The sequence below is a fragment of the Erpetoichthys calabaricus genome, chromosome 1 (assembly GCF_900747795.2).
Source record: "Erpetoichthys calabaricus chromosome 1, fErpCal1.3, whole genome shotgun sequence".
In the NCBI taxonomy this organism is placed as follows: Eukaryota; Metazoa; Chordata; class Cladistia; order Polypteriformes; family Polypteridae; genus Erpetoichthys; species Erpetoichthys calabaricus.
This window is the reverse complement of record NC_041394.2, coordinates 273,775,585-273,889,066: the sequence shown is the minus strand read 5'-3', so window position 1 is coordinate 273,889,066 and position 113,482 is coordinate 273,775,585. Positions and strand designations below refer to the sequence as shown.

At 37.8% G+C, this 113,482-nt stretch overlaps 2 protein-coding genes across 4 annotated transcripts; one reads left to right on the top strand and one right to left on the bottom strand.

The window, feature by feature from the left end:
* Nucleotides 1-3,681: 3,681 nt before the first annotated feature.
* Nucleotides 3,682-63,288, top strand: cpt1b (carnitine palmitoyltransferase 1B (muscle)). Its single transcript, XM_028815210.2, has 19 exons — nt 3,682-3,867; nt 10,130-10,319; nt 14,376-14,515; nt 16,252-16,423; nt 22,148-22,249; nt 28,714-28,851; nt 33,197-33,274; nt 33,618-33,725; nt 39,355-39,439; nt 42,594-42,789; nt 50,125-50,310; nt 50,864-50,969; nt 55,464-55,580; nt 56,595-56,759; nt 58,311-58,445; nt 59,624-59,776; nt 60,789-60,902; nt 61,118-61,210; nt 62,891-63,288. Exons 2-19 carry the CDS (start codon nt 10,179-10,181, stop codon nt 62,975-62,977), a joined length of 2,316 nt encoding a protein of 771 aa, XP_028671043.1. The 5' UTR covers nt 3,682-3,867; nt 10,130-10,178; the 3' UTR covers nt 62,978-63,288.
* Nucleotides 63,289-70,623: 7,335 nt separating this feature from the next.
* sephs1 (selenophosphate synthetase 1) lies at nt 70,624-95,477 on the bottom strand. 3 transcript variants are annotated; one of them, XM_028815171.2, is made up of 9 exons: nt 95,389-95,477; nt 93,264-93,538; nt 91,091-91,194; nt 87,536-87,643; nt 84,427-84,581; nt 76,741-76,831; nt 76,148-76,247; nt 75,098-75,310; nt 70,624-72,895 (listed from the first exon to the last, which is right to left on the bottom strand). In XM_028815171.2, exons 2-9 carry the CDS (start codon nt 93,454-93,456, stop codon nt 72,681-72,683), a joined length of 1,179 nt encoding a protein of 392 aa, XP_028671004.1. In that variant the 5' UTR covers nt 93,457-93,538; nt 95,389-95,477; the 3' UTR covers nt 70,624-72,680. The 3 variants fall into 3 exon arrangements, with proteins under 3 accessions (XP_028671004.1, XP_028671013.1, XP_028671022.1); XM_028815180.2 differs by lacking the exon at nt 95,389-95,477 and adding an exon at nt 94,738-95,237; XM_028815189.2 differs by lacking the exon at nt 95,389-95,477 and adding an exon at nt 94,932-95,237.
* Nucleotides 95,478-113,482: the final 18,005 nt, after the last annotated feature.

The window sequence follows — 113,482 nt, the reverse complement described above, 5'->3', positions numbered from 1 at the left end:
CCAAAAGGTTTAGATAAAGTTTGTTTTAAGGGCAAGCTGAATATTAAAAAATTCAAGTTCACAATCCAAAAATCATAATCTGAAGTCCAGAGCCGTGTTCAAAAATAAAAATATCCTATAAAGGTAGTCACATGGGCAATATCCAAAATTCAAACAGAATTGATTTAACATTAGTAAATATTAGCTCTGAGAATTCTTCACACTTCTACAGGATTGGGGGTGGTCGCACAGCTGCAGTGTCAGGGGTACCACCCCCTTAGGCTCAATATATAAAAAACATAAAACTTCACAAAAACAATAATTAACATGGAATATAAAATTTTTATTAAACACGATAATATTAATAAAAAAATTATATGATGCGGAAAGGAAGAGAACAAAAGTCATAATTGTCAAAATAAAATAAATAACTAGAGGAATGAAACACTTGGAACCATAAACACTTGGAATAAGTTACTAAGTAATGTGGTAGACAGTAGGCCTTTAGGGACTTCCAAAACTCGACTTGTTGTTATTTTAGGAGTATGAAGTGGATTGGACTGGTGAGCTTTGTTGGGATGAGTGGTCTGTTCTTGTCTAGATTGTTCTAATGTTCTAAAAAAATTAAATAAACCTTGAGCCAGGAATTAAACCCTGGCTACACCATAACAAATAATTCATAAGAAAGCTTCAGGAGATTTATTACTAGTAGCTTAGTTAAGTGGTTACAGTCACATTTTGGTCTGTTAATATCAAAAAGTACTCTTTCATGTGGTCTTTTTGAAAAAAATCATGGTTTTAAATGGTGCAGCTATCTTTATGTAAATCACCAGGAAAGTGTGGACAGGTGACGTCACTGGTATGGTAGGGCTGATAGAAGAACTTGGTTTACCATGAATCAATGCAATAGATAATGAGCAAGCTTCCTATGCAGGGCTTGGAGAGGGTGCCTGTCCATCAGAGGACCCACTCATGCCAGTTTCATACAAGTGACTGAAGACCTCTATTTTTTTTTTATTAATCCCAAAAAAACACAGTAAAGCAGTCTAGTAAGATCTCCCAACACTGGGTCGGAAACTTCTCTCTCTCTCTTTGATTTTCCTTTAATACTAGCCAGTATTCGATCTCCAAATGTGGGCTTCAGTAAATTTCAATTTCAATTTATTGCATTCCTTTCTTTTTCTACTTATTTGTCTTCTGCCTTAGAATAATCACCTCACTGAGTAGCCATGTACACAATAAACCGAAGTAATACTGTGTATTGAGATCGGGGACAGTCTGTTTTATCAAGGTCCTGGCCAAGATGGTGTTATAAACATTAGAATTGCTGCACTATTTAATTCTTATCCACTGCATTTCCTGTAAGAATTCTACAGATTGTAATATCTAGACTACATTTTTGGCAAGACTATTTATAGTGTGGTGTGGTGGAGTTAGTAGTCCTACCCCACATCTCCACCGACATGGTCAGTATCTGAATCAAGTTTGCACATTTTAACATTGTCCATGTGTGTGTCCTACAGGTACTCTGGTCTCCTCTTACATCCCAAGACATACAAGTCATTTTGAGTTTAATGTGGAAGGTGGGAGGATGTGTGAGTGAGTGTGTCCTGCATTAGACTCATGCACAACACTGATGAGTTAAACTCCAGTTCCCCGTCCTCCTGAAGTAAATTTGAACAGGTTCAGTAAATGAATGGTGTAATAAAATGGGACCCTATGGGCAGACAAGGGGGTAAAAATAAGTAAAAATTGCACCTTTATTCATGGAGGGAAGTACGAAATAAAGAGAAAACAATAAAGATGCTGCCCTTCTAATGAGGTCTTCAGCCTTCTGTCTCCTTGGTGGGATATGTCACTCTCTTGCCTGCTCTATTATCATACCAAGCACCATGTTCACCACCACCTCATTTCCTCCCACCAGATGAGTGTTCACCCCATTTTCTGCTTGACTCTATCCCTCTGGCCAATGGTTGGCTTAATCCCCATGATGGGCCACTCCCAGGGTGGGACAACATTTGCATTTGCTTCAGAAACTCCAGTCTGCCTTCTTAAGCATTTCACTGGCATTCAGATTTTCTCTTTTCGGTTGTTGTCTTTAGAGAGTTTGTCAGTTTGTGTTAGTGAAGTTTAGTGGAGTTCCTTCCTTGCCTTTCCTCAATGGTACTTTAAATACTAAGGCAGGTGGGTGTAGCTTACAGCTCAGCCAATCAGGAATTACCTGGTAGGGGCGGAGAAGGCATCACCAGTGGGGAAAGCAAAGAACTTTAAATTAAGTTACTGGGTTCACTGTGCACCCCATAATGAGTTAACTGAATATCCTTCTTATTATTTCAAAGTACTCTGTACTTGTGACTATTTTAAACTTATTATTATTTATTCATTATTTTGCATTAACTTAGGCATTCCACAATGATGATGTCCTCAACTCTGTCATTTTGATTCTTGGTTGCTATGGTACAATGGGTTTCAAGGGGCGTGTCCTATGTGGACATATGATAACATGGTAGCCATTTTATTTAAGGATCATTCACTTGTTCAGTTATTAGCTGAGCTGTTTCAACAAAGCAAACACCTTTTGTTTAACTAAAGGAACCCAGATTCTTTTTATGGAGGATTTTGTCTTTTGTTTTTGACTCTTATTTGTTTGCATTCTTTCTGCTCACTGAGTTCTTAGATTTTTATGTAGTAATGAATCCCATAAATGCCAGAAGAGACTCCGTTGGGCCTCTGAGCAAGGCCCTTAACCTGCAATTACTCTGTCCTGGGTAAGACGTTAATCTGCATCCAGCAATGCAAGCAGGTCCTCCAACTTGCAGGGAATATCCGGGGGATGGTGGCAGGATTGGCACTCCAGCCACCATAAACAACCTCACATTGTTCAGGGTGGTGCTGAGGTGTCACTCATTGCACATCTACACTTGGATCTCAATCTGGGTGGTTTGCCATGTGGTGGATGCGGCAACATGCCCTCCTTAGTCCTGATGAAGTTAAAAGTCATTTAAAGAGGCTAAAAGTCACTTTTGCAAACACTTTAGTCTTAGGACTTTCCTGTTTTTTTGACTTCTAGTACGGTATTGTGTTTTTGGCTTGATGATTGGTATTAACGGGCATTTGCACCTTAATGCACCTGAATATAGTTCCGTTAATCCTTGTGAGCTCAAAGTCTTTTTTTTGTCCACTGTGAAGAGGTTTTTTCACAGACTTGATTTGGTCACAAGTTGTAGGGGCTGATTCCTGTGAGAGATAACAATCCATATAATGTCCGCAACCAGAGAAGAGTCCAGAGGAAATCTACAAGAACATGAAATGTGCTGATCTTGTGGCACAATAGGAGATTGGAAACTGCGCTGACAAGTTGTGAGGGTGTCATGTAATCTGTCATCCCCTGCGACTTGTAGCTGTGTGATCCTCAAAGCAATGAGATGCAGCAATGCAGTCATTAAATGTAACGGACTCTCTGGCTTGAAGTCATGTAGTGTATTGCAGGTTTAAGCTGCATTTATTACTGGCTTCATCTGAGTTCAACTTTTTGTTAAGGTTCAGGACCCTTAAAGCAATAATCTTTTCTGCATCAAAGAGAGCAGACGGACTAGAACAGCTAGAGGCCTGCCACTACTGCTCTCTGCGTCACTTGCTCACACAGTACTGGTGTCCTGTTACAAAGAGAACGTGATGTCAACTGAGGGCTTTGCGCTAAGCTGACATTTACTACCTTGGAAGGAGTGCGTGAAGGGCAATGAAGTGACCCCCTCCTCTTTGTCTCGCAACAGAAATGCAAATAAATCCACATTCTGGACTTTTTCCAGTTGCTTTTTGATAACATTTGTTCCAAACAGGTAGCTGCTATTCAGTTTTGTCTCACACACTTTTGCTGCTGAAGAGAAGGTGAGTGTCTGTCTGAAAAAAGGGGAAATATGTGGGCTTTTTTCATACTGGTTTCATTTACTAATGTAGAATTATACTTGCATGGTTGCTAGTGGAAACTTTAATGAAGGATGGAATTCCAAAGGTTAATTACTTTGAAACTTTAATAAAATTAGCTATACTATTTCTCAGAAGTTACATGTAGGGTCTAAGAGGAGAGTGCTTAAACTTTATTTAAAAAGCTAACCTGTATTAACTGCTCCTGTTGCAATTTTTAGTATATTGTGCATATTTTTACACATGGCATGGTGGCTAAGGCATTGGACTCCAAAGCACTAGGTGGCTAGTTCAATTCCTGCTTGTCATTCACTGTGTGACCCTGACCAAGTCCTCAACATGCCTGCGCTCTCATTGTAAAAAAAAGGTTTTCTGACCTGGCAAATCATCTTTGATAAAGGAGCCGCTCAAGTGTACATTAATAGTAGCATTTAGGTGATGTGAATTGAAGGTGCAAATTTGTGTTTTCTTTAATGTCTGAACATTTCCATCAGACACACTTGCGGTCCTTCCTGCATCTAAAGGGTTACCTCACAAAATGAAACAGCTGGGCAAGAGCACATGTTGCCTTTTCTCTGCCAGCTTTTTAACTGGCACTTAAATTCTGAGTTAGGTGGGCAGCGAGGTTAAAGCATTGGACTTTAAAGTGGAAGGCTGTCGGTCCAATTTCCACCTCCAAGCTTGTGCAAGTTATTCAAGCTGCCTGTGCTCTGGTTATAATCAATTGTAATGTGTGCTGTTTTTGGAAGTCACTTTGGAAAAAGGCATTCCACCTATAAAACATAACATATTGAGTCTTTATTGCCTTCAATTGTGGAAGCATTTTTTACTCTATATACAGTGCTAAATGTTTATTTTTGACGCTGAAGGCCAATGAGTCTATGCTATCATGTTCTCTAGTATGACCTTTCACTCAGTTCCGGGCTTAGCCAGTTGTGTATGGAGAGAGGACACTTGCTTGCCGTATTGTTGTTGTTGTGCACACAGACTTTATATGTAAAGTTATGACGCTTGTGGTGACTGGTTGCTCCATTCACGGTTACAGCCAATTCATATAACGTTCAATCACACGCAGACACACACTTGTTTACTTTACGTTTCAGTGTTTCACTTTGTTATTGGGTCATTTCTTCCATTTAAATTTATGCTAAAGCTTTTTTTAAGATCTTGATTGTTCAATAATATATATTGTGATGTTTGTGCAATAGACAAATAAAAATAAAAAAAAAAGCCCAGTTCAGCCTAAGCAGGGTCCAGGGGGCTGAATGTTATCCCAGCAAGCATAGGGTGCAATGCAGGGCACCAGTCAATTGCACGGTTGACCACACAGACACACTCACTGGCCAATGTAGCATCATCAGTCCACCTAAACTGCATATCTTTGGACTGTGGGAAACCCACATGGACACGAGAAGAACATACAAACTCCACACAGGGGAGAACCCAGGATGTGAACCCTTAGTGTGAGGCAGCAGTGCTACCATTGCACCGACCATGCTATTCTAAATTAAATTACATATTACAAAAAGAATGACAGGTAATGTAACGTAACATTCTCAAACCTGCTTTATCCAATTCAGTTTGCCTGTCCTGATGTGCTGTGTACAAGATAGGAATGAATGCCTGGACAGTGTGCCACCCCACTACAGGGCTGAGTGACAGACATTTAATGCAAAAGAGGTTGTTACAGATGTGCCCTGTTCCACTACCGAGCCAGGAGACCAGTATAATGGATGGTCTCGGCCAGAATGTTGGCATCAAGGGTTACTGTGACAGAAGATGTAACCAGACTCGGGAGGAATGAAGGACAGTTCTTTACCTGGCAGGGGAACCAATGTAGAGGGTGGACAATTTAGGAGCTGATCTACTGGGATTGTCAGCATTCCCTTTCCCAGTACAAATGAGGAACAGTGGTAGGCTGCTCCCCATGCCCATACTGTCCCCTAGTACCAGCATCCCTTCTGTAGAGCTCCTGCCGGTACACCCACAGAGCTGCCCTGTTGGGAACAGTGGAGCCCACCGAGGGGAGCTTTTAGCAGATAAATCCTCTATCCCAGAGTGGAAGTGCTTTCTTTAGATAATAGTTTGGGATTAAAATATAGCCCCTTACATCGCCCAGAGAGGAAGAGAGAGAAGGAAATGTGGTTGTACTAATAGTTAAAAGAAGAAGCCTTTGAATCTGGACTGGAATCAGAGTGGCTGTGTCTAGGGTTTGGGGATCTGAGATGCTCCCTAGTGCCCACAATGTATACACATTGAAAAGATAATTTACAAACCTAGGATGGCAGAGGAACACAGAAAACTTAATTAGCAATTCTCGAGTGGCCCACCATGAGTAATTATCGGCCTTATTGACCTATAAATGGACGCAGCAAGTACAGATAATGTTGAATTAAATTGGATTGACAAATCATTCATTTATAAAATTGACTCTGATTATTGCAGGGCAGGTTTTCTGATCTAGGATGACATGGGAATAAAATGATTAGTGCTGCTGCCTCACAACTCAAAGGAGCTGCATTCACTTGCTGACCTGTGTCTGTCTTTGGGTGGCAGTTGCTTATCCTTCTCATATCTGTCTACTGCTTGTCTGAAATCCCAAAGTCATGTGTGTTTAACCTGTGTTTGTGTTGTGGTGGACTTACTCTCCACCTGAGGCTGGTTAATTTCTTGCATGCACTGCTCTGAATAAAGAGATGGTTAGAATTGAGTACTGCCTCACAATCCTAAGCACCATCGTTCCATTACTAGGCTGGTCTTGTGAATTTTCTCTAAGGACTTCAGCTTCCTCCTGCATCCCAGAGTTAGATCATACGACACACTGTTATCAAGTTTGATTAACTGGTGCTCCATGTATGCATGTTCCAAATTATTCTGAGACAGACCCCAATGACAATGTAAAGTACATGTTGGATGGATGAATGGGTGGATAGGTGCATAGATAGATAGATGGATGAAAGGCTAGACAAATGATTGATGGATGTTTAACCTAGGAATCAGCACACTTTTCCTGTATAAAGGCTTTCTCAGTCTATTTTTTCCTTCTGCTTTTCTTCCTGGCTGAAGTATTCCTGGCATCTGATGATTTTTTTCCATTACTCTCATCTAATGGCTATTTAAAGAGGCTCTTCATTAGCAGCTAAATGTCCAACTGAGTTGAAAACAAGGTTCAAAAGGAAGTCCTGGCCTTTACTGTGACAATTTTTACTGAAGCATGCTGATTGGCTACAACCTATGCCGAGAGGCTGTTCATTTTTTTGCGCCGAATCTGTGTGTTTCTCTCTTAATGTTTTGTTATTTGTTCTATTTGCACTTGGCCCTAATATTTTGAAAAAGACTGCTATGAATTAAATAAAATAATTACTCATTGGTAAGTGCTCCTGAGTCACAGGTCTGTAATCCTGGGTTGTCGCTTGTGTCGAGTATGCATGCTGTCCCCATGTCTGCATTGGTGTTCCTCCAATGGCCCTCACAGACATGTTGGTTAGGTTACTGGCAAATGCTAAGTGTGTGTGTGTGTGTGTGAATGTGCTCTCTGTGATAGTCTGGTACCCTGCCCAGGACAGGTCCTGCATTGCACCCAATGCTACTGAGATGAGCTCAGACCTCTACAACCTTGAATTTCATTAAGCAGGTTTGAGAATATGTTATTTTACATTATGTTATTATTATAGGAAAGCCACAGACAGCCTGATCATCTTTTCAAAGGGTTAACAGATAGCAATCAACTTATTTGTTGATTTAGAAGACTTTAGGAGTTAAATTAATGGTTCTACAAGTCACAGCTTTAATGGTGACTGTGACTGCTCTTTTTAGTTTTCTTTCTTTTTAGTCATTCTGGTGGGTATATGAAGGCAGAATTGTTGTCTGCCATAGTAATTTATTTATTTAGCTTCTGTAAAAAAGCCAGATTTCCACCTGGGGACAAATAAAGTGCTGCTATCTCTCTGACATAACCAGATATGGTAAAATAACCCTCCAAACTACAAAACAAATGATACTGTTTTTAACATGGTGTACAAACTGTTTTGTTGCTTACTCTCTAGTGTGGCAATATTGTGATCCCAGTTCATGTCCCCTTTTCCCTGTACTGTTTGTACAGTACGCAATCCTGAATGTCATTTCTCCTCTGCCATCCTTTGCTCAGTAGCCCTGTTGCATTCCTCCCACTGTTTGTGTTTCAGCAGGAATGCTGCCAGTCGGCCCTGTTTTCTATATACAAGGAAGTGCCACCTTTGCCCTACTTGGTAGATCTCCAGTCACATGTGATGGAAAAAAACATTCACCCTATTGCTTGAATGTGTGGCTATTAAAAAGAATCTGGAATGTGTACCAAGACACTAGAAAAGCTAAGGCAAATCTTCTGGCTTATGGAGACTTTTTTGTCATGATGTAGTTATTTTTAATAAAGTAAATTCTGGTATTTGAACAGCACTACTGCAGTGCTGTTATTTTTGAGAAGGGCAAAAAAGGGAGCGAGAATTAGCCCTGAAGCCTCCTTTTTCAATGGTGCCATTCTAGACAAATATAGCATGATAATCTACGTTTACATTTCTAACAAGTAGGGCACAGGCTGCTAAAGCACATGGTGAGTGAGAAAGAAGTTATAACTGGCCACCTTGGAGCTCACCAGACATTTCCATCATAAAGGCATTGCAGAGGAGGAAGTCAACATGAAAGCAGACAACCATACAAGATCTGTTTTGGTTCATGGGACACATAGTTGGCAGTTCACAACACAGTCGTTAATGATGCTGCTTTATGGACCCAGAGTCCTGAGTTCAAAGTGCTCACTGTATCTTCTGCATCTCGGTGATAGGCAGGTGAGGTTAGTTGGTGATTGTAAACTGACCCCATGTACTGACCCTGCATTGCACTTTCATCCTGTCTAGACTTGGCCAGTGATACCAGAAAAGCCATTGGCCCCTGTGATCCTGTATTGGATTAAGCAAGTTTTTGAATGTTAGGTTATGTTACATTTTTATGTACCCCACAGTTTTATCCACCCACCCATCTTCTAACTTGCGTATCCAGTGCAGGATCATACTGTAGATAGCTTACATCCTAGAGATCATAGAGTTATCACAGACAAGTTATCATAGAGATAACTTGTCGCATTAGTGCTCAGCAGAAGGCAGGAACTAACCCCGGATGGGATGCCAGTCCTTTAAAGAGCACATATTTACTCACATCAAGCTAATATACAGACATAATTCAACCTAATATTCATTTTTTTGAAATGTAGTGTAAAAGGGAGAAACCACACAGACGAGGAGAGAACATGTGCACCGCACATAGGCAGGAATTAAATTCAAGACTCTGTACTACACTTACTGGCAAGTTTTCCATGCAACATAGTTAAAAGTAAACTCATCTTCAATGTTTAGCAAGTGTTTGTCTGCACACTTTCACATAGTCCTAGTGTCTTTTTTTAATTTTATTCTTATACATTTTAAAATTAGGAAGGGAGTTCTCAGAGAAAGAGATCATTTTCATGCAATCGTTTCCATATCTGCTATTTCTATTGTGAGGTCACAGGAGCCCCTTGAGAGACTGATACTCACATTTACACCAGGTTAACTTAACCCTTTCGGCCCTGGATTTTCTGTTTTTATGGGAAAAAATTTTGTGAGATATTCTACCCTTGGGGTGTCTAGGAAGCTCAAATATGAAAAAAAAAAAAAAAAAAGGATCACTATTATTATACAATAGATGCCAAATACTTCCATCTTCTTGAGGAAATAAAACTGAAAGTGGAGCTACTTACTATGTGGTGCACACATGTGGTGCACAGAAGTGTCCATTTTCACTTATGTGTTTCGTGGACTGTATGCCACCAGGCAGCACCCAAATCAACTGCCACCTCTCTCTAGTCTGCGCTAATAGTAGCACACCTGGTTCCGACAGCTGCAAACGTACTTGTGCTTTACAAAAATGGCTGCATATATGTACCAGTAATAGGATGTCAGGGCCGAAAGGGTTAAAGTTAACAGTCATCTTAAAATAATTCAGTGGAGTGACACACAAATGTGACCTGGTTGGGAGCGATCTGGTGAGGGAGTGGTCTTTCCTACTATACCACAATACAGTCCATTTAATCTATCGTACCCTAATGTTACCGCCAAAATAACTTAAAGAAATGTCAATCAGTTTTTATTTTAGAAACTCAATGGCAAAACCCTGAAACGTCTTGGCTTTAATCAGTCCTCCTTTCTATGCTTTGCAGGCTGCTCAGGTCAGTATTCTTAAACATCAAGGACTGAGACATCGTCACCATGGCAGAAGCTCATCAGGCAGTAGCGTTTCAGTTCACGGTGACTGCAGATGGAATTGACCTTCGACTTAGTCAGGAGGCCCTGAAGCATATCTACCTGTCAGGTGTAACTTCATGGAGGAAACGCTTCATCAGGTTTAAGGTAAGACAGGAGCATTTTCTACATGTGAATCGCTTTATAATATCAGAACAATTTTGACAAAAAACAGCCTATCAGCCCAAAAACCTTCTTAATGCTATTCACAAATTTCTCCAAAATGGCAACAAGTCAAGTTTTGAAAGTGCCAGAAGATCTACCCTCTACCACACTGCTTGGTAACGCATTCCATGTGTTTGTAATTCTCTGTGTGAAGACAAACTTTCTAGAGTGAAATTTACTCTCTGCAAGTTTCCATCTGTCTGACTGTATTCTTGTTGGAGAACACGTTTTAAGGTATTATCTTGGATCCATTATACTCTGTACACATGACAACACTACTAATACTGCTACAAATGATTCTCTTCATAATTGGAAACACTATTCATGTGTTAATTTGTATTTTCTCATTTTAAACACATTTTCTAAATTGTTATAAAAATCTATATTGACTAAACATGAAAAAGGTTGAATGTTAACAAAATTTAAAAAGAAAACAATTGATTTAGAATATGAGGGCTGAATGAGAATTCAGCACTTGGCTGAGACCACTTACGATCATGAGGACCCAATTTCTGCTGTTCGTCTCTCATCTTGTCCTCAAACTCAAACTGCTGGAAACTGCTTATTAAAGCACAATCATTGAGTTTCACTGCAATTCCTTTATTTGATTTGAGTCTTGACAATCGCTACCATTCAGTCTCCCTCCATTGGGCTTATGGAAAGGGTGTTTTTGATTGGGATGCTATTGTTTAGATCACATTCGGCTCAATTTAGGTTACTGTATATATTCACATATAAGTCGGGTCTTGAAACCCGAAAAATCGATCATAAAATCAGACCCCAACTTATACGCCCGTTCAAAAATCAGTCAGTTTTTCAGACACATCAAATTTTGTTGCAGAAGCACAGTTACCAATTTCTTTTGCCATTTCAACGACTTTCAATTTAAAACCAGCTTCATATTTTCTTCTGATCGAATGCTCCATTATAGATAAGGGATGCTCTTATAATAAAGGTGTATGAAGGTGTGAGATACAAAAAACACAAAACAGTGCAAACGTTGCTTCAGAATAGTTTGGGTATTACTGTGTGGTCATGTAGGCACAATAGACAGAGAGAGAGAGAGGTTAGGAGCACACACTCATACAGTGCATTGCCGCACCCACATAAAAAAAAAAGGCAGTGTGCTCCGCGGTTACTCTCTCAGGTGGGCGTTAGCATATCATAATCTCTTGGACCAATAGCGTGAGTTTTCTGCATTTGACTTATATGACCGACATTATAAAATACTGGAAATTATACTGTAAAACCAAGTCCCGACTTATCTGTGGGAGAACTTAAACGTAAGTATATATGGTAATTTATTTTCATTTATCTTCAAATATCTTCAAAGACAGAAAGATTGATAAAAATAAAAAAAAACAAAACCACAAGCTAAATAGTCTTAAATCCAAATGTCTTGGCAAGTCAATAAATGTTACAATAAGCAAAACAAGATTTAATGGCTTGATATAAAAATGTTCAATTGCTTAGAGTTAATTTTTTGCAGTGAATTCCATGGATTATTTGAGTACTTAATCCTCAATACACTTTTTGTTTTGATTGTTCTCAAAAGTAGTAGTTGTAGCAGTAGTAGTTATATTGCTAGGTATGCAGAGTACAGTGAAATTTTTACATGCATGCCTGACCAATACATCATCACTCACTGGTGCCATGATAAACTTCATTTCATTAAATAGAAAATATAACTTGGCTTATCTTCTGTTCAGTTATGCTCCCCATTTCATGAGGCTTTGAGGAAATACTTCTGAATAAAAAACCCAAGTATAGTTAGTATGAATCTGAAGCAGTTGCTCACTACTAAAGAGCCATTAATTACACATTGACCAGCCTAACAAAGGGCAGTATGGGTGACACTGATAAAAATAAGATATGTGAAATCTGCATCACACTTACTAATGCTTTTAGATCTTTTTAAATTTATGTGTATAATCACCTGGATATGCCTTAAGGATCACATATCAAAAAACAGGAACAGAAAACCAAGATGAGACTCTGTACACAGTCAACAACAAAAAAAGCGCTTTCTACCCATTCTGCTTTGCATCTTCCTTGAGCCTTGACAAACACTCTCTTTCCATTTCATAACGTGATCACGCCTCATTTTTAAAGTCCAGGACACGCCCCATCTTTAGTTGTCTGTCCACCTTATTGGTCTGTGGTGGTATTCATGTGGACTTTTGCTGCATCTTTCATTTGCATAAAGCATGCTCTCTTCACAGAACAGGTAAGTTAGCATAACATGAATAAATATCAACAAATACAAATAATTTGCCTTTTCTATGTCGTCATCATATTTCAATCATATCCATCAAGGTGTTTTTGAGATTTGTTTTTTCTACCCCTAAATATTAATACATCAAAATGTGTTTTTTTGGCAGATACCTACAGCCCAAGATGTACCATCCTGCCAAATTTTAGCTTTTTAACTAAATGGGAAATAGTGTTTATATTGTGTGACTGAATGAATGAGTCAGTCAAATTTGCATTATTATTTATTATATATATATATATATATATATATTCACGGCATTCGTAGTCTGTGTCACAATCTGATTGTATGGGTGGTTACCTACCAGGTAACGCTTGTGGTTCAATTCGATGAGAGGTTCGATTCCCGAAAGGGAGTGCAGTGGAGTGTGTACACCTGATGAGCCCAGAATGAGGGCGAAACACGTGTTGTGTACTCTTTGCATTTATTTGACAGTAAACTATTTCAACCATTCTATGATCTGCTCCTCACAAACTGAGGGCACCGTGGCGGATGTTAGCAGATTGCTGGCCAACCACAAGCGTTACCTGGTAGGTAACCACCCATACAATCAGATTGTGACACAGACTACGAATGCCATTAATGTAATTACCCCGATCTACATGCTGTCAAATAAACGAACCACACGCCGTGGCGCAACGTTAGGGGCATCGCCTCTGGCGCTGACGTCCGAGGTTCGATTTCCGAGAGGGAGTGCAGAGTGTGTACACCTGATGAGCCCAGAATGAGGGCGAAACACGTGTCGTGTACTCTTTGCATTTACTTGACAGTAAACTATTTCAACCATATATATATATATATATATATATATATATATAATGTACAGTATTTTGATAAATACTGTAAAAAATGTTTTTATTGCTATGTATATTCTGCTTATATTTTCCAATGCACAGCATGGACAATTGAGGATGTTTACTACCGTAATTTATTTTTCTTTTTTCTTTCTAAAGTAACTATATTGTACTTTTACTTGAGTAGTTTCCAGGTAAGGTACTTTTACTTTAGTGATTTTTTTGTCTATGTAGTACGACCACTAGGGGGCATCTCATTGCTCTAAACCCTTGACACAAATACAAATACACAGTCCTGGGTTCAAATAAACCATTCTTTGTTTTACAAAATTAATTTTCACAAACAATTCATTATGATTTCTTTCTCTTTCTCCTCTACTGCTCCCAGGTGAGCTTTACCCAACTACACTTCTGACTCTAACTCTGGGGGGAAGGAAAAGTTCCTTTTCAACCTGGACTCAAGAGTACTTCTGGGCAACACCACTGCCACCATGAAGCACTTCCTGGTCAAGTGGAACCTCCCTAGGACAGAGGAGTGTCCTTTTGGTGACACCAAAGTACCCCAACATGGCTGCCCATTGGGACTACAATTCCCAAGCTGCCTTGAGGGCACACACATAAGATGGCATCATGGGGATGTTGACACTCAGAGTAAAAGGGGAACACGTCTCTGGGAAGCAGTTTCTCACTGTCCTTCAGCTATAAAGGTGTCCTGGCAGGTTAAGGAAACTCCATCCATTCCAGCCAGGGTGCTAGCCTATCCTTGCTGCCTATTATAGATTAGAGATTTTTTAGAGAGTAGACTTTTTTCTGTACTTTTTCCATCTCTGCGTAGGACATAACTGTTTTAGTTTTTTTCTTTTTCTCAGCTACTCCTTTGCCTATTGAACACTGTCATAGGAAGATCTTAATTGTTTCTCCCCTTATTTCTAGAATGGAATTCTGACAGGAGTATATCCTGCAAGCCCCTCGAGCTGGCTTATTGTAGTCATTGCTATTATGAGTGCCATGTATGCAAGAATAGACCCTTCAATGGGCATGATTGATGGCATCAAGAAGAACTTGCCAGTGAAGTAAGTAGCAGTACTGTGTTCCCAATAACTGTGTTGTGTTTGACAGTCGTAAGCCCTCATTCCTCTCTCTCAACAAAGCATTGCTTTTGGGATTGTGTGACTAATAGCACTTTAATGGCTGCGTTGTGATGTTTAGCCTCTACAGTTCAAGGAATTGGATCAAACTGTGGGGTGTGTGCACAGTTTTTTATGCATGTGCAGCTCAGTGTCGAGTACCTTTCTTATATATCATTACAAAGGCCTTTACCTCGAGGTAAGTGGAGGCTCAGTGGCTTGTACTGCTGCTTTACAGTTCCTGGGTCCAGGGTTCAAGAGATGACCCGGTCATTGTCTGTGTGGACTCTGGACAAGCTTGTGTAGTTTTTTTTTCAGGTTTTCCTGCACTTTTCAAAGGCAGATGGATTAGTCACCAGTTAGTTGGATGGGTGCCAGCCTTGTATCCATTGCTGTTGGATAGGCTCTTGTCCTCCATAACCTTGTTTTTGAATAAATGAATCAATGAATTATATTTGGGAGTTCATAGCAGATAACATTTGTGCTTTAGAGTGTTTGAATTCCAGTTTTGATACCTTTCTGTGTATGTGTGTTTGTTCTCCTATTTCCTGAGTAGTGAGCCAAATTCTTCTCACAGTCTAATTTGACTAAATCTGGGGGTTGGCACTTTTGAGATATGATTTGGATTTCCATAACACCAAACAGGAGGAAGCAGGTTTTCAGTTTAAGTATACTTGAGTGAAATAAATTAATGCATCACTGAAACTAAACAAGAATCCTACCTTACCTTCTAGTTATTTCCGTTGGTAGTTAGCAATGAACAAAATATTTAGAAATGTGAATTGTCTTAAAACACATGTTCAAAACAAGGTATTCTTACTACGTATACCTTTACTTAGGAGCCCAGAGCACTCTACAAAATGACAAAATGAGATGAAACATAGCCACAAAGCAACTTTTTGAAACATAAACACAGAAACATCATGCAATATGTGCAAAAATAGAACAAATACTTGGAAAAGAAAATGTCACAGTAGGGAAGTGGTGAATACGTCTGCTTCATGAAGCCATCATCCTGGGTTCAAATGTTGTGCCATGCTGGACTGCTGACATAGACTCTGGTTTCCTTGTGTGTCCTGGTTTTGTACCCCCACCCCAACGTTAAAATCTTTATGAAGTTTCCACAGCACAGAGGACAGAGAAGTGTCCTTTTGGCGACACCCAAGTACCCCAACATGGCTATACTATTGGGACTACAGTTCCCATGCTGTCTTGATGGTGCACACATTGGAGGTCCATCATAAAGTAAAGGGGGAACACATGTCTCTGGGAAGCAGTCTCCCACTGTCCTTCAGCTATAATGGCTTCCTGAAGGTTAAGGAACCAGCATCTATTCCAGCCAGGATACCAGTGTCAAGACATAAGCTGTTTTGTCTTTAATGCTCCCAGAACAGGGTCTTGGGCCAGCTACACTATGAAAGATAAAAATGGATGGCCAGATGCATAATACATAAACACATACGAAAACTGTTCAGTTGTCTTTTTCTAAGATCATTTTCAAGTCGTTCAGCTGTTTTCTCATCACAAATATTCATTGCTAGATTAGCATTGCAAAAAAAATGTATAGTGCTAGTGAGAATATATGCTGTCACCTAACTAAATACACATAGCTTTACATGATTATTTATTTACTCCAATATGAGAATAACAATTCTTTTCTTTTTTGGTTGTATCTCTAATAGTGGCTACATGACTATTCAGACACAGACGATGCTAAGTGCCATATTGTTTTCAACCGGCTTGTGGATTTCTCTCATTTTTATTCTGCGCCAAATGCTGAAGCTCCTTCTTTCATATCATGGGTGGATGTTTGAACCTCATGGTAAAATAAGCAGATCAACCAGAATATGGGCGGTAAGTTACTTTTTATATTATTTTGTGTTGACATATCTTTTAAGTGTAAAAGCTTCATCTCCATTACATGTTGGATATCTAGGATATCTATTGTAGCAAGGTAACACATACTGTACCTTTGAAACTTATGGGAGGTGGCTGAGCATAGACCCAATAATAGTTCTGAAAACTCTCCTCTTAAGTCACACCAGTGTAACTGATTATCACAGGGGTGCACTTAGAGGGGAGGCAGCCTCTGGGCTTGAACCATCATTCAGGCCCCATAAAACACCACATTGAGAAAACCACAGTATGAAATGTTAGGCGACAACCTTAGCTTTAATAGTCATTACACAAGAAAAAGAAGCACTTCAAGAGTATGCAAGGGAACCAGCATCTGAGATTATGAGCGATATACAGTATATAGTATATGCTGTTGCAAAATGTGGCGTCAAAAGCCGCTGTTCTCTGGAAAAGAATAAACTTTGGGACGATGGTGGCTAGCAGTGGACAAGTTATCTCAGGAATAACAGTAATGAGTTTATAGATGACTACAATCAACCAGGCTAGACACAGGAATATTTCTTTAAAAAACAAAGAGCAAATATTTTTAGTTGATTAATTTTGCCCGTGGGGTCAACCATGATTATCACACAGGAATAACCCTGAACCAAACCAATCCAGCGTCTCTGCTTTCACTATAATGGTCTCGTTTTCATAGTTTTGTATTCAGAGTTAAATACTATATTATAGGTACATAAACTACTTGTACTTACTGATACAGCATAAACAATAATATGAAAGTCAGTAATGTCAAAAACATTATATGTCATTGTATATTAATAAAAAAAGCACAGTCAAATTATTTAATAGTAAAAATATACAGTACAGTATATTCATACATCCATCCATTATCCAACCTGCTCTGTCCTAACTACAGGGTCACAGGGGTCTGCTGGAGCCAATCCCAGCCAACACTGGGCGCAAGGCAGGAAACAAATCCCTGGCAGGGTGCCAACCCACCGCAGGACACACACACCCACACACTAGGGACAATTTAGAATCACCAATGCACCTAACCTGCATGTGTTTGGACTGTGGGAGGAAACCCACGCAGACACGGGGAGAACATGCAAACTCCACGCAAGGAGGACCCGGGACCACTGCACCTCCGCGCCGCCTATACAGTATATCGTACTGTACAAAATATTTTTAAAAGAACATGTGCAATGTGTTCTGAATAGTATTCCCAATGAAAAGGTGGAGAACATCAGTAACACGATTGGCCATGTTGACTATCCTAGTTTCTGCATGTCTGTTGTGATAGCAGCTTAGGTGGTGAAACCTTAACTGCTTATAGTTCATATCTGACACAATATATATATATATATATATATATATATATATATATAGACATCTTGGAACCAACAGTCCATTATTAGAGGAAAAGTAGCCTGATGGGTATGTGAGACGCAGGTTTCAAGCTGAAACTACTCAACTTGAAATAAACAATGCAATCCATATGGATTGTGAACTGGTTGTATTGTATAACACAAAGACAGACCTAAATCCGAAGTAATATTCAACCAAAGTAGTGAAAGAAAGCAAATAGTAGTTAAAGATGAACCTACCTTGGTTGGCTGAGAACTACAAACTGAACTCAGTCAGAAAAAATTAACAGAAGAACAAAACTAGCAGGGTGGCACGGTGGCGCAGTGGTACTGCTGCTGCCTCGCAGTAAAGAGACCTGGGTTCGCTTCCCGGGTCCTCCCTGCGTGGAGTTTGCATGTTCTCCCCGTGTCTGCGTGGGTTTCCTCCCACAGTCCAAAGACATGCAGGTTAGGTGCATTGGCAATCCTAAATTGTCCCTAGTGTGTGCTTGGCATGTGGGTGTGTGTGCCCTGCCTGGGGATTTGTTCCTGCTTTGCACCCTGTGCTGGCTGGGACTGGCTCCAGCAAACCCCCGTGACCCTGTGTTAGGATATAGCGGGTTAGATAATGACTGACTGACTGACTGACAAAACTAGCATGGAGTGCATTTGGAAAGTCAAGTGGAATTTTTAAAAGCAAAGCCCTTGTGTCTGATGCATAAGATTTTTAAACAATGTGTTTCACCTATTATGACAGAAAAAGCAAAACATGAAATCTAAATACAAATAATACAGAAAAACTGAGTGTTCCCCAATGGGCTACAGAGAAGTAAGTGCATGCTTGGCATTACTTTAAGATAGAAAGAGAAGTGAATTGGTTAAAAATCAAGGTAGAGGATGTCACTGCCACCACTAAAAAAGTAGGATTGAGCAAGGCATATGGCTAGAAGAACAGATGATAGATGTTTTCCTGCATCTCTGGAGATAACTAGAGACCAAGGAGACAAGCAAATTTAAGTTGGATGGGTGGATGAGATAAGGAATTTTGCTGGAACAATCTGAATGCAGAAGACCAATAATCATTCCTTGTAGGAAGAGCTGGGAGAGGCCTTTGTCCGTCAGTAGACACTGATGGCTGCAAATGATGATGATTATTGATATATCCACTGTGGCGGGCGGCCGGGAAGCTCCTTCTACATTTGTTCCGGGGGAGCAACCATGGGTGTCTCGGTACCTCCCCTGGGATGCTTGGTGGCAGCCTCCCTGGCTGATGATGGTGCCTCAGTTTCCCGCTGGGCTCCATGAGAGATGGAGTTCTTCACAGCCCTGTTGGGATCTGGGGTGGCCGCCAGGGGGTGCTGCATGGGTCCCTGAGCCGGCCTGGACAACTCTACAGAAGTGCAATCAGAAACAGGTGATCAAGCACCTAGAGCACTTCCGGGTGGGCTATAAAAAGGGCCAGCAACCACCACTTAGAAGCCAGAATTGGGAGGAAGAAGGTTGCCAGGGAGGAGTGGTGGTTTGAGAAGGGAGTCTGTGATTTAAGTGCTTACTGGTCTGTGTTGTGCCTGTGGGGTTCACAGGGAAGACGTGCCCCACAGGTGAAGAAAATAAAAGTCTTCTGATGTTTTTACACATGCCTCTGTCTGAGTCTGTGCCAGGCCGGGCACTATATAACGTCATTCTCATACCACCTTAATAAAAGGATAAGTGTTTGTGTGTCTCTGTCTCTGTCACTCCAAACATCACAAACATTTGTAGTAATAAATTGCATTGCATTTGTCATTCCAACAGATGGCACATCACAATCATTTGTACTAATGCATTTTATTGCTACAAATGTTTGTCATGAGCCATCTGTTGGAATGAAAAATGCAATGCATTTTATTACGAAATGCATTACATTATCGCTGAGGTCTATGTTAATTTATTATATTTCAACCCATCTTAGATGGGTAGCACAGCTAGTATACACTACTGTATATATATATATATATATATATATATATATATATATATATATATATATATATATATATATATATATTCATTGCATTCGTAGTCTGTGTCACAATCTGATTGTATGGGTGGTTACCTTCCAGGTAACGCTTGTGGTTGGCCAGCAATCTGCTAACGTCCGCCACGGTGCCCTCAGTTTGTGAGGAGCAGATCATAGAATGGTTGCAATAGTTTACTGTCAAATAAATGCAAAGAGTACGCGACACGTGTTTCGCCCTCATTATGGGCTCATCAGGCGTACACACTCCACTGCACCATACAATCAGATTGTGACACAGACTACGAATGCAATGAATGTAATTACCCCGATCTACATGCTGTCAAATAAACGAACCACACGCCGTGGCGCAACGTTAGGGGCATCGCCTCTGGCGCTGACGTCCGAGGTTCGATTCCCGAGAGGGAGTGAAGTGGAGTGTGTACGCCTGATGAGCCCAGAATGAGGGCGAAACACGTGTCGCGTACTCTTTGCATTTATTTGACAGTAAACTATTTCAACCATTCTATGATCTGCTCCTCACAAACTGAGGGCACCGTGGCGGATGTTAGCAGATTGCTGGCCAACCACAAGCGTTACCTGGAAGGTAACCACCCATACAATCAGATTGTGACACAGACTACGAATGCAATGAATGTAATTACCCCGATCTACATGCTGTCAAATAAACGAACCACACGCCGTGGCGCAACGTTAGGGGCATCACCTCTGGCGCTGACATCCGAAGTTCGATTCCCGAGAGGGAGTGCAGTGGAGTGTGTACGCCTGATGAGCCCATAATGAGGGCGAAACACGTGTCGCGTACTCTTTGCATTTATTTGACAGTAAACTGTTTCAACCATATATATATATATATATATATATATATATATATATATGTATATAAAAGTGTAACTCAAAGTGCTTTACAAGAAATAAAGAAAAGAAAAAAATGTAACAATAAAGAAAAATAAACAAATAAATGCAAACTTACACAATGCACATAAACAACAGCTAGAGCCCACTATTCTTCAAGCATCATAGTTGGCTCAGAGTACGTTGATCTGACGGCAGTGGCGCAAAATGAAAAGAAAACAGAGAATAATATAGGTTAGTAAAGAATGCAAATTTATAAAGTATATGACATTCCAGTACATATAATTATCTAGTAGAACTGGCACCAAAAACAAAATGAATGAAGAAAAAGTCAACTTAAAAAGGTAGGTTTTTAGGAGTTTCTAAAATGCCCCTTGACATATATCTATTGGCAAAGTAGTTTAGATTTTTGGCGCTTAACAGCAAAATGCCACCTCACCACGTCTTTTATGCTTGGCTCTTGGAATAAAAAGAGACCAGAATTTGAGCATCAAGAGACAGGCACCCCAAAATACCAGGATCATTCAGTGCTTTATATACAATCAAATGTATTTTAAAATCAGTTCTAAAGGCAACCAAAGTAATGATGTTAAGACTGGTGAGGTGTAGTCAGATTTTCTCTTATTAATATTCTTGGTGCTGAGTTTTGAAGTAGCTGTAGCCAATACAATTACCTGCCAATTCAAAAAACTCTAAAAGCTTACACCAAACAGAAATATGGCAATTTTAATTTATTAATTAATGATTAAAATGAATAGAAACATGCAAATTTTAGTAAAACTGGTTGCTATTTAATTTGGACCCTTCAGGGCAGCTCTTCAATATTTGTTCTCAGCTTAAAAGTAATGACCAGATCAATTATGGCGTATGTGCAAATGGTAGAAAAGGCTTTTAAAATACCATTTTAGTATTTTTCAGTTAATACTAAAGCTGTTTTCCGGTATTAACTATATGACTACATGAAAAAATGTTAATAAATGATCTGTAGCCTTGGACTCAATGCCACACCTGGCTGTTTGCTGTGTGTAGTCTCCACATTCTCCCTATACTGATGTGGTCTTTCCTGCCACAACCCAAAAACATGCAAGTTGGGTTATCTGGAAATTCTAAATTGGGTGACTTTGTGCACCCAGTAGGTGGGCCCTGTGATGGAATGGTGTTCACTCTAACAATGATTTATGCGTTGCATCCAGTGCTGTCAGAACAGGCTTCAGCCACGCAAATGTTAAACTGAATTAAGCAGATTTAAGAATCGTTTATTGGGATGTTGCAGACATCAGATGGCTCACTGGTTATCGCAACTGATTCATTACTCCAAAGTCCTGTGTTCCAATTCTAGATCCAGCTACTGTCTTTATCGACTTGCTCCATGTTCTCCTTGTGTCTGTGTGGGCATTTCTTCTCATTCTCTGGTTTGTCTCCCACATTATAAAGTACCTCAGTTCTTGACAATGTTTGAAGGTTTGAACAGAAGGTTTATTTTATATTTTCCTTTATCTACAGGTCTTGGTGAAGATTTTTTCTGTCCGGAAGCCTATGCTTTACAGTTTCCAGGCTTCACTTCCTCGCCTTCCAGTGCCCAGAATCGATGACACAATAAAACGGGTGAGTGTGAAATATTCTTGTCAACTTGGACACATCCAAAGCAAGACTTTTAAATGAGTGCTTGAACACAAATTCCAAAGACATCTATGTCTGGTGAATTGGCGATTGGTGCTTTGTGAGTGAGTGTGAGTGTGTCAAAGGTTGACTCTTGCCTTGCACCCAGTTCGAGTCCCACCATGACCTTAAACTGCATTTATCATTTTTGATGATACATAACTCCTGGAACACAAAAAAATTTTTAAGTTAAACAGAAAAGTTCACTTTTTTACCAAGTGTTACTGACTTCCATGCACATAACATTATAACATGTTCTATTGCTGGATGCTAGTTGTGAAGTTTAAATAATTTGTATTTGTTTGTAGAATGGTAGAATAAAATTTAGCCAAGAAGATTTGTTGAAGCATTCAACTATTGAAACCGTGACATACTGTGCCTTGAAACAGACTGCTGATGGAGGTCCATTTGATTTGTGAAGTGTAAAAGACAGGGCACAGTCAGCCATCTAAAAGCTTACTATATTGGATGTGCCAGATGAGGAAGTATTGATTTGCAGTACCCTATCATGAATTAAGCATGGCAGCACACTACCTGAAATTGTTTGCAGTTAGAAAAGGAATATAAATACTAAATAACTAAAAATCCAGATCTCACTATTCACACACATGAGAGGACCACACTATGACAAAAACTTCATAACTCCATGGATACACCTTGCATGTTCTCACCCACCAATAATACAGGCTGGTCATGGCACTGTAAAGGTGTAGAACGTTTTTCAAAGCACACACTGAGATCCTTTGTGCCAGTAGAGTAACATTTCTATGCCACAGGATACGTGGTCTTCCTTGCTGATCAGGTGCATGGGATTTTCAGGAGGATCGTGATCCGTATCACAACACTACAAAAGTCCTTCACTACCAGAATAAACATGGAGGTGAATTCAGATTGATGTGATGGCCTCCTGGTCAAAGGATCTCAGTCCAATCCAGATTCTGTATGTCTTCAGAGTGGAAGTCCACCATCAGCTAAGTATGGAACACATTGGTATCAACATGGACCAGAAACACTCTGCTGCTGCCAGGTGTCCAAGTGAGGCTCTTCATAGGAAAAGTCAGAGTCTGCATTCAGAGCTCAACCTCTTAACAACTAAAGAAACGGAATAACTCATTTTTAAATCAAGACATCATTACTATGAACTTGGAGAGAAAGCTAATAAGCTCTTAGCTCAACAAATCCACAAGCAAGAAGTTCACAATGCAACCCGAGCAATCACCAACACGAACGGAGATAAAATCATTGACCATAAAAATACACACTTTTAGAGACTACTATAAATCCTTATATTCTACGGAGTTTAAAGAAGACAACACACAATCTAATGCATATCTGGATGCATTACAGATACCACAAATAGATACTCTTAGTGCAGAGAAATTGGATAAACCTCTGGCGCTATCAGAAGTACTAGACGCTATAAGGTCACTTCAGAGTGGGAAAGCAGCAGGCCCTGATGGCTACCCTGTCGAATTTTATAAGAAGTTCTCCACTCAGCTAGCTCCCCTCTTATTAGCAACATTTACAGAAGCTAGAGACAATAAAATTCTACCTCAAACTTTTCGCCAAGCATAAATCACTGTCTTTCCTAAACAAAATAAGGATTTATTACAATGTGCATCATACAGACCAATTTCACTTCTGAATAAAATTGTTAAGATTCTCTCCAAAGTCCTAGCTAGAAGGATGGAGAAAGTGCTGACTTCGGTAATATCACAAGATCAAACTGGATTTATTAAAGGCCGACACTTAGCTTCCAACCTTCAACGCCTGTTTAATGTAATATATTCACCAGCAAAGTCAAACACCACAAAGATATTATTATTGTTGGATGCAGAAAAAGCATTTGATATGATTGAATGGAACTACCTTTTGACTACATTAGAGAAATTTGGGCTTGGCCCGAACACTTGTGCATGGATCAAACTACTGTATACCAATCCAGACGCTTCAGTTTGTATTAACAACATTTGTTCAGACTACTTTAAACTAGAACGTGGTACCAGACAAGGATGCCCCTTGTCACCTCTACTTTTTGCAATCGCCATGGAGCCACTGGCAGTTCACTGTCGAAATGCTTATGAGATAAAGGGGATTATCAGAGAAGGACTTGAACAGAACATTTCTCTATATGCAGATGATATGGTACTGTATATATCAGACATACAAAATACTGTGCCTGCAGTGTTAATAGCACTTACAGAATTTCAAAAGATCTCTGGTCTCAGAATTAATTTGAATAAAAGTGTGCTCTTTCCAGTGAATTCACAAGCATATAATATTAGATTGGACACCTTCCCTTTTACCATTGCAGATCAGTTTAAATACCTAGGGGTAAATATCACAAGTAAACATAAAGCTCTTTATCAACAAAATTTCGCCATCTGTATGGAAAAAATTAAGCAAGACTTGCATAGATGATCAACCCTTCATCTCACTATAGCTGGAAGAATTAACATTGATAAGATGAATATCCTTCCTAAGCTTCTCTTTTTATTTCAAAACATTCCAATATACATCAATAAATCATTTTTTAAGCAATTAGATTCAACCATAACCTAATTTATTTGGAACTCAAAACATCCACATATTCAAAGAGCGACCCTACAAAGACCTAAGGCAGAAGGTGGCATGGCTCTACCTAACTTTCAGTTTAATTACTGGGCAGCAAACATACAAGCTATAAAAACCTGGACACAAATAGATGAACATACACAGGCTTGGTGTGCAATAGAAATAAAATCCTGCAGTACTTCTTTATATTCCTTGCTTTGTGCCCCAATAAATGCAAGTTATCGCCAATATACTAATAACCCAATTGTGCTTCACTCACACAGAATATGGAACCAATGTAGAAAGCATTTTAAGATGGAGAATCTTTTATCTGTGGCACCTATGCATGAGAACCACCTTTTTCAACCCTCGCAAACATATGCAGTTTTTACTATATGGAAAATATTTGGGATTAAATTACTTAGAGATCTTTATATAGACAACATCTTTGCATCCTATGAACAATTACATTCCAAATTTAACTTTCCAGCAACACATTTCTTTCACTATCTTCAAATTAGAAACTTTGTTAAACAGAACCTGCCCGATTTTCCTCATCTCCCACCTTCCTCTATGCTGGAAAAAATATTGCTCAGTTTCAAGGACTCAGACAGCATTTCTGCAATATATAAAATTATTTTACAGTCCCTCCCTTTCAAAAATCCAAGAGGTCAATGGGAAAAAGATCTCTGACTCAACATATCAGAAAAGGAGTGGAAGGGAGCAATGCAGAGAATTCACTCGGGCTCCATATGCGCAAAGCATACAATTATTCAACTCAAAATTATATATTGAGCACATCTGTCTCGCTTAAAACTGTCCAAAATGTTTCCAGGGCAAGATCCAACCTGCGAATACTGCAATCAAGTTCCTGCCTCACTGGGTCACATGTTTTGGGCCTGCACCAAATTAACATCATTCTGGACCAAAGTTTTTAAATGCCTATCAGACAGCCTTGGTGTCACAATCCCTCCTAACCCATTAATAGTTGTGTTTGGTGTTCTTCCAGATGGTCTTAAAGTGGAGAAGGACAAACAAACTGTAATTGCCATTACTACACTATTGGCATGCAGACTTATCTTGCTAAACTGAAAGAATCCTAACTCTCCTCTTTTAAGTCAGTGGGTAACTGATGTTTTATATTATTTGAAATTGGAAAAAATCAAATTCTCACTTAGAGGATCTTTGCAGAACTTTTTCAAAACCTGGCAGAATCTAATCAATAATATTTTAGAATAAGCTCTTAAAGCACTGAGGCAGCAGATTCTCTTCCCATTTCTTTTTCTTCTCCATTTATCTTTATCTGCCTATTAAACTCATCAATTTATTTATTTTTACAAGCTTTAAGATTTACAGTAATCTCTCGCTATATTGCACTTCAACTTTCACGACTTCACTCTATCGTGGATTTTATATGTAAGCATATCTAAATATATAACGCGGGTTTCTGCGGACAATGGGTCTTTTTACTTCTGGTACATGCTTCCTCAGTTGGTTTGTCCAGTTGATTTCATACAAGGGACGCTATTTGTGGATGGCTGAGAAGCTACCCAATCAGAGCATGCAGTTAAGTTCGTGTGTGCTGATTGGCTCAACGACGGTGCACCGAATTCGATTCCGCTGCATTAACCAGTAAGTCTGGTCTCGCTCATTCAGCATCAACGTGTTTCGCTGTGTAAAGAGTTAACTTTTGTGCTCTTTTGTGTTTATCTTTGTGCATAGTCAAGCCCTTCGTTACGGCTCCAAAACGATCTGCTCCTGCTACTGCTTCAGGGGCCGGGCTAAAGCGCTAACGGAAGATGCTAATAATTGCCGAAAAGGTAAAATGTTTGGATATGTTTTATTTAAAAAGGAGGAAAAGAATATAAGATCTATGGCCACAAAATGAGTTGTAAGTGGACATAATAAGGCGGTAAGGTTTATAAGAGTGTGGGAAGGGTTTATAAAGCCTTAAAATACATATATACAAGGGGGACTTCGCTCGCCTACCCCCGGCGTTGGGTATCCTGAAATACATTAGTCGAGCTCGTTCGTCTTGGAGCCGTGCCCGCTTTGCTTGCGGCATTTTAGACGCGCGTTGTAGGCGCCTGCGTTCATTGATTTTATCCAGCCGGACTCGTGTTTGTATATCCGTCAGTCGAGCTCGTTCGTTTTGAACCTGTGCCTGCTTTTCTTCCGCAGTTTCAGACACGCATTGTAGGCGCCTGCATTCATTGATCTTATCTAGGTGGGCTTGTGTTTGTATCGTTGAGCTGTATTGTGTTTGAATTCAGTGTAAAGCGTTCAGCGGTTTGAACAATCCCAAGCAGCACATTATTCCTAACTTCACTCCACAGTAGTGCCACTCACAATATGGCGGTGACGCCTGCGCCTTCCATAGTAGTGCCACTCACAATTTGGCGGTGACGCCTGCGCCTTCCGTACTATCATTGTGGGCCTGTGGGGCCGCCGTAGCCTCTTCCGTTTGAATCTGGGCTGCAGCGCAGAATCCTCTTTTTTGTATGGCTGTGTTGTTAGTCGTTAGCTATGGGCGCGTTGTTGCTTCATTTCTCATTCACGTCAGTTGAGCTCTTTCATTTTTGGGTCATGACTCCTTCGTTCGTGGTGGATACGACTTCGCGTGTAGTTATGCCTGCGCAGTATGTCTCATGGTCCCATCGCCGTGTACCTGCGTCCATGCCATCCGGTTTACCATTCTCGGTTAGTAATATGGATAATAAAATAAATACAAGGTCGCTACTTCGTGGATTTTCACCTACCGCGGGGGGCTCTGGAACATAACCCCCGTGATAGGTGAGGGATGACTGTACTCCATTGGCCATGCTCTGTTTCTCAGGGGTGAGGATTGATTTGTTTTCAATCCTATTTTTTGTAAAAAGTGATCTATTTGTATGGTATGATGACAATAAAATCAAGAAAATTAAAAAAAAAAAAAAAGAAACATTCTGCTGGACCTTTAAAGCCTTTGTTTCAGGACAATGATGGCAAACTAAATATATGATACTTATTGTATAAGGCCGTGCTGTAAAAAGCCTGGGGTCCTAGAAACTTTTTAAATCGTCAGAAAGAAAACTGAAATATAGAGATGTCAGGTAATTGAAAGGAACTACTCTAGGCATCTCTCTCCTAGGAGGATTCGTTTTGCTGATGTGCTCACCTCGCTTGTGTGTTAGCAGATAAACGAGTTTCTGTTTCCTTGGAGGTGGAGCCCTTACCCTGACTCCACCTCTTACTTCTGGGCTGAACAGACAGACACATACACTTCCACGCATAGACGTTTATATATAAGATCAGCACCCAACAAAAGGGTCACCCAGCGTAATCAGACTCAACAGAAAGACTGACACAAGTGTTACAAGCCAAGTACTATGAAGGGTAACATCCTGATTTCTGATCTTTAGGCATGTGGATATCTTAAACTAAGCTTTTGTCCAAATTACAGCTCACAGGAAGTAATGAAATGCAAATTGTTCTTTAAATATAACTAGTTTGTCATAATGAATGTTTCTTTTACCATCATCTTTTGAGGACACATTGGACTACAGTACCAACCAATAGTACTCATTCAGTATGTCAATTGGGAAGGCTGAACAGAAGCTGAAAAAAACTCGAGCCTGACCCAATCTGGAATAAATAAAATAATGCCACATAGTAACTGATTCCATCATTAAAACATATCTAACAGTCAGAGCTGTATTATCACAGAATATGCCATTAACTTTAAAGTGTACATTCCCTCCAAATATCGTCATTTACACTCCTCAGCTTGCTTTGTAAATAGGTGTACTGAGGCAGTGTAAAGATCAATTAAGGATTAAATAATGTAACTTGACTCTTCTCTTTTATGTTGTCCGCAGTACCTGGAGTCAGTTCGCCCTCTACTGGATGATGAGCAATACAGCAAAATGGAAGCTTTGGCTGAAGAATTTAAAAAGAATCCAGCACCACGACTACAAAAGTATCTACTTCTGAAATCTTGGTGGGCACCAAACTATGTGAGTAACCAAAAAGCAAGAACGGATAGATAGATAGATAGATAGATAGATAGATAGATAGATAGATAGATAGATAGATAGATAGATAGATAGATAGATAGATAGATAATCTTGAAGGCAATTGAAAAGTTGTGTACATGTATATATAGTTTACCTAGCAAGCAAGTGGCTGCCATTGTGACAAAACACAATGAAAGGCCTCAGTAAAAGCTGTAAGTAAGAGAGGAAACCAGTACCTAAGTCTAGTAGTCCAAGTGCACAAAGAAGGGCACCATCTAGCAGTGCTTTGGAACTAATTAAGCTTGTGTATCAGAGAGAGAGAAGTAAATCCAGAGAATAGGATGACAATGAAACAGAATACCTTCTGGCTGACATACATAGTAAAAAACCAAGAGACATAGGTGGCCAACAGAGGAAGTTCAAATTCAATTTTAAGTTCATTAGAAATTCAGAACATTGGAATAGTAATAAGAATAGGCCATTCTGCACGATAAGTTTGTTCATCCTAGTCACCTAATTTCTCCAAAATAACATCAAGTTGAGATTTGACAGTGCCTAAAGTCCTGCTCTCCACCACACTACTTGATAATTCATTCCATGTTTCTATGGTTCATAGTTCGAAGAAAACCTTTAACATTTGTGGCAAACACTGCCCAACACAAGGGCGCCCACCTGTTCTTTTTGAAGAGTTTATTTTACAGTAACAGCCTGGCTCCACTGTACTAATTCCTTTCATAATATAAAAAACACATCAATCCAATCATCCCTCCTTCCAGCCTTTCCCAGCAAGCAACGCAATGCAGGAACAATCCCTGTACAGAGCATATCACCTCTTCCTCTCTGTTCACTTAAACTGAAAAGGTTCATCTCCTTCAGTCTCTTTTCATAGTTTAGGTGAACACTGAGAAGAAACTGGGACTTCACAAAACTGGACAGGTTTGCAATTGGTGAGTCTACCTCCCCTGTAAGACAAAAGAGTCAATCAACTTTGTAGACCAATTCAGAGCAGTAATATGGTTTCGTATGTCTGCGATCAAGCTGGTACTATGTTTTCTGTTGTTTTTTCCTACCCTTGCATAAATAATATTAAAATAAACACAGTGTTTAAAAAGTGAGGTTTCCTTGTCCTCATATCATATGTGCGGACATCCCATGGGGTGTTCCTGTTTTGTAAATATAGATGAGAACAAAACGTTTTAAGTATTCTTGGGTGTTGATTTTGTTATGTGCAAACATTCAGCTCCTGTTTGCTAAAATATTCATATTACAGGATTCTAATATTTGTAGTTTATAGTGTATGTTTCTTAATTCAGAACCAAGTCAGCTTGGGTGTTACAACTGTAAAGTCAAATACTGAGCAATAGAGGGTATTGCTGATTTTCTAATGCTAGAGGACAATACCCCCTTTGGACATTCATTCTCACTTACGTAAAGTGCAGCATTGTCTGAGTTCCACCACACACACACACACACACACTAGAGCCATATAAGCAACCGCAATTTGCATGTCTTTGGACTATGGGATGGAAACCAGAGCTCCCACAGGGCTCCAGCTGCCCTGTGACACTTCCCTAGATAAGTAGGTTAGGAAAATGGATGGATGGCTTTTCACTCCCCTTTATACGTCACAGTCAAGAGACCACAGAATTTCATCATGTCTCTCAAAGACCCCAAGGTCTAACTATTCAATGATGAAGAAAATGCTGGATACCTTTGACATTTTCTGTTTAGCTTCCTTTGAATGACCAACTACCTACATTCTTAAGTAAACAGGGTCAATATCATGAGTACAGAGGACAGTAAACTTCTTACTTGCAAGTGCTTGCCTAATAAAATTGCAGTTGACAATCTTTATTTAATAAATAAATATTTCATAAAAATAAGTTCTCTTTATGGGAGTTGAATTCAATAGATACAGTAAATAAATCTAAAATATTGTCAAAATCAAGATTAAAATCACACAGTAAAATCGGGCTCCTTTCTTCTCTATTGCACCCCTCTTTCTCATCTACTTTGCTCTCCACCTTGGGTCTGCGCAGCATAGCCAAGACGCCAGAAAACATGGTCATCCATCAATTACTTTTGTCCCTGCCACCTCAGCCAGTAATCTGCTAGGAAGCTCAAAGCCCTGTTTCCCCTCAAAGCTTTGTTACGCCATCACTATCCCTTGGCATTATTGAGACAGCCCTTGAAACCTTCAGCCGCTCCTCTCATTCCCAGCAGGGCCATCCAACTACCTTGCCTCGTGTCCACTGCATTTCGCCCTTTGTTCTCTCCAAACTTTCTTCCTTGATTTTATCCTTTCTTTATTGCTCTTTCTTTTTCTCTCTCTGTCCTACTCAGATTCCTTATATCCTTGTGGGTGCAGGTGCTTACACTAATGACCCATGGAGCATCAATGAGGAACGGCTGTACTGATTACTCTTGCTCGATAACAAGCAATCAGCCAATTTCCCTATTAAACACTCCGGGGCTCCACAGCTTTTCACCTGCATGCACCACCACAGAACCCTAATGCACTTTACCACAGTGTTAACCAACATGCAACACATTGCCACTCTGCAGCGTCATGATCAGTGAGTATAACTATCTTACCTTGAAGCTTCTGTCCTCCTTACCTTCAAAACCTGTCTTTCTTCGAGTTCCCTGTCAAATTATGCATTTATTGGTTGTGCTACCCGTCTAAGATGGGTTGAAATCTAAGTAATCAACATAAACCCCAGTGTTAACATTTTCAGTGCATCATCTATTGGAATGTATTTTGTAATGCATGTAGTAATAAAATGAACTGCATTTGTCATTCAAAAAGATAATGCATCACAAACATTTGTAATAATAAAATGTATTACTACAAATGTTTGTGGTGCACCACCAATTGAAATGACAAAGGCAAATCATATGTCTCTGTTATATGTCATTTGGTATGGGATTCGTAAAAGCAGTGTTAATGTTTGTGAGGTGCCATCTGTTACAATAACAAAAGCAATGCATTTCATTACTACAAATGTTTGTGATGCACGACCTATTGGAGTGACAGAGACATAGCAACTGAATGGACACACAGACACTTGTGTTTTTACTAAAGTGGTTTCGAAAAAAATAGTTTTATTAACACCATACCTGTTTCTTTGCTGGCTTGGTCTGATCTGTTGTCTAGCTTTGTTGCATTTAATTGGTAATTAAATTAAATTAACTGGCAAACCTGAGTAAGTACGCTGGTGGTCATACTCAGTAAAGCAAGATATCAAAGAACAAAGCCAAAAAATGTAAAATCAAAAAATAAGCACACAGTCAAAAAAAAGAACATTAAATACCAAGGAAAAAAACTCAACTGAATTGTTTTGCAAAGACAGGACACTCATTTCTAGAGGAGACAGTTTTTATTAATTCCACACTATCTTGTCTCCTGCGCCTTTTATTACATGATTGCCACCTAGTTAATGTCACATGGCAAAAGAAGCTGAGAGGAAGAACAAAGGGCAAATTACAGAGAAAAATAGTGACTAGGGGTGAGAGCTTATGATGTGATACACATAACACAACCTAAGAACTGGAGGTGCTGGTTACGTTGCCCACATAATTGGGCTTTATGTTCTCCTCACGGCAGCCTGACAGGAAAAGAACAATGGAACGGGCATTGCTGGCAGAAAAAGAAATGCAGGGACCTCTGCTGACAGTGAAGCACATTACACAGGCTAATCATTTACATTACAAATGCAAGTCATACTCTCTGAGTGCAAAAAAAGTCATACTTGACCAAAGATTTGGAGGTATGTGCTTTTCCTATCACTTTATTGGGTTTCAGGTCCTCCTCAAGACATGCAGTGCCATGGCCATGCAATATTGCTGACAAGAAAAGAATGGCATGACCGTCAGGAAAGGAACCACAGCGACATCTGACAACATTGAGGCACATTGTGCAAGCCGAATGATCATATTCGCCAATAAAAGTCATACACCCTGATTGCAAAAGGTGGTCATACACACCGTTGGGCACAAAACAGGTGGCAGCAGTTGACCTGGGGGTGCTGTGTTTTGCGAGGACCAGAGGTCCAAGTGTTTGCTAGTTATTCTAGATAAGTAGAATGAATACAAAAGGACTAAATCTTTGTTTCACAATACAAATTTGAAATTGAACTTGAACATGTATTCACGAATTTCTACAACTGAATAATTGGTGCTGAAATGCCAGCCACACTGAAGTACATTTTGCTTATTTCAGAACCTCTGTGCTAGTCAAATACATGAATACAGTTGAAATGAACTGCTAACTCATGATGAAGCATGACTATTACAATGAATATGTGATAAAATATCAATGAGCTGTGTCTTTATCTAATGACAGGTCAGCGATTGGTGGGAAGAATACATTTACCTGAGAAGCCGGAACCCCATCATGGTCAACAGCAATTACTATGTCATGGTGAGCTTTTTTCTGTAGATAGATGTTTTAGTTTTATTATTTTGGAATTGTAGTAATATAGCTTACATCAATTGTGCTTTCAATTGGTCGATTGCAGAAGTCTTCAATGTATAAAAACCAAGATGCAAATAAATAATTAAATATTTCTTACAAGAATACAAGAATAAAGTATCACTTCTATGACAACATGCTGCCTACGTTGGGCAAATAATCACAAGACGTTATAACGTCTGTTTCCTTTCTGGGAACTTACACACTTCTAATTGTGAAGGGCTCAATAAATGAAGACTGCTGTGCATTTCATTTTGCACCATTAACAGTAACCTTCTTATTTCAACATCAGGACCTTGTGTCGATGACCCCAACTTGCCTTCAGGCAGCAAGGGCTGGAAATGCAGTCCATGCCATGCTGCTTTATCGCAGGAAATTGGACAGAGAGGAATTCAGCCCAGTGAGTACATGTTTTTTTTTTAATTCTGTCATTTTAGGTATTTCAGTTTATTTATTTTATGCTTTAAGTTCAAGTTTATTGACACGTGTTCACAGTACAATTAAATTTTTACTTGCATGTCTCTCTCAGACTAGTAACTGCAATATAAACCAATCAAAATAAAATTAATATATGTAATACACTGTATATTTTCCAGGTTTGGGGTGCCATGGACTACCCCATTTAATATTGGTGACCATCTTCAAGATAAACTTGGCCAAAATAAAGCAGGCTACAGTGTCTTACCTGGCTTATATATACACCATATAAATGACAGATGTACCAAAAGATGTGGGCTTCCAGGCAGAGCTTGAATGATGTCAGGGGTCTTACAGTTAGTTGAGGTCTTCCTGGCTATTGGAAAAAGTGAAAGACTTTTAAACCACTGCACAAAACACACCTTCTTGCCCTGTGCTCCCTTTACTTTGGTCCCCAGAAGAGACAGTCTAATCCCATCCATGTGGTAATAAGAATATGTATCTGTCACATCATATGTCTGTTGAGAAGTGGTCTGTGTAACCACAAAGATTCATTTTATCAGGATAAATATGTTGTGATCTTAACTACAACATTTCTAACATTCTGAAATTGGAAAAAAAAAAAGTTGAGTCAAGTGATGCACAAGTAAGTTCTCATTCCAAAATCAGTGCAAAGAAGTAATTTATTAGTACAAAATAGGTCTTCACTTGAGGGCCATTAGCATGAGGTAAACCCCTATGGCTTGTGATACAGGCAGCAATGTGTCTTGGCACAAAAGTCACAAATGGCACATGTTATTGAGTTGATCATATCTGTGGGGTGCATTGTAGTTGGAATCCTAAAATGAGCCAGAGAAACAAAATTTGTGATCAGGCATCATGCTTTTGGATAACGTTATCAGACAAGCCCCGGACATTGAGATCTTCTCAATGTGTTATTGCACAGTCTAGCTGCCCCCAGTACAAACAGCAAAGGTAGCCAGCTATTGTAGGCAAAAGCACACTTTGCAACATACCAGTCACAAATGGTTCTTGGACTGCATCATTGTCCACATTGTGATTGTATTTGGATGTCACCAGTTCCAAGAGATAAGAGGCATGAGCCAATGCCAACTCAAAGTAGTTCTGATATCATGCTGATTGAGTCCAGCACCAGCAGTAATGCAGTGTATAATGGTGAGTGGTACACATCTCAATGGGTGCCATGAATGTCATTCCATTTCTGCCAAGTCATGACATAAGGTATTGTCCATGGAGAGCCCATTTTTCTCATATTTACAACCCATGGCAGACTAAATGCATCAATGTCTTATATATCTTTTAAGAAGACAATTGAGAACAATAATGTTACACTATGCATCACTTTATACACTGGGGAGGCAAAGGAAAAACAAATCTGAGATGCATCAATATTGAGCTATTAAATTATTGCAGCACCACTTTCTACAGAACTGCCCAAGAATAGTGGCCTCAAACCAGTGTTTCCCAACCTCGGTCCTGGGGGCACACTGACTGCAGGTTTTTGTTCCAACCAGATTCCTAATCAGTGACAACACCTGATAGCACTGATCCCATTTAATTAGCTGGTATTATTTTTCTCTTATTCTCCATTCAGAAAAGCACAGCAGCATGATTTTTACATTTATAAGACATTTAGAAATATTTCTGCTTTTGCTATAGATTTAAATGCTTAACTCTCTTTTGTTGATTTCATTATATTTTGCCCTTTCTCTCTGCAGTTTTTCCCCTTTATTGTATCTTATTAATGACACTTTAAAAACGAGCAGATCAGACACGCTGGCAAACACTGAATAATCAAAGGCTGCAAGTACTTTAGCATCAGACCCACTAATTAGTAAATAATGGATTCATTAAACAATTAGAACACCTAGAAAAGTAGAATGAAAATCAAGATGAAAATATTATTAAAAAGAACAAAAATACATTATTCCCATGTAACTGCTTGTTACATTTTAATATATATATATATATATTTTTTTTTACCAAACTTATTTTTCTAATTTCTATATTGTTCCCAAAATACACAACTTGGGAAATAACACATCACTTAATTATCCCAGGAGTCCAATTAAAAACAGAAGCTGGTTGGAACAAAAACCTGCAGCCACAGTGTGCCCCCAGGACCGAGGTTGGGAAACACTGCTTCAAACTAAAGGGCTGCAGATTTGCATTCCTGGCATTTTCTTAATTAAAAGCTAGATATTTCAAGCTCATCAATAATTTAATGGTTAATTTTCTTTTTAAGCACTCAGACTTTAATTGGTTCAGTTTATTTCTTAACCAACTGCCAATTAACAATGAGATGTAAATTAGAGAATCACCAGCTAACAAGTAAACGTGGTGTTATTTGTATCCATTAATATCTGGATAGAAATTAGAAAGAAACACTGCAGAACCATACAGTTGGATAGGTTGAGTTTTTAAATTATTTTGCCTACCTTTAACAGTACCTAACACAGCATTTATAGCTGTGACCAAGCCGCATGATGTAAGCACCAGAACTGCCAATAATTTGCACTGGAGATTCAAGTTTATTTTTATTTACTCTCTATGATACATTTATATGCAGATAAACATATATGGTGTATGTTTATATCTGTTACCTGTTACAGGTGGAATCATGTTGAACTGTAATTCATGGGACCATAAAAATATTTCATTATAACTGAAATTTCAATTTAACAAATATGGGGAAAACACATCTACTATTGTGACCGGGGCTGTTGGCGATTCACCACCTCTAATGGCAGGGTCGGAAGGACAGCTCTGTAGCTGCTCTGCCGCGTTTGGTAAGCAGTAAACCAAGGGCAAAGCAATGGATTGTCCTCTGCAGGATCAGGCTTACCGCGTAACATGCTTGTTGCACAATTTTGAAAAGAATTAACACCGAGCTTGAACCTGCTCTTCCTCACACTCTCTTGGTCTGCCACATTGATGATTCTGAGCTGCTGGTGTTCTTCTAATCAGAAGATGGAAGCTAAAGCAGGATGCTTGGCTATGATGTGACTCCTATCTCATGTGCTTGAGTTCTAAAGTAACAGCTCCAGTTTTGAATGAAGTCTTGAGACTGTACCTGCCTTCTCTATATAGTAATAAAGTACTTGTAACTTCCTTGGAAACTTGGACTCACCTTCCTGTCTCTTGTGCAACTCTGACCCAAACTTGACAATAGCCTTATAAAAAACACAACTTCTTAAACTGCAAAATATATTTTATTTAAAAATGACATTGTGTAACTTTTTTTTTTATAGAAATACAGGTATAAAAGCAGAATGAAAATGAGGCATTCGATGTAACTCCCCCAAAACCCCCCCCCCCCCCCATGAGTACACTGATGCCGTTTCTCACTTTTTTTGTGCATCGCAAAGAAATTTTGAGAAGCGCTATGAAAGTACAGTATCCACACACGACACACAACTACCCACATGGAACACTCGGTGGAGCACTGACTCATAATTCGGCTATACCTGTATGATGTCGTGCCTACACTCTCACCGAGACAGACCTGAAATTTCACAACAGACTGTCACTTTTGTTTGGTCTAACAAGAAAGTGACAGCCTGTTGCAGGGTTCCCAAGACTTTTGTGAAAATATAGGCGCAGCATTAAGTATTTTTTGTATCGTATTATTATCTTCGATGGCCATCTTTGGTCAAAAAAATGTTTGTTATACTGAAATTTACATTTTGTTAAAATGAAATCCAATAAACATGATGTTGTATGAACATTTGTCTGGGCCAACAAAAAATATTTGTTATTCTGAAAGTTTTGTTACTTTGGTATTTGCTATAATGGGCTCTAACCTGTAATTTAAGGATTTATGTATAATCCATTAAACATGATGTTGTATGAATGTTTGTCCGGGCCAACAAAAAGTATTCGTTATTCTGAAAATTTTGTTACTTTGGTATTTGCAATAATGGGCTTTGACCTGTAGTTTAAGGACTTTTGTATAAATTCGGGCAGTTGTGCATGTACTTATTTGTTTTTATTGTTATTCCATTGGTAATTTGTGTCTAAGGTGTCTCTCTGCCATGTCCTGTAGTGTACCTGTAAATTTCTGAAACACTGGGAATAGCAGCAACAAATACTTTTTCTTGAATAGTAAAGGGTAATAATAATAAATTGAACAGAACTTATAAGAGTCTACATATATTTAATATTTGTACCACAGCTCAATGTATATATCCTCTTGTGGCTGTTGTCCACTATCTTACCTTAGCTGTACTTTTCCATTGACTTATACAGTAACAGGATGCCTCAGGTTCAGTCCTGGAGGGCCACATTAGCTGCAGGTTTTTTGTTTCAGCACAATTCTGTATTTAGAGGCCGATTCTTTCTGATGGCAGAACATGTTATTTAATTCATTACCTTTCACTCTGCAACATCAAATCATTCTTATTCAGAAAATTATACTTTTCTAAGATTATTACTCAAATGACTGGTGGACCAAACTGGATTAATATTTCTCAGTCCTAAACTTTTATCTGTTCTATTTCTTTCCAAATATTTCATAATAAATTTCATTTACACACCAGTGTAAATGGTATTTGGTTAGCTGATGGTTCCTTTGTCATTTGTGACACATTGTTAATTGGCATCTCTTTATGAAAGAAGAAGTAATTAAGGGCTGGAAATTTTAACAAGTGAGTCAACTAAAATGAAGCACAAAATGTTGCTTGAGCAGTGATAACTGCCTTCTAATTAGAAACTGGGTGAAAACAAAAACCTGCGGCCAGCATGACCCTCCAGAACTGAATCTGAGAACCCTGTATCTACCCATAAATCTTTTTTTTTTTTAATTTTCATGGCATGCGGCAAGATGCCATAATGGTTAGTACTGCTGCCTTAAGGTAATAAAGATCTGCTCAAGAACTGACCTGTTTGATTTTCAAACAGCTTCCTATGCAAGTGGAGCCGGCACATTCTCCATGTGTCTGTGTGTTTCTTCTTCTGGTACTCCAATATAATCTTGCATGCAAAAGATGTACAATTTAGTTGGATTTGCATCTGTATATTGGCCCAGTATGAGTGGCTGGAATCTCATTTTTGTTGGCTCCACTCTTGCATCTGATGTTATCAGGATAGGCACTGGTTCCCTGAATTGGATTGAACAAGTTAAGATAATGGAAGGATGGATGTATACCGACCTTTGTAGGTCACAGAGAATACTGTCACTTGTGCAGAGTTGAGTAAAATTCTTACTTGCATGTACTCTCCAGCATCTTTAAATGAAAGACATTAAGTACTGATAGATTATTGATATTTAAAATGTACATCATATTTAACATTCTGAAACCCAGTTTGGGGTGGGGACAGAGGTTATCATGGGAACACTGGGCACAAGGAAGGAAACAGGCCTAGACAGCGTGCACACATACTCACACAAGGGAGCATCTGAAATCACCAGTTACAGTAACTGAGCCCAGAGCATTGGATCTGTGAAGCAGCAGCACTAACTACTGCACCAACAGACTGTCACCATACATAATACATGTACTGTAAAACACTGTGTCACAAGAGTTCAACTAATGTTAAAAATAAACTCCTTTTGCATTGTAATATGAAACCTAATAATTTTATCTTTGCAGATGAAGGTATTTGGCATTGTTCCCATGTGCTCCAACCAGATGGAACGGATGTTTAACACTACCAGGATTCCAGGAATTGAAACTGGTACTGATTTAAATTGCACATATTAAATTATAGGTGTACATGGATTTGTATGACTGTGATTGTGGACATGGGTCATCTCTCTGTATCACCCTCACCTGGAAAGAAGCAAAAAAAATCCCAAAAATCAAAAGATAATGGAGGGATACAGAAAATAAAAACTAAAACAAACAAATATCAAGGCACAGGAAATTCTGTTGCCCAATTGTGCCTGACTCTATTTAGGCTTTGCAACCCATTTTACAAAAGTGATAGCAAATCTACTTGCACACCTTTGAAAAATGTAAGCAACCCAGCTGCTCTATTCACCTCCGAGTCTTGCTTCTGAAAACACAGGCCCTTCTTCCATCATGTCAAGTATGCTCTGGCAAAGGATTATCTTGTAGTTAACCCCCAAGTCCCCAATTTAAATTCATAATCAGGGACAACCTTTCCAAATGTAGGTGTCTCTGCTGCAACCCCCAGCACCACCTCATTCATAAGCCCTCTAATTTAATGTAAAAGTGTCAAAGAGGGCAGGCTCTACAAAGTACTGTTATTTGATTGATGAATTGTCTGTAGCATGAACATACTGTACGTACTTTGCTCGATTGTGGCTCATGCGCATACTCAGAGCTGTAACTGTGCATCTAGACTATGTCTGCAAGAAAAAGTTGCCTTATATTACTGAGTAAAGCATCTATATTAATTCTATAAACTCAAAATTCATCATTAGGGGCATGCATCTGAAGTGTCTGTTGTAAATGGCCAAAGGTTTAATTCCAGGGGACTGACAATTCACCAATTAAAACACAACACTCACTAGTGCCAAAACAATTAAAATAAATAACATGAATTCAAGAACCTATCCAAGGTTTCCTTTGCCGGCATGCTTGCCTCGCTTGTGCATTAAGCGGCAGGAGGAAAAGTAAAAGGGATACTGTTTTGCTGATGTGCTCGCCTCGATTCTGTATTAGCTGCTAAGCGAGTGACTCTTCAGAGGTTTCGCTTTGCCGACATGATGGCCTCGCTTGTGTATCCTCGGAGGTGGAGGCCTTACCCCGACTCCACCTCTCACTTCCGAGACGGACAGACACACACATACTTCCACGCATAGTCGCTTATATATAAGAACGTTTGTCCTACCCTGATCCAGGTGTTCAGGGAAGATCTGTAGAAGTTTGGAGAGCTTCAAAGACAAAGACATTTTCCAACTCAGACAAAACTACACAAACAAGCAGGCACGGGACAGGAACCCAAATCCAGCAAAAACTGTACTTCTTGGGGTGAATGTAATCATAATCCAACTGAATTTCTGCAGCAGTGACACACATAACACAAGTACAATCCAACCTGTTTCTTTTGATTCCCTTTTAAATCTAGTGTCTCCCAGCAGCCGACACGGCAACAGCCTAAGCTGGCCTGAGGCACAGTATTACTTGCACGGCTGGGAATTGCAATCCATTTACTGTAGCTGTGTAAGCAGCACTGCTGCAAGCTTATATCCACCCCGTTATCTTTTTAAACTTTACCTTTTGTTTTTGTTGTTGTGGGGACCACCTACTTCGATCCACTATAGAGAGGGTTCCTCCTAGTACACCATGGCCTTTCTTTTACAATGGTGCCCCAAAAGAACTTCCTTTCACAGCAAACTTTACATGTTTAGGGCCTACAAGAACCAGCATCTTGAGGAGCTCTCTTGCTACCACTAAGGGATGCTAGTGTCTCAAAGGCACACTCACTCAACATAGGCTCAGTTTAGAGCCACCATATTGACCCAACATGCAGGATGAAAAGCAGAATACCTGACAAAAATCACAGCTCTCAAGAGATTTATAGAATCAATGGCACCTCTGGTAACAATGAGGAAAAAATACAACTATGAAAAACTGTCTTTATTATTCATTAGTGTGATCTTACTCACAAAGTACTAAAAGTAGGAGGGTGTTGTACCATGTTAGACATTATGGATTAATTGAGAAGTGAAGCAAAATGACACCTTTTATTGGCTAACTAAAAATATTACAATACGCAAGCTTTCAAGGCAACTCAGGCCCGGATTACATCTTGCCTGAAGAAGGGGCCTGAGTTGCCTCGAAAGCTTGCATATTGTAATCTTTTTAGTTAGCCAATAAAAGGTGATATTTTGCTTGACTTTTCACTATATTCAAGTATTAGATAAATCTACCCTTCCACTAAGGTAAAATATTAAACAAATACAGAAAAATGTTTCCTCAAAACATACTTGTCACAATTATTCTTATCACTAGAAATTATCATTAACAAAATCTATTTAACTTATATTTCCACTAATATTTAGGAAGCAGTGGTCAGGATGTCCTGCTAAACTGGGCTATAAATTTGAGGTAACACACAGGCCAAATCTCTTTACTCATCCAAATGAAATGAGACAAAAGTCTACTGACCTTCACAAATCAAGCACTGGCTATAAAGAATGAGTTGCAGTCCTAAAAATGTTCAGGTCCCTCAACAAGGTGAATGAAGAGTTTGGAGCTCTAAGCGAAACCTTTTTGAGGGTCCCAGCCAGAAAGAACCAAGCGAAGTAAAGATTAGAATCCAGTATGTCTAATATATTTGCTGCCTATGGATAGGCTTTTCCTCCTGCTCATGTTATTAGGACAGATATATTTTATTCATTGCTGTTTTGTTAAAATACTTTTTTTAATTTGTAACATTGCAGTTTGGTTTACAAAGCATGTTAACAAAGTGTGGTTTGTGAAAGTGTACAATATAAGGGGAGTCTAAATAAAAAATGCATGGTAAATATAGCTTTTAGTGGCACTGTGGTTAGTGCTGTAGCCTTAATTCAATGCCAGCCTGACCACTGTCTATGTGTAGTTTGCATGTTCTACCTCCACTTGTTCAGGTTTTCCTCTCATATCATAAAGACATGCAGGTTAGGTTAATTGGCAACTCTAAAATGGCCTTGTCTGAGAGTGCATTGCAATGGATTGTGCTCCTCTAACGTTTATCACTGCCTTGCACATAATGCTGCCAAGATACCCTTCAACCCCAACCTTCAACTGGACTAAGCAGGTACAGATAATGAGTGAAAGGATGGATCTGTCTGGATAATAATTAAAATATAGCAGTATTGGTAAATAAAATTGACTCTCTTACTATGTCACATTGTAATTATTGCTTGATCTTTGTCTAGACTCTGTTCAGCATCTGAAAGACAGCAAACACATGGTCGTCTACCATAAAGGGCGCTTTTATAAAGTGTCACTGTACCAGGGTGGGCGACTCCTTCTACCTTCTGAGTTTGAGATGCAGTTCCAAAAGATCTTGGATGACACAACAGAGCCACACGTGGGAGAATTAAAACTGCCAGCACTGACAGCTGGGGAAAGGTAAGAAAGCACTGTGTCAAATATCTAACACGACTTCAAAAGCATGGCAGTGGCTGTGTCTGACCATAAGTCTTGATCCAGATCAGTCAGTGGAGAATAGTGCTACTGGTTAGATAAAAGTTACATTAATGCACTTTGTTTGAGTTTTTATTATTGTGGCTTTCCAATTACAGGTACAGAAATACAGACATACATATCACTGAAACAATGGCACTGCATTAAAATCATGCCATACATGACAATGGAAACGGTTCATCAAAAGTTAAACACAATAAAATCCACAAGTGAAATACCCTCCATCCCTTTAGTTTCAATTCAGGGTCACAAACTAGACACAGCCTATGCTGGAAACATCAGGCATAAGATAAGAACCAACATTTTAAATAACAGCACTAAAGTCAAAGGGGTCAATTAATGCATAAAACTGCAAGAAATGGCATCAGGCTGAGTCAGATAACCATGAAAAACAGGACGGCAACTCTCAAGGATGAACAAAAATGAATTTGACAATAATGTTTCAAATATTTAGCCTTAGACCATCCCAGTGAAATCATGTGTTGTAGTGTATTTGGGTGGTGTGAGAGGTGAACAGGAGACCATTATAATGGGAGGCCAGCAAGGGAGCTGTGGACTTCCCCTTCCGTGACAGGATGTGGACACGGAAAGATGCTGCAGCTGCAATTACACCAGGAACGCGTCCTAACAGCCCCAGAGGGACACTCTGGTTATGCCTTGGGAGGCTGGAAGGACAAGACAGTAGGTGACTGCCTGCTATGAGTGGAGTATCCTATCTGGCAAGCCCCATTATGGATACCTGCAGAACAGCATGGGACTTGTGGTCCCATGGGACTGCCCTATCTGGTTCTGTGGGAGCTACCAGGGGCAAATGACAAATGTGTTAACTTCACAAGTATAATCCTGACTGGCCTGGAAGTGCTTTCTGGAGGTGAGTGATTGAGCACTAGAAGCACTCCCAGGTCGGGTGTTAAAAGAAAGCCCTCCACTTGGCCTAGGGAGTTAGAGTTGGGAGAGGAGCTGGACAACACTCATCTGCGAAGAGTGGAAGAGAAAAGAAAAGGATTGGATCAGATTGAATTGCATGGAATAACCTTTGGTTGAAAATGGGACTATTCTTGTGTAGTTGTGTCTGGGGTTTGGGGCTCAGTGGTGCCCACTATTGGCCACAGTCGGAGCAGGGTAATTAGGTAAGACATTGTGTTTTTTCTAATTACCATGGACACTCAGAGGCTTATTTTCTCTGGGATCTGAGTGATAAGGAATTTTGTTTTCCTCTTCTTGGATGTCATTGTGCTGTAGCTTTATCTACTTTAATTTTTCTGTATTACTTTAATTATCTACTACCTCCTGGTAGTCTGCAATTAAAAACCTCTATAATGACTGTGAGAATGTATATTAGAATCAATCTATCTGTATGTGTCTCTCTGTATATACATTATATATCCTTCAAAAAACACTCAACCTCTAAAACTATTTTCACGTTTTATTGTCACATTTTCTAAACTTACAACATATTAAAGTAAGAATTTTTCCAGAAGAGCGTCCATAATGCCATATTAAAAGAAACAGCGGAAATCTTTCAACAATTTGCTAAAAAGGAAAAATCAAAAATATGAGGTTTAAAAAGTATTCCTGTCCTTTTTAAATATAAGGTTTGGTCAAGTGCCATGTATTACCTTACCAATCCATTCAACTTCTTGATGGTCTCCATATTTTCACAATTACACAATGAGGATAAGTACGCCATCTCACTGAGGTCTAGTGTTACGGTACAGGTTTTCCACAGGCAAACTAAAATGGAGACAAATCACTGTTCAAAACAAGTCAGGGATATAGTTCTACAGAAACAGAGATATGGAAAAAAGTACAATCCCGTCTCAAAGCCTTGAATATACCTCAGACCTCAGTATCGTCTACATGCGTAAGAGGAAAAAATATGAAACTACAGCCACACTTCCTAGGTCAGGTCACCCCTTTAAATGTGGACACTGAACAAGAGAGGCTAGTGTGGCGCCAATTCTCACTCGGACTACATTAGTTTGAAGAGGATGTTTAAGGCTCAACAACCTCCAAAGCATTCCATAAAAAGCGTCTCTATGAAAGAGTGACAAAAAAGTAACCCTGGATGGAAAAAAATTACCTTGCTCATAAACAATTTGGGGCGGCACAGTGGCGCAGTGGGTAGCGCTGCTGCCTCGCAGTTGGGAGACCTGGGGACCCAGGTTCGCTTCCCGGGCCCTCCCTGCGTGGAGTTTGCATGTTCTCCCCGTGTCTGCGTGGGTTTCCTCCAGGCGCTCCGGTTTCCTCCCACAACCCAAAGACATGCTGGTTAGGTGGATTGGCAATTCTAAATTGGCACTAGTGTGTGCTTGGTGTGTGGGTGTGTTTGTGTGTGTCCTGCGGTGGGTTGGCACCCTGCCCGGGATTGGTTCCTGCCTTGTGCCCTGTGTTGGCTGGGATTGGCTCCAGCAGACCCCTGTGACCCTGTGTTTGGATTCAGCGGGTTGGAAAATGGATGGATGAATAAACAATTTGAAAAACCTACCCATAAGATACTGCAAAGATGTCACAGAATGTTGGTCTGATGAGACAAAAGTGGAACATTTTAGATTGAACACTAAGCATTATGTGTGGCATAAATGTAAGACTGTACATACTATAGACATGCCTACTGTAAAAAGTGGTGTTCTGGGGCCTCATGTATAAACAGTGCATACGCACAAAAATGTTGCATACCCCCTTTTCCACGCTCACATTGCGATGTATAAAAACTAAACTTGGCATAAAGCCACACATATTTTCATGCTAGCTCAATCCCTGACGTATGCAAGTTCTCTGCTCAGTTTTGCAAACTGGCGGCACCCAGAGTCAAAGCAGTGCTACTGTTCCTGTGTGGTTTCCCTTTCTTTTTTAGGTCCACATCCCTGACATGGCTTTATCAAATACACTGAAATTAACTGCATATTATTAGTTTAAGGCATCTGATTGTAATTAACCTGTAACAATATAATGGTCCACGGAATAGTCAAATTATTCCAAATACAATAGCTGCTTTAGCCTTGTTACTCTCAAGTATTAATCCCACTGTATCTGAGTGTGGAATCACAGCTCTACAGCAGCTGATTGGAAAGAGAATTATCGGTATACAGTACAGCATCTAGCACACGCTGCCTCAGCCATGCACACAGTCTAATGAACTGCCCCATACAGCAAACGCGTCAGAGCCTTTCCTGTACTGACCTCACGGTTCAGAAACAGTTTCATCCCAAGAACTATAAATGCACTCAATCAGTCCATCAAGTCCTTCTTGTAGAACTATTTGTACTTATTAGTACAATTACCTCACTGTAAACTTGCGATAGTTATATTGCACAACCTGAGCCACTTTATAAAGTACATATTTACATATGATGATGATATAATTTTTAAGATGAAATGCAGCAAAATGTTTATTACATTATACAGATAAAATTTTTAACCTCATTTAAATAATCTATATTGTTAATAATTAAACATGTGAGGACATGGTGTTGCAGCGCTAGCAACGAGCTGGTGCCCCGTTCTGGGATTGTTCCTGCCTCGCGCTGTATTCTTGCTGGGGCTGGCGTGACACTGGAAGGATAGATGGATAGAATAATTAAACATGTACTACAAAGATATTTCAATGCTCCTTAAAAGTTTTGAAGAATCCGAGTTCTAAGCTTAGATGGCTTAACATCTATTACAGAGCTGATTGTGTGGCGATTGGGTACTTGAGAAAGAAAAGGAAGGACAGGAATTGGGGGTTAGTACGTTTGAAAGAGACAGTACTGCTGCAATAAATTATTTCATCGAAGGTCACGCACGGCACAGCATGCATCTTGCGTGAGGCTAGAACAATCTTTGGATGGGGCGCCAGTTCAGCACTATCACTGTGCCACCGTGTTTCCATGTTTAATAACATACAGTGGTGTGAAAAACTATTTGCCCCCTTCCTGATTTCTTATTCTTTTGCATGTTTGTCACACAAAATGTTTCTGATCATCAAACACATTTAACCATTAGTCATATATAACACAAGTAAACACAAAATGCAGTTTGTAAATGGTGGTTTTTATTATTTAGGGAGAAAAAAAAATCCAAACCTACATGGCCCTGTGTGAAAAAGTAATTGCCCCCTGAACCTAATAACTGGTTGGGCCACCCTTAGCAGCAATAACTGCAATCAAGCGTTTGCGATAACTTGCAATGAGTCTTATACAGCGCTCTGGAGGAATTTTGGCCCACCCATCTTTGCAAAATTGTTGTAATTCAGCTTTATTTGAGGGTTTTCTAGCATGAAGCGCCTTTTTAAGGTCATACCATAGCATCTCAATTGGATTCAGGTCAGGACTTTGACTAGGCCACTCCAAAGTCTTCATTTTGTTTTTCTTCAGCCATTCAGAGGTGGATTTGCTGGTGTGTTTTGGGTCATTGTCCTGTTGCAGCACCCAAGATCGCTTCAGCTTGAGTTGACGAACAGATGGCCGGACATTCTCCTTCAGGATTTTTTGGTAGACAGTAGAATTCATGGTTCCATCTATCACAGCAAGCCTTCCAGGTCCTGAAGCAGCAAAACAACCCCAGACCATCACACTACCACCACCATATTTTACTGTTGGTATGATGTTCTTTTTCTGAAATGCTGTGTTCCTTTTACGCCAGATGTAACGGGACATTTGCCTTCCAAAAAGTTCAACTTTTGACTCATCAGTCCACAAGGTATTTTCCCAAAAGTCTTGGCAATCATTGAGATGTTTCTTAGCAAAATTGAGACAAGCCCTAATGTTCTTTTTGCTTAACAGTGGTTTGCGTCTTGGAAATCTGCCATGCAGGCCGTTTTTGCCCAGTCTCTTTCTTATGGTGGAGTCGTGAACACTGACCTTAATTGAGGCAAGTGAGGCCTGCAGTTCTTTAGACGTTGTCCTGGGGTCTTTTGTGACCTCTCGGATGAGTCGTCTCTGCGCTCTTGGGGTAATTTTGGTCGGCCGGCCACTCCTGGGAAGGTTCACCACTGTTCCATGTTTTTGCCATTTGTGGATAATGGCTCTCAGTGTGGTTCGCTGGAGTCCCAAAGCTTTAGAAATGGCTTTATAACCTTTACCAGACTGATAGATCTCAATTACTTCTGTTCTCATTTGTTCCTGAATTTCTTTGGATCTTGGCATGATGTCTAGCTTTTGAGGTGCTTTTGGTCTACTTCTCTGTGTCAGGCAGCTCCTATTTAAGTGATTTCTTGATTGAAACAGGTGTGGCAGTAGTCAGGCCTGGGGGTGGCTACGGAAATTGAACTCAGGTGTGATACACCACAGTTAGGTTATTTTTTAACAAGGGGGCAATTACTTTTTTCACACAGGGCCATGTAGGTTTGGATTTTTTTTCTCCCTAAATAATAAAAACCATCATTTAAAAACTGCATTTTGTGTTTACTTGTGTTATATTTGACTAATGGTTAAATGTGTTTGATGATCAGAAACATTTTGTGTGACAAACATGCAAAAGAATAAGAAATCAGGAAGGGGGCAAATAGTTTTTCACACCACTGTACTTTAATTCATTTCATCATGAAAATGATATCAAGTATACATCTCAGTGTTTAAATTATTCAGAGAGCTGTAATATCACAAATGTAATGGATTCTGTGTCCTGTCGGAGAAAGAGAAAGCCCATTTAAGAAGCACATAGTGATTCACACACATAGAAGAATACATACAAAACAAAGCATTAACGTGCTACTTTAGTTACAATGGTATTTGAGAAACTAGTAAATTAAATGATTTTAAGATGAAGTTTATGATGTTCTACTTTAATGACAAAATAAACTACGTGATTAAAGTGGAAATTTCAAGATTAAAGTTGACATTTCGAGCTTTTTCCCCACTGTGTGCCTATTTTTTTTTTCTTTTCTCTGTACCCTAATAAGCTTCCATATGACACGCAGACAGTGAGCTACGACTCGCCTTTTCACAGCGACTTTGATATCTGATAACTTCTTTTTTATTTTGGGCACTGTGCGACTTTGTGCACTTGAACTTTCGAGATTCTCCGATAGTACGTTTTTCGTTGCCTCCACTTGGTATTCACTGAAATTCTTCTGTTTTTCCCCATGCTTTTGCCATTGTCTTTTCACAGAAAACTGAGCTTAAGGGCTATTTATATTGATTTTCATATTCAAAGAGGCATAATTCTGGGAGGAGACAGTGTGGGAAGGCAGCCGCATACACGTGCGTTACTTTTCACGCTGACTGGGATTTATGCATCTGCATTTTTTGTGCATATGCACATTTCTGCTTTTGCTGTACTCTATGTTTTAGTGTGAATTCTACACACGGTGTTATGCATAAGGCCCCTGGTCACTCGCAGTCTGCTCAGGACAGCTGAGAAGAAGAATGCTGCATAATAGAAGATCCTGGAGGAAAGCTTTTTCTCCTCCACCAGAAAGCGTAAGCTGTGGAAGAAGTTAGTCTTTGGGTAGGACAAGGACACAAAGCCTACTGGCAAAGCAAAGGAGTGACTTAAACTGAAGAAAATTAAAGACCTTGAGTGGCTTTAGTTGAAGTTCCAACCTTAACTCCATTGGAACATCTGCTGTGAGACCTAAAAATTGCTGTCCACAGCTGCTCCCCAACTAATTTGGCATAGTTTAAAAATTTTGCAAGAAGGAATTGGCAACTTAGGGTCTATCACACTGTATAAAATTAATAGAAACTTATCTAATGATACAACATGCTGCAATAGCTGCGAGAGTAGGTTAAATTATTGATGAATACCTTGACAGTTTAGTTTTGGGAATTTCATTTTTAATGGTTTATAGCCTTCTTTCCTTTTAAGGAGAACTACAAAAATGAGATGTATAAAATAAAAAACTCTTTCAAACCGATTCATCATGTATCTTCTAAACCTTTCCCAGAAGCATCATGTGCAAAGCAGAAATCAGTCCCAGATAAGATGAGGTACCTGGAAAAAAAATCCACACACATACATGGGGACGACATGCAAACTCACAGATGCATACTGTGGCCAGGCTAGAATTTCAGCTCATGTCAGTTAGGCAGCAGTGCTAATCACTGTGCCATAATGCTGCTTTTTTCACTTCTGCTTTTCCAAGCTCAACCCAGAATCAGTCTGCTCTTCCCACCATCAAAATTCTACAGTGGGAAACACGTTAGAAAAAAAAGTAACCGTGCTTATGTTGTGTATTTTATTGCCCTTCCATTTATTTTGTAATAATGATTGTTAAAGGTGTTCCATAAAATATTTTGATGAACTGATAAGTGTTATGTGATCCATTGTTTCCAGAATTCCTTGGGCCAGAGCTCGGGCCCAATTCTTCAGCCAAGGTGTCAATAAAGCTTCCCTCGATGCAATTGAAAAAGCTGCAATATTTATGACTCTGGATGACGAGGCTCACGGATATGACCGGCAGAAACAGAGGTCAATGAACCTGTATGCTAAATCGTTATTACATGGGAAATGCTATGACAGGTAATTATGCCCCTGACTGTAAGTATCTGTATGCTTCCCCAGAAGGTGTAAAAATATGGCATTAACCTGCATATTTAATTCAAAGTCATTGAGATCTGGGGCCTACCCAAGCAGCAGAGGATACAAGACCAGAGTGGGGTGGGGGGCCTCTTTAACACATTCAAACATCCTCTCACTTAACAAATATTCACCTGACTTACTCTGAAATTGGCACATTCACCAGAATTGGGAACAAGCAAAAGGCAGCAGACATTCCACCAGCTTTACCACCATTTCTCACATGAGCTCACCACATTCATTTTTGCAGTCAGAGCATTAAGCTTGTAAATAGCAGCCTATGATGAAAATGTAGACAGGCAATGAATTTGACAGCTCAGATCAAATCACTGTGCCCTCCTGGGTAGAAGCTCCCTTTGCTCTCTGCATCTTCTCCCAGTATGGAGAATATCTGGTTACAACATTGCAACCCAAGGTGAAAAACATGACCTTATTAGTAATTTCTTTACTGCGTTTTTACATCTCAGTAGTGACTTTTTTCACTTTCTCTGTCTAGGTGGTTTGATAAGTCATTTAACCTTATTGTCTATACAAACGGAAAGTTGGGGATCAACGCAGAGCATTCATGGTCAGATGCACCGACAGTTGGACATCTATGGGAGGTATAACACAATTTTCTCCATCATTACACACTCTTCATGTATGTGAATAGGTGGCACTTTTCTTTTTTGCAAGGATACTTTGTATAGTTCACGCTTATTGGAACTCCTGTGGACCTCATTATGTCTACTATAAGGTCTAGGGCAGTGGGCTATGTTAATGTTTGTAAAATGAGGCAGAAGTTTTAGAGTTATGTCAATATGATCATATACTCTATAAGAAAGCAGGTCAGGGTCATGTAAATATTAAGAATAATTCAAACTTATGCTGATTATGACTTAACATAGAATTCTTTAAAACGACTTCATCTAATTCAGGGGTGTTAGCAACACCGGACCAAGGACAACTTGGCTTGACACCACTCCATTGCAGCAGCCACTCACACACCCAAAAGTCAATTAACTTAACCTGCATGTCCAAGAAAACAGGAGTACTCATAGGAATTCCCAAGTTATACAGGGAAATCTTCCAAACACCCCCAGAGACAATGACAGGGTACACGATTCATGAGACAATAGTGTCCTGAATAATGGACTATCTGTCCGACAGACTGCAGTTTGTGAGACTTAAGGACTTTGTGTCTGATATGGATGTGAGCCACACTGGAGCACCACAAGGAGCAGTCCAGTCTCCTTTTCTATTTACTTTGTACACCTAAGACTACAAATATAATGCCAGCTCATGTCACTTGAAGAAATTCTCAAATGCTTCAATGGGTGCATTGATAAGGAGGATGAGAGAGTATAGGGCTCAGGTGGAGATGATACCATCAGTCTCCAACATATCTTTTCCACTCTATGCTTTGAAGAAGGGTGTTTTCATTTCAAATGAGGAATGCTTTAGACTCTTCCTGTTTTGGGCTTTTCATTTAAACTGTATTTGTATTTAGTGGAAAGGTCCTGCTTTGCATACGATGTTGCCAGTAGAGGCTGTGGCTCCCTGCAAACATGACTTTGCATAAGCAGCTCTAGAAAATGGATAGACAGGGGCATATTCTAAATGATTCGTTTTAAAATAACAACTGCCATCCATTGTACCAATTCTCTTTAGAATCTGGAACTCTTCTTTCATGTCTCTACCTAATCTCTTTGCTTAACATAAAGAGATTCAACTCCTTTGATCTTTTCTCATAGCTCACACCTCAGTTTTTAGGTAAGGTGCATAATTATACAGCAAACACTCATCCATACATTCATATTCTAAACAGCTTAATGCATTTCAGGGTCACAGAGGCATAAAAGAACAAAACCTGGATGGGCTGCCGGTTTCCCAAGATACACTTACATGCACTTACAAAAGCACAGAACACCACTCCCTCCGAGATGCATGTCTTTGGGATGTGGGAGGAAAACCAGACCCCAAGAGAAAAATTTCTACCTATTTCTAATTTAGTTTCTATTTTTTGATCATGTCCATTACAAGAGGTTCCAGATAAATGATATATCTATCTATCTATGTGTATTTATATATATATATATATATATATATATATATATATATATATATATATATTGTGGGATACGGCCCAGACACAGACAGGTAGACATCGTTTTAAGCACCACACATGTTTATTTACACAATACTATTTACAAGTGACACAGCACACAACCCAATACTCCCCCAAAGTCCAGGCCTCTCAATCACAATGCCTTTCCTCAGGTCCACCTCCACTCCTCTCCTCCTGAGCTCTTGCCTTCTTCCTCCCAACTCCAGCCATTGAATGGAGGGAGGCTGCCCATTTTAAATCCACCTGGACATGCTCCAGTTGCCTCCTAATGAGCGCCTGCCGGCACTCCCTGGTGTGGCAGAAATGCTGGCTGTGCACCCGGAAGCACTCCGGGTGTCCCTGGTCTTCTTCCCCCCAGCACTTCCGGGTGTGGCAGAAGTGCTGAGGGCCAGTGCTCCTCGGGCATCTGGGCGACCCCTGGCGGTGACCACAGGCCCCTATAGGGTTGAGCTTCCAAGCTCCTTTCCCATGGTCCCCAAAGCCACCAGGGTAGTTGCCCCCTTGTGGTCTGGAGGAGGCATAATCCCTCCTCCGGTCCTTCCGGGCGTCCTAGCTGGGTACCGCCCCCAGCTGCTCACCACAATATATATATTATATATATACATACACAGTACTGTGCAAAAGTTTTAGGCAAGTGTGAAAAAATGCTGTAAACAAAGAATGCTTTCAGAAATATAAATAATGATTGTTTATTGTTATCAATTTACAAAATGCAAAGTGAGCGAACAAAAGAAAAATCTAAATCAAATCAATATTTGGTGTTACTACCTTTTGCCTTCAAACCAGCATCAATTCTTATAGGTACACTTGCACAAAGTCAGGGATTTTGTAGGATTATAGTGAGGTGTATGATCAACCAATTATACCAAACAGGTGCTAATGATCATCAATGTCACACGTAGGTTGAAACACAGTCATTAACTGAAACAGAAACAGCTGTGTAGGAGGCTTAAAACTGGGTGAGGAACAGCCAAACTCTGCTACCAAGGTGAGGTTGTGGAAGACAGTTTCATGTCATGGAAAGATTGAGCACAGCAACAAGGCACAAGGTAGTTATACTGCATCAGCAAGGTCTCTCCCAGACAAAGATTTCAAAGCAGACTGGGGTTTCAAGATGTGCTATTCAAGCTCTTTTGAAGAAGCACAAAGAAACAGGCAACATTGAGGATCGTAGACGCAGTGGTCGGCCAAGGAAACAGTGCAGCAGATGAAAGACACATCAAGCTTATTACCCTTCGAAATCGGAAGATGTCCAGCAGTGCCATCAGCTCAGAACTGGCAGAAACCAGTGGGTCCGGAGAAGTCTGGCCAGAAGTGGTCTTCATGGAAGAGTTGCAGCCAAAAATCCATACCTCCGACGTGGAAACAAGGCCAAGCGACTCAAGTATGCACAAAAACATAGGAACTGGGGTGCAGAAAAAATGGCAGCAGGTGCTCTGGACTGATGAGTCAAAATTTGAAATATTTGGCTGTAGCAGAAGGCAGTCTGTTCGTCGAAGGACTGGAGAGCGGTACAATAATGAGTGTCTGCAGGCAACAGTGAAGCATGGTGGAGGTTCTTTGAACGTTTGGGGCTGCATTTCTGCAAATGGATTTGGAGATTTGGTCAGGATTAATGGTGTTCTCAATGCTGAGAAGTACAGGCAGATACTTATCCATCATACAGTACCATCAGGGAGGCGTATGATTGGCCCCAAATTTATTCTGCAGCATGACAACGACCCCAAACATACAGCCAAAGTCATTAAGAACTATCTTCAGCGTAAAGAAGAACAAGAAGTCCTGGAAGTGATGGTATGGCCCCCACAGAGCCCTGATCTCAACATCATCGAGTGTGTCTGGGATTACATGAAGAGACAGAAGGATGTGAGGAAGCCTACATCCACAGAAGATCTGTGGTTAGTTCTTCAAGATGTTTGGAACAACCTACCAGCCGAGTTCCTTCAAAAACTGTGTGCAAGTGTACCTAGAAGAATTGATGCTGTTTTGAAGGCAAAGGGTGGTCACACCAAATATTGATTTGATTTAGATTTCTCTTTTGTTCATTCACTGCATTTTGTTGATTGATGAAAATAAATGATTAACACTTCCACTTTTGAAAGCATTCTTTGTTTACAGCATTTTTTCACACCTGCCTAAAACTTTTGCACAGTACTGTATATAAAAACTCCAACGTCTGTCCGCTTTTCACGTTAGAACTACTTAACGGATTTAGATTTGTTTTTGTTCTATAATTTGCTGAAACATTATGAGTGATTTTGCGACTTCTCTCATCGTGCTAACTATCATAGTTTACTTGCGGTACAGATTTATTTGCGTGAATTTGAGAGAGTGGCTGCAGGCCGAGGGGAGAGAGGCAGGGCCTCCTCACTTATGCGCCAGCCTCCATTCGAGTCGCTCTACCTCTCGCCACATGTTGGAGCAGTGGCGAGCATACCTTGCCTCTGCTTAGTTAGCAATACGTGTTTGTTCAACAGACATTATCATCTACACATTGTTAAGGAGTAACATTTGACGTTTTTGAGAGATAGATCAGAGCTACATGTGTGTTAGAGGGTAGCTGCTGATTGCCAGAGATATCACGGCCATGTGCCTTTCTCCCCAGGCAGGGCACACTCAGAGCTGAACACGATTAGATACAGTCCCAACATCTGACGTTGGAGCGTACCTATCTTCTGCTTGGCCAGAATTACATGTTTTGTTTTTTTTTTAAATTGATTTTTAAAGTTTGTCCTGTTTCACTACTATGTGGGCGGAGCCACGAAGGACAGCTAGTAAAAAATAAAGAGGAACTATAGTACCAGGAGAAGGAGTAAGATACTGTATAATACAGCCTTGTTCTGTGAAGTTCTGTGAATATATATTATGAAAGGTAGGTCTGTGAAATTAGAATCTGGAGTTTAAAAAAATGTAAAACGTCCTTGCATGATCTTCCCTGTGTCAGTGTAAAAGGTGCCACAAAATAGACTTTTTCATGCTTATATTTCAGTTTGTTCTGGCAACAGACATTTTCCAGTTAGGCTATACTGAGGATGGGCACTGTAAAGGAGAAGTGAACAAGAGTATACCACCACCTTCCAAACTGCAATGGGATATTACACAAGAGGTAAAGTCGCATTCATTTCAGGCAAGATATGGCACAGAATGGTAAATATGGTGACTAGCAAATTTCAACTACACTGACAGGAGGTTTATTATGAGGGCCTCTTTAAACTTTATGCATAAATGTGCCATGTTGTCATTGCTGTTTCTTTTATCTTCATCTTTTGGCATGAGGTTTTTCTCCATATGCTACATTCATATTTAATTTTCCTACGGGTTTGCATTTGCTGGTCTGTGAAGTACTCCTGGACAAACATCTTATGCTACGTAAAATACAAGTCCACCTATTTATCCACTTTAGTAACCTGCATCTTCTTCTTTCACTACTACAGCAAGCCAGAGTTTATCAGGTTAACTGCAATAACACATGAATGTATTATAAAGTAAAGATTTGCGCTTTCCTGGCTGAACAGAAAAATGAATGCCTTAGTTTGCTGACCTAACAAAACACTCTGTAGACAAAGGGACTGCCATTATTCTTCTTTAAGTGAGGATTGGTGATGTAACCATATGGCTTATTATAGCAGGTTCACTCGTTACCCTTTTAAACCCACTTACAATTTTCCAGACACACCAATTGACTATCCCACCAATGTTGCAGGGTCACACTGGTTACTCTCTTATGCTAAAAGTTTACAATTTATAACCCTACTGCAGAAAATAATGAGCACATTAGCCAGCAGCGCTAAAGGAACATTTGTGAAAATGTTACAGATTTTAAACACTTGATATATAAAATTTTGATGACTGTAATAATTTCTTGCACAAAAATCTACAAAGAAATATATAGCTAGATGTTAAGATCAAAAAAGCTTCTCAAAAATACCATTTTAGAAAAGCTGTTTTGAAGAGTCAGTGCATCAAATATCAGAATGATAAGCACATCAATGAATAACTCCTCACAACAGACTTAATACAACAATCCTTAAAATGCTGTTCTTCACAGCAACTCATAGTTTCAATATGTGAAAGAAATGTTTTAACTGCAGTTAACTTCTATTATGTTATTCTTTTAAAGTGCCAAGATGTTATTGAAAGTTGCTATAATGTGGCTAAAGCATTAGCTGAAGATGTCGACTTTTATGGATATCTGTTTGAAGACTTTGGAAAAGGATTCATAAAAACGTGCCGAACGAGTCCAGATGCTTTCATTCAACTTGCTCTACAGCTTGCTCACTTTAGGGTAAGCTACTCTACCTTACAATTCAATGTCACAATTGCCTCATGCATTGGATTCAGTCAACCTGAAAGTCGTGCCTCCATTCCATATCATGACAATTTACTCTTGACAACCTATGTGTCTATTGAATGTAAGAGAAAACCAGATTACCTGGAAAAAAGCTAATTCAGAATGGGGCCCTTGGGGGGATCGTACCCAGATTTCTGAATATACAGTATGAGGCAGCACCACCACTAAGCTGTGTAGCGTCTGCTATACATTTTATCTGTTTTAAAGTATAATTTGCTTTGTCATTAGAGGTATGGAGTTGTAAAATATCATAAGTAGGAAAACTTATATAAAAAAACCATGGAGTCTGTTACATACAGTCTGTATAAACTACTTCCTTGCCAAACAAAGAATTAAATTATATTTACATTGCATGTTATAATCATTTTGCATTCTTATTTTGTTTTGGATAACTGATACGTTAGTTACACAAGGCATAGCTAGAAAGTTATGTAACACATATTTTAATTCCTAGTAATTAATTGTCAAATTGTTTGAACCTATTCATAGGTTAACCAGATGATTATGCTGCTCACCTCATTTTCTATATAATGTTTACAAGTGCCAGAAAACAAGAGTATTTTGCCCCCTTCTTGCACCACTCTGAAGCCTGCATTTGCGGCCTCTTGTTCACTTGTTCATTCTTGTCTTCACTCCCAATACTTGCATACAAGTATTAGGTACAAAACGAAGATTTCTCTCAACTTTTGAGCTATTTCCATTAACCGAAAGTGGTACTTTACCTTTTATTCTTGTAGCTGCACAGTCTGATTTATTCAACTTTACTTTTATAATAATTGTTCAATATATTATTAATTTGATTTGTCGTTAATAGTGCTTTAATGTACATAATAGAAAAATCTCCATATCTGAGTATACGAGAAAGTCTAGGGGAGACCACTCCCAATTTTTAAATCTTGTAGTCTTGTATCATATTGATAAAGAATTTCAGAAACCATTTTGGGTGAATGCTTATTAAATTCTTCTGTAAATTTTTAAGAGTTTAAAAAGTTCTGAGTTATCATTTTGACCATGTGGCACAACGTCTACAAAAAACATTTTGTCTGAATACCAGGAACAGTGGACATGACTTCCACTGCTGAAGTGGTAATTCTAAACTTCCCCCAATGAAAAGAATGATGAGGCCATTGATTTTTTAGGTATCTAGTCCAAAGAGTTGGATCAATATTTCATTCCCAGAGACAATCCATGGCAAAAAGCTTTCACCCTCAGTCTCCTAAAGGCATAGCAATTCTGAACACAACTCTTTCCATACAGTTTTGTGATAGATGGTAAGGCTACATGGACCCCCACTAGCACATGTGTAAGCAAGTGAGACTTTCCAAATATATACAAAATGGGCTGAAGAAAAATCCTATTAATTATTCCTAAAGTATACATATAGAAATTTGTTTGGGCCATCCTCACATTTAAACATGAATGGCTGATGAGAGGTAAGAAGACGCATCATTTTTAAAATATGAATTTGTCTCTTTTCTTGTTAAGGACAAGGGGCAGCTTTGCCTTACATATGAAGCCTCGATGACTCGGATATTCCGGGAAGGCCGAACCGAAACTATTCGCTCCTGCACAATTGAATCAACAAAATTTGTTTATGCGATGGAAGATGCAAGCAAAAGTGTGAGGACTTGTTTTTTCATTTCACTTTTTATCTAGTGTGGCTCAGTGGTACTAAGAGTTCTTATCTCATAAGATGTTAGAGAAATTGTTCATGTGACAGTATAATACCAAGGGTGATTGAAAAGATTGAAAACACCCTTCCATGGGGAACTTAGTGCAACATCCTACATTTTGTCCAAAAATGTTATTCTGTCAAAAAAATACTAACAAATGTATGCACTGCAAAATACCAACAATACTGATTTTTTTTTGTCCAAAAGATAAAAAGATTGCTTTATTTTAAATGGAAAAAATCATTTGAATATTTATATTTTCATTCATTAATTGCTGATTCAATTCCAGAACCCAGTTTTACTTAATTTTTCATTAAACCTCTCCCAACACGATCGGTTTTAATCTAGAAATCAACCCTGCGTGGGATGTTAGTCCATAGGTATGCATACACACACACACACACACAAATACACACACACACAAACACACACACACACACACACAAGCACCCACACCAAGACAGTTAAGAGTCAACTGTAACGACTTCAAGAATAAGCTGAAATACATCAAGAAAATCCACACAGGCAAAGAGATAAAGAGTAAGTATCACACAGAGAGTGATAGCAGCAGGAAATTGTACCAGGAGCCATGTGCCAAGAAGCAAATTGATTTTCTGCCAGATTGATTCAACTAATTATTAAACACGAAATAATGATTAAATTAACAATTATTGTCTAATAAAACATCTGAATATTTCTGAAGACCAAAAATACATGGTGTGTATGAAATTGATCAGCAAGGTGACACAGAAGTAAGCCTGTTGCCTCACACACAGAAAGTCCTGATTTTGTTCTCTGCCTGTATGGATTGTGCATGTTCTCTCCGAGTCCATACAAGTTTTTTTTCTAAGTTCTGAGGTTTTTCACTAACACTTCAAACATTTGTGTTTCATTAATTGCCGACTATAAATGGGTTCAATGTGGGTGAGTGTGTACCCTGAAGTTGATTAAGTGTGTTTAATAATGAAAGCAGGATAACCAAAACAGACTGATAGGCTGAATGGTTACCTCTCATCTGTCAAATATCTTATGACCTTAAAGACCAACCAAGGGTCCTGAAAAAAAAATGTAGCTCTGGCAGTAAACAATATCTTCTTTCATTTATTTATTTATTTTTTTTAACAGAATGAAGAGAAGCTTGAACTTTTCCACAAAGCAGCAGAGAAACATCAACATATGTGCCGTTTGGCAATGACAGGTGCGGGCATTGACCGCCACCTTTTCTGTCTGTATGTCGTCTCTAAATATCTGGGAATGGACCCTTCATTCCTCAAACAGGTATGTCAATTAAACTCATACATTAAAGTTAAAGAGTGGCACATTCAAGGACTGGTGCTTTATCTGGGCAGGACTAGATTTTAAAATGGGCCTAGAGTTAAAGATGAAATATATAGTAGTGACTGCATACATTGCACTTACAAGCATTCATATCTCGGTAACCTGTTCTATGTTTTAAGCATAAAGCTTAAAGATTTTTCTGCACTCAGTTTGGAAGATTAACTGACACATAAATTCTCTGCTGTATTGCATGATGTTCTGTAGGTAGGATGGAGAGTGTACCACAATGTATGAAATATATTTTCAGTGCAAAAACTTTTAAAGTCTGTGGACAAATAACTATTTTAGGAGATTGTTTTACGGAAATAGTAATTATTTGAAAGGTTACAAAGTTTCTTCTAGGTGAAATTTTAATTACCTTTTCATACAATAAATGCTGTAAATCCATTAACAAAATGTATAACATACCTGTAGAGTAGAAAAACATTTTCTTCTTCTTCAAAACAAATCCAGCAATCATTGAATCCACTAAATTCAGTTCACAAAAGATGGCCAGAGCATATCCAAAAATAGACCCAAGATAAAACCAATCCATGAGGAGGTGCTAGTCTATCGCAGATATTTATGTTCACACCCACACTCACTCCTGCGCAGATATTGTACTAATTAAACTAACAATAACATTTTGGAAAGTTGGAGGAATGCCCAAACAAATAGGAGAAGATTCTAACATAGGACTCGGACAAAATTCTGAAACGAGTCATACAATTCTAGGCTGTGCTGTTTCTAAAAAAGTGACGTTTTCTTGATATCATTTTCTCTGTTCAAGTGGCTCCTGTTAGTGACAAATTTGTGCAAAATTATAAGGCATATAAAAGGGTTCACATCACAGCCTTAGATGAAGCTTCTTTTATTGTTGCTCAAGTATTTAGTTAGTATTTAGTTATATACAATCATACTGCTGATTTGCCATTTGGTCCTTTAAATCTCTTTTGTACTGGTAACCTTGCAGGTGTTGTCAGAGCCCTGGAGGTTGTCCACCAGTCAGACACCCCAGCAACAGCTCTGCATGATTGACTTGGAAAAGCATCCTGACTGCATCAGTGCTGGTGGTGGATTTGGGCCAGTAAGTTCTTGTTTATTTATAGAGCAAAAAAAAAAATCACTATTGAATATACTATCTGAATGCATGTGGAGAATATCTGCTATCCAGTGATGGTGCATTCAAAATTCCAGCTTGAGCTGAGGAGCAAGACATGAAGGGGCAGTCATTTGACTCATGATGAATTCAACATTACATGCTGTGTAGTAAAGAAGACTTTAACCTTTTTATTTTGTCAGGTAGCAGATGATGGATATGGGGTATCATACATAATCTCAGGAGAAAATCTGATGACCTTCCACATTTCCAGCAAACTTTCCAGTCCAGAAACAGTAAGCATATTTTCCTATATCTCATGAGGTCCATTTACATTTCCTATGATCCTCCTGATGATCCAATAACTATTTCTAGTGCTCTACCTTAGGGATAATCTGTGGTGTTACGGACATCTAGCCTCCTCTGCTATTATCATCTTGAGCGCTAAATTGTATTGGGTATATTCTTTAGGCCAAAAGTAGCATGGCCTAAACAGCAAAATAAATAAGAATATATGAATAGATGGTACGCATAGTGATGTAACAGGTAGCATTTCTGCCTGACATAACCTGAACCGTATCGCAATGTCCTTTATGTTGATTTGGTCTCAGTGTTACCAAGGGTCCTACAGCTAAAGCAGAATTTGGCCTCTCTGAATGAGATAAGATAGAATCAGACCCCCCTATTACACTATAATCCAAAAAGCAGGCTCAGGAAATGAATGAATGAATAGTCATTATTCAGTGTTTATTATTTCCATTTAGAAGTCCCTATGTTAGGGCAAATTAAGATCTTCGCCAATAAATGCACTGCTGCATGCACATTTTTATCTTAATTTTGGTTTATTTTGCCCTTCACAGTCCTTTAAAAGAGGAATCAGGTAATTATTAAAGATATGGAGAAAATGGACAGTGTTTTAACTTACTTGTTAATTAAACAATTATAAGTAAATCCATCTCTACACTTTCTGAACCCATTTTTTCCAATCATAGCTTAATGAGGAGCTGAAGCCTATCCAAGCTTAATGAAGTATGAGACAGGAATCAGTCCTGGATCAGTTTCCCTGGATCAGCATGGGACTTTTATTTATATACTGGATTTTTTCTCCTACATTCCAAACACATCATATTAACTTGACAGTCAACAACAAATGTGCCCATGCTAGTGTGTGCTTGAGCATGCCCTAGTGATCTATAGGTATGTTCCTGCTTCACAGAATCAGGGGACTGTGTTTACTTTGTCACTGTCTCTGCGGAACACGCACACTCTCCCTATGTTATGCATCCATAGGTTTTCTTAGAAAAGATTATGTTTGAATGTGAGTGCAATTTGAGACTGTAGAACACATTGCTGACAGGATACAAACTCCAGTATGTGACTCATATTTGGATTAAATATATTCAGGATATAAGATGTTCAGAAAAATATGCATTATGTATATTATAAGTTGCATACGAGTTTTACCTTTCCTGGAATTAAAGTGAAATTAACAGTTTTTACTTTACTACTGCATTACTTTTAAAGGACTCTCTACACAGTATAATAGATCAGCAGTGATGCACAGGACAACAAAATACACAATATTATCATAAACACTATTGCATATACACAATGTATTAACTCATCCAAACAATTCTGAAAGATTTAAAATTAGTACCTGCTATTTTGTACTATTGGGCACTCCCAGTTCTCAGCTACGACATCATGTGCAGCGCAGTTCTCACCATTTACTTCAGTTCATTCATCACATTCAGAGTGTTGAGCCTGTTTGGAGTTTATGCATCTTCCTGTTATCTACATTAATTTTTTTTCCTGCAGTTTAGCAAGAAACTGTTAGTTTGGTTAGCAAAAAAAAACAAACCACAGCAATCCACATGTTCACACTGGGCCAATTGACCTCTTTAGGCTGTAGCAGGAATACAAGAAGAGTTTCCATTTAAAACAGTCATTGCTAATTTTTACTTCATTTTTTTCAGGATTCCTATCGATTTGGGCAGAACATTCGCCAAGCAATGCTGGACATCAGGGCTTTGTTCAGCCAGAAAAAGAACATGAAACTATAAATATGACCTGCAGAAAGACTGCTGTATATACATAACTATTAAAGAAACTGTTCTAGTATATATATGAAAATTGTTCAATTTTATGATCAATTAAAAAAAATCACTGTAAAATATATTTCCAGATTCCTTGTATATTAATTGTTCAATTTTGATAACTGGACAGGTTATATGTATAAATTATATATTAATGGCTTACTTTGTGTACATTGTCAATTCAGTATCAAGGTGGCTTTATCACTAAGCTATAATACTGCTGTATTTATGTATAATTTCATGACTTAATTTTACAAATATATAACAATACTTCCACACTTCATGTGTCATTTTTGTAAAAGTTCACAACATAATTGTCCATATTCTGGTGTTTCAGTAGACTGTGGCTATTTCTTTTGCTATCAAGTGTGCAAGTTGCTACCAAGTCGTGAATATGGCTGCATATATATTATATTGTATCAAAGAAACAAACAGAGAGAAGTTGTGGGCAGAAGCTGTTAAAGCTCAAATTTACACCAAGTTTATGCACTTGGTGTGATTTACCTAGCTAACATGTGCACGAGTGCATAGAAACGTTCAAAAAGGTTCAGAAAACTGTGATTAATGCAGAGCACTGGGGAAAGCCATCAAGATTAACCACATGTGAGAAGATCCACTGAAACGATTAATATACAATTGTGAAACGTGATTGATTTGCAGTTGATACCAACATGAAATAAATGGTGCATAACTGGTTTTGTACTAATATAAACAATATTTTTTCCTGAATGCAATCAGAAGTTTGAGACTGCTTGTCTATGTGTAGTAGGAGAAAGAAAGAATTAATAAAAATAAACAGAAACTCTTAAGTTTATCTAGAATAAAATACTCTTTTTCTTTTCAAACTAAGAACTCGTTTTTGTCAGCAGCTGGAAAACTTTTCTGCATAAACATAGTTTTATCTGTTTTTACAAGGTTTCAATGTAAACAGGCAAACTAACTCTAAACTATTTAATTCTTAAGTCATAGAACAGATACAATTATATGAAGAAGAGACAAATTGTGCCTATCAGGAGTAAGGAGTTGTCCATTTAATAAGAGTGTTATCAAGTCACATGTTATACAAGTCATTAAAAAGAAGGCACTTTTTAACAGATATTACTACGAAAGGACATCTACCAGCTCCTCAAACCCAGAAGTTGTGTGCACTTTATTTGCTAAACCTGTCAAGGAACTGGTAAGACCCCTTTCACCTCCAGCAGAGCCTGAGGCATGAAGTCAAGGTTCCTTACGTATTTCTGTTTATGCTTACATAATGGTATCATGCACTTCCTGCAGATTTTTCAGCCACATTTTCATATTACAGACCTGGCATTCTTCTTCATCCCAAAGGTACTCAATTGGACTGATATATGGGGACTAGGCAAGTATTTCTAGTAAACTTTACTTACTATAATGGTCCTGGATGCATGCTTTATAACCAGTCCCATTAACCTGTCAGAAGCATCTATTTGAGAAAGGGTAGTCTTTATCAGTGAAAGGATCAGCAATAACTTTTATACAAGCTGTCACAATTCAAATGATGACTAAATAAAGAAACCTAAACCTAAAGCCTAATGCACACTAAGAAAACATTCCTCACACTACCAGCATCAGCATGTACGACTGTCAAAATGCCCAGTGGATCTATAGATTCATGCTGTGTATGTTACATTCTGATCCGATATGCATGACTAATTTATTGTTTCATCATTAATTTTTCTGATAGATGTAGTTGTTTCTTGGTTCTTTCTCCACTATTCAGTCTTTCTCCTTAAACTTGGGTCAATGATCCTTGTGCGGCCATGTCTATGGACGTCAGCTGTTAACTTTTAAACTTTTTTTTTCTTTAAACTTCTTGATAACATTGACAATGGTGGTCACAGGAACATCAAGCTCTTTGGAGATCGTCTTGTCATCTTTACATTGACCATGCTCGGCTGCTACTGTCGTTCTTGCCTCCTCAGATTTCTCTCTGCTTTCCCTTCTTTTTCCCATATTCAATGTGACACAAGACAGTTGATTAATTTATTTTCTTCATATAAACTATATGAATGAAAGATTACAAAATTGAAGGCACCTATGATAATGAGTACAAGGCATAAGTCTGCTTGAAGGATCACTAAAAGACAATTATTTCTTGTAACTTTCAAAAGGTTCCAATAATTTTGCCTCTGCCATTTTGGAATGTGTTTGTAGAATAAGTAATAATTGGGTTCTTTCATGGCTATTTTGTTTTGCTCTACTGTAAACCAAAGAAATGCATGTATGGATGACAAAAGATCTTTCAATTCCAATATTTTTAGGAAGAATGGTGCATTACTTTAGTAAAATGCCTGGGTACTAATATTTTCAGCCATATCTGTGAACTGCTTTTATAGCCTCTCTCTTAACTTGAAGAAGCATGGTCATTCTTCCTCGAAATCTGTCATAAATAAGGTGTGTTTGTTCACATAACTGTAGCTCACTGTATTTTTTGTGCAATCACCACAACCCTATCATAAACACATTGTGTGTGTGTGTGTGTGCATGCATAAAGTATTATGTATGCATTCGCATGAATCAGTTAAATCTAATAAAGAGGCAACTGAGTTTATATTTACACCATACCGTTATCTAACCGTCTTAACCTGGATTCAGGATCTTGGGATGACACAGCTTTTACAATGACTTTTTGTGATTTACTCTGTATTTTGCACACCCAACTGTTATTGTTCATTGTGCTGGCGACAGCTAGAGAGCAGACCATCAAGGGGTCTGTCGGACTGGATATTCTCCCAAAGGAAATAGCATATTGTTGAAGGTGTACTAACCTCAACTGCCCAAGCTAAGAGCAGTCATCCGCCAGGTATTTTCAGAATGGATACCCAAAAGTTACTTGCATTAAATGGAGTAGACATATATTTTCTTTTTCAGAAACATTTCCTCTAGCCGGGCGGCACGGTGGCGCAGTGGGTAGCGCTGCTGCCTCGCAGTTGGGAGATCTGGGGACCTGGGTTCGCTTCCCGGGTCCGCCCTGCGTGGAGTTTGCATGTTCTCCCCGTGTCTGCGTGGGTTTCCTCCGGGCGCTCCGGTTTCCTCCCACAGTCCAAAGACATGCAGGTTAGGTGGATTGGCGATTCTAAATTGGCCCTAGTGTGTGCTTGGTGTGTGGGTGTGTTTGTGTGTGTCCTGCGGTGGGTTGGCACCCTGCCCAGGATTGGTTCCCTGCCTTGTGCCCTGTGTTGGCTGGGATTGGCTCCAGCAGACCCCCGTGACCCTGTGTTCGGATTCAGCGGGTTGGAAAATGGATGGATGGATGGATTTCCTCTAGCCTTTGACCACATCAGTTTTGAAAGATTTATATTTTTTTATCATTCTGAAAACTTCAGGAAAGCACTGAACCTTCTGTCTCTTTTATGTCAGTATTTATGTTTTGATTAAAAACAAGCCATTTTTGTCTGCTGCATGCAGTGCAATACTATGTGCCTTGCAGGATATTGTTTCTTTAGCAATTTGAAGAGATAGTCATCTTTCCCCTGCAAAAAACTATAGAAGAGCCAACAGGTTGGCACCAACACATTTCCCCAGTTCCCAACTTCCACCCTGCAAATGCTACAAGTACATTGTTGTAAGGACAGAACTGCCATCCTAGGCAACAAGCAGTGATAACACATACAACTCTACAAACAAGTGCTCATTTTAAGACCTATGGTATAAATTTACTTTGCATACAACAGAGAAGTAATAAGATTTTTTTTAAATCCTAATATTAAAAACAACAGCTATTTGGGCATCTTTTTGCTTATAATTTAACATACACATTTAAAGTTTCATTCTCCAGTACTTGATTACTAATCAGTGAAAGCTACCCTGAATGAATACTTAAGAGTGCTTTGGTATTACTTAATAGGTTCCTTTAAGAAAATGGATTCAAAAGTTTTTATTAAAGAAATCTACTTTACTTGAATCAGAAATTTGATATCTAATTTCATTCAGCTTATTAAGAAACTGGGAAACAGTCTTTTTTGATTTTAGGAAGAATTTATTATGAATCTCAGGATTACCTAAAACATCTGGATCAAACAAGTTACATCTTTAGATTGTTAGTAAATTGAACTGACATGCCAGTGTTCCTCTTATTCAAAATCTCCAAAAAATACTGCAATGGTCAGGAAATCTGCTCACTCATGGACTAAATGAACAGCCATAGTCCCATATAAATCTGTTATAAACAAATTAAATTTGTAATACAAAAATAATACTATGTTTAGTTTCAGATAATTCATACAAAGAATAAATCTTTTGCATCCTTGGAAAAAAATGTAATAATTTAATGATGCAAAATCATTATTATATAGTTTATTCAGTGTCAACATTCAAGACATCTTAAAATTAAATATGCCAACTCACCCATATATTTCTGAAGCAACAAGAAACACTGTCTCATATATTGGACAAGGCCAAGAAAATGTTCTTTCGCATCTGAGGAGACGGCCACTCACCCTTCTTATTATGACCACAGATAATATCCTTGTGCCAGAAACTTATTATCAGTAACCACCACACACACTGTTTCCATAAAAAAAGCATTTCAAGAGAATAGTGGAAAATCCAACAGCTCCTTGTTCTTAAAAACTAAACTTTAATATGATTAAAGAAATAGACAATTCTGAGCAGTTTCAGTCAGAAAATACTCTCTAAGTCTTTGAAAAATCAAATAAGAATTTCCATTCTGAAATGCCATTCTTTAATTTCAATTGTGAGAGTTTTCAGCTACAAGTAATAGCATCTTATCATTCGGCCAAAAGTCATCTACAAAATAAATAAAACTCTTGTGTTTCTGTATGTCAAACATACAAAAACAACTAAACTGATTTTCACAAAAGTTTCAATGTGTATTACTGTTGGTCCAACATAAAAACAAGGTTATATGATGTATCGAGAAGAGTGGTTGTAATGGACAAGGAAGAATTAAAAAATCAGTGCTGATGCGAGGACTACAATTCCCATCAAGCAACAAGAGAGATCTGGGGCTGATAGTGGTGACAATGGTATCCTCCTAACAAAGTTTTGTACCAGGCAAAGTGGTGTCACCACAAAGCTAAGGCCACAGATACACAGTTAGGTCCATAAATATTTGGACACAGACAACTTTTTTCTAATTTTGGTTCTGTACATTACCACAATGAATTTTAAATGAAACAACTCAGATGCAGTTGAAGTGCAGGCTTTCAGCTTTAATTCAGTGGGGTGAACAAAACGATTGCATAAAAATGTGAGGCAATTAAAGCATTTTTTTAACACAATCCCTTCATTTCAGGGGCTCAAAAGTAATTGGACAATTACTCAAAGGCTATTTCATGGGCAGGTGTGGGCAAGTCCGTCGTTATGTCATTATCAATTAAGCAGATAAAAGGCCTGGAGTTGATTTGAGGTGTGGTGCTTGCATGTGGAAGATTTTGCTGTGAACAGACAACATGCGGTCAAAGCCTCAAGAATAGAAAGGCTAGATTGGACTTTGCTAAAGAACATCTAAAAAAGCCAGCACAGTTCTGGAAAAACATTCTTTGGACAGATGAAACCAAGATCAACCTCTACCAGAATGATGGCAAGAAAAAAGTATGGAGAAGGCATGGAACAGCTCATTATCCAAAGCATACCACATCATCTGTAAAACACGGTGGAGGCAGTGTGATGGCTTGGGCGTGCATGGCTGCCAGTGGCACTGGGACACTAGTGTTTATTGATGATGTGACACAGAACAGAAGCAGCCGAATGAATTCTGAGGTGTTCAGAGACATACTATCTGCTCAAATCCAGCTAAACGCAGTCAAATTGATTGAGCGGCGTTTCATGATACAGATGGACAATGACCCAAAACATACAGCCAAAGCAACCCAGGAGTTTATTAAAGCAAAGAAGTGGAAAATTCTTGAATGGCCAAGTCAGTCACCTGATCTTAACCCAATTGAGCATGCATTTCACTTGTTGAAGACTAAACTTCAGACAGAAAGGCCCACAAACAAACAGCAACTGAAAGCCGCTGCAGTAAAGGCCTGGCAGAGCATTAAAAAGGAGGAAACCCAGCATCTGGTGATGTCCATGAGTTCAAGACTTCAGGCTGTCATTGCCAGCAAAGGGGTTTCTACCAAGTATTAGAAATGAACATTTTATTTCCAGTTATTTAATTTGTCCAATTACTTTTGAGCCCCTGAAATGAAGGGATTGTGTTAAAAAAATGCTTTAGTTGCCTTGCAATCGTTTTGTTCACCCCACTGAATTAAAGCTGAAAGTCTGCACTTCAACTGCATCTGAGTTATTTCATTAAAAATTCATTGTGGTAATGTACAGAACCAAAATTAGAAAAAAGTTGTCTCTGACCAAATATTTATGGACCTAACTGTAGCTTTTTATGTCAACTAATTTAGACAATAATTTCATTGTCTTACTAAAGTACAGATTTTGTCTAAAAGTATGTCTCTTTGTCAGCAAATTTTTAAAACTCCAAAACACCCTGTTTAGAGTGTTCTGCTGTTGTGAAACTGCAAGCAGAACAATGTTTGCTGTCTATTTCACAAAACTGCATTGAAAGGAAACTGGATTATTTCACTCAACACTACTTATTACTTAGTAATGTTATGCATAATCAACAGAGTGAAGATACAGGCAGCTAGACAAGAACACTGACACCCTGCATTCATGTTGGTCAGATGTGCAGAGAATAATTTCATTATACTGTGTACTGTACATATGACAATAATTCTGAAATGAACTGATATCATCACAAAGATAAAAAAAAATGCTGGTGTACAACAGAGATAAGCCACAGTGAAAAAGAATGAAACATTCATTTTTTTTAAACCACATGCGAGTCTTACTTCAGAATATGGTAGAAAGAGCACTGAGAAACGTTTACTGTTTCTGAATGGTAGACATTTATTCAAGTCCCTTTTATGATGAGGTGGTTTCAAAATAATGCAATGATGCCAACAGACATCATGATTTGTAGCAATTTTAAATAAGCACTGAATGAATAAACTCTGAATAATTGTTATAATATTACTGAATGCTGCCACTGGCACTTTCTCCTGTAATAATATATAAACCTGCACCAATGTCTGAGAACCCCAATCTCCCCGGCCAACCCCTACAGTGGATAATTTCCACGGTAAATGGACTCAATTATTCAACAAGCCATCCAATTTATTATCATGGGATTAAACATATATTCGTCAAACCAAAGTAAACCAAGAAATAAAAAATAAGTAGTGTTCATGGTTCCAACCCAGCAAGGAGTTACAACAATTACAGAATCCAATCATACACAAAAAAAGAAAAAAAAATTACCAACCTGACACATGAAAGAAGTTAATTATCAGAAAGGTAGTGTAAATGATGGATGTGACACCTGTATTTTAGTCAGCAAAGTCAAAATATTTGTTTTCTTACCTTATCTCATTATACAAGTATAACAGGGTAAGACAGGGCACTTAAATAATACACCTAGTAAAAATGGTTGAACAACTTGTAAATTGTATGCAGCAAATACATTCTTTTATAGGCTTGCATACATTTTAGTGTCATTTGCTCTCAATGTTATTTTCTAATCAACATATTTTTGCCTGCCCACTTTCAGCAATCATGTTACACGCTTTTATTTTTCATAAAAATACAAAATATCGTTTAATAAAATATGTAGCATACAAAATTATTATATATAACACAGTGACAGTTTTAATATGACAATATAGGATAGCCAAAGACAGCAACGAGATTAACCGTACATGAACATCTATACCTACAGAACATTCACATTACAGTTTACTTATAAACTGCAGGACCAATAGGTGATGATATTCTGATTTTTCATACTATTCTACAATAATCTCCCATTTCTTTCACTGTTGTTGCATGTGCAGCTCATCATTAATATTTTAATTATGAATAAAAATATAAGGTTATCCATATTGCTTAGTGACATACTAGAACAAACAAGTGTATTCTTAATTCAAGATGCACAATTCAAATAGGTCTGGATACTTAAAAATGACATTAAAAGGTTAGGTCTGTTTTAAATAACAGGCTGTCACATACTATGTAGTCATTTAAGGAATTCTGCTCATCATTTTCTTACAGAAAGGCCACCAGCAATGAAGCTGAAGTCTGAAGTACAACAAAGAACATCTGAGAAAATTAAAAGAACAGTGCAGAAATGGTTAACAGTGACCTGTCTTTATTTGAGTTTCACATGACCCTGTTTGCAAGATAGCCAGATCAGGTGGTGTTGCTGTTGTTTTTTTTTGTTTGTTTTTTTTTTTAATACAAATTACAGTACAGTTGTTTGAGAGATTTTAAAGACGTTGTATGACAAGTTTAGACATGACCAGAATTAAGCAGACAACTTCCTTAGTCATAATTATGTCTATGTACATAATGGAGTTCAATACTGATTAATACTCTGTACAGTCAAGAACCTCTGTGACAAATATACCTTTATAAAACTAGCCACATAACAGGACACAATGTTGTGATAAAAACATCTTTCAAAGATCAATATGTAGATGTGCTATGAAATGGAAATATAAAATATAATGAAAACAGGAAATTGGCAAGTATTATACAAAAACACAAGTGCATCTTATTACATAAGAGCAATAAAAAAATGAAACAATTATGGGGATGAGTTTGTACCTCAAGTAGTATTCTTGGCAAATTGTACATAGATCACAAAAGCGTGCACACTATTTAAGTTTTGCAAAATAAGGGGATGCAAGCTATGAAACATATTAAACAAATTCATGTATTTATGAAAATAAAATGAAGTCTATTATTACTATACAAAATATAAAAAGTAATACACTACCATCCACAGAATAGATCATTATTATATATAATATTTAAAATGTGTCATGTACTTAATAAACAATTACTTTTTTTTTTTTTTTTTTTTTACTGTAGTCACTGACTTAGTCTGCACCCTTTCTATAGCAAATTTATTCAGACTTCTTAAGTGATCATCCGTGCAGAATAACAAAAACTGCAAATAAAGGAAGTGTTGTGATACTGTACAAAAGTGAGCTTGCAAGAATTCTTCCTTCCACACAGATGACTACCATGCAACATTAACACTTTAGGACATAGCCAGCACTGTCAAATGTGCTGTTTCACAAAATGTAAGAAAAGTAATGCTTCTGAATTACAAAGGAACCCACAGAAAACTGAAGGTGACAACATGCAACAATTAGAGTTAGGTTTCTCTTCTCATCTGTAAATTAAAAATCCATTCATCTTTCAAGGCATTTGAAATGTGTTGTACACTAGTCTAAGGGTTAACTGTACAAATAGTAAACGGACAAACAAAAACGCTATCACGCTACTTGTTGGTAATGTGTGCCATTTTTAAGCACCTTTAAAAAGAGCCTATGTGGCAATAGACGACACGTCTAAAGATTCAAAATGAATCAACAGTATTGGATAATATTATTCTCAACTTAGAAGCTGCCTTAAGATTAGGTGCATCTTCAGTTAATGTAACAGAAAAAAATAAAGGCAATGGACTTCTTTTAAACACATTGTATGCATACACAAGCCACCCTAAGGCCAAAAATTGGGCAGGTATGATACAAAATAATATAGTAAGATTCTTATACTCTAGAGTGGTGCTAGAATATATACCTAACTAAAAATGGACAGATTTTATTTTCCTAAATTAAGATGTGGCACCTGGAGTTGGATTGACATTCTGTGTTGCAACTTGTGGAGCTACTTCAATAATCCGTGGCTTGTCAATAATTCTGGCTGTGCGGTTGCCTTTTTCTACAATTCCAATTATCCAGGCCTGATGTCCTTCGCCATATTTTGGAGACTTTATTTCAGCGCAAAATCGAGCTGCTTGTTCACGAGGTAAACAAATCAATAAGCCACCTTTAAAGAAAGAAGCAAAACACATTTTATAAGGAAAAGATATTATTTTCTAAGGTTACTAGACTGTAAAATTGATAAATACATCTTGCTGCAAACTGTAAAGCTGTAGATACAAAGCTGTTTCACAAATTAAGGACCTCAAACATGTAAATAACATGTATTTTGTTCTTTTCTTTAATGAAATAAGACAGTATGAGATAAACAAACACAACATTAGTAGGCAGAAGTGTATCTTTTAAAAACATATTTACCCAATTTTGCCCTAAAAAGGTAATTACGTTTAAAAAGACAACACTGTGAGAGTTGGTGAGAGAAAAAGAATGCTAGCTATTAACTAGGCATAAAGTTAGAATTTTTCCTACCTGAGATTTTATCATTTTTGTTTAATATCAGTTAATAGCAGTTTTAAAGGTTTACTCATGTAGTGAATTCGCTTTCATAATACTGATCTCATCCAGTGTGCTTTACTGTTTCACTTAATTAAAAATAAAAATAATAATAATAAAAATAAAAATCACAAAATAACACTATTACATTAATAGTTAAAAAATTGTACAGTTCTAATTTAAAAAAAAATAAAAAAAAATATGTATACTCAGATATGGGGATGGGTATTTGAGGAGTAAACTGCAAGACAATGATTATATTTTTACATTATGTACATTAAAGAACCATTAACAACAAATCAAATTAATAATATATTGAACAATTACAATAAAAGTAAAGTTGAATAAAGCAGACTCTGCAGCTGCATGAAAAAAAAGTAAAGTACCACTTCCGGTTAAAGGAAATAGCCACAAAGTTGATATAAATCTATGTTTTGTACATAATACTTGTATGTAAAATTTGTTTGACCTAAATGAAAGTGTACTCAAGTTATCGTGTTTATATACACACACATACTGTACACAGACAGACACACAGACATAATTCCAAAAATGGTATTTTCAGACTCAAGGAGGTCTAAAACATCGAGATTCATCAAAATCTCAAAATGGAATTTTTGGAGGACGCCAGCACCTGCATATTAGTGTACTACTACCGCCGTGTGGTACGTTATGAGCTATGCACGTTAGAACAACTCACCCTTCTGCTAGCACGTAGTGTTCTTCCCCAGCACCATGTGTCATGCACCATTTTGAAATCACAGTGTCAGTTACTTGCATTCAGTTCTAATAGCATTTTGTAGCTTTTATCTTTTGTTGGAATTAATGTACTATGCATTGTTATGGATGATAAATGTATGCATGTGGTATTGGAATTGTCACAAAAATCTGGAATTAAACATTTATAAAACAGCGAAAGTTCTTCAATTATTTCTCAGTTTATAGAGTAGGAATTACAACAGTGAACGATATAAAGCGTGATACTGACAAAATTGAAAAACATGTCAAAAATGGAAACCACTGATAATGTTATTCTGTATTGATGTTAATGTTCTTCTGTATTGTAACTTACTTTTTAAATTCTGTTATTTTTTGTTAATATATTGTGACGTACAGACTGCTTGTGAAGCTCTGTGCAGGAGCAGAAACGGTGGAATGAATGCTGTAATTGATGGGACTGGATGAAGGGCTTCGGTTCTGTAAGGGGCGGACACACCTCTTAGGGGATGAGTGACAAGAGAAGTTAGGAGAAAAAGGAAAGAGCAGCGAATGGAAGTTTTGAGTAGAGAGTAAGGAGACAATAAGGAGTGTTTGCAATACAGAGATATAAAAGAATGTAAGTGGTAGGGGATAAACTGATTGGTTGGGAAAGCTGGACAGGGAACCTTCTGCTACAGAACAAAGACTCCAAGTAAAACGTAGAAAACTTCAGTACCTCTGAGTTGTATTTACTTATTACAATATTATATGAAGTAATTAATTTTGTTAATACTATATCATATTTTGTTAATATAGATTTGTTTTGTAAATAAATACGACTATTCGCTAAACTGATCTACTGTATATAATTTTTAAAAATGCTGTTCTGTTATCTGTCTTGGCCTTGGCCCCAACCCTGATGGATAATTAAGGTTTTACTGTACCTCTGTATCTTATTCAAAAGGGCAGAAATGAAATTGACTGTTTCATTCTGGACCGACAAGAGCAAATGAAATGGTATGAACATGTACTAAGGATGCTCAGGCCTACCTCCCACTGAAGGAAAAGCAACTCTTGCTCATTAGAACAAAATCCATATACTGTAAAATTTTCTTACCGGATGTCTCTGGACATGTCCCGTGCATTAAACCAAACATATTTCCACATGCCTTGCTTACAGCTGCCATCTTCGCTAGCACAGGAAGATTATGGATGACAAATGACACTTCATTTCTCTGCTGTCGAGCCAAGTTTTGTGCATGCCCTAAGATTCCAAACCCTGTAATATCTGTAGCTGCATGGGCATTGAAAGTGTGCATTAAGCCGGCCGCTGTAAAACACAAATTAAACAATATACACTTATATGCTACTTTTGTATCATATATGTATAGCATATCTATAAACAAAACATTAGATATAATCAATTTTGCAAAAAGTAACAATGTTCGTAATTAATTTGCTTAAAGTCTCACTATGTCTAAACTTGAAAAAAGCACAACCAGAAAACAAACAGGGTCATTTAGTTCTTCTTCCATACAATGCTTCTGCATTTAAATATTTAAAACTGACATTGTTTGTCAATTCAACATTTAACTTAATAATTAATTGGATTATCAAGGGTACTGAATTTCTGGGCACAATTTAAACTTATTTTAAAGAGGTATACAGAAGACCAAGTAGGCTCAATAACTGCTTTATTTAAACAAGTAGTTTTGTGATTTTATTGCCACTGTCATACTGATTCCTTTGTTATCTGTGCTTTAAATATTTCCTCATCACTTTTACGGTTTAAATTTGTATCTGTGAACATTTTGAAGAGGCAGTATAATTAGATAATGTATTTTTTCAAATAAAGCTTGTCTCTATTATTTATTTTAACAATATATGAGTATTCAGATGTGTTGTTTAGGGAAATTAAAATTTCCAGCATACTGTATATCTGTTGGTCAATGAGAAATTTAAAAGACAGGAAGAGGGTTACATAACTCTTAGTTTTGCCATCTCTTAAACTTTTGGCTGGGCTGGAAAGGTTATTTTGCAGGATACTTTTAAATTAATACCTAGTGATCTGATTTTGTTTAAAAGTTCAAATGAGTTCTATCATATCACTCAATAACACTTCACTGTCCAAGTCCAACTAGGTATTAGTACAGTTTGCAACAATCACCTGTTCTGTTGAGTCTAGCCATATTCATCATGGCTTCTTGGTATGCCAACTCCACATCCTCTTGCGTTACCACCAATTTGATTTTATTCCATTTTTCAGGCTGTTATGGGAAAAAAAATATTTTTTTGTGTAAACTAATTCTTTTCCACATGACTTCAGGCAAACAAAAACATTTCCACAGCCTCTTTATACATTTCTCCTAAACTTTTGTTAATGAACTGCAGAATATCAAATTAAAATATTGAGGAAATCATGAATATAAATTCATATACAACAAATGTAGCATGTGACCTGGATGTCATATTAAAGATTAACACAATTTACTTCCTACCTTCCCTTGTGCTAAACCGGTGGTCTTAAGCTTACATACTAAGTTTACATTAAATGGTTGATGCTAAAAATTTCTGGTGGTTGAAGTGACTCCCCACTCACTATTTAAAAGTGCTTCAAGTAGTGAGAAAAGCGCTATATAAATGTAAAGAATTATTATTTTCATTAATAAAAAAATGAATTCACATGTGATGAGTAAATTCATAAATCAACCCTGAAACAATTCAACCACAGAAACTGACAAGAACAAGAGATAAACTTACAATATCCAACCATTGATGTACAGCAACAGCTACTTGTGTCCCTAAGGGTTTTGTTAAAACAAGAACATCTCCTGGAACAGCATTGTCTGGCCTGAAATAAATCGAAAAAATACTCCAAAAAATAAGTAAATAAAACAAACATATGAGAAAATAATTACCATAACTTTGACCAAATTGTGTTCTTAAATTTAAACTCACAAAGTAAAACTTAGATAGATGTAAACTGCACTTTAATGTTGTTGTCATCACATCATTATATTTTAAATGTATACGGCACTTTACAATTGGGAAAGTAACAATTCAGCCAAAAAAGCTACAGATCTTGCATAAATGTGTTAATTTTATGTGTATATTTTTATTTATTTTTTTATTCTGAGAATTTTGCTTGATATTTTGGAGTATAGCGATATTTTAATATAAAACCAGCTGTGAGTATCCTTTTGAGTTTTTCTAAATCCAGTTTTCATAAAAAAAAAAAAAAAAAAAAAAAAAAAAAGGAAGATATGGAACAAAAAAATATTGCTCTTTAAAGAAAAAAAAAATTCATAGCACTGCACCATAATTAACTAACATATGTACTGTATCACCACATCAGAGTCCACACATACTAAGAGGGGCTCCTTGTTTTAATACAATGCAATGGCATCTACTTTATAAAACATCTATATATAATATTGCGATTAATATTATAATAAGTTAATCAAATATTGCTTCTTAAATAATAAATATTATTCAATAACCTATTAGTCTGTTATGAATTTCCATTTAGACAACCTTCAACTAAACTTTTAGCCAAATTTATTCCCCTATTAGGCATTTAAAATAATCTTGAATTAGTCAAATTTAAAGATACAGCAGGAAGACTTGTGTCTTAATTCTACAAGTTACACATATATTCAGTTGCTTACTTATAGCAGTCATGTTACTCAGTCTCAAAAATGTATCCCAACAGTCTTCAGACAAAAAGGAAGCATTTTAAAATGAGGATCTAGAGCTGATGCCTGTTGACAGTGGCACTTAAGTAATGGAACATAAAAGAAAAAGAACTTACCATTATGAAGCTACTTTAAGTTGGCTACTTTGAGCACATGCTCACTTTTGTATCATAGGCTGCTCTGAAAATTTCAACAACTGCCCACTTGCTTTGCTGGGTGAGGCACGTTCTAGGGTCTCTTTTTTCTTTACAGATAAAATCTGGTATATATTTCTGCTATTTTTTGGGCACAAGGTGAATTCGACAGAAGCTTGGAGATCTAATCATTTGGATGTCGACGGAGACAAAATTTCTGGGTGATGGGATAAGTGCTTTCTCTAATTTGTTGTGGTACAACAATAATTAACTTCTGAGCTTAGCAGACTACATGTGGTTTTGTTTTTATCCAGTTGTTCTTTACCAACACACCATTTGAATCTGTAGCAAGTCCACACATTTGACTTAAGTGTAGAAGACGATGATTTCAGTTAAACAGAGCACAACATTTTATGTGTAGTATTAAATGTGTAGTATTATATCCTCTGTCACAGGATATATCAGCAAGTGCATTGACGATGTTGTCACTAAAACCACCGTTTGCATATATCCTAACCAGAAAACCTGGGTAAATAGGGTGATTCGGGTTAAGCTCAAGGCGCGGACCTCTGCCTTTGGCTCAGGGGACTCTAATGCATACAAAGCAGCCAGATACGACCTCCGGAGGTCCATCAAGAAGGCCAAATGGGACTACAGGGACAAAGTGGAGCCAAGCTACCACAGCTCTGACACCAAGCGCCTGTGGAATGGACTGTGCTGCATCACGGACTATAAAAAGAAAAACTCAGTCAGTGTTCAGCCCACTGCATGTCTTGCACACGAGCTCAACACTTTCTATGCTCATTTTGATGCAGCCAACAAAGAACAGGTGCTATATCCTCAAGGGAGCAGTGAGTCTGTCACTCTGATCCTTGAAACATCTGATGTGAGAAGGTCCTTCAAAAAGGTCAATCCTCGCAAAGCTCCGGGATCAGATGGCATCCCAGTCCGTGCCCTCAGGGCGTGTGCTGACCAGCTAGCAGGTGTGTTCACCAACATCTTCAATCTCTCCCTGAGGCAGTCAGTGGTCCCCACTTCCTTCAAGGCATCCACCATCATTCCTGTCCCAAAGAAACCAGTGGTCTCCTGTCTGAATGACTATCGCCCAGTTGTACTGACCTTGGTCATTATGAAGTGCTTCGAGCAACTGGTCAAAGGTTACATCTGCTCCTCCCTATCCGACACGCTGGATCCTCTCCAATTTGCTTACAGAGCAAACAGATCGACAGAGGATGCCATTGAGCTAACAATAAACACTGCCCTCACCCACCTGGAAAGAGGAAATACATATGTAAGAATGCTGTTCATTGATTACAGCTCGGCATTCAACACCATCATCCCCTCAAAGCTCGTCTTGAAGCTTGACGACCTTGGGTTGGGGACGACCATCTGTAGATGGATTTTCTCTTTCCTCACAAACAGGCCCCAGGTGGTGAGAGTCGGCAAACACACGTCCTCATCACTCATTTTAAACACAGGAGCGCTGCAGGGCTGTGTGCTTAGCCCCCTCTTGTATTCCTTGTTCACCCACGACTGTGTTGCAAAACACAGCACAAACACCATCATCAAGTTTGCAGACGACACAACCATCATAGGCCTTATCACTGACAACGATGAGACGGCCTACAGAGAGGACGTGCTGGCACTGAGCAATTGGTGCCTGGATAACAACTTGTCTCTTAACGTCAGCAAAACCAAGGAAATGATCGTGGACTATCGGAAACAACAAGGCAGAGAACACCAGGCCATCTACATCAGCGGCGTAGAAGTTGAAAGGGTTAACAGCTTCAAGTTCCTCGGAGTAAACATCACCGAGGATCTCATGTGGACCCTTCACATAGACAGTGTGGTCAAGAAAGCTCGCCAGCGGCTCTACTTCCTGAGGAGGCTGAGGAAGTTTGGCATGAATGCCAACATCACCTCAAACTTTTACAGAAGTGTGGTCGAGAGTCTGCTGACGGGCTGCATTACCGTCTGGTATGGGAGCTGCTCTGCTAGCAGCCGGAAATCACTACAGAGAGTGGTGAAGGCAGCAGAACACATCACGGGCAAGAGTCTCCCTGCCATTGAAGACATTTACCTCCATCAGTGCTTGCATAAGACAAACAGCATCATAAAGGACCACAGTCATCCAGCACACCAGCTGTTCTCCTTGTTACCGTCTGGCAGACGATACAGGAGTCTGGCTGCTTGGACTACAAGACTTAAGAACAGTTTTTACCACCAGGCCATTCGACTCCTCAACAGCAACACCTGAACACTTACATACACTTACATGACATCTACATTGCACTACTCACACACTAACTGTACCTGCACATACTCTGAATACTGACTGGAACATGCATCTGCACTTTATGAAATATGCATCTGTACTTATAAAACATTATCTGTACAATAACTGTCATTTGTACTTGCTGCTCATTCAACTCATATTGCTCTATAACTTCTTTTAAAACGTACACATTTTATTTTATATAGCTAGTCTATTTTTAACTTGTAATTTTTATTTATTTTTTTTTTTTTTTAGCTTTATTGGATCTAGGCTGAGTGACTTGTTTTTCTCATCATACACATTTCATTGTATGTTGACCCTGTGTTAACCTATATATGACAAATAAACCTAAACCTAACCTAACCTAACGTGCTTTTTCTGTAGAAAACTTTAACAGGTGCATTAGCGCCATCTACGGGATTGGATGCCAAAAACAATGGTAAGCAAAAAATCTACATACAGTAATTGATTAGGCTAGAGATTCACAAGATCTATCTTGAGACTTTAAGAATCGATACAAACAAACAATAATGATTAATCTGAAAATCAATATTTTTAAGCAGGCCTACTCTTAGAGCTGTTAGGAAGTGAAGCAAAGCTAACTACTGCACTACAATGTTGCTCATGTTACCTGCGTTTTCTTGTTATTTATATTTAATTTCAGTATTATTTGCTAACATTTTTCTTTATGATTTTCAATATCAAAATACTACCATTTAGATAACATTATAGTATTTGTTATTGATTTTTCTTTCTGATTGTAAATTCATGGGCACTAAAGTAACCAAAATTTCAAGGTGTCAAAAAGGACAAATTGTGGTACCTGAGTAAAAATCTCAAATGCCCAACTAAAATTCAATTCATTCAAAAGCCATTAATATAGTATTCAATTTCAAAATGACAAAGTGGAGAATGAAATATCACACAGTCTAACAAGAATATACAAATAACAGAAATAAAAAAAATACTTCCATTTTTTGTATAACCATTCCACCTGGTACCATTGGTTCTACTGAATTACATATGTAAAAAAATACCATAGTAAAGCTAAAGGTTAAAGAATTAACTTGCAAGTATATACCACAGACATACAGTACAATCACATTCATCAAATTCTGTTGTTTGAGACACATTACCTTGCATCAAAGTCAACAGCAAAAGGCAACTACAATATTCACAGTGCCTGAACGGTTTACATATATGAAAAAACAAACGTATACACAACCAAGTGCAGTTTTCTACTCTTCCAAAAATTTACAGATGCAGACTGTAGAAACATAATAATCAAAATAAATACTTTGAGTAAAATTGAAGATAATTTTATAAAACAAACATGTACAGCAAAGTAGGTAAGCAATGTGTATGAGTGAAAAATTAAAATTCATGTTTGTTCATTTCTACCTGTATGAATTATACATTGACTGGAATTTGAATATAGACGGAAATCTTTTCATGCTTTTCAAATTACTACAGAACAAGGTTATTATAGTTAGCAAAAACAAAAATCAAAACTGAAAGTATTATTAAAAAACATTTTTGTAAACTGAAATAAATTAACTAAGCTGAAATAAAAAACTAAAACTTAACAAAAGTATTAAAGTAGCTGGAAAGACTAACTGAAATAAAATAATATACAAAAAATATTTTGTTTTCTTTTTTGAATTAATATTCTTGCCATTAGTCTTTAATTCTTGTAACTTTTAACTCTAAAACAGAAAGTAATCCACCACAAGCCACCCGCATGTATTCATCCAGTGAATGGCAGCTGATGAAGGAGGGCGGGTATTCACACAGCATTTCTGGTGACAAAGCAAACTGAACACGGGCGCATAAAGCGTGTGAAACAGAAAGCAATTTACTGTGCCACCTTTCTTTGTGCTTGCTGTATATCATATTAAAACGCCTGAAATGGGAATGTGCTGGTCAACAAAAGCTTTACAGTATGGACAGAAAAATCATGAGTGAGTAATGTTTTAGTTTATTTCTCAGGTGCCTGCATTTTGTTGACAATAATTCACCTGCTACTTTGCACAGGAGAAAATAAAGCAGCACTGATTGAGAGACTGACTAGGTCATCATACAAGATCAGCATATTGTTACTGACCAGTCACTTTTGGTTTAAAAAAGTTGTTTAACAACGAAGCGATGCAAACCTTGTAAAATTCCTGAGTTGGCAATGTCTCTACTGAACTACAGGTATGTAGGCGAAGAGAGTCTGCCAACTGGTGAAAAACTAAACATGCTAATTAGTGTTTTTGTATTTATTCTATATTTATTAATTTATCTTTTTTTAGTTTATATTCACAGCTCAAAATACCTGATATTGTGAAAATAATCCAGTGGCAGAATTATGTTTTAAAATATTTGTCCCCCTTTTTTTGATTTATCTCTCTCTCTCAAAACAGAAATAGTTGAAATATCATATTCTTTTTATTCTTAACATCAACCATATCATACATATTGCATACCAGGGATTTTTCCTGTCTTGCATCCAAACCTACTGGAGTAGGCTCCAGGTTTCCTGTCATCCTGCTCTGGATAGACAAGTTTAGATAATGTTTATATTGTTCTTAATCTCAGATGCTGTTTCTGTTGTTTTGTGGCTGTCCATACACCTATTACCTACTCTTACTCTGCTCATTAAGGTATTACTGTTCTTATGCATGGGTTATTCAAGTCTCACTGCCCCTAATCTTGACACTAAATGCTTGCATTTCTTTGCTTCCCTCAATACAGCTAGGTGGGGTCTACATATCCACTACCACTTAACTTTACAAATACATCTTTGAGAAGTGAAATGGAAAACAGAGTACACTGAGAAAAATACACACAGACTATGTAAACTGACTGCCTGACCTAAACCCAAATGGCTAATTAATGTTAGATTTCCATGTTATTCAATGACTGCTTATAACACACTTCTATGGCAAGGTTGTTCATTAGTACCATAACATATAGGGTAAAAAATTAAAGACTGACTAGGTCTTTACATGAGATTATTGCTGTTTAACAGGACTGGTTTATAAAGAAATTTGAAATGTATTAAATACGCTTGAAATTATTATGTTATACTCTACAACTTACACAGAGAAAACGCTAACAAAAAACATAATTATGTCTTATGTATAACTAAAACAAAATGAAAAATGTACAATATGCAATGGATACAATTTAGCAAGGACTTGATTTATAGGCATAATTTAACTTTCAGCTGGAGGACTAGCTGGAATTACGCCACTGTAATACTCTAGGAATGCCAAAAACTGCAATAAGAGTTCAGAAATACCGTGGCAATTCAATGTCATCGAAAATCTAAAAAACATTGCACTCTGAAATGCTGTCACATAAATGTGTACATAGAAAACTGTGAGGAACATTTTGGTCTTGCATTTCTGCAAGCACTTGGCAGAGCTGTCATTATTTTACATATAATGTAATTTGATAACCAAATAGCAGGTCAGGTCTTCTTTACAATTAATATATTTAAAACACATATATCTTACATAGATTTCAAATATGGATCATAATGTGCATAAATGAATATGACAATGAGCTTTTGAAAGTACATGGACCGCTCTATTTGGAATTTTCTTATTTCACTCGCAACACCAGATGAAGTTGTAGATACAGAAAATCTTGTAAAGTTTCCAAATAAATGTATACCTTGAACTCCAACAATTCTTTCCCAAATTCTCTGTTTTAATTTCATCTAAGATTTGTTTAACACCAATGCTAATGATAGCATTAATAATGAAGATGTGCAATCTTTGACATCCTCGTAGATACCCCACAAAATCCTACTTCTTCTCAGTGCATTGATAATATATTAAAAAAAAATATTGCCTAACTATATCATATCACATTCCCCTACCTCTACTGCAAACTGCACTGAACAACACAATGTTTAAAATATTTTCTGCTAAAATAACAGTAAATTAAGCTTGCTATGTAACAAGACTGCTTCTCATAATATGGAAAGCTATCCAGAGATTTTGCACGTATCTGGGATAGGGTGTGTGGGACAATGCTGATAATACAAGTCACAAAAATAAATGGAAGTGGAGAGAGCAGGTGAACTGGTTATTTGCATTAGATACATTCAGGTGAGCTTGCATGTCTAATTTCTATTAATTAGGTGGAAAATGATAGCTGACCACATACAAGCTAACTCATACCTTTTCAGCAGCTCAGGAAGATGTTGCCATAACAATTAAAACGATATATGAAAGTGCAAAATTTACATATGATATAAAATTTTGTGAAGCAAGTCAACACAATGTCTTATAAAATAAACCAAGCTCCAAAATCTATGTAATCTATTATTAGAATATAAGCTGCTTACATTATAAACTCATTGGGTTGACATACTGTAGTTGCTACTCCACCAAGTACAATCCATGGGTTTAAAACAGTCTGGCCTCCTGTAACTGAAGTGCCTGCCTCTTCTGCAGCATCCTTATACCCTTGGATTATCAAAGGCATTATCTTATCTCTTTCCTGTAGGTGATAAAAGTATACACAATATACGAGATGCAATATACTTATAAGAATTAATTTATTCTTAATTTAAAAAGTAAAGCACACTAAGACTACCCCAGTTATGAACTTATAAAACTATATAGGTTTATTTAGAGGATACATTTATTATATATATATATATATATATATATATATATATATATATATATATATATATATATATATATACTGTATACAAATAGCACTTTATACAGCATTATCTCTAAAATACAAACAGAAAAAATATAAAACTTTAAAAAATGCTGATGTAAAAATAGTTTAAAATATAAACTATTTTAATGAAGTATTTCCAAAAGTTTAAGTTATTTTAAATAGCCTTCCAAGCCAGCAAAGACAGAAAATGTTTATGACATTGCATAATATACTATTCACAAAGAGGATATAATATAATGTTCACAAAACATACAATATAATAATAAATGCAATTTTTCCTAAAAAATTGTTTAAATATATTTAGTATCATAATTTAGTTCTGCAGCATTATGAAATGTATCATTTTTTTTTTTTTATTTGACTGAAGTTACAGTTGAAATTATATGCCCACAGGCAAACAATGTGCTATTCTATTAAAACCCTTGATGAAAAACTCAAATTTAAATTGTATCTCTTTTGAACTGTGAAAATGGATTTCAAGTATCTCAACACATATGTAACACACACACACACACACACACAAAACTGCATAATTTGAGTCTGGGTGAGTCCTTGTGAGATGAAACCTTATAATATTAGTAGGGCTATCAACCAATAATTGATGTCAAAACTGAATCTTTACAGGAGGTAATTACATTTATGTATTCAATTAATGTTCTATTTTCATAATAAATAATGCAACTATCAAACATGAGCAAAATGTTTTGTAAACTGTTGGGTTCCCAAATACTGAGAAACTTTCTGCACTAGTAAACCATATGGGGGGAAAAAACTTTTTTTAAGGGCCCTTTAAGGTTTGTTTTGATTGGCGCTTCTTCACATGGTTAATTCATAATGAGATTAAACTTAATAAGTTTATAAAACCCATTAATGTCATTTGTCTGTGAGTGTGCATGAAAAAAGGTATTTCAGGTTAAAAATCTAACATTCCTATGCTGAATATGGACTTGGTATATAGCATATAGAAAAAAATGAAATATGTTTTCAAATGGTAAGAATAACAAATTTAAACATTTTTTTTCTAGTCTTTATCCTACTTTTAAACATTAATCAGGCATGAATAAAAATGCAAAAAAAAAAAAAAAAAAAAAAAAAAAAACCTTACCACAGACTGTGCTTAAGCTTGGGTTATAACCTAGACTGCCAGAGTTGCAAGCCAGTGGTACTAATCACTGTGTGACCATTCCACACGTGAAAACTTAAAAATTGAATACGGTATGTCAAATATAAAAGTTAACATAAATGTAGGGAAGGATAAGTGCAATATGGTTCTTACCAAATTGTTCAATAAAATTACTCAGACAGACACAAGTGTACATTTTCATTGAATTTCATTATCTTGTCAAGATATATAAAAATGTATCTCATATATAGCATACTGTATGTTGAGAATTACATGCATAAACATAGAGACTGGGTTTCTTTATGTATAAGAATAAATCTGAATCAAAAGATGCTCTAAATTTCAGAAAAAGAAGAGTGAATTACATGTAGAATGAATCTGAAGACAAAGACACTTGATAGGGAGAAAGGCTAAGTGATGGGCACAATATAACAAAGAATGCTATCCTATTTTAAAGTAGAATAGAAAAAAAATCCATACAATTAGAAAGACTTATTAAAATGTACCATTTTAAAAAAATTTGATATTTAAATCTCTTAGAAATCTTCAGGATAAACAAAAGCGAGCATCCAACAATTCCCAGAAATATGACCTCATTTTTCCAGCCACTACTTTGATTTTGGGATGTTTAAGGAAAGGTATCTGAAACAGATGTCTGTAACTTAAGAATTTTTTACCTTAGCAAGTGAATCTGCAACACTGTTAAGGATATGTCACATTACACAACTTTTCCAATGATTTTCACTTGTAGCCTTCACTTACATAATCTTAGCATGTCAGAGGCAGCTGTCAGGGTGCTCTCGTAAGGCCGGTTATGTAATGTGGCATACCCAACAAATCAATCCAACTAGTCTGCGACTCACTCCAAAAATATCAAACAAGTTTAATTTGGTCTTTAGTCACAGGAGTGGGCTCTGTGTGTATGAGAGCTGGCAACCAATGAATGCTTATCTGGAAGTACAATGTATGTAATGCAGTGATGTGGAATAAGGAACACAGGTGTTTTGAACCTCACAAAGAAAGAAGAAGCTTATCTGTCTAATGTTGCATGTTTTATGTACCATAACAGAAAGGAAAAAAGAAAAATTTCAGAGACTAAGGCTGAACTCGTCATAGCTGTTAACCCATAGCAAAGGGCTGGCTCCGTCAGGCAGCAAGATATTGGCTGTCAGAAAAAGGAGCAAGCATGACTGTACTACAATGTCAGCAATCAGTCAAGTAAATGTGATATGGGCAGCTATTTTCAGTCATTTAAACTGACATGATCTGGCAATGAGTTCAGCAACTGCAGTCAGCAAATTTGACATGCCTCACAACTAGAAGTCATGTAATGTTAGCTTTAGCGAGTGGCAGCCTTTCCAGCAGCTCCGTGTATGACTTTATCTTTTTACCTTTTTTCTGTATTTTTCTCTATTTCACTATCAACTCCTACCACTTTCTTTTATGTGGACTAGTTCCCTGGAATTTGTTGTTTATCAGTATGCTCCTGCTGGAGTATGTGAATTTCCCCTTGGGATTAATAAAGTATTTATCTATCTAGCTAGCCAGGCATTTGTCATAATTCTACAACCTACGTCTATATTTATTCTTCAGAGCACTAGCATGTAAAATTATAGGTATTTATTTTAAAACTTACCTTATCAGACATCTTATTACTTATCCCAAGAAGCATTAACATGTTGTCACATTCTGTTACCCCCATAGCATAAAGGTCACTTAGAACATTTGCACAGGCAATACGACCCTGTAGAAAAAAAAAACATTTTGATAGTAAAATAGATTTGAAATAAATTAAGCAAACGACACCTATAAAATATATCATTACACTACATACAGAAAACTAAATTCACTGAAATTTAATACAGCAAATTCACAAAATTATAGGGCTTAAAATTACACAAGTGGCTAATAAAAATAACAAACCCATAGTCAGATCATTGTCAAAAGCCTTGAAAGGCATGGATACTAGTGATTTACTGTTACTCTTATCTACTTTGTAAAAGTCACTTAAATAAACCAATGGATGTGTACTTTATTGTTTGGTGGATATATTGTGTGTGATGATGATATATATATAGCGTAGTCTGGACATCCGGGACTCAAGACAACCAAACTACAGATTTGCAAATCCTTGTGGACTACCAGATGTTTCAGATATTTGATCCATGCAATATTTTCCTAGTCAAAAAAATTTTATAGAACCAACAGACCCAATTTTGTACATTCTTAACTTGAGTGTCACTTTTAAAAACACAGCTGTTTATAATGTGTCAGACTGCCATAACCATCGTGTAACAAGCATACACCCACTAGTAGTAATACAGAAAAATTGTGCAGTAAATGTACAGAAGCAAGCAAGAAAACAATGGGATTAGTTATAAAGCAACTGTGGCAGTTAAGACAAGAATTTCAAAAAGTGAGTCATTGTTACGGATTAAAAATAAAAAGGAGAGAACAAGATAAACTATTCCATTATTGCTTCAATACCAATAACAAGTGAAAGGAATCATAATTAAAAGTATTATGACAAAAATAAATGGAAAATTACTTTTCAAATACTTGAACTTTTTCTGTGGATAGAATATGGCAAATATTCCACAAAGTACTGATGACTGCAGGGAGGAAACAGCATTTCATCCAAGTCAGAGAATGTACCAGGCTGTATACTGTACATAAAGCATCCAGAAACAGACATAAAAGCAGACCTTTGTTTCCAGACAATACTATTTTTACTATTGAAAAAGTGATAGAGCATAGTAACATTTGACTACTATACTTGTCTTCCTGTAAGATCTAACAAATGCTTATGCAGTGCCAAGTCATTTGATTAAATGTACAACTTGGAAACAAAAATGTACGGTGATGTAGCAAGTGGCAGCTTTCAACTGACAGGGCTTGCCACCACGGAGGAAATTACCTAAAATATTTATTAGCTTGTTGATCATGTGCTGCCGTCAAAGATTTTCAATGTTTTAGCCTTAGTGGTTGGATATTAACCTTCCAAAATCAGAGAGCTAAACTCTACTACAAACAAATCTTGCCTTATATGGTCACAGAAAGGGAACGAGAGGACTCTTAAAAAAACAACTCTCACCATCAATTGATATGTACCCTGGACTCCTGACAAGTATACTGAAGGTTATGAAAATGCTCCTTACTATTAGCTCAAAAACTGCAACTATGTATGGTATGATACAAACTTTTGGATCTATGTACCAGTACATGTACTGAAGCAAATAACAGATAACTCCCCATAACTCCATCCCCCATGTCAAATTAATATGCTGATTACAGTCAAAAATAAACGTTTTCAGAACTGGCAGCAGTCACATTGTCATTAGATGAAAACACTGCATATGTTAAAGCAACACTTTAAATAAATAAATAAATAAAAAATCTTTAGCTGTGTTCATTCACAAGAGATTGATTATAAGTAGTCCACAGCAATCGGAGCCCATCTTGTACCAAACAATATTTGTAAATTTAATTCAATAGGGAAATAAACAAGCATACATACATAAACACACACACAAATACTTAAATACGTCTATATATTCACTCTACTCCATTGTGCTTTCATGTCTCTTCCTATCCTGTAATATTGTCAGCTCGGCTATATTCTACACCTGTACACATTGTTAAGAGCTTTGTTGTTAATTTTGCTTTGGAGTGCGCTCCTTCTTACTGAACAGATTAAATTTAAGTAATAAACATTTATTACAGCCTGTCAATGGAGTTATTTACATTCAGATTTTCATAGGGCTCTGGATTTTGCACTGCAATGGCAATGACGCCAACCATGGGATTTATCTCAAAACTGCAGCGATCTGTAAAAATTTGCCTTTTATGCATGTATACAGCATTTAAACTTTACAAAATGCAATTAAAAAACGTGCAGGTAAGCAGCACAATAAGTATCATGGAAAGCAACTCTATGCCCACAATGTTGGAAAATGTTTCCTTGTCAATCTAGTGTCTCAGTCTCATCACCTAATAAGCTCGTCTGTCAGTTCCTCCTGTCTATCCATTTCTTATAAGGGTCTTTGCTGTATGTCTTCTCTAACTGAATATTTTATAGGTTCTGTGATGGTAGTTTAGGAAAACATAGATATTTTTGTGCCACAGACACAAAGGCTCTCTGTGATACATTAATGGCGCTGTTTCATATACCATCACAATAAAAGGCATGATAAATAGCAGCAGGCATATCACTCAGTAAAGAATTCAAACTTGAATGAACATTTGTAATTTTACTACACAATCATGTGGCGACCCATCACAAACATTCATGCTGCTCTACTGCATCCAAAGGTGCACAGAGGGCTTATCCCTTGTGGAGTCTACAAGAATGTCCTCCCTGCAGGGTCAGCTACTTGTAGTCTACAGCACATTGGACAGAGGTAGAACAAAGAGCCGAGAATAAGGTCTTTTAAAACTACTGTTTACTTTCAGTACTGAAATTCCCAAAATGCTGGAGGGTTTTTCTTTAGTTTTCTATAAACCACACAACCCTAGTGTGAACATGCTTTTTCAGACTTAAACTTTATCTTTACTAACATGAGGACCCTCTGTGTTGTCCAAGCAAGACAAATTTTAATGCAACTTCATACAAAGATCACTGGCTGTGGTAGGTTATACAGGAATAAGCAATACAAGTAAGAAAACATTGAGGAATAAGAAGGATCGAAACTCCACCTGAGTAGACTCTGTATTCAAGAATAAACTCAGTATTCATGGATTTAAAAGCATATTTAAAGAAATGTGATATAATCATTCAATAAAGACCTTGCTTTAAAATTATGAATACACCCTTACATTTTATGGAAAATAAAATGTAAATGTTACATTTATTTTTAGATTAAATTCAAGTGAATTATGACAGATGAATTAGGTAGGATTAGAAGAAAAAGTGGCAGGATGGTTCAAGAAATGGGTCATGGAAAAACGACAATATAGAGTATACTGTGAATATACGGAGTACTGATTTTAACTGACCGTTATTTAAGGGTTAATAAGAAGCAACTAAAATCACAAGTATATAATTTTGTTTAATAGCCAGTCAGCCATTAGTGATTAATTAGTTTCAAACCAGGGATTAAATAATTAGCATCTTATTTTTTTTAAGACTTCCTGTAATATAATGCATCTAAGCGCATCTCACATTATATTCTAAAGCAAAAACTATACTTACCATCATATAAGGATCATCAACAATTGGATAAATGTAGTCTGTTGTCTGAACCAAAGAAAGGCCACCATGTCTAAGGGGAATGACACATGTATCCATTCCAATACCTGAGAACATTTAAAAAAAACACAGCATTTAGTATTATCATTAGTATTAGTATTAGCAGTGTAGTATTAAAGCAGAAATGAGTTAGAACTACACTTCACCAATATATTAAAGAAGACTATGTTCTTATTTTCAGACCTAGGTGTTTGTTTATATGCTCAGATAATACATAAACAATACATAATACAGCATTATAGGAACTTTATGGTGTACTGGAAATATTGGTATAATTATTTCAATGACAACAGGGAATATTAAGGTAAATAATAATAATAATAAAGTGACCATAACTGTAAAATACACACAGAGACATCAACAGATGAACAAAAAGTGTTTTAATGTAAACAGTGTTAAATTGTCAAATTCACAGAAATGAAACATGTCAAAAAATATTCTGTATGCTCGGGAAAATGCCTCTTCAAACTAACAGACCACATACCCCTGGTCCTCACCTAAACAGCACAATGAGGATCACAATGAAGTGTTCAGAATGAAATATTCCAGCTGTGTATTATTAAACTTTTCATGTATTTGGAAATTGTTTAATTGAAAGATAAGGCTAACTGAGTGGTACACCAAGGCAAGACTAATGACAACCAAGAAAACTAAAACTGTGCTAAATGGATATGCACAACATTTCTAAAGGATTTACAACCTCAGTGAGCAATAGTGTTAATGATTACGCAGCAGTCCTGCGTTTTCTTTTTAATGTTTTATATTTAGAATACAAATTGTGACAACAGCAAAAATGTCAAACTATTTTAAACATAATTTAATGAAGCTGTTTCACAAAACGTAAGTTATTAGACTGTAAATTTCAATTAAATAATGACGCAGTGAGTGTGTGTATTTATGTCCTGAGAGAAACTGGTGTTCTGTCCAGGACTGGTTCAAGCTTTGAATATAGTAGTGCCTTAATAGGATTCAGCTCCTCACAACACTGGATTGTAAAAACAATGTTTAGAAAATAAATTAAAAACTGGAAGTTATTTGCTGAAATGATTAGATTGATAATAAGACATTAACAGTTGTTTTGAATATATAATATCGGAATGATTCTTAAAAAAAAAAATAAAAATGTAAGTTTTTACAAATAATACACTGAACAAATGAGAACAGCAAAGACATAACCAAACACACTTTCAATGACCCTTGAGTAAATTACTTTTTTGATATCTTTGTCCAGTTAACAGTACAGCCTCAAATGCTAGTGTTAAAACCTTGATAATAAAAGTACTAGAAATCGCACTGACTTTTAGCCGACTAATTTATTATTTATTTCTCTTAGTTCCAAAGTAATTTTCATGATTAAGTCAGTCAACTATAATTACTGAATCTGAAAACCCTATAATCTTTAACATTTTTTTCATTTTTCTCAATATTTTAAAATATAACTTTTTTTAAAGTAGAGTACTTAATTTAGCACATTGAGCAAACTATGATTTTTCTTTCATTTTCAAATGATAGTAGAATGATAATATTCAAAGGCATATTAATATGGATGTTAGAAAACAATGTGAGTAAAATAACTTTGTGGTTTTAATAAAATAAAAGTATTCAACGCAAGATGTTACAATACTTCTAGGTAATCATTTTTTTGTATTCTTAATGTTCTGTTTGAAATGGTGCTGAGAGATGCATGAAATCCATCCATCCATCCATTATCTGTAACTTAAAAAATGGGCTAGCTGTGCTCAGTTTAAAATATATTTTAAAGCAATGCCTGGCATCACCTTTACTCCAATATAAGCTAAAAAGACCCTGCTACTTAGCATGAAGATCATCAGATCAAATACCATTCTATGATACTACCATATATAAAAAAATGTCCAAAGATGCAGCAAATACAAGCAAAAGCAGTAACTTGTTTATTAACACACTAGCAGCAAATAAATCAATCCATAATAATACATTTCAGTTACTCATTTTTTTTAATTTGAATATATTTAAAAAATGGGAAAGATGCAAAAACTAATAAAATATAAATATCAAAGTAGAAAATTAATACTATGCAGGGTCAAGAGCAAAAATTATGAACAAAAGACTCCAGGTTACAAAAAAAAGAACCTACCAAGACGTGGCATAACTGCTCCAAGAAACTGCTCATCATCTTGAAAATGGTTTTCTTGCAGAGATTCAAGCAATTTTTGTAAAACATCTTGTGGTACCTTACAACCTGTGCCTTTTAATTCAGTGAAACGAGTTAATCGGAAGCTCTTGTCAAGTTCATAGCTCTCGGGGTTAAATGACTCCCGAACAGACATGTTTTAAAAAAAAAAAAAAAAAAAAAAAAAAAACCAAAGGGATCACCAGTGTTGGGACTGTGTCTCCTCCAAGTATAGCAAACTACAGACAAAAAGAAATACAATTCTGATTAACAATGCGCAAAAATATTATTTGCAATATGCTCGTGCACTAAACAAAAAAGTAAAACACAAACATTTATTCTAAAATATCAAATAAAATCAAATACATAAATACAAATTGTCTTTAAGCTTATCATTATAGAAAATTACATAGAACATTTCAATTTTAAAATTGTACTTTTTCCCTAAAAATCAAATTAAGCAGATTTGTAAATTTCAAGTTAAAATATATTAAATAGTTAACCTAAAAAAGTTTCATTAAACGTCATCGGAGAGACGTTTGTTTTAAGAAAATTAGACAGACAAATCTTTAGACAAGCCTTTAAGTTTTCATGAACGGTTTTGGTTATTCTTTATTACGTGGTTTTCAGGGTACGTTGGAAGAAGTTTTCAGTTGCCAAGCAAACCTTTATATTCTTCACCACAATTGCAATGACAATTAAGTTACAGTTAAAGTTTTTTTTTTTTTGCCATATGTAATAAATGCATTTGAATTATTTTGCATGCTAGGTTTTTCAGTAACCTATTAAAGAAATACAAATGGGATATAAAGGATAAAAACTTAAACAAACAATGTGTTTGTATTGTAATAACACATTTTATTGCAATGTATTTTTGAGTCTAGTTTTAGTAATTCAAACTTCACGGAGAATGAACAGTAAGTGTTCTAGAAACTATTTTGCATGAATGCATTAACAAAATAACGCGCATTACTGATGTATCTTAAAACAGATGTTGTGTAAAATTATGCCACACTATTCAGTTCAAAAATAACTATTTTGATGTATGTTACCATCAGGTTACTTAATGTCTTAGAAGTAGATATTTATAGATCTGAAAGAGTAAACCCTTAAACATGCATGGGGTGTGATTTACAGTGCTGGGAAAAGAATATTCAGTGCGTAAGAAACAAGTTTATCTCGTCCGTGTATATTCATCAAAACTGTCACTTTTTAAAGAAGCATTACAGACATTACTTTAAAGTCTATAATTATTACACAACAATGCGGTCAACGTCCACGATCGTTTCTGAAAATAGTAAAACACTCAGTCTTGTGCTGAATGCATACAACTTTGTACTTGGCAAATCCAGTTTCATTTCCATACATCACTTTTAAGGAAATACGGCATGGGGACACAAGAAGGCTCAATCCGCTAAGGAGCGACCTGCAGTGTTACCTTAAATTTTGTAGCGGTTGCCTTTAATGCACCGGGGCCTTTATTCGTTTTGTGCTTTACACAGAGACATGAGAACATGACTGCTGCCACTCCTGTCAAAGAATAAGCAATTGCAAAAAGACCAATCGCGCCACGATAATCTCTGCTTAGATTTAAGGGAACATATTCAGAAGATGAACGCTTAACCCTTTTACTTCTTTTTCAGGCGCTGCCCTGCAGAGCCCGTTTTAGTTGTTTGAAGACACAGCATTTAAATGCACATGAGGTTACGCTACAAGTCTGTTGGGGGGAAAGACCAGGCATCCGTTTCTACTACACGGCAACCAACGCACATCTAGACACTGGTTCGTAACCAGAAGCGTTTATTCGCTTGAAATGCATTTCGCTTTTGAAGAAGCCGGGCGAGCCACACAGTAAAAATGTCGGCGGCTGAAAATTTTAACCCTTCCTTTCCCCACGGCAACAGGGCAGCAAAGCCACCCCTTCATTAAAGAGACCGCCTCAGTGCTTTCAGTAGGACTCCGCTTTCGCACAGCAATCGGGCATGGTGCATTTAAAGTCATACCCATTTGATTTTTTTAAAAAACTAAGGGCAGTTGTTTTAATATTCCATTCCCCTTTAATTGTACATTCTGCTTTCCATCTCCTTACCGGTTTCGATTTAGCGGCGCCTCCCGATACAACAGGGGAGACTCTCCCACAATGCATCGGGCGCGTGGGTCGCCCTTAAAATCGCCTGAAAACAAAAGGGCAGCGATTAAATGTTTATTTCTTCTTGCAGTTGCAATGATTTAGGCCATTAAATACATTCACTGTTTAGCTTTTACAACTATTTGGCATATTCTTCCAAGGTTTATAAGATTATTTACCTCTGAAGGTACGAAAAAATGAATAAAAACGACGATAGGTTTGTAGGGTCCTTTGAAAGCAGACTGGCGCCTTTACCTCGCCTTTAATTTTTTTTAAATGTCAGGCAACAAAAAAGACCATGCTTGGCGCCTTTAATTTATGCTATTGCTGTATGCCTTTAACATTTAGATGATGATTTGGTTGTCGATGTTAGATCAGACCGTAAATGTAACAATCTGAAATCTGCGCAATCCGGCGTGTTTAATTTTTTATTTTAAAATACATTTTAATACTGACATCAAATATTTTTACAAGTGTTGATACAACGTACCATACAACCTTAACAAAATTCTAATTTGAGCTTTTCCTTCTATTTAGGAAGAAGTGATGAGTTACAAATGCTCATTCATTTTTCAAGCATCACGTAGTTATTTCAAGGAGGATCAAAACTTTTAAGGTAAAGTAGAAATGCAGAGAAACCTCTTCACATATAAATGGTTTATGACAATTTTCAAATAATTATCTGGTATTATAAACGCATAGTACCACGTGTTAAAATGCAAAGAGAGCACTGCCCTACAGTTGATAGTGATATTATTAGAATATAGGCCTACGAATTTTGACAAACGAAAGGAGAAAATTCAGTCCATCAAGCCCATTTGTTTAGTAATAGCTACGCTAACCCAATAGCTCATCCAGATACTACTTAAAAGGTAATCAAGGTTTGTGCTTCAACTACATTAGTTTGTTCCCATAATGTCGTAATGAGAAACTCGCTCGCTCTCACTTCAAAGAAGACACACAGTCTCGGGATGAATAGGCAGGATAAAACTTCATTGCAAAAAGCACAAAGCCGCCTCAGTAATCAATGAAGTGATCCATGATCGTTCGGTAAACCTCGCTTTTATTATAATTCTTATCAACATAACCTGACTTTTCGATCACTTTTCGTTAATTATCTGACTCCAAAAATACCACTTTCTCCTTTCAAAGGCTCACTTAAGCCAACAATATTTTCTCATGCTAAACAGTCATGACCATTTTCTGCCCCTCACCTGCCACCATTACTTTTGGATCAAACAGTTATCACCTCCTGGTATTAGGAGTGACCGTCACCTATTCACCTTCTTCATATTCATTAACTCACTCCTTGCATTCCTAATCTTGGGCTGATAAATAATGGTGGTTTTCCAGATGCTCAGAAATCTAAAAAGTACAGGCATAAGCCTCTAACAGTTAACTCTTTCATAACATAAGACTAGCTATTACAGTGTGTTTTACTTTATTTTGATTGAGATTACATTGATACATAATTTTTAATTCACTTTATACTAGCCCCCTTTGTGGCTTACTAAAGTCCCACAACACAGTTTGGACCCAACAGGAGTACAGAAGCGTCACTCCTCAGTCTTCTGTGGGTCCTGCACTCAGGACCACTAATGTTCTTCAAAACACTCTGCACACTGTCTTCTCCTACCTGTCTGTTTTGCCAGGTCATGTGGCTAGTAGCAGTACTCAGTAGTTTGTATGGCCCCAACGTGCTTGTATGCATGCCTGACAACGTCGGGGAATGCCCCTAATGAGACGACGGATGGTGTCCTGGGGGATCTCCTCCCAGATCTGGACCAGGGCATCACTGAACTCCTGGGCAGCCTGAGGTGCAACCTGGCGGAGTCGGATGGGCCGAAATATAATTTCCCAGAGGTGTTCTATTGGATTTTGGTCAGGCAAGTGTGGGGGCCAGTCAATAGTATCAATTCCTTCATCCTCCAGGAACTGTCTGAATACTCTCACCACATGAGGCTGGGCATTTTCATGCACCAGGAGGATCCCAGGACCTACTGCACCAACATAGGGTCTGACAATGGGTCCAAGAATTTCATGCCGATACCTAATGGCAGTCAAGGTGCCATTGTCTAGCCTGTAGAGGTCTGTGCATGCCTCCCCAGACCATCACTGACCCACCACCAAACCGGACATGCTGAACAATGTTACAGGTAGCATAACATCCTTCACGGCTTTTCCAGACCCTTTCATGTCTGTCACACATGCTCAGGGTGAACCTGCTTTCATCTGTGAAAAGCACAGGGCGCCAGTGGTGGACCAGAGGACATTGGTCCCTCAGGCCACCCTCATGAAGTCTGTTTCTGATTGTTTGGTCAGAGACATTCACACCAGTGGCCTGCTGGAGGCCATTTTGTAGGGATCTGGCAGTGCTCATCCTGTTCCTCCTTGCCCAAAGGAGCAGATACCAGTCCTGCTGATGGGTTAAGGACCTTCTACGGCCCTGTCCAGCTCTTGTAGAGTAACTGCCTGTCTCCTGGAATCTCCTCCATGCCCTTGAGACTGTGCTGGGAGACACCGCAAACTTTCTGGAAATGGCACATACGGTATTGATGTGCCATCCTGGAGAAGCTGGACTAACTGTGCAACCTCTGTAGGGTCCAGGTATTGCCTCATGCTACCAGTAGTAACACTGACCGTAGCCAAATGCAAAACTAGTGAAAAAACAGTCAGAAAAGATGAGGAGGGAAAAATGTCAGTGGCCTCTACCTGATAAACCATTCCTGTTTTGGGGGTCGTCTCATTGTTGCCCCTCTAGTGCACCTGTTGTTAATTTCATTAAGACCAAAGCAACTGAAACTGATTAACAACCCCTTCTGCTAGTTAACTGACCAGATCAATATCTCAAAAGTTTCATTGACTTGCTGCTATTCTCTGATTAAAAAGTGTTCCTTTAATTTTTTTGAGCAATATATATATATATATATATGGAAGAGAAGGTCTGTGATACGGTTTGCATATTTGCAGTTGGAGATCCACAAAGGGAGACAAAAAACGAATCACGTATCATAAAATAGTTTTATTCCTGAGCTTTCAACCCCTATCAGGGGTCTTCATCAGAGGATAATGCTTAGACTTACAAGAATCAAAGGCAATATATAGCAACACATTCAGTATGGGGGGGGGGGGGGGTTTGGGGTGGGTGGAGCTGACTAAGTCCGTATGATCAAAAGGGGGTGGGGGGGTGTATCGTTAAATTAAAGTGCATATGTCCTTCTTAAGTTGGCATATGCTGGGTTTATGTCCAAGTGTCTGTTGATGGCGTTTTCATCTGTATACACAAAGTTGCACAGATTCATTCAGGGTTTTCAAGAAACAGAAACTTTATTCGTAAGCAGTATAATAAAGCATAAAGAACAAAGCAGAAAAGCAGAGGATATATATATATATATATATATATATATATATATATATATATATATATATATATATATATATATATATTACCAGACAAACGTTTTTGAAACACCTCAGCTTTTCTTCACATTTAATGTTGCAATGCAATGAATGACCTGAAATGTGAAAAGGTAAGCAGTAAACTACCAAGGATTTAAATTAGGTTAGCAAAAAATGAAAAAAAGGAAATTTCAGAATATTACAAATGAGCCTTCTTCAGGGAACAACTCATAGTTTACAACCTACAGAACTTTTGCAGCAGTTAAAGTAAATTACAGTAAGCCTTACAAGTTGAATCAAACACTTTAACATTACCATTATGTTTTAGTTGGACTCTCGTTGCTAGAAGGAAGGTTAGATTCATTGGTTTGACCGAGAATTCCTGCACTCGTGTGAGTAGCAAGGCACAAACAACGGCAAAAATGGCACTGACATCTGGCGAGAGATCAAAGTGAATGCGTAAAGCAAAACACTCCGTGGATGATGTTTTGCCTATTATCTCTGAACTGGACTATGACTTGTCGGACTCAGATTTTGATACAAGTGATTGAAAACGAATGTGAGGTTCCAGCTTCAGCTGATTGGTCCCCAGCTAATCGTTGCACTGAGAATGTTCACCAGGGAGGACTGCCACTTAACAATGATAAGAGGTAGAAACCAGATTGCAATGCACTGCGATTTTGTCCCAGCCACGCAAAGACAGCCTGGCAGCAAGCAAGACACATATTCTTGGCAAACTGGCAGCCACAGTATGCAGCACCAGACATTTTATGTTGATTTCTGTGTGAAACTATTGCTTTTCAGAAATTATGTTTTTTGGAAGGGCGGCATGGTGGCACAGTGGGTAGCACTGCTGCCACGCAGTTGGGGGACCTGGGTTCGCTTCCCGGGTCCTCCCTGCGTGGAGTTTGCATGTTCTTCCCGTGTCTGCGTGGGTTTCCTCCGGGCACTTCGGTTTCCTCCCACAGTCCAAAGACATGCAGGTTAGGTGGATTGGCGATTCTAAATTGGCCCTAGTGTGTGCTTGGTGTGTTTGTGTGTGTCCTGCGGTGGGTTGGCACCCTGCCCGGGATTGGTTCCTGCCTTGTGCCCTGGGATTGGCTCCAGCAGACCCCCGTGACCCTGTGTTCGGATTCAGCGGGTTGGAAGATGGATGGATGGATGTTTTTTGGAAAAAATATTCAGCCCTCAAAGAGTTAAAACCCTCTGTCTTAAAGTAGAGTTTGAACAGACTGTGTTAGTACACCCTCTGAAGTACTACTTAGACAATATTACACTGTAGAAAGTTGTAAATTCCAGTGTTAATGGCAATAAAATGGCAATTAAAAAATGAAATGAGACACAGCACTATTACCCTTAGAAATGTAGGCCTTTAGTTTAGAGGAATTGCAAAAAAAGTCAAAGTGTCAATGAGTGTGGTGTCCTACACAATTCAACAGCAATTGGAAACTGGAAGAAAACAAAGCCATAACTCTATCAGAAGACAAGTTGCTAAGGGACACCATCTTGCACAAAACAGCCACCTTACAGCACAACAGCTTTAATCACAGCTTATCAGTATTTGAAAAAAGCAAGTCTAAGTATCTACTATTAAGTACTCTGCAAAGAATTTGGGGATGATTATGAATGGCGATTTTAAAATGGGCAATCAAATTAGCTTGGTAATATAGTCAAGCTTTTTCCAACTAAGACTTTAATCCAAATTCAAGCCCTTTTTATCATTTGATGATTCTGAAAAAGTTATACATCCTTTTATTTCATCGCGGCTCGTTTGCTGTAATGCCCTATATACTGGGGTTATTCAGGCTTCCCTCTCCCACATCTCTTAACATGTACTTAGAAGCGTGACCATATCATCCCAATACTTGCATCCCTTCATTGGCTTCCACTACAGTTTAGGATAAATTTGAAGGTTCTTATCTTTACTGTTTAAGCTATAAAAGGAATGGCCCCCACCTACCTTAATGATCTGATTATTCCATATACCCCAGCAAGGCCTCTCAGGTCTGCTGATCTGTTTTTTGTTGACTGCTCAAAAGTCAGGTCAGGTTAGATTGGGGAGCATGCACTGGTACAGCATGTTGCCGCACCCACCACACAATGAAACAGCTCAGGATCCCAGTTGGCAACCCCCCAGGAAGACACGTGGTCCAGTCCCAACCTCCTGAAATGACCATCTATCTGCTGCAGCCAAGTGTTATGTGGGCATCTCCCTGGCCTTGTCCAGCCACTCAGGTGAACGCTTTGTAAAAACTGACACAGGCTGCAAAGAAACTCTGCTGATATTCGCATTTAATTCCAATGAGAACCTTCAGTGCCAGGATGCAGTCGATAGGTAGACTTCTTAAGCATAAAACCAGACTGCTCTGGTCGCTGGTAGGTGAGCAAGTGATGATGGATCCTATTGAGGATGACCCTAGCAAGGACCGTACCCGGCATCGAGAGCAGTGTTATCCCCCTGTAGTTGCAGCAATCGAGGCGATCACCCTTCCCTTTCCAGACACGGATGACAGATCCCATTTTCCAGTCAGTTGGGATGACACCCATCTCCCAAATGGAAGCAAAGTTTGCTTGTAATGCCAGGGGGACAGCCTTACCATCAGCCTGGAGAAGTTTACACCGGATACCACATATTCCTACAGCCTTCCATACCCTCAGCTGGTTCACCACCTGTGCAATCTTAGTGAGACTGGGTGGTTCACAGCTAATTGGAAGATCAGTCTTAAGAACTGTGGACCCAGAGATGTCCAATGTCCTAGTTGAAGCATCAGCTTTAAACAGCTGCTCAAAGTAGCCAACCCAGTGGGTCACTACTGCGTCCATAAGCATAGTTCCATCACCCGCCCTGACTGCGACTCTCCAAGGAACAGATTTGGATGAGTGTAATGCTTCGATTCATCTGTAAGCAGGAAATGGGTTACTAGACCATAGATGGTGTGTCACTTGCTCACAGATTCCGCGACCAGAAGCCTCCTTATCTTCCCTCAGATCCCTCAAAGCCATCCTTCTCAGTTCCCAGTACAGACCAAAGTTGCCATCAAGCTGTGTGCTGCACCTCCACTCAATGATATCCAGGGTGCCCAGCGAGATGAAATATGAACAACAGTATCCCCATCTCAACCCTCCGCAACCTTCAGGGTGTTGTCACTGAAGGTCTCCCAGGCTTTCTCTGCCCTGGCTCTGAAACTGTGTACGGTTTATCCCTGAATTTAAGGATGACTCCCTCACTGCCTGTTTTTAAATCGTGTCTTAAAACTTACTTTTATTCCTTGGCGTTTAACTCATTTTGAGAGTTGTTTGTTTACCCTTTGTCCTGATTTTAAAATGTCATTTATTTTATTTTATTTATTGTTGTTGCGGGTTGGATAATGGATGGATGGATGGATGTTTTTCTGTTTTACCTGGTGTATGGTTTGTTACAGCAGTTTGGGTTCAACTCCTGTTGTTTTAAAGTGCTTTATAAATAAACATGAAATGAAAAAATGAAAAGGTTTGACAGGGTGAGTAGCAGTAAGAAACTCATCCTTTAAAGGACAATATAGGTCCTTGAAATACTAGCTCTGAACTACTGCAGACTGGAAGAAAGTCTTACGGACCAATGAACCAAAATCTTGGGTTCATCATGCAGGGTGTTTGTACGCCGTCGAGTTGGTGGAAGGATGGTTCCTCAGTGTGTGACACCAACTGTTGAACATGGAAGAGGAGGTGTGATGGTCTGGGGTTCTTTTGCTTGAGGCAGAGTTGGTGACTTTTACAGAGTGGCTCGCATTCTGAATCAAAAGGGTTACCACAGATTGGCTGTTATATCAGCAAAAGGTGGCTACTTTGATGAATCAAAAATTTGAATACCTGTAAACCTTTGTACACTTAATGATTCCTTGATTTATTTTTTTATTTGCCATTGTTTATTGTTCTATGCCTTGATTTTATGAAATATTAAGAAATTAAACTGCGTGCATTTACACATTGGTAAGAGCCAGCACAATGTGAAAACAACATATCTCTTCATCAATAATCTGCCTTACTGGGAAATATATATAGCAACTGTTAAGAACTGGCACTCCTCTGCTCTACAGTATATAAATTGTTTAGCATTTATAGACTGCTTTCACCTCACGTGCAGCTGCTCTTGGCAGAATCACCTGTATTATCATTTCAATTGTACAGTTGTTTTACTGTATATAAATATATATCTGTTATCGAGCAATTCTACAGTTTCAAATCAATCATTATCTAAAATAGTTTCTGACTTGGTTAACACCAGTAAGTCCAGAATCTTTCTTCGGGTCATATATTCTGAGGGTTGGAGTCTGTCTCAATTTTTTATATTATTATTATGTGACAAGGGTGTAATGGAGCAAGATGTAGGGGACAGGAAGATATGGAAAAAGATGATCCGCTGTGGCAATACCTAACCGAATCAGCAAAAGGAGAAAAAGATTATATAAGGAATCTGCTTTGGTGCTCTATTCTGCTCATTTTAAATGAAAGACTTTGTGATGAGTTAGGATAATATAGGGGTGACAAATGACTTTTGTCTTGTAATGACAACATATCAGAAAAAATGATTTTACCACCGTTGATGAGATTTTTGAAGAAAAGAAAGTGCAAAGATGATATTCATTGTATTAGGGAAATGCTCAGACAAAATGCTTTCCACATCTACTGTATGTCTGATTCATCAGCTACTAGCTTGAACTGAAGATGCACTTTAGTGCGATTAAAAATTGGAGCATTAGTAAATAATTTGTTAAGGTGGTAAACAGACTCTACTGCTGAATGATTCTAATTAAATCCTTGCCATTTCTTGTAAGAGCTGTAATGAGAAAAAAATACACAAAATTTATTTAATCCACTGAATTTGGTTCACAGCAGTAGGGGGCCAAAGCCTATCCTAGAAGCTTTGAATAGGAAAACATCCCTGGACAGGATGGCAGTCCATCGCAGGGCTCGTTCATACAAGAAATGTAATCAGAACTTCCTCATCCTTTCTTTATGAGAATATTTTACTTTGTATTATTGAATAAAATTATTCCATCATTTTATGGTGGCCAATACAGAAAGTCAAAGATATTGTAAGTAAAAAATCAGTGTCACTGAGTTTCTTCATGCACACAACAAAGATCGGTCAAATGTCTTTCGTTTCACAAGAATTTGTCAGTGAACTTCTTCTTTAAACAAACCTAGTTATCTTTTTTAACAGAGACCTTAATTTTATTTTTAGTTTTGATGCACATGTTTTGCATTTGGCATCTCTATCCAACAGGCTATCACCCCCTTCTTGTGCCTGGAGACTTTGATTTTTTTAATGTTATGTCTCACAATACAGGGTACAATTGACATATACAAGACACTTTCAAATATAAACAGGAATTTATGAGCTACACTTTATTTATTGAATACAATGAAACGACTTTCACACTATTTTTCTATGTAGTCTCCTGCCACTGCAATACACTTACTCCAGCACTCATGAAGCTTCTTAATCCCAGAACAGTAGACGTTTTTTGAGTGCATGTTGACCCATTCTTGCACAGTGTCAATAACCTCCTTATTCGACTTGAATGTCTTCCCTCCTAAAAATTCCTTGGGTGGGTCGATAGAGATGATTTTCACCTACTGACACTGCACAGTCAGCATTGGCATCTACCTTTTTAACTACCATCTAATGAGAATAAACACCATAGTGCTGGAAAATGACAATAGGGAAACTTCTTTAAAATTGACAAAGAAAAGTAGAACAAAAATGTACTCAAACAGTAAACAGAAAAATATTGTACAGAAGGCAAATACACAAAAAGTGTGGGGCAGTTCCAAATTTTCAGAAGAGCTAACAATCTTTCAACCTGTTCTAAGTCTGCTGACAACGCATGGTGAAAATGGTCATCATAGTTTGCCTAGAACAAAGCTAGATCACCAGCTACACAATATAATAATAAAAATATATAAAATTAATTCCTGCAGAAAAACAACTTAAAATGTACTTAACTGGCTGCCACCTCTGAAAAGATTTTCTTATGGTGCTTGAATTGTAATTTTCTTGGAGTTTTTTTTTCATAGTTGTTAAAAAAAATCTATCTTCTACTATTGTGAGCTAATAAATTTTACTGTAGTCTCTAGATAATTTAATACCACCTTTTCCAATTATTGAGCAACTTGTGTTGCTATTGCCATTGAACACCTTAATCAGGACCTTGTGTGGCCCAGTCCCTGTAGGGTGCTATCTGTCCCTACCTGGACTCTCCCACCTTACCTAGACTCTGTTACACCTTACAGAACTGAATGATGGCTTGAACTTTCTATAGGAAATAATTTCCCTAACATTGAAATCACCCTTTTTAATAATTCTCTGTTTAACTACTTATGATCTTTCTTATTTGAAAATACTGTAATTCGTTTTTCCCATTTTTTTAATCAGTCTTTTTCCTCAGCCTGGCTACAGTTTTCTTTACTAAATGCCCTCATCCAATATTCCTACGTCTTAATTTGATATTTTAATCTTTCACTTCCTCACAAAGACTTTTTAAAAGTCACTTCCAAAACGTTTTGAATACTATAATATTTTCTGCAATAGATTTTATTCACTGCTTATCTATTTGAAAAGTCTATAAGTAGTAAGACATTTTATTTGTGAAGTCTTCACAATTGCTGTAAATTCTCATAAGAATGATGGAAGATTGTGTGGCACGCGGCTGGCATCCATGCCCAGCCGGGACACCCCTGCACTGTATCTTCAGGGGGAGCAGCCCTGGAAGTTGCAATACCCCCAAGCTCAGACACTAGATGGGCGACCCCCTGGGTTGGAGAGGTGCAGCCCTGTTGGGTCCCGCAGGCACCGCCAGGGGGTGCTGTAGCTGGGACTCCTGCGCCCCTGTGGGCCACGTATGCACCACACCCGGAAGTGCAGCCGGAACAAGCCAATCAAGCACCTGGAGCACTTCCAGGTGAATTATAAAAGGGGCCAGCAGCCACCACTCTTGGAGCCAGAGTCGGGAGGTGGAGGTGCCAGAAGAGTGTGTGTTGAATTAAGTGCTTTTGGGACTGTGTATTGCCTGTGGGGTTCACGGGGAAGACATGCCCCACAGGTGAAGAAAAATAAAAGTCTTTGTGCTTTTACACGTGCCTCAATGTGAGTCCGTGTCGGGCCGGGCGCAATATAACGCCTTTTACTACAATTGATGCAGTAATCAAACATGCCACTGTCAAACATAGTGCCCACTCACTCTAAGGGTTTCTATGTAAGCAAATGGTATGATAAAAGCTGTTTATGTTAGATCTGAAGCAAAACAAAACATTTTCCAGGGAATTTCAAGTTTAATTACAGTACATTGAATTGTAATGTATGTACCTCTGGCATACCTCCAGACTTCCTGAAGATATTTGAGTATTTTAGCTGTTACGGCCACTGAAAGAGTTTCTGTGCCAGTTATCTGCTAGTCTACATCTCTTTTACACAAATTACTAACTGCTATTCTATACAGCTTCTTTTTTCACTACTTCCGTCATTACCCTAAGATAATTACTAACAATATTGTACAACTCCAATATTAATACAAACTTAATCTGTCTAGAGTTAATTTATGTCAGACCTTAAAGAGGTGATCTGTGATGGTCTTCATTATTTTTATGTTTAATATTACAGAGCTAGATGTGAGATTTTTTAAGATCACTCAGAGTTTTATATGATGCGGTCATACACTGGTATTTTCCTTAACAAAATGACAAAGTTAAAAACATTTGGTCACATATCAAAATTGGAAGCTTGATAAATGAGAGGACACCATTCAGCTCTTCAAGCTTGTTGGTTAGCAAATATCAAAATTGTCCTAATATCTCATTTAGTACTTTTTAAAAGTCATCAAGGTTTCCACTTCAACTATGTAACTCATTAGTTTGTTTCTGATTCCCGTGATAATAGTGTTTTAAGAAAGCAGATTGGGAAAAAATGACTCATTTATGTAAGGAGTTGTTTGAGAAATTGTCTTTAGGAAAAATATAGGAGAGAAGTATTTGAAAATTCTTAATATTGTGTTTAGTGTAGCAAGAAAAACTATTCCAATGACATCAGGAAGAAGTCATAAGAAATGTGTTCTAAAGTGGACTAAAGAATGCAACAAGGCAATTAAAGACTGAAAAATTTATTTAAAGCTCTAAAACATAATTTATCTGAAGAGTGTTTACCAGATTATCAGAGAAAAGAGCTATTATGTGTAAAGTTATCAAAGTTACAAAAAAGAAAACATGGCAAGATTTTTGTAATGCTATTGGCAGGGAAACAGGTATGGATATGAAAATGAAAATGGCATTTATATGGGAAGATATTCAAAGGTTCCAATTTTAGTTGAGAATGGGGAGATGCCAATAACAGATAAGTAAAAAGCAAAATGTATGGTAAATGGATTTTCTAAAATCCACAATATGAAAGATCAAGGAGAAATATATATGAGAAGAATGCAGCAAATGTGAAAGAGATATGGGGATATTTGTAAAAAGAAAACAACATTTAAATTGTGATAGATGATGATTTTACTATGTTTATGTTAAATTTGGCAATAAGCAATGTGAGATGCTCAGCCCCAGGCAAAGATCATTTTTGTTATCAAATGATTAAGCATATACCAGAGAATGGTCTACAAATGTTATTGGAATTGTAAGATATGATTTGGAGTCAAGGAAGGCTGCCAGGGGATTAAAAAAAGGCAATATTATTGCCTATTGTAAAGCAAGGCAAAGATACAGTACGGATGATGGAGGCCACTGTGCTCATTGGGACCTTCAAAGCAGCAGAAATTTTTCCATAACCTTCCCCAGATATGTGCCTCGAGACAATCCTGTCTCGGAGGTCTACAGACAATTCCTTTCACTTCATGCTTGGTTTGTGCTCTGACATGAACTGTCAACTGTGGGACCTTATATAGACAGGTGTGTGCCTTTCCAAATCATGTCCAGTCAACTGAATTTACCACAGGTGGACTCCAAATAAGCTGCAGAAACATCTCAAGGATGATCAGGGGAAACAGGATGCACCTGAGCTCAGTTTCGAGCTTCACGGCAAAGGCTGTGAATACTTATGTACATGTGCTTTCTCAATTTCTTTATTTTTAATAAATTTGCAAAAACCTCAAGTAAACTTTTTTCACGTTGTCATTATGGGGTGTTGCGTGTAGAATTCTGAGGAAAAAAATGAATTTAATCCATTTTGGAATAAGGCTGTAACATAACAAAATGTGGAAAAAGTGATGCGATGTGAATACTTTCCGGATGCACTGTAGTTCAAAAGCTAGTAGCTATAGGCCTATTGCTCTTACATCTACATTATGTAAAGTTATAGAAAAAAATAATTGTAGGCTGAACTATTAGTTAGAGAAGTGTAATTTAATATGTCCTTATCAGTGTTGGTTTAGTAGTACTAGGGTGTTGTACCGTGTTAGCCATTATGAATGTAGTGAAAAGTCAAGCAAAATGACACCTTTTATTGGCTAACTAAAAAGATTACAATATGCAAGCTTTCGAGGCAACTCAAGCCTCTTCTTCAGGCAAGATGTAACATTTGATGCTTTAATAATGTTTGGGAATGATATTAGAAAGGTTCTGACAGTAAAAGAGTCTGTGTTGGCCATGTTCTTGGATACTGAAAAGGCGTATTTCACATTATGGAGGGAGGGGCTTCTGATTAAACTGAATAAGCTGGGCATACATGGAAGAATGTATAATTGGATATTAGAGTTTTTATTTAGGCAATAACTTTACAGTTAGATTGAAGGAAAACTGTCATCTGAGTTTAAAATCAATAACGAATCTCCTCAAGGTAGTGCTGAGAGCCCCAATTTATTTAATTTAATGACAAATTACATTTTTGAGGGAATTAGACTAGGTTTTGGTTTGGTATTGTATGCTGATGATGGAGTCTTATTGAAAAGGGGTAATAATACTACTCATGTGATTCAGTCCATGTAAAGGGCCTTGAAAATTGTGGAATAATAGTCTTTAAGTTGATGCTTTAAATTATCCATTTCTAAATCAAAATATTTTTAGATAGATAGATAGATAGATAGATAGATAGATAGATAGATAGATAGATAGATAGATAGATAGATAGATAGATAGATAGATACTTTATTAATCCCAAGGGGAAATTCACAAATCCCAAGGGGAAATTCACACAAAGGTAAGGAAGGTACACACCTGTCTATATAAGGTCCCTCAGTTGACAGTTCATGTCAGAGCACAAACCAAGCATGAAGTCACAGGAATTGTCTGTAGACCTCCGAGACAGGATTGTCTTGAGGCACAAATCTGGGGAAGGTTACAGAAAAATTTCTGCTGCTTTGAAGGTCCCAATGAGCACAGTGGCCTCCATCATCCGTACGTGGAAGAAGTTTGAAACCACCAGGACTCTTCCGAGACCTGGCCGGCCATCTAAACTGAGCGATCAGGGGAGAAGGGCCTTAGTCAGGGAGGTGACCAAGAACCCGATGGTCACTCTGTCAGAGCTCCAGAGGTCCTCTATGGAGAGAGGAGAACCTTCCAGTAGGACAACCATCTCTGCAGCAATCCACCAATCAGGCCTGTATGGTAGAGTGGCCAGATGGAAGCCACTCCTTAGTAAAAGGCACATGGCAGCCCACCTGGAGTTTGCCAAAAGGCACCTGAAGGACTCTCAGACCATGAGAAAGAAAATTCTCTGGTCTGATGAGACAAAGATTGAACTCTTTGGTGTGAATGCCAGGCGTCACGTTTGGAGGAAACCAGGCACCGCTCATCACCAGGCCAATACCATCCCTACAGTGAAGCATGGTGGTGGCAGCATCATGCTGTGGGGATGTTTTTCAGTGACAGGGACTGGGAGACTAGTCAGGATAAAGGGAAAGATGACTGCAGCAATGTACAGAGACATCCTGGATGAAAACCTGCTCCAGAGCGCTCTTGACCTCAGACTGGGGCGACGGTTCATCTTTCAGCAGGACAACGACCCTAAGCACACAGCCAAGATATCAAAGGAGTGGCTTCAGGACAACTCTGTGAATGTCCTTGAGTGGCTCAGCCAGAGCCCAGACTTGAATCCGATTGAACATCTCTGGAGAGATCTTAAAATGGCTGTGCACCGACGCTTCCCATCCAACCTGATGGAGCTTGAGAGGTGCTGCAAAGAGGAATGGGCGAAACTGGCCAAGGATACGTGTGCCAAGCTTGTGGCATCATATTCAAAAAGACTTGAGGCTGTAATTGCTGCCAAAGGTGCATCGACAAAGTATTGAGCAAAGGCTGTAAATACTTACGTACATGTGATTTCTCAGTTTTTTTTATTTTTAATAAATTTGCAAAAACCTCAAGTAAACTTTTTTCACGTTGTCATTATGGGGTGTTGTGTGTAGAATTCTGAGGAAAAAAATGAATTTAATCCATTTTGGAATAAGGCTGTAACGTTACAAACTGTGGAAAAAGTGATGCGCTGTGAATACTTTCCGGATGCACTGTATATATATATATATATATATATATATATATATATATATATATATATATATATATACACACACACACACATTTATATATATATATATAGAGAGAGAGAGAGAGAGAGAGAGAGAGAGAGAGAGAGAGAGAGAGAGAGAGAGAGAGAGAGAGAGAGAGATGTTCATAGAGTGTAATTAATATGCATGTGACACCTTGGGGCCAGTGGTTGTCTTAATCTGGTAGCGCTGTAACTAATTTTCACAGTAATGTACATTTGTTATTTATTATGCACCTAGCTTTTCCATATAACCAAATTAATCCAACAGTCACCGAAGAGTATAAAATCTAGTCAGATCTGGACAGTATTTAACGTCTCATCGGAGCACGAGCACTATAATATATATAGTGTGAGAGATCTCAGTTTGATCTGGAGTACACTCACAAAATCTCCCAACAACACTCTGAAGAAATACATTATGGCAGAAACAGGCATTCTTTAGTGCGCAATTTCCAAACCACCGGCCAAGCAATTTCTTAATTAGGGAAACCCAACTCTGTCAAATATTACCATGCACTACTTATTTTCTGTGATAAGGTGTCAGATATATTTGATTCAGTATCACGCTATACACCTCAGTCCAAATATAAATATAAAATATGTCTTCCACATTTTCTGGTGACATATGAATAGGCTACTGTTCATGTCCGTAACAGTCAGTCTGATGCGTGTGGAATTAATTTTGTAACATTACCTTCTGAACTAAGTCCCTTAGAACTGCTCACGAGGTGGTCTAAGTGCACAACTCCCACTCTTCGACTACAAAAAGCACACTTCAACTACATTTAGTCCAAGGCTTAATCCGCTGAAACGGCGATAACGTGTGAAATTAGAGTTGTTACCTTGAATACGACTAAGGCCAGACCAGCTCGCGATCATTCCCCAGCTCATAGCACAATGCAACGTACCTACCATGGACGCGCAAGTGCCTAACCATTGTTTTTATTGTGGATTGCTTTCGATCTGAAGAGATAACGCACTGTCGGAAAACTGGCATACTTATTACCAACAAACAAAATGAGACTGAAGTTGGCTACTTATTTATTGCTATTTATTTGACAAGATTATGCATGCCAGTTACTTATTCTCTGAAGCAATGTATTCGTTTTACACATTTGAGTGCCCGTGACATATGAATACTTTCTCAACACAAACCCAGTTTAACAAGGTACTTCGTCCGCTTAGGATATCGCGTATTAGTCGAGGTATAAGCTGCGATTCTTGAGAGACGACCTACCAAGAATTATCATAGAGATCTGGGTTCGAATCCCGCACATTGCTGAATGGAAGAATAAATCTCTAAAATATATATACTGTATATTTTTAACTTTCTCTTCGACGAACGGTACTTTGAATTCTACTTTGCAGATTTAGTTTTTTATTTTTTGATTAAACAAAAACTGTTTGATTTGTTAAGGAACACCTGGACAACAAGCATAGTTAAAATCACAATTAAACAAACTGCCTGCAAATTCTATTGAATCATAATTATAACAAACAATAACGCATTTCACTTACTTATATAGCACCTTTACCATGGTCTCAGACGGCCGCACAGATAATCAAGAGGGGTACAATAAAAATGAAAGCACAATAAGAATGAATAAATAATAGTTCACAGCCTTATGTTTGTATGTATTTATAAAATTTGGGAAGTAATATATTCTAGTTGATGCGGACATTTATTTCATTTGAAGTAGGTAAAAATAAATATTTGGAAATATTGCGAAGGGAAAGGTTTATATACTTATAGTAAACAGCACACACACCATTTAGCTAATTATATATATCTTCTTCTTCTTCTTAGTCGTCTTCTTCATTCGGCTGCTCCCGTTAGGGGATGCCACAGCGGATCATCTTTTATATATATCCTGGCCAAATCAGGCTTCAGAATAGCACACAAACCCGCGAACAATCTGCGCACTGTCCCTTTTCAACGCAAAAAACAAGAAATCTACAGCAGAAACACGAAACGAAGTTTATAGCATTCCATGCAGTTTTTGCCCAGCGGTATACATAGGACAAACAAAAAGAATTGCAACTCACATACAGGAACATCGCAACGCTGTCAGAAGGAAGGACTCACGATCATAGATCTATACTGTAATCATACAAAATCAACAGGACATACATTTAACTGGGATAATGTACAAGTATGATTTAAGGCCAGTACTAAAAGTGCCAGAGAGCGGGCCGAATCCTGGTTATCAAATGAGAACGCCATCAACAGACACTTGGACATAAACCCAGCATATGCAAACTTAAGTAGAACATGTTCATAATAAATAAAACGTTACGACCTGTACCCCATATATATGCTGTTCTACAGCACGATTAGAATCGTCTGAGTATTAAAGGTGTAGGTCTATTTTATAAGCATATTTTATAACATCAATGTTAATATCGAGTATAACTATAATTATTCTGTATTAGCATTGATATGAACGATTTGTGAAATTAGTGTTAAGTATAAAAAATGAAACTACGATTATACGATTCAATGTATATATATCTGTCTTTACACGTTTTGCACACATATTTAATAAATGTAATAAACTGCACCAAGAATGGTTAAAAAATCATTCAAAAATGCGTACGTGAATGTAAATATATCTGCACAAACGTCACTCGTGAGTAACATTTTTAGAAAGTTCAAAATGAAATGCAAATCGCGAAGCATCTGTGTGCAGACTTGAACAAGATTTTGCAGAATACATTAACTAACAAGAGGCTGGCCCGCCCTTTCTGAGTTTTGGTAGCCAATACGAGCCGTGATTCGCCACTTCTTGGTAGCCGACCGAGCCATCATTGGCCAATTCTTGGTAGCCGAGCCGGGTTGTGAATGGTTAATTCTTGGTAGCTGATACGGGCCACGATTGTCCCGAGCTTTCAATTCTTGGTAGAATCTTGGTAGCAGAAAGCGATCTGATTGGTTTTAGCTACCAAGAATTACCTCGATTCATGGCTGCTCGGAGGCGCCACTTTAAAGATGTGAGAAAGCGGCGGACTGCAAAGTCTTGCGTAGCACTGCAAATCCTTCTTTATACTTACAAGTATCTCAGCTTCACACGTATACGTGCACTTTAAAACTATACATATCGTTTACATGTTTTTTTAAATGGACTTATATATATATATATA

Bases quoted from the DNA above. Each gene is read 5' to 3' on its own strand.
- sephs1 (XM_028815171.2), bottom strand. From the start codon at position 93,456: ATGTCTGTTCGGGAGTCATTTAACCCCGAGAGCTATGAACTTGACAAG. The intron at 76,832-84,426 runs GTAAGCAGCTTA...GATTTATTTCAG, and splicing joins CAACCCAATGAGTTTATAAT to GCCAGACAATGCTGTTCCAG. The intron at 72,896-75,097 runs GTAAGAAAATTT...CTTTCTTTAAAG, and splicing joins GACATGTCCAGAGACATCCG to GTGGCTTATTGATTTGTTTA.
- cpt1b (XM_028815210.2), top strand. From the start codon at position 10,179: ATGGCAGAAGCTCATCAGGCAGTAGCGTTTCAGTTCACGGTGACTGCA. The intron at 39,440-42,593 runs GTACTGATTTAA...ATCTTTGTCTAG, and splicing joins GATTCCAGGAATTGAAACTG to ACTCTGTTCAGCATCTGAAA. The intron at 58,446-59,623 runs GTGAGGACTTGT...TTTTTTTAACAG, and splicing joins TGGAAGATGCAAGCAAAAGT to AATGAAGAGAAGCTTGAACT.